Source organism: Adiantum capillus-veneris, chromosome 23, assembly GCF_014529385.1.
Source record: "Adiantum capillus-veneris isolate H3 chromosome 23, ASM1452938v2, whole genome shotgun sequence".
Classification (NCBI taxonomy): Eukaryota; Viridiplantae; Streptophyta; class Polypodiopsida; order Polypodiales; family Pteridaceae; genus Adiantum; species Adiantum capillus-veneris.
The window spans coordinates 77,630,062-77,774,240 of NC_140953.1; the positions used below are offsets into that span (position 1 = coordinate 77,630,062).

Genomic DNA, 144,179 nt, shown 5'->3' on the forward strand with positions numbered 1-144,179 from the left:
CGAAATTCAAAAAGGTGCAAGCAAAAAGTACACTTTTGAGGATTGGGTACAAGCTTTAACATCTTTGGATACGTAAGTATTAGAGGACAATGCAAAGATGCAAGGGGTAGTTTTGACTACAGATGATATAGAAGAACTAAAGCATCGGTTGCAAGATAAACTGGAAGGGTTTTGGGGTGATGTGAAAAAGACGCTTTGTGATTGGATGCAAAAACCAATTTGTATTCAAAATTTGTTTCTCAGGGCACATTACAAGGAGGTTTTGCTAGAGTCAAAACAAAATCTTAAGGGAGTAGGTTGCAAGTATGGAGGCAAAATAAGCAATGCTAGTGGATCAAATAATGGTTTAAACCACTAAGGCTGTACAATAAAGCATGGAACCGGGCAGTACAATGGTATTTGTGGGGAGAAGAAGACTAATTCATTGATGGTAAAGACACAGCAGAGTACTCCAATTATGGGTGGTAGTTCTGTAGTGGCAAATGCTTTGGTCAAACTCAACGTTTATAATCAAAATTTGTAGGGGAGAGGTCCACCCAATACAGTTCTTTGATTTTGTATCAAGGGATTGTGGGAGCCGGGCCAAATTTTTAGAAAATTACATGCCACCGGGCAATGCTTGTGTAAAAGGTATATCCAACCATTACTTATGTTGGCCTTACTTATAAGGTTAAAAGTCAAAGTCTACTTTTGAAGTGAATATCCGTGTGTCTATCTTGGGAGTCTCACGCGATGTCAAAGTTATGATGTTCAATTTTCTAGATAAACCCATTGTAATCTTGTTCCGCACATTAGGGAAAATTTTGACTCTCAAAGGGGCCCTATAAGGAGGTTTGACTTGCCTCTCTTGTCCAAAGTGGGCAACCCGGTGAAGCACATAAACGCTTTGTCAAAACCTTATCAACCAACATATCATTGGAAAGATCTTAGAAAGTAGGTTATAAATCCCCAAACTGCGACAAATTTTGAGTTGATTTCTAGAAGTTATGGTCTCCCCACTAAAACTGAAATGTGGGGAGAGATTCCATTTATAAGACGGAGTTGTCACATCAAAAAAAGGAATCTTCTAGAATATAAAGAATCTGATGGCATGCTATATATCAATGGATTGATCTTGATGAGTACATTATAAATCCACAAGGTCTTACAAGTTTTGATTTCATTTGTAAAAGAATTTACCATGCGCCCATTTTGGACAAGAGCGAGAAAGTCAAAGTCCTTATAGGGCCCATTTGAGAGTCCAGAATTTCCCTAATGTCAGTCAATGAAGGATAAGGAGTTCTTGTCTTGAATTTGTCTATGTGGATGTGCCGTTGTCTGTGATTCTCTACTTATGTTTCACCATGGTTAACACTTAGTCTATTTTGCCTAGTCCAAGCCCCACACCTTGTAACTTAGAGTTGTGATGCTCATGTACTCTAATGCATACTAAGTTCACTCATTGTACTTGTTCATTGTTCTAAATACATAATGCCAGTTCCAGTATTTACTTCCAGTTGCACTATCTTTTCCTATTCCAATATTCAATATCATTTCTAGTTCCAATCTTGTTTTCAAGTACGCTTGGTCTGATTTGAAGGCTTTTAGCTGGTCTGAACTAGCTCTTGCAACTACCAACCTAGAATAGATTTATGAAAGTGTCCAAATCATTCCGCTGGTGCAACCAAAGTGTGTTGACCCTAGCAAAGGGCACAAACAGTGATGTGTATACATACAGATGCATGGCAGAGGTCTAGAGCAGACGGGAAGATCTTGTGCAGGCAAGTGGCAACAGAGATGTATGCTTTATGTGGTTTTTAAGGCCAAAAAGACTCTAGATAGGGCGTGATAGGGTAGCACATGAAGGTTTATCTAAATGCAGTACTAGATGAAGGTTGATCTAAATGAAGTTTTTTGGCCCAGATACATAGAGCTTGAAGTGCTAAAGGAGGAAGTCTAGACGGTTCATCAAACCGAGCTATGGAGCCCAAGATATTGGAGTTTGAAGGTACTGTGTGTTGCAGATTCTTGTCGGATAGGGCAGTTGGGGACAGGTGGCCCAAGAGGATATCAGCATATGGACGTGTAGTGCTTGATCTATGGAGCATACATGTCCTTTCAGAATGCAGATCGGAGCTATGGATTGCAGTCTATGGTCAATTGAAGTTTTATGGAGGGCTAGGTTGGTGCCCGCTTGACCGCATGGGGAGCCATGCCATGTGGTGTTTTTGGGGCCTTGAGAGGATTTGAGAAGATGCTACACAATGTATGAAGCTTGTAGGAGTTGACTGCTCATGAAACCGAGCCTGGAGAGGGAAGTTATGGAAGCCAGAAAGTTAGGTGCAGTGGCTCGAAGTGGGTTGCAGGTGAAGATTCTCACTTTTTGCGACCTCGGTTTGAGGGCTTCCCAGATTTTTCATGAGGTGGGAGTTATGCAATTAGGAGTCAAAGACACGAGGTCTCAGTTGGCCTTGACGGTTTGGCAATCAGAACCTTGTGTATCAGATGGCCACAACAGAAAGATGAGCAGAAAAGGTTAGGTTGTATGGGAGTTTTGATCAAAATACTTTTGAGCTTTTTGGGAGTTTGGAGGCCATGCTCACCACAAGTCGCCATGTGGCAGGGTGAATAGGCCCATATGTGTCATTTGAGAGTAGGTTGGTGGGGTATAAATCCTAAGGTATGAGCCTCCTTGTGCATGTAAAGACAGGAAGGGGGAGATCTCTCCTCTAAGCGATAGCGATCGCCCAACGCCTTTGCGCATTCGCGCGGGCGGGTTGGCAAGGTGGTGGTGGTTCTTCTAGGCATCCATAGGTGGAATGAGCGTGAAGTAGTTGATGACGTGTCGGTTTCAACTGTAGGGTGCTTGCACACGCCCGTAGGGGCCGCAAATCTTTTAAGGGCTAACATGGGAGCACCGACGACACCACTTGCTTGGAGAGTTGTTCATGTGGCTGGTGGCTTCGGTCTCAAGAAATCCGGCCCAAAATAGGAAAAAAAGGAGTGGTTACATACAATGGAAAAAAAAAGAAGGGCGAGTTGCTAAATTAGGGAGCAACTCTCATACCCAGGGCCCCTCGTTTTTGCAGGTTTGGGGAGCGAGCTCTTGGAGAGTGGTAGACAAGAACGAAGGCGGTTTTTGGCCACGTGGAGGGGCTGTCTTTGGGAGACAAGCTTCGGAGCAATCGAGGAGGAGAAGAGAATGGTGAGAACTGCGAGAAGTTTTGTTGATTCAAGGGAACCCTTGGCCTAGAGGAAGTCGGCTCAGAGGTGTGTTCCCGAGCCCTCGAGGCAGGACAAAGGCAGGTTTCCTTTTGGAGCAAAGATTCCATCATAGTTGGGTTTTGGTTGTCGTGCTTTCAGCAAGGAGAAGTGCATGAGTGGTGAAGCCATGATTGCAAGTTTTTATTTGTTGCTCGAGGTCTCCATGCCGAGCAGGTGGTAGAATTTTTCATGGTTGTATATACAAAGTTTTTTTGTCATAATCAAAGCATACCATATAAATTTTAGGTGTTATTTATTCCCTTTTCCCCCTTCTTCTCTTTGCTCTATTCCGATCATCTGGTGTTGGTGTTGGAGATGTGTGTGCCTCCTGAGTCATGTGTGAGTGTGAGAGAGAAAGAGAGAGTGTTGTGTGCTGCGGCACGGTCGTAAATGGGCAGGATCTGTGTGGATTGCTATCGATTGTGCGAGTTTTGAAGGTGAACTCTAGTGGATCGAGGTGCAATGATTATCGTGGGCTATAGAGAGGCAAACTGTTTGGGTTTCGGGTGCGGTCCCCTTTCCCCCCATCCACCGCATCCCACGATATGACATCTATGTATGTGGCTCTCATTATCTCTACAATAAGATATCAAGGCTTGGAAACTAGTGAGTCCACATTTTGGCGTTGTTGCTAGGAGGAGGTGACCTGGACTAGGAAAAACGTCAGTGCACATGTATTATTCTCCAAAAGCTTTCCCTATAGTATAAAAACCACTAGTTAGGTGTCTACTCCAACTATGTAGAGGTGTCTTGGGAGTAGTTTTACTCATCGAGGAACTTTAGTCTTACATTAGGTTGTTGGACTGGTTGATATCCTAGACTATGTAAGAATCTTAGGATTGACACTCATTTCAAAAGAAAAACAAGAAAAAATAGTGTTGGTGGACACTTCACACTACCATTTACTGAGTTAACTAGCACTAGGGTAAGTAGACATGGAGGAGGACTTTTGACCTATTCCACTCTCTAAATTGTCACCAATGAAGTGCTTGACAAAGTTTAGATTCTAGGTACAAAACTCGTCAGATGAGTTCAAGCGACCAAGAAATGGCATCTCTGATTGACATTGATTATGGAAAAGCTATTGGTGAGTCAAAAATCAACTTTAAATAAAATTTTAAGGTTAAGCTAAAAATGGGATTATTATCTCCTCTGTGTTAAATCATGTATATGGTCAATTCTAACTTCAAACTTCACACTCCTAGAATCCACTTGTAGTGATGCTAATAAGAAAAACTTGGGGCACCACCTAGTTTTGGATGCGAACTAGGACGCGTAGAGAGAGAGAGAGAGAGAGAGAGAGAGAGAGAGAGAGAGAGAGAGAGAGAGAGAGAGAGAGAGAGAGAGAGAGAGATAGTGCTCCGGCTGCTTTGAAATGTTCAACAGTGATCAAGCAAACACAATTGTATATGTAAGGAAAAGAGGGAAGGGGGAGGGGGTGATTGTTGCACTAATACCTTCTTACAAATCTGTCATGACCAATGAAAGTGAGATTAGTATTTGTTCAACATAGCTTGAGTAAATTACACCACAACACATCACAAGAAAAGCCACCCCAATCAATGTCTTAAAGCCAGGGCAGTCCTCTCCACCCTGTCGCCCTTTTACAATATGTGGGATTTATGGCTAAATTGATGACAACACCCAGAGACAAGCTATCAAGAACTTAAAAAAAAACACCAAGAAACTTACACATCATTGTTGTCCATTACTTCACATTGGAAGAGAGACAAAGTATCCAAGCTTACTCCAAATCCACCCTCCTTCATTCAGCAAATGTTGGGCTTACACTAGTAGGAGAAATGATAGATTTCCTACTCTCAATTGAATGATCACTCTCTCTTACAATGGCATAGAGTTCCCTTGCTAATCACCCCTAATACAACACATGAATATGCATAAGACAATGAGCTTCCACTCAAGAGCTCCTTCTAGAGAGGTTGAGCTTGGCTTTGCAAGCTATAGCATAGTGCTCTTTCTTATGGCTCCCCCTTTTTGTGCTAGCTACACCCTCCTTTTATAGCAATTTTGAGGGCTAGGGTTACTCCTCTAACCATGGTTGGGTTAGATTTTCAGCACTTATCTATTTTCTTTTTCTTGGAATTATCAAGAAGTTGGTGGGGATAGATGAAGAAGAGAGAGAGGAGAGAAGTCGAGGTGATAGGATTTTTCATAGTAGGTTAGTGTTAGTAAATTAGTAGAGTTAGTATTTTTATTAATTTACAAATGGAATTGGATATTTACAATGGAAGTATCCATATAGGATACAAATAAGGAAGAGAAAACTCTTAATAGGTAAGAAAATATGGATTTCTTACAATGTTGATGCTCCAAGTGTCTTGAGTAGGGTCAATTTTGACGCTTGGTTACGGTCCACTAGCTTTGAAGGTACGTTTTTTATCCACTCTTGACATTCCTTGGAAGCCAAGGTAAGTGAACATGAGTAATCAATCACCATGATGCTGTCTTTCAAGAGAAGAGGCTGAATTTTGTGGTTTTTTTAATAGATATGGGTAATATGAAGGAGGAAAAATGAGACTAGGTGGTCAATTTTGGAATGGAAGTGTGTGTAGCAGATATGAGTTCACCATGGTTTCTCTTATTCATCAAGGTTGAGAAGAAGGTGAGTAGGGTGCAGAGAGGAGTAGTGACAGGGGTGGGGATGATGAGTGGAGAAGAGTGTGTGAAAGAGGAAAATGATAAAGTGGAAGAAGGAGTGTGGCTGCATAGCATGTGCAAACTGGGGTCCACCAATAAAATCATATCTCACAGCTCATAGCTCAAAAAAATATAAAAAAATTTGAGTGAAATTTCAGCTCACGAGCTACAACTTTTGTTTGTATCACCTTCTCAAATTCGGGGAGCATGTGATCTTTTAAAATTCAGCAAAATCGACTGTTGTTTTCCACTACACAAAATCCTTGTGAGGTCCTTCTTTGGATAATTCTTTTGAATACCTCCAAGAGAAAGCCCCCCATGGTGCATGCATGCATTCCACATACACTTGACCTTATTTGGTAGGTCTATAATTGAAGATATTGTTGAGATCATGATATAAGTGAATAGTACAACTAAGAAAATCAAATATTGAGGGGTCTAAAAAAATATGTATATGTCAAATATAAATAATATAGGTGGAAAAAATATAAAGGGGTCAAAATAAGTCTCTCTCATTATAAGTCTACCATAAAAAGATGAATATTTTTGGTTGTCTAATTTATGAGAGTAATAGAGAATAGATGTAGGAAGGAAAAAATCACAATAGTGAAAAAATATACACATAAATAAAACTAGTTTTTTTGGATTTTTATTGGGATGGAGTTACACCAAAAATAAGAGAAGCTTGCATGAAATTATTTTTATATGGAATAAAGAGTATGCAAAATGGTAAGAAAAAATTAGTGTACATAGCATAAATAACCCACCATAGATAGAAATATTTAAATAAATACCAAAATAATAATGAAAAATCCTTTTATTTAGGCTCTATATACAATGAAATATTTACACACAAATGAGTCATAATATACTTATAATTTTTTTAAATTTTTTTTTCTGGCTCAACTAGCCCAGTGACTAGCTAATTGAGGGGTTTTAAGAAGATATGGGAAAAGTCCCCTAACTCACACACACCTATATACATTGAAAGGGTGAGGGTAACCACAGTGTTTGAGTGATTTGATAGGGTGAGGTAGCTTACTATGTCAATTATGGAAAGATGAAAAACGGCTATCATTAGCCCCCCCCTTAGATAATGGTACATTAATGTACCATTTATCCGATCATACAATATGTAGATTGTGTAACGTCTGTCTTTGTCTGCTCTCATCTTTGAAGAACCTTTGTTGTATGATTAAAAAAACCTTGTGTGATATGACAGGTTCTCAGAGCCAATAGCAGGATGTAATGAAGTGACGGAGTAAACCTCCTCCATTGAGAAAGTTTCCATAAGCACCCCCCAGGATCAAAGATCTTGAAATATCTTTCCCAAAGAGAGAGGTATGGTATGGAATCATTTACTGCTTTTGGTTGAATAAACTTGTAGATTTTATTGTTGTCCATCATTGCATCTATCACTATGAACGTGATATAAAAGATTGGTTGCTCTTCCTCCTGTGTAAAGTTGATGTATCTGCTACGATCTTCAAGAGCTTGTATGAGAAAATTCCTGAACTGTAGCTCATAAAATTCATTCAGCCCGGGTAGGCTCATCAAGTCAAAAATTATATGACCTTCATGATTTAGGAAAGATTGATCCATGCTTCCAGCTGCTATTGGAAGGTATTGCAAATAGTTTACCACATAAGTAGATAATAGACGAAGGTTTCTATTTCTTCCAACACATTGGAAGAGAATAGATTTTGGTACTGATTGATGAAATATCCACATGTAGCAATCAACAAGTTTTTCATCTATGGTGAAGACCAAAAGCATCACAACGTGTGACCTCCATACACCAAAGAACCAAATGTAGAAGGTTTGGAAACATCTGTTCATCACCAAGTATTAATGTCCTCTTCCACTTAAGAAGGTATGGTGCCCCGGATGAAAGGTATATGTGAAGAGGGGAGAAGTTGACTTTGAAGAGGTGAAACCCAATGTGAAGATGATTGGGGATTCAAAAGCTTGGATTTTCTTGCTAAGAGATTGTCCCATTAATGAAGAGCCACCGACTAAAACACCATTGGAGAGAATGATACCCTTCTAACAGTTTCCTTTTATGATTTTATTTTTTACTACTCTCCCATGTTCTTCATCCCCTTCTAAGCCCCTCCTTTGGCAAGGTTGTAACTCCTCACATTGTACCACCTCAAAGATTGATGGATTACTGTTTGATTTTGTGAAAACTTTGGCTTCTTGCATGATAGGTTCCTCCATGATTAATATAAATGGGTCATGCCAATGCTTTTCAACATCCTCAAACACTTCTTGAAGATTATCCTCACATGGATTCAACTCACACTCTTCTACTTTGTTTTGGAGTTGGCATTCCATGTACACAATCGTCTCTTTATGATCAATGTGGTCTATGATCTCCCCACCTATGATTTCATCTTCTTCTTCACTCTCTTCTTTTAGACAAGATACACTCTCAGAACATTCCGTAAGATCAAGGTTACCTTCAAGGTCTTCATTCTCCATAGAGTCATGTTGCACAAATGATTCGTCTGCTCGGACTAGAAATTGATCCTCCGCCAAAAGGTTGGATGTATCCATTATTGAATCATCAATGTCATTTGAGATATCTTGTGTCTATTTTTGCATGCTTGTGATAAAGGTAGAAGAAAGAGATTCCACATTTGAATCTTGGCCACACACTTTAGCACTTGAATAATCAGTTGGCATGTAAGTAACTTCTTCAACATTTGTCGGAGTATAAGGAGACAAGTATGGCAAAGGAGATGACTCCTTGATAGAAACACTTTCATGCTGGTTGGTTCTTCGAGCATGATGGAAACCATTTTTGATGTAGAAGTACTCGTGAAACTTCCTTCGGGCAATAATGACCGCTTCTTCAAAGGTAGAGGGTCCACTACAAGTAACCTTAGTCTTTAGGAAAGGAGACAAACCCAAAATAAATTGCTCCATTTTTACATAATCTCGAAATGTAGAACTAAACCAAGATCCTCCCCATTGACGAGAAAAAATATCCTCATAAGCATAGTAGTATTCACCATGTTGTTGAAGTCTCCCTAATGAAGCCCATGCTTTCTCTGTTGTTGGAAATTTAGAGAATCTGGTCTTCAAAGCTTTGGAAATTTGGGTATATCCATCTTCAATCTGAGAAGACATACTCCAAAACCATTGCTCAGCGTTGCCTCTAAGGCATAGAAATAGAAAATCCCATTTTTCAATGTCATCCCTTTCACCAACGATATGACAAACCATTCTAAAATCAGTAAGAAAATCATCAACATCTTCTTCTAGATTTCCAAAGAAGATTGGGATATCATCAAAGGTATACCGTGTCATAGTCTCTCAATGCTAGAACCACACAAAGATTAGTTCCAAACAATCATTTTCCCTCATGACATCAACTAACTACACAAAGTTTTGAAAGGTCTTTCAACATGAATTCTAGATTCTTATGTGAAAATGTTTTTTCCTTTCTTATGTTATGCTAATCCAAACCATATTCTAGATCAATTTTTGTTGCCTTGAAATTCAACTCGGTCATACAAGTTTTCATGATTCATATAATCTACTTGATTATGCTAAAATTCAAGCATGTATGCAATACAACAACAATAAGAACAAAGTCATTCCTCCGTGGGGCCACCAATTTGAGGCGGTCCGGGGCCGGCAACAAGAAGAGTGGCCTCTAAGCACCCTTCTAGGCTTCCGTGCTGCTCAATTGGGTTGGGGTTGAAAAAAAACAACAACACACACACAAACCCGCAACCTAACCCTACACAAATTTGGGGCACCACCTAGTTTTGGATGCGAACTAGGACGCATAGAGGGGGAGAGAGAGAGAGAGAGAGAGAGAGAGAGAGAGAGAGAGAGAGAGAGAGAGAGAGAGTGCTCGGGCTGCTTTGAAATGTTCAACAGTGATCAAGCAAACACAATTATATATGTAAGGAAAAGAGGGAAGGGGGAGGAGGTGATTGTTGCACTAATACCTTCTTACAAATCTGTCATGACCAATGAAAGTGAGATTAGTATTTGTTCAACATAGCTTGAGTAAATTACACCACAACACAGCACAAGAAAATCCACCCCAATAAATGTCTTAAAGCCAGGGGAGTCCTCTCCACCCTGTCGCCCTTTTACAATATGTGGGATTTATGGCTAAATTGATGACAACACCCAGAGACAAGCTATCAAGAACTTTAAAAAAAACACCAAAACACTAACACATCATTGTTGTCCATTACTTCACGTTGGAAGAGAGACAAAGTATCCAAGCTTACTCCAAATCCACCCTCCTTCATTTAGCAAATGTTGGTCTTACACTAGTAGGAGAAATGATAGATTTCCTACTCTCTCTTACAATGGCATAGAGTTCCCTTGCTAATCACCCCTAATACAACACATACATATGCATAAGACAATGAGCTTCCACTCAAGAGCTCCTTCTAGAGAGGTTGAGATTGGCTTTGCAAGCTATAGCATAGTGCTCTTGCTTATGGCTCCCCCTTTTTGTGCTAGCTACACCCTCCTTTTATAGCAATTTTGAGGGCTAGGGTTACTCCTCTAACCATGGTTGGGTTAGATTTTCAGCACTTATCTATTCTCTTTTGCTTGGAATTATCAAGAAGTTGGTGGGGATAGATGAAGAAGAGAGAGAGGAGAGAAGTGGAGGTGATAGGATTTTTTATAGTAGGTTAGTGGTAGTAAATTAGTAGAGTTAGTATTTTTATTAATTTACAAATGGAATTGGATATTTACAATGCAAGTATCCATATAGGATACAAATAAGAAATAAAAAACTCTTAATAGGTAAGAAAATATGGATTTCTTACAATGTTGATGCTCCAAGTGTCTTCAGTAGGGTCAGTTTTGACACTTGTTGATGGTCCACTAGCTTTGAAGGTACGTTTTTTCTCCACTCTTGACCTTCCTTGGAAGCCAAGGTAAGTGAACATGAGTAATCAATCACCATGATGCTGTCTTTCAAGAGAAGAGGCTGAATTTTGTGGTTTTTTTTATAGATATGGGTAATATGGAAGAGGAAAAATGAGATTAGGTGGTCAATTTTGGAATGGAAGTGTGTGTAGGAGATATGAGTTCACCATGGTTTTTATTAATCTTCAAGGTTGAGAAAAAGGTGAGTAGGGTGCAGAGAGGAGTGGTGAGAGGGTGGGGATGATGAGTGGAGAAGTGTGTGTGAAAGAGGAAAATGATAAAGTGGAAGAAGGAGTGTGGCTGCATAGCATGGGTAAAACTGGGGTCCATCAATAAAATCATAGCTGACAGCTCGTAGCTCAAAAAAATATGAAAAAAGTTGAAGTGAATTTTCAACTTACTAGCTACAACTTTTGTTTGTATCACCTTCTCAAATTCGGGGAGCGTGTGATCTTTAAAAATTTAGCAAAACCGACTGTTTTTTTCCACTGCACAAAATCCTTGTGAGGTCCTTCTTTGGATGATTCTTTTGAATACCTCCAAGAGTGAGCCCCCCATGGTGCATGCATGCATTCCACATACCCTTGACCTTATTTGGTAGGTCTATAATTGAAGATATTGTTGAGATCATGATATAAGTGAATAGTACAACTAAGAAAATCAAATATTGAGGGGTCTAAAAAAATATGTATATGTCAAATATAAATAATATAGGTGGAAAAAATATAAAGGGGTCAAAATAAATCTCTCATTATAAGTCTACCATAAAAAGATGAATATTTTTGGTTGTCTAATTTATGAGAGTAATAGAGAATAGATGTAGGAAGGAAAAAATCACAATAGCGAAAAAATATACACATAAATAAAACTAGTTTTTTTGGATTTTTATTGGGATGGAGTTACACCAAAAATAAGAGAATCTTGCATGAAATTATTTTTATATGGAATAAAGAGTATGCAAAATGGTAAGAAAAAATATGGTAATGGTGAGTCAATGTACATACTATAAATAACCCACTATAGGTAGAAATATTTAAATAAATACCAAAATAATTATGAAAATTCCTTTTATTTAGGCCCTATACAAAATGAAATATTTACACACAAATGGGTCATATTATACTTATAATTTTTTATTCTTTTTATTTTTCTGGCTCAACTAGCCCACTGACTAGCTAATTGAGGGTTTTTAAGAAGATATGGGAAAAGTCCCCTAACTCACACACACCTATATATAGTGAAAGAGTGAGGGTAACCACAGTGTTTGAGTGATTTGATAGGGTGAGGTAGCTTACTACGGCAATTATGGAAAGCTGAAAAACGGCTATCACTATATAAGCCAAAGGTTGTAGTTATTAAGGAGATCTGTTATTACTTTGGAGCTGCCATATTCAAGAGTACACCAACGCTTGCATGCTCCCTACTCGTGTTGCTTCCTCATGCTCTTAGCATCATGTACATGTTCAATGTGCTATGTTTGAGTGTGTGTACGTGACGCAATGAGCAATTTTAGCTCTAGTATATAGGTTTGGGTTTAAGTGATTGTTTTGATTTTTTTATGGTGTTTTAAGTGAAACTAAGCATGGACAATGATAAGTAGCCATGAGGAGGATCCAAACAACCCCTCATTTGAAATTTTTGGTGAAGTTGAGAGGTGACAAAAATTGTGGTTTCTCAGGTCCTATCCGACTGTGACTTTTGCAGGTATTGGTGTTGGGAACCTATTGTCTATAGCCTAGAGACCCCCAATCTCAAGTTTCATATTATTTGGATATCAATTGACCCATCTACGACCATTTGAGTGTTAGCTAGATTGCACAAGAGACTTCGTCATTTTCTACTTAGTTGCTTCCTTGCTTAAGAGTGACAACTCTCTCCTCAATGCTTTGCTATTTGGCCATTGCATTCGGTGTTTCCATGCACTAGTTGGGTCAGCTACATCCTCATATGGATATATTTAAGTTTTTTAAAGTTTTTGCTAGGTTGTATCATCCAATCATAAGGGTCCACCAACATTGGCGACGTTTCCAAAAACATAATACTTACACTAGTAGAGGAGGTTTCCGTGAGGTTCTTCTTTACTCATGCCCAAGTGTTATAGTTCATTACATTTAGCTTTAGGTAGGAGAGTCTGTATGGCATGTTGATTTCTTAGGTAGACTGAAGCATTGTGCATTCTCTATTGGTCACCTTGTAGGTTACGATGACCTTAGTTGTTGGTTTTAGTGCATTGTTCATTGAGTCTGCGCTTTGAGTCTTGTTGTAATTAAATTATGTTTGGTAGGAGATTGTGGTTAGCACGGATTAGATTCAAAAAATATGTTATCATCTACTCTGCTACCACTTCTTTTTACTTTGTTTTGTTTTATATTTGTGTTGTTTAGATTAAGTGTAGGAGTAGTAGTTAGGTTAACATTACATTTTGGTGTTGCCTGGCCGAGCCAAAGCTGCTTTTGAATGCCATATGATGACTATTGTCGATAAAAGTTACTAGATAGGCAAGAAATGTGCATAATTATAAAATGGAGTGTATGATTTGAGAAATTCTTGCTTGTACACTTGCATACACTCTAGTAGAGGATATTTGGAAATTTTGGTTAATGTTTGAGTCATCATTTGAGCTAAATAAGATTTTGCAGTAAGTGTCTAAGTCGGACTTGAAACTTTGGACAAAGGCCAAAAAGTGATCAAAACACTTCATATAGGGTGTCATTGGGAAGCCCTAGAGGTAAGGAAACCTCAAAAAGTGACCAGGCTAAAATCAGACTTCAGTGTAAACTACCATGGTTTCTACCACCTATCGCTTTTTCACAGCCAATGAATACCCTCCCAGCAAGATCCTTAGACTCCATACTTTCCAAGTCCACTTTATACAAGTCAAAAATTTTAAAAATTTGGTGAAACCAGCCCAATTGCTTACGTGAATAGGCCCAAGGAGATAACTTGACTTTTGACAGGTCGAAACCTAAAAGTGAAAGTGACACATAGGTGCAAAAGACCATACAAGTGATTCACAAGCCATTGGAAGTGCAAGACGTCAACAATCTCACAAAATCCAGCTATCGTAGTAATTTCCATATATGCCAGTCTTGGACTCAGTTGGTATCATTTGATTCCTAGCAATGCAAGATCCCAAATATACCTTCCTTGACTCATCTGGATAAGTAAAATCCCCTCTAATCACTTAAAGTTTGAATGTCAAAGGACAACGTTTGATAATTTACCCAACAAGCATCAAAAATTATCAAAACACTTCATACAGGGTGTCAAAAGCTTCACCAAGTAGAGACAAACTTGTAGGAATTGACTAGCCTCAAAAAGCTTACCAGTGTCAGCTATTGTGGTAGTTGTCATTCTGGTCAACCTGGAAAATTTGACCCTATCAACCTATAAGCCATGGACTTGCCAAGATTCCAAAAATACCCATAATTATTTGCAAAGGTCATGAAAAGATTAAGCTTTGATTTGTCAAATTCTTGACCTTTTGAAATTTGGACTAATTACTTAGAAGGCCAAGAATAAAACTACTTGATCTTGTGTATACAGGTATCAAGGTTACTTAGAGAAAAATCCACACAAAGAGCTAGCTGACCTCACAAGTAAGAGGTTGGGATTTTGCAAAAGTGTATCAATCTTTTTTTCACGTATTTGAGATGCGGGTTGTATCTTTTGAGAGAAGGTAGAGTAACAACGGACCAAGGGAGTCTAGTATCAAGAGATGAAGTGTAAACCAAGCCAATATATTTCCCTTAACTCCAATCATAGAAGAGGACAGTGATATTGACACCTCTTTTGATAAATCATGTCATTGGTGGATGGCTAACAACTAGGAGGTTTCCAACTAGAAGGAACTATGGGGGGTAGCACCTCCCAAACCCTTTTGATCACATTGAAATACATGAAAATCTTCCTAAAGGGAAAATATGCCCATGTAGCCCTAGTGTATGTAGATGCTAGAGGACAAAAATGCATCTTTATAGAGGAACGACCTGCTAAAGGATTAGAAATAATCCTAGTAAACAACAATGTTGATAGGTTTCGCGAAGTAGAGGGAAACCACTACCTCATTGTTAGAGACCCAAAAAATTACAACCGGTATGGAGATAACATGGCAAAAGGGAAGACCGTTATGGAGACCCAAGAACTACCTCCTAGGTTTAACCTTCCTAGAGCCTTTTACATTCATGGTAAGAGAGTGATAAGAGTGGCTACAATTCATAAAAATATTGGGATTTACAAGCATGGGAATGGGAGAGTCATCTCTTGCTACGTTTCATGGAACCCCATGTGAATGAATTAAGCAAAGACAAAGTCCTGTACTTGTTTCCATATGGTTGTGCAACTAGAATCCATATCATTTTTTATCAATAAGTACGGACATGAATATGAGAAATTTCACCCAGAGGATAGAGGGAGAGTGATTGTGCCAGAATTGATAGCCGAGTTTTTTGAATAGAAGAAAAATCCAATACAAACCCCTAGCCAATCACTAATCCCTTCTCAAATGATTACAACACCATGTCGCATACAAATAGACATCCGTTGCCCAATTCTCAGGACCAACAAGCCGCACCAATATCATTTCAAGCATGGCTCAAACAATATGCAGCACCATAACAAAACACTAACAAAGGTGGATATCAAGCCATGTCAGGGCTAGGAGCACCACCAATCCATCAAAAGTACCAAGATGAGAGTAGAACAAGAATGTCAAATCCGACCAGGATAAAAGCACCACATCAAGAACAAGCATGAAAACAAAAGGTCCGAGAAGAGGAACAACCACTTGCTAGACCAACCACAAGTTATGGACTAGGAGCACCCCTAAGGGAGGAGCACATATCATATCCTAGGCTGGTAAGAGCTCATAAAGGAGGATTTGGAGACCCTATGCTTAGATTGATGGATCATCATAGAATCAAGCCATATCAAGTCCAAAAATGGGTTAACAAGAAATGTCCTAGAAGCATAGATCCAAGGATCACATGGCAACATTTGTGCACATCATTAGAGTTGAGTAAGTCCTAGACTTTCCAGCACACTTTGTAGGATGTGGACTAACCTTAGAGAGGATGCCACCACCTGGTTGGATTTTGCAGAACGTAGGGATTTCAAGTCAATGGAGGAGGTGTTTAATGAATTTATCAAGGAATTCTCTCAAAGAGGAATAGATTTCAACACCGTCTTGCAAATCCACAAATTCAAGCAGAAAGAAGGAAAATCTTTACAAAAAGAAACCGTACGGCTGAAGAGATATGTGAATTTTCTTCTCGTAGAAGAAACACAATCCCAGTCAAGGTTACTACTTATCTTTAGCCAAGGACTAAGGAACACAGATCTCCAAAAAGACCTTCACATCAAAAAAGAGCCCTACACTACATGAGTTGTTGAAAGAGGCACTTTACTTGGTAGATAATTTTCATGTCAACAAAGAACGAGAATACAAGGATTTAAATGATGATTCCTCATCGTAGCATAGAGGATCCAAATCCACTAAGTCAGTGCAAAAATCCAAATCCCCAATAAATCAAGAGCAACTCATTAAACAAGTGCTCAAGAGGAGAAATCTATTTGCTAAGCCACAGGTTAAGAAACCTAAGCGGTGTGCAATAGAGAAAAAATGGACAAATCACATGAATGAGGAGTGCTATTACAACAAGGGATATGTAAAGGTATGCCAGTATGCCCCACAAGCCAAAGTAGCACCAGCACAAGCCCACCAGTGCCTAGATACACAACAAGAATTCTTCCAGGGCTAGTAGGAGGTGAAATACCACAACCAATCTTAGGAAAACAACCCCCACTGCCAAGAATGAGACTTGCAGGTGTCACATATGCACCAACAATAGAAGAGTCTGAGGAACAAGCCTTAGTGCCAATCCCAACATATTATAAGAGCCTAGTGGATATATGACCAAAATAGCATAATATCCACATGAAGAACCAAAAGCCCTTGAACCTTGGAGCATGATTGGATCGGTTGGACCACCAACTAATGTTCATTCTATAGGAGAAGGAAGATACAGCTTAGATAAATGCACATTGCTACTCATACCAAATGGGGGGCTAGGAGGGTCAAGACCTGCTTATCAGTAGAGGGCTCCTCAAGGAGCACCTCAACAACCCAAGGGATCCTTCTATTAGTGCGTTGGCCTTTGATGAGATATTGTCTTCACAATGAAATCATTAGGGTGAATTCATATTGCCCAGAGTGTCGAATCACTATTTTAATCCCTAACTGCCCAAAGAAACCAAACAAAGGCAAGAAAATAACATTGAATATACTAGAGGCAATAACATCTAGTAGTGTGTCAGAAAACAAAACTCTGATACCAATCCAGGTGATCACAAGAGCCCAAGCCCAAAATGTGGTAGACAAACCCATCATTAAAGAACCAAAAACTAATGCACCTAGCATTGAACAAAAAAGTCAATGAAACTTGTGGAAAGCTAGGATAAGAGCTAGGAAGTAACGTGAACAGACTTCCTTAGTTGACGAGCTAAAACCAACAAAGGAAAAATTGAGAAAACTAAAAGGAGAAACAATTGAGGAAAAGGGGGCCCTTGAGGAAGTACCAGTTCCATGCAAAGTTGAGAAGCCCAAGAGTGCTAGGTTAGGAAGATCCATATTGATAGAAAAGGTCAACAAACCATTAGGCACCCTCCTTAAAGCCTATGATGCACGGCTCAAAAATAATCAAACCCAGGAACAAAGGTGGATAACATATCCATATGCAAAACTACAAAAGAAAAGGCTTGAAATGCGCCAAAAAATGATTCTAACTGCCCAAGCTTTACTAGAACCATCGGTTGTAAAACCTGACGAGGTGATCCTTGTCCCACCAACACCAATGATCCCACCAAACTAGGAATGAATAGAACCATATTCTAGTCACGAGCATGAACCTCTACTCAAGACCCAGCAAAAGAACCAAGGATCATGATGAATATCATGAATAACTCTTCCAAGGGAATTCGCCTAGCTATATTAGAAGAGTGCAAAGAAATAAATGGTCTTGACAAACTATGGAAACAAATCAAAGTGGACAACAAAGCTAGTAAAATAAGCAAATTCACAAACCAGACCAATCATGGAAGAGGAGTGTTTATTTCATTCATAGAGGAATTTGAGACTAGATCTCAAATGAATCTAGAAGTGCAATCATATTGGGGGAACCAAGAATGTGTTCAATCCCTGGGTAGGTCACCTAATGAAAATGTAACCTATCACCTGAGTTCAACAGAAGGGTATTTAAAGTTCTTGAAACTTACAGAAATATATATACAAAAGGGCATTTTTTTTTTCAAATTTGCTAAAAACTTACAGGTTTTAAAAGAAAAGGGTACATTATATTCTTCTCAAAATTCACAGATAAGGGGTTTTACAAACATGTCTTGAATGCACGTGATATGGTAGTTTTACACATAGTGAGCCCCCCGCGGTTCAATCTATAGACATACAACCCCATTTGCTAAAAACACTACCGTCCTATATGGGAGACCATGAGCCCAAATTAGATGTTGTTTCAGTCCCTACCTAGAGACTCTCTTCCAAGACATTCATTGACTCTAAGGGACTAATAGACATTCTTTCAACGACTGTGACATGCACCATAACCTTAGTTGAGTTGTTAGCTGTTACAAATACGACAAAATATGTTGATGAAGGTAGAAATCTATCTAGAAAGTTTGATGTAAAGGATTCTTCATCACAAATCCAAGAGGGAATCCAAAAAGTTGGAAAATGTCATGTTTCTACCAGGCGAGTACCATTGAACAAAGTTGGAGAATATTGTGAAGGAGAAGATGGAACAACGACCCTTCTTAGGGAATAACAATGTGTCACCACCATGGAAACTCTTGATAGTGGAGATGAAATAGTCATTGCTACAAAAGAAACCTAGAAAAAATGGGGAAAACTAGCTTTGAGTACAACAATAATGAAATTGCATTTTGCAGATGGGTATATTGAGAAAACCCTAGGGCTTCTAGAGAAGGTAATTTTCACGTCTTGCAGAATTGAATATGAGCATACATTTGCTATTGTCAATTTTGGAAGAAGAAAGACTACGGCATCATACTTGGAAGGCCATTCATGAGACAATTAAAAAGTTGTCCAGCTAGGGATATGACCAATATATACCTAACAAACATAGAAACAATAATCGGGATAAACCTAAAAGACCATAGTTACAAGGATGTAACAAGAGCACCTTTTGAGGAGCTTGATTGAGCTACATTAGTAGGATCTAAACTCTAACATGGTTAGGTACTTCCAAACAACAGTGAATGTGCAGAAGTTTAGATTGTGGAATCTTAAAGCACAAGGAGTATATCATAGAAAGGGTTTTAGAAGAAAAAGACTACATCCTAGAGCCCTTTCCAGAAGAAGAACTAGAGCCTTTAGGATGGGAACACATTTTGGAAACTTTGGATGTGTGCGATGTGGCTGACAATCCCACAACCAAGTTCTGTGACAAGAATGGTTATGATGTGATCCCATATTACATGGTCAATGCATTTGAGAAAGAGGCTGAGGATCGAGCCTCAAAAGAACCCAAAATAGAAAAATAGGATGAGGATGGAGAGGAATAATTGTTTCACGACTCTCTAAAGCATTTCAAGTATGATAACAAGGTTGATGACAAATGCTCTGACAACTCAAGTAACCAAGAAGAAACCATAATGGATGCTAGGTTTTATGAATTTCCAAATCAAAAGCCTAGGCAGCAACGATGCTATACAAAGAAGAGAGTCTTAGACATGACCAAAAAAATTACAACACCAAGAGTAAAAGGTAAATCAAGATTCTTGATGCTTGTAAAGGCAAAAGATTGCGTAAAAGATAAAATCTCGGGTCAAATTTTACAAAATCTCAGGACACTAAAACAAAAGAGGGTATTAAGATCTTGAGGAAGCAAGCTCAAGGTGTTGAAAAGGAAACAAAACAAAAGAGCTCAAAAGAACCTTGAAGGAAGTATGGACAATGTAAATAGAAAATGAGGAAGGAGAGAGAACTGACATAGAAAATATACATGTCCCTTTCCACTATAAAAGATTCACTACCCAAGACATAAAAATAGTGATGACTTAACCAGTCAGGGATAAAAAAGGAAATGAATCCTATGATGGCCAAAAAAGGAAAAACAAATAGCCCTAGTAGAACTTGAAGAGGATGTGAGATCGATCTACATAGCAATGGATTTGAGCACACAAGAAGAGGAGTTGCTCATCCAATTTCTCAAGGAGTATAGATATGTTTTTGCATGGTCATACAAAGAACTTAAGGGTGTGGACTCATCGATATGTAAGCACACAATTCCCTTGAAGCCTGATGTTAAACCCTGTAGGCAGACAACGTCCCTATACTTATAATGACACATTTGCCAAATAATTAAAGAAGATATTGATAAGATTAAGGAAGCGAAATTTATTTAAGCAATTGAATACACTCATTAGGTGTCACCCGTTGTGGTTGTCCCCAAGAAAAATGGGAAATTACATGTTTGTGTGAATCTCAAAAAAGTGAATGATAAAATTATAAGGGATAACTGTCCTTTACCAATCATGAAACATGTGCTTAAATGAGTGGCTAGCAAGCAAGCCTACTCATTTTTAGATGGGTTCTCGAGATACAACCAACTGACTATTGTGGTAGAAGACCAATACAAAACGGCATTCGCTACATAAGGGGGAATCTATGCATATAGGGTAATGGATTTTGGCTTGACCAATGCAGCAGCCACATTTCAAAGTCTAGTGATGCATGATTTCAAAGAATAATTGTAGATATTCTTATAAATATTCATGGATGAACTTTGTGTTCAGTCTATCCTTAGGGTAGAGCACATTGAGCATTTCATAAAATTATTCAAAAAGTGAAAAACCTATAAAATCTTCCTAAACCCTGAAAAATGTGTCTTCATGGTGGTGAGACAAGGCAAAATCTTGGGACACATTTGTCTTTAAGAATGGTATCTATACGGATCTTGATAAGATCAAGGTGATTGTGAAAATGCCAAGGACAACTATTTCCAAACAGGTACAATCTTTCATGGGACACTGCGAATACTACCTATGGTTCATACACATGTACGCAGCCATTGCACATCCCTTGTATAGGTTGATAGTTGTCTTTGGCTGGACAAAAGAGTGTGAGGAGTCATTCACAAAACTTAAGGATGCGCTTATATCAGCACCAGTACTTAAAGCACAAAATTGGGATAAAATATTCCATGGTCACATAGATGCCTCGGCATTTTTTATAGCCTCTAGATATCTTGGCTCAACCAGGAGAAGGAACAATGTATTTCCTGATCTTCTATGCTAGTCAACAGCTATACAGTGCGAAAACAATTACACAACCACAAAACAAGAAGGGTTAGGAATAATATATGCCGTAACAAAATTTATGCATTATTATTTTGCCAGCAAATTTTTCTTCTTCACATATCACCAAGCCCATTTATCTAGTAAACAAACCTTGCAATACAAGAAGAGTTGTTTGTTGGTTCATCATACTACTTGAGTTTGATTTTACGATTGAAGTAAAATAGGGAAAAACACATCTTAGAGTAGATCATCTCTCTAGGTTACCCAATGGCAAAGCACCCAAAGGAGTGGACGATGATATACATGATGCTTACCTCTTTAATATCAAGATGGTTCCGAAGTGTTCTCAAGAGAATCAATCTTTTGACTTACAGTGGCGAGTTTGATAAGGCTCAACAAACCCATAAGCGACAAACAATCATGCAAACAAAAAAAATTCAACTTTGTAGGTGGATGCTTGTACCATCTCGGCTTTGCATTGAAGGAATATACAACTATGCATTAGTCCAAAAGATATAAGTGACATCTCATAAAATCCCATATACAAGATATAGCCTTCCATTTCTCTCAAAGGAAAACACACCAAAGCTTAAAGAAACTGGGAGTGTATTGGCCAAAGATGCATGCGGATGTACATATTTATGTTCTCACTTGTGCCACATTGTTTCGAATTGTAGTTTCCCCTCAATGGAGTCAATATATGGTTGGTTACCTGACAACAAAAGCATTCCCTAATAAAATATCACAAGAGCAAGACAAAGAGCCATTGAATTGGAAGCTCAAGACTTCACATTGGTTGAAAATCAAATCTACAAGAATGGGAAAGATAACCAACTCAAAATATAGTCTATGAATATGAATATTTGTCTATCTTAGAGAAAGCACACAGAGGAATTAGTGGAGGCCATTTCTTAGGAGATAAGACAACTATAATTGTCTTAATTGCAAGAATATGGTGGCCTACATTGCACATGGATGCAATGTAGGCCTACATTGCAAGAATATGGTGGCCTACATTGCACATGGATGCGAATGAGTATGTTAAACGATGCCATAATTTCCAACATACCAAAGTACCAATAAACACAGATGATATTCCATTACGGTCAATGATGGGAGAAAATGGGGTCTAGGATTTTGGGACCAATCCCACCACCCGCTTACAAATCCCATGCCCAATATATCATTGTCCCCACGGTCTATCTCATGAAATGGGTTGGAGCAAAAGCCACATAGAAGGTGTATGCCAAACCACTGTACAATTTCTATAAGGAGTTCTTTGGCAAGCATGTGCGGTCAAAAGAATTTATAGCAGGGGATTACGTCTTAGTGTATATCCTAAAACAACATGTTAAGAAACTCAAAAGGCAAGGAATGGGACTCTTTGTGATCAAATGTTTTTCACCAAGTGGTGCCATCAAGCTTACGGCATTAGACGGAGAAGAAATGCCTAACTAGATTAGTGGATGCAATATCTACCACTAACCCAGGAAATTCTACAACCAATCCATAACAAGAAACAACAAGGAAAAGAAAAGCAACAGATCGTGGAAGAAGCATAGAAAAAAGCTCAAGAACAAATGGCTAAACAAAGTCTTCTATGACAACAACAACAACATGGGAGACCGTTGAGGATCAGCGCCATTTCCATACACGAATTCAAAGAAGATAGACTAGATCCACTGGATCAAACTCAAAGACTGGTAACAACCAAGCTGAAACTACCACTCTACTTGGACACAAGTGTGATTGCGTGTGTATGCGGATGCGTGCAGTGCGTGTGGAGAAGAGGAGAAGCACGAGATGGAGTGGGTGGAGCAACCTCAAGAAGTGTGAGTGAGGAGCTCCTTATTCTTCATATACAAAGAATAAGGTTATGTACAGGCAACTGGATACCAGACGTTCGGCCGCAGACAAAGGTGCAGTGTCTTTACCCCAACAAACTCCCACTTACAGGTGATGCGCTGATAAGTGAGACCTACTAACTAAACTACTATTATGTACAACAAACTAGGTGAGAGACTCTCTCAACCTATGTCCACTAGCTCACTCTATTGATCTACACGCAGTTGTATTGGCCCTAGTAGTAGAGGAGCATGCGTAACCAAGCTAGAGCTTGTATGTAAATCCCATAAAAGCCTCTGTATGGTCTAAAAAACTCCACTACGCATCATGCTAGTGTCAGTCATCACACGACTGACAGTCCTTGCTGCAAATGCTCCCATTGCAGCTGCTAGATCGGACCTCGACACTAACAAGTCAAATAAGAGATTCTTGAACGCTGACAAAATCTGTGCAAACCTAGTTGTACACGCCTCCTCTGTGCTATCTGCAATCACTGTATCATCAGGACTACCCATCACATATGGATGTGTTAGCTACATCCCTCTCGCCCATAGGCAAAAATGTGTGTCCTAGTACCAACTCATCAGCCTCTAACATGAGCATATCAAAGAACTCCATGTCTCTCATCTTTGTCTGTGTCTCTAGGGCACTACCCCTCTCCCTTTGTGTGCACAAACTCTGACAATACCCACTGTGTCTCACTAGAGCACTGTACTTCAAAGACTGTGCAACTTGTGAGAAAAACCATTGGAAACCTAGCACACACTACCTCATCAATTGGTAAACTTGTTGCCCGGAAACACTGTCCAAGAGCTGAGCGTGCTTGCGGGAAAAACTGCTCCAAACAACTAGGCCATCGGAGTCATATGTGGCAATGTGTGTGGCCGTCATAGCCAAAACGTTGGGAAAACCGTCGAAGCTGAAATGCCATGTAAATGGGCTTCTCTGGATGGGGGCTAGAGGAGAGCCAATACCGCTCTCGCTCTATTGTCTCCTGCTGTGTGAAGATCAAGAAGCCAAGGAAAGTGATGTCAATGACGTCTTTGGCCGCCCGACCGGAGCACGCCAGCCAAATAGCTGCTTGATCGGTGTCAAAATTGCTAATCGCTAATGTCGTCCAAGTCGGTGTCAAAACGGATGCCAATGGTGACTAGAAGCCAAGGCCAAGCGGATGCAAAACACGGAGAAGAACGCTAAAGCCGAAGTCGCCAAATCAGTGCCAAAAATTGATACACCGATGTGAAAGTCAAAGAATCACTGAGTGTCGAGGTGCAAATATGGCGGTGTTGTAACGCCAAAACACCGATGCCAAAGTGTCCAGGTCAAAGCGTAAATTCTTGCTCTCTCTCTCTCACACACACGCTCACACTCTCTCTCACAACTCTCTCTCTCTCACACACTTGCTCAATATATTGATGGCTTTGCGCTCTCTCTCTCTCTCTCTCTCTCTCTCTCTCTCACAGCTCTCTCACTCCTCTTGCCGGGGTGTGTATGAGAGCAGGGTCAAGGATTCAGGGGGTGCGGTGGTCAAGGGCTTGGCGGGATTGGACTCTTGCACACACTACAGTGTGTAATGTCAATTTTTTAAAAAAATAATTCTCTGTCAAAAAACTGACGAGCTGCAGAGCATTGCTCTGCTCGGGTGTGTGTGTGTGTCACTCAAACAAGCGTTGCACTGACAATCGCCAAATGTTGTAACACAAGCTGCAGAGCAAACAAGCGTTGCACTGACAATTTCCAAACTGACGAGCTGCAGAGCATTGCTCTGCTCGTGTGTGTCACTCAAACAAGCGTTGCACTGACAATTGCCAAATGTTGTAACACAAGCCTTAGGGTTGCCGTGCTGATTGTATAGGGAGAGTGTGTGCCCCAATCTATGCTTGCTAATGCCTGTGCTGCTTGATTTGCTTCTTGAGCCCACCCTGCTTGCTTGCACTTGAGGCATTCAAGTGCTGAGTGTGTATACACAACCACCACACACCCAAATTATTTGTCATTCAAGAGCTTGCAGAGATCTCAACTGCTTGATTCCTGTAGAGCTGTGGCTTCCACTTGCAAGGTCCCAATCTACTTGCAAGTTCTCCACAAGCTTTCCAAGGCTCTGTGAACTGCTTGTTTTGGTCCTACTCAACCTGTACTTCTCCCAATCTTGTCCACAATTTGCCTTGATTTCCTTGCTTCCAATTTTGCAAAGCTTTCTTCCCCTTTCTTGCTAAGATTCTCTAAGAATCCTTGAGAGGGGCTGCGCACGCAGGAGAAGCCCGGATCTGTGATCTCGCTCCATCCATGCCGGAACCACACCCAACCACTCTGATCCGGTACCATGAAGCGTCAATCTCCATCCAAGCTCCATTGTCACCGAGAGACTGCCATCGCTGCAAAGTCGTAGCTCTGATACCACTTATGAGTTCACGTGTGCACAAATGTGTGCGTGCGTGGTGTGGTGTTGTGCATACGAGGAAGGGGAGAAGCACGAGATGGTGTGGGTGGAGTAACCTCAGGAAGTGTGAGTTAGGAGCTCCTTATTCTTCATATACAGAGAATAAGGATATGTACAAACGGTGGGTGGGTGGTTGGATAACGCACGTCCGACCCCGAGAAAAGGCGCAACGCCTTTACCCCAACATCAGGAGCCCCAGGAAATATTATTTCCCTCAGCTTATATAAAGAGATTGGTCAAGAAGAATAACTTCAAACAATATCAAAGGAAATGAGAAGCTATACTAACCATAAGATAAAAGCATGCTTAGGGTAGAAGATAAAATCAATATGTCTACCCACGCAGATTCTATGTGGTAGAAGGCCATCAAAATCAATACAAACTATTGCTAGGACAGCCATGGAAAAGGATGTACCATGTTCAAATAGATTGGAAGTCCGATCTGGTACAAATTTAGAATGAAACAAAGAAGCAAACGGTTTCATTGAGCAAAGCAACAGAACCAAAGCCAGCAATGGAAAAGACTACTGACAAGGGTAAAGAACCCTTGCCTACAAAAACCATGCAATGGATTTTCATCCACACCATCACTAACAAAAAATCGGACAAAACAAAAGAGAGAGACGACTACCAAAGCAATAGCTCAAAACAAAGCAATTTTGGGTTAGGAAAGATGAAATGCATGCAAAAGAATCACTCAATAACCAAAAAGACTTAGGTATCATTTCACATACCCGTACGGAATACCCCTGCATCTATCACACAAATATGGTTACCAAAGAAGTTGGTTCAAGCTCAGAAAACACGAGAGTTTATTTGGATTCCGAAGCGCAGGAAGGTAAATTTCTCTACAAGACCAAATAAACCAACCAAGCAACACTCAAAAATCAACTGCCTACCAAGTCAGCAAAGCAAGTCTGGATAGCCAAAGAGTTATGCCAAGCACAAAAAAAGCAGCTTTGGATCTGGATTCCAATGGTAAAAACACAAGGCAACCATCTAATCCATAGGCACGAAAATCCACTGCAAAAACACCAAGTATGGTAGTCAAAATAGCATAAGCAAGTCGACAACACAATCAACCTTGTCGATTTTTTCCAAATGCCTATGAAAGCGTATGTTGCAATACTCCAACAGAGCTATATGGACCCAAAAATATGGCTCCACCCACCTTGAGCCCATAATTTCCAATTTGTCAAGGAGGACTCAGGGGGGAGACATGACAAAAGACATGGCAAAACTCAATCAAAAGGTTTTATATATATTACCAGGCACTATTTTACAATGGTTTAAACCTTGTTGCACTTTATTGCGATTTGATCTTTCTAAAAAATGCTAAGTAATGCCTGCAAAGTAAGTAAAGGGGGATCAGTTCATGTTAGGGCCAAAGTAATCCCATACTCTTGTATATACTTCATACATAAAAGCTTTTCCTATTTTGTTTCTAATAATATGATAAACCTTGGTGGAAATTTAAGAAAAAGCACAAAAATAGACCAATGATGGATTAAAACATTTTGTACCTAGCAGAAAGCTTATTTTTCTAAGTCGAGAATAATTTACCTAATTCTAGATAATTTTGGCTTGATTTTGCTCAATTTGGAATTATCGTAGTTTTTCAAGTATCTTTTTAGGATTTTCTTTCAAAAAATATAGCAGAAAATCCAAAAAAGAAATGGAGAATCTAAAGCCAAACAATAGAATTCCATAATAGAAGGAACTCATAAAAAAATACTGGAAGCAAATAGAAGATGTCAAATTTCGACCTAAATACGGCTGTGGCCTAAAAGGTAAACTTGTTGTACCTAGGACATACAAGGTCCAAACACAAAAGTGGAAGATCCGTCAAAAATCTATGGTATGCATAGGGAATGATGAATCAAAAAAGAACCCAGGATTTTGGAAGCACTAGGAACATATACTAACTTAGGGGGATTTTCTAGTCATTTCCACGTAGCGCTTGCGGGAGACAGCAAGCAAGCAAGCATGTGCATCTTTTGGAGAGCCCATACACACAAATCACGCATTTCCATGGGGAGTGGAACTAGCAATGAGTTCTATACTGCTTGTAGAACATGTGCTTTTATTGTGAAAAATGGCCCGAGTTGAGAGCAACCGTAGTAGCTGCCACATGGCTCATACCAAGTAAATTTTGGCATCACCAGGTTTGTTAGCGGGCTATCGCAACACATGTATATAGCATAGCTTTCTCGTACGGAGACTCTATGAGGTTGTCAACATCAAGAAGTGAACCTAGCAAGCTAAGACAAAAACTCAACAAGCAAATCAATCACTCAATTATCACAAAAATCTGCTTATTTCTTTTCTCACCTCTCTAGGTCATCACGCCATTTTGACACTCAAATGGATTTGAAATGCAACGAAACTCCAGGAGGAGTTCTAGGACACCTAGGGACACTAGCCTACCAAGTGTGGTCCCAATCCGACAAGGTATCAAAATCACAATCCATCATGAAAAAGGCCTTACAACAAAACATACCAAAAATGTTGGCCTATGGTCTATGAACACTCTCCTATGGTCAAAACGTCAAAAAATAGTGATTTATGTACTAAGATTTGCAATTAAAGCTCACTAAAGCATTATCCCGAGCCACAACAAAATTGACAATGCTTATACTTGAATGAAAAAGTAAGGAAAGAGAAACACAATGCAAGTTTTAAAATTGAAAACAAATTACTGAATCATTAAAAAAGTTGATTACAAGTCGGACGTTCGTAGTCGCTTGAGCATACATACAACAAATCTCTTCTTCTTTCCAAGATAAGCCTCCTTTCACAAAGCTCTTTCTTCTTCCCAAGATAAGACTCCTTTCTTCTTCCCAAGATAAGTCTCCTTCGTAAGAGCCTTGTCATTGATGACGCTCCGAACTTCCTTGAGTGATTCATATCTACCATGTTGTTGACACGTGATTGGAGCTTTGATTATCAAGGCAACTCTTCTTCTTGTTGCACATTTGCCTCTTTGTTGCCAGTCTTGGCCACTGTGAAGATGGATTTTGATGTGTTTGAGTTTGTAGAATTGATCTTCTTTGTGGCGTGGTCTTTATAGTAGGTTTGCTTTCAAGCTCCACTACAATTTGAGTTTTTTGCAATACGTAGCCAATGTTGAAGCATGCGACACAACGTAATTATGATTAACTCTTCCTGCTTGAGCAGTACCTAGAATAGCTAATACGCTTAAACCACAGAGATATTTACTTGAAGCTTTGGGACTAATGCTTTGCTCATTTAGTGGCTTAGCTACCCGACTCCGACTTTTATGCTATTTATTTTAATGGCAACTTGGAACTACCTATTCAAGGCCAGTAACCCAATTCTTTTAGTTTTGGAGATTTAGGCCTCTTTCATTGTGTTGGTCTATGGATTCCACCATTTTGTCTATTAAGTTGGCATACTTCAGCTCCTCTTGACATGCTTGTTGTTTGTTGTCACTACTTTCTAAAACAAGTTCTTTAGGTACTATAGAGACTCACATTAGGGAAAATTTGGACTCACAAAGGGGCCTTATAAGGAGTTTGACTTCCTCTCCCAAGTCCAAAACGGACGTGCGGTAAATGTTTTGCAAATCAATTTTAAACTTGGCGAAAATTTGGCAATTAGAATCTACTCTTTAAGCTCTTTCTATTGATATCTAGCACGCCACGAGATTCCTCATATTTTGAAAGATTTTATTTTTTATTCTCTAGATTCTAGACGGAATTGTCACATCACTAGAGAATCAAAAATAAAATCTTTCAAAATATGAGGAATATCATGGCGTGCTATATATCAATAGAAAGAGCTTGAAGAGTAGATTCTAATTGTCCAATCTTCGCCAAGTTTAGAGTTGATTTGCAAAAATTTAACCGCACGCCCGTTTTGGACATGAGAGAGGAAGTCAAACTCCTTATAAGGCTCCTTTGTGAGTCCTGATTTTCCCAAATGTGGAGCCTTTGGTTTATCTCCCATGAGAAGTGGTTGAAACTATGTGTGGGTTCTTTGTGTTTGAGTTTTCACAAATGTTTTTGGAACCCACCTTGTCTTTGGTCCGTTTGTGATCGTCTTTTGCATTTGCTCCTTTTGATGTTTTAACACTAGCTTGGTACCAAAATAGGACACTTAAGTGTCCTTTTTTTACAAATTTAAATTAAATGCTACTTGCATTAGAAGTTTTATTTAAGAAAACCTTCTTAATATGCTTAAATATGTTAGCTAGAGGGTCTTTTAAAAATATAAGCTTGCATTTTAGAATCTACCATGATCAAGAACTATACTCACCAGTTGACCCTCGTAAGAGTGCGATTGATGGTTTGAAGAAATTGATTTTATAAGCTCGAGAAAAAATGAAGCGACCTTGTAGAAAAGTTTAGGTGTCTTTTTCACAATTTTCTTTCGATAATTGAAAGTTTCATGTGCAAATAATGGAAATTTCTATGTGTTTGATATAGCCATTCAAGCATATTATTGCATACAAAGAATAATATGTTTTTAATGTATTTGTGAGGTTTATAAAGTGATACATTGCTTACCCTTTCCATTGAGGACTCAAGGTGGCAAGTAGAAGCGCTTTCGTATGCAACAATTACTGGATTATTCAAATCTTCATAATAGAGAACTTTGATATTTTCATTCTTGACACATAAGCATTCAAAACCTCAAATAATATTAAACTTTCTATGTAGATTAACTAAATGTATTAAAGTACGTGGTACATACGCAATTGGGGTGCCCAAAACCTTGGTTTTAATGTTATTATGGAGAACTAAAGATTTTCAAGATTTTTCCCACCATACAAAATTCAAGATAGAGTTCAAGCAACGAGATTTATTTGAGTTAGGGAGCCAAAAAAATACGTAGTGTCTTGGTTTTAACATATAAAGTCATTTGTAGTTGTCAAATTGCACTAGAATAGCCCAATTCCATGACGGGACATTGGAAGACCAAAATTATGCTCTTATTGAGCACATGCTCAAGTATGAAATTATGTCTATAACTTGTGTGTGACTTGGAAACTTGTCTTTAAAGTGCATTCCATTGTTTTGTAACACTAAGTGCTAGCAAACATAAAGATATATGAATTTTATGATTTTTTCGGCAAAACAGCTTGAAATTTTACTAAAATCTATGACTTAGAACTTACCAAAATTCTATCCATACAGATTGTATTTTGACATGGAGAAAAATCCTGTGTCTTTCCCTCATAGCCAACCCATGGTAGAAGCAAGGTATAAAAAACTTCTTTCTAGCTTGACAAATAAATTGCCAAAACTTGGAAGGAACTAGTGTCCAATTACAAAACTAGTGTTAATGGACGCTATGCTTTGGTATCCATATCTGATTATTTCCATTGTAGAAACCTTTCTTTTGTAGTTGGAAATGAGGTATCTATCTTGAGGCTGGATGACTCTCATTTGTAATTATCTTCTGTTGGCTTTTGCTTGTAACTTTATGCCTTTGGATCGAGCCCTCTATTCTCTGATTGATCTTTGTTGTTTTAGGTTGAGCTACGTTTTTTGGTAGCTATATTTGAGTGTTACCTTCATAAAATCCTTGTGTTTCAAGTAGCTTGAATGGAATCATCCGCTCTTTCACCTCTGTCTTTCTTTGTTAGTTTGACTCATTGCTGCTGCTTTGATTTTTTCTTTTGCCTCTTCTGGTTGTTCTTTAATCCCTTGGTTGAGTTGTTTGTCTTGCGTTTATAACACGTCTTGTTCTTTGTAGAACTCTTTGGTTGAGGTGAGTGGGGCCAGGCTATTACTTTAGGATTTTGGCCCAAACATTAGTGTTTCCTTTGAAGTATCCCTGAGCAGTGATTGAATCATTTGATGCTACCCACCCGGTCACTTTTTGTTGTTGAGGTTGAACTTGTGTTTCATGTATCCAAACTGGGTCATTGATTTTGATTATTCTCTTTGGAAAAACGAGCACTTGATTGATTCTCTTTGACTTCTTTTGGATGATTTTTTGTGGACATTGCATTGTTGATATTGTGGCTCTTAATGTTGAGGCTACTATGGAAGTTGGATGGAGGCTCGTCAAAGGTAAATTTGTCTTGTGAGGTTGATATACGCCAAAGTTTTCCTTAGCTTTAACTTTTTTTGCTATGCTTGGTTGCTCCTTTTTTGCATTGACTTGAGGTGCTTTTGGGGATTTTGATAGTGTTGTTGTCGAAAATTTTCCTTGTTGTTGAAAGAAGATGTTCTTTGAGCTTTTTGTCAAGATCAGACTCTCTTTGATATGATGGGAGTCGATTATGTGGGAAATATCCTTATAATCCATGGTACTCAACTTGAGTAAAGTTTCTATCACTTCAAAGCTAGGAATCAGCATTTTGGGTTCAAACAACTCCTCTCAAAATGGTTCCTTAATGTAAGTTTCATCTTCTATTGAATGCTCTATGATGCAATCATCCTTTCTAAGACTTCCACAATCCACATCGCTGGACATCCAAATATGCCCTTTGCTCTGCAACCAAGCAGGTACCTCCTTTTCCTATTCAGTTGTGGAGTTCAATTCTTTCCTCAGGGTTTTCTCTACATCTTTATAACTATAATCTTTGACATTGAATTTCATAGTGGCCTCTTTGTCTCAAGTAGATATAGTTATAACCCCAGTCTTGTACCATTTTGAGTCGACACATGAATGTTCTGCCCAATATGATACATAAGAAATACTCTCTAATATGTGTTGTGGCATTATATTTGATTGGAAGTAGGTAGTGATCGGAGTATCCTTATATATGTATCATTCTAGGTTAATTTTTTTGACAAGTTTGTACTCTCTTCCATACTTATCTACCATCAAAACTTGCACTCTATGGGCATCTATATACGTGAGTGCATAATGTTCTTATGGGTATTCAACTCTCTAGCATTGGGTTCTACACACTTGTAGAAGATACATGGATCTCCATCGGTGAACCTATTGATAGTTGGTTTTCAAAGTTTTTTTTTTTTTAAAAAAAAACTTGTTTCTTTGTACCCTCTGTTCGAAGCACATGCAACATGGCCGATAGCCCCTGCAATGCTTTGGTTGATCTAAGTGCCACGAATGGCACAAGTCTAAGCTAAGGCCACAACATAAAGCGTAGGCCACTCTCATGGCCTCCAACACCTATCTTGTGAGTCTCAGCTATATCCATCAGCAAACGAAGATCTTCCCATGTACTTTAAGTAGTAAGGGACTTTTGGATCTTCCCTCTTGAACCCTGAAAGGTGCTTTCCCCATAGAAGTATGTACAATGTCATTGTACGCATACTCTATAAGAGGTAGATACTTCTCTCATTGAGAAAATTGATCTACTTCCATGACATAGGCTTTTAGTAGATTCAAGGATTGTTAGATTAGCTATTTCAATTTGGTCATCCGTTTGTGGATGATAGGCTGAAAGAGAAATTTAATGTACTTTCTAGATTCTCAAAGAGACCCTTTTAGAGATTATAGGTCATTTTAGGATCTTTGTCCGACACTATGGATGTTGGAAAGCCCTGATACTTGAAAATTTGAGATCTAAAGAGGGTTGAATTCAAGTCAAGTGGAAAAATGGATAACAAATCAATCCGTCAATAAGTAGTCTATCTAGGGCTTAACAAGTCTATATGAACCTTAGATTTGGTCGTATACTAGCAAAATCAAGACATATTTGGAGAGACCTCTAGTAGGGTATCCGCCAAAGTGAGTGTGAATCAAGGTGATCACTTGAGAACTAGCTTTGAAGAAGTCCCAGACACTTATTCCGACTCATCTAAAATGTCTTCCTATTCAACTCAGTTAAGAACCGGAACAACAGTACGATATAAGCACATACTCACCTTTTATAAGACTAATGTCCATAAAGCTCAAGTTTAACTAGATCTTACTGAACAGTATGCCATTCGCATTGATGACCATGACATAGAGTTTGAGGAGGAAATTTGGGAAAACAAACAAGTAAAAATGTATATGGTGGATAAAAACGGGACCTAGTATGTAAAAGTGGAAAGTCCTGATGTGATAGACAAATGGGGGTTAGAAGTGAGCACAATAATTTCGGATATAGCAGCAAAAGAAGGTCCACCGACTTTAGAACTTGAGCGATACAACCAAGTTGACCTGAAACCTTTGAAACGGCTTAGCACTGATAATCCTAGGATTGGAGTCTATTGTAGGGAGGATACAAATGTCAATGATATACCTCTCATGCCAAGCCATGGCAGTTAACACCTATGAAGATCATCTATATCTTCAAGATCAAGGACAAGGGTTCCGTAGATCTACCATCTTATCTAATTATTAAGGATTGTTATAACAATAACTTTGTTATGATGAGTCCTGAGGAGGTAGAACAAACCACATACCAAGGATACTCTATAAGAGATTGGATATTGAGGCAAGGATCTGATCATATTCCAAGAGAGGAACTTCACGAGAGATCTTTTGGGAGCAATGTTAAAAAATCCAAACCTACCTCATCACAAAGAAACCGAGTGACATTAGAGCCAATGCAGGGCTACATGAGTCACTATTTCCAACAGATTGGTTTGAAGGACTCAAGACAAGACCGACTGTCAGAAGACTTGAAGCTGAGTCAAATAGACGTGTCATACCAGCGAATTTTCAAAAATAGATCGAAAAATACAATGGATCTGGGGATCCATAAGACCACTTAGCTAGCTTCAAGCAAGTGCTAAGAGAAAAATGCATATTTGATTTCCACACTCAATCTAAGGGATTTGGAATGACATTAGAAGGAAAAGATTTGACATGGTTCCAAAACATTCCACCAAGGTCAATCGTGGATTTAAATACATTAGCTTAGGGATTTGTAGATGCATGTTCCAAAATTGGGATCAAACATAATACAGTAGCTCAAATCTATAGCTTCAAACAGAAACAAGGTGAGTCTGTTAGGGATTGTGCAACTAGGATGAAGCAATACATTGCAAGATACCCAGAATTAGAAATACAACAAAAGAAAGATTAGTGTCATTGTTTCTGGAAGGATTGCTAAACAAATAACTTCATGCTATACTATATAGCAAGAAGCATCTAACCCTAGGAGAGTGTGTATCAGATGCTATTAACTTGGGAGAGAATTGTGATATTTTCATGAAGAAGATGTCCCTAACGATACTCAGAGTGAGAAAGGAGCATTCACAAAACCAACACAAGTGGGAAAGGCTGCTACTACAACACCACTTACAACCATAGAATCCATGATCAAAAGGATGAACAAAAAGATGAATAATATACAGAAAGAACCTATGAGAGGACCAAGGAAAGGGATATCTCAACATGGAAAACTGATTTAGGCCGCAAAAATGGTTCTCTATTGAGGGTAAATGGACCAACCATGAGACTAATGAGTGCTATTACCAACCAAACATGATGGAAATATTCAATATGTTCGTATGAGACCACAAGGACAACCCATGTACATAAATCATCCTAATATGGCACCAGCACAAAGGCCACCAATGGGTATGGAGAGACCACAAACAATGTTGGGTCAACAACCTCCATTCCCTAGACATAATGTAGTGCTGTAAAGTACATGCATTCAAAAGGATTCATGGATGAACAAACACTAGTGTCTGTTACACCTTATGTTGAGCCTATTCCATCTACAGTAATGGTAGAAGGAGAGTGGTATAATTCACATCCACTTTCAATGGAAGAACATGTGACTTATGCTAGATCAGAGCTTACACCAATGTACTTTGTAGCTAATCAAGGTGCTATACCTCCATTGGTAAGACCCATGATTAAGCCAAGGACTAGAAACTACCATATTTGTGATGTAGATGATCATTGGAAAAATGAATGCCCAGAACTTGACAAGAACATTAAGCTAGCTGAAGTTTTTTGTACACAATGTTGCAAAAAAGGTGGACACTTCCCTAAAGACTGTCCAAAAAAATCCGTTAAACAAAGGAAAAATAGTGGTGAATGTAGTTCAAATGATACCGAGTAGCTCTTTGGAAAGTGAACCTATTGTTCCAATCAAGGTGATCACTAGAGCCCAAGCTAAGAAAAAGAAACATAACTCCTATGATGAATTAGATAATACTAAAGATTCCTCTCAATAGACCAAGAAAAGGAGAAGTCACATATGAGATGAGAAAACAAAAACAAAAGGATGAAATTGAGAGAAAAGCTAAGAAACTCTTCCAGGAGAAAGTGAAAGAAATTGGGAGTGTAAAATCAAGGAAACCACAATAGAATCTGGAGGATCAATTTCGGTTGACAAAATTTTTGAGCCAATCAATGCGGCCTTGGAAGCCTTCCAAGCGGGATTGAAAGCATGTCAAAACATGGAAAACAAATGGAAAAACTATCCTTCTCTAGATATGGAAGCAGCTAATCTTGAAGCTTATCAAAATTTTGGTAAGGACTACTCAAGAAATATTGGAGAAACAAAAACCAAAGCTTGAGAGGATAGAAAAACTTGAGGAGCTTGTGGTAGAGACCAACAAAGTGAAATCCAGAGTGGTGGTAGAACCCCACCTTGAAACTAAAGAGCCAGAACTCATAGTGCTTGATAGTGAAGATTCTTAGATGGAATTCTGTTGGTGGAGGAAGACTCGCCAGGACATTTATGGGAAAAATTAAGAGAGATTAATGACGGGAGCATAACTTCGAAGTCAACTCCTATAGGGGAAGTTTGGTTAGAAAACCTAGCTCCTAATATGACCCCATACAAGAATATATAATCCTTGTAGGGGATTGTAGTTCTGAAGCATCAGGAATGTCTAAACCATTGACTCTAAAAACACTACCCTCTTACTTAGGAGACAACGAAGATGAGCCCATAGTGTGTAGAACCACTCAGGTAAAAAGAGCGGAATAGGCCCTAGAGGTAGCCATTCAATCATGTCAACACCCATTCAATGTACTCTTACCTTGGGAGAACTATTAAAATCAGACCATATCTATGGAATGATTTACAAAAAACTCTAGAGAAGGTGGGGATAATATGGCTAATAACAAAAAATTTGGGTAAATTGAAACATGAATTGAATAACAAGGAGATTAGATCCGTCACTATGAACAAAGTTGGAGAATACTACAAGGGGGAAGAAGGAGACACAAATCTTTTGGTGACATTCCTTTTGTATCTCATTTTCGAACCTTTGGATGTATTGCTTATATTCATGTTCCCAAAGAAACACGAACAAAGCTTGATGCTCCTGGTCTTAAAGTTATTTTTATTGGATATTCTGACACTTCCAAAGGCTACAAATTCTATGACCCTTCCTCCAAGAAAGTAATTGTGAATCGTGATGCTACTTTTAACGAACAGCTTATGGGAGGCTCATGGTCCATGGATGATTCTGATGATACTAAATCATTGCTTCAAGCTTTTCCATTTCTTTCAGAAGATGAAACTCTTCCTCTAGAGCAAATTTCCTCTTCACAACCATCCATTCCGAATGTCGCCAATGATGATATTGATATTTTTGTTGATCTGCCTATTGATTTTGAACATGGCTCATGTCATGTTTATGATGACGATATTGCTGATAATGCTTTTTCTACTTCCGAAGATCCAGTTACTTATGATGAAGCTATCTCTTCACCACAAAAGGATCAATGGCAAGAGGCTATGGAAGCAGAGTACGATTCTCTTATCTCTAAAGGTACATGGATACTAACTGAATTACCTCCTGGTCGTACAGCTATTAAATGTAAGTGGGTGTATAAGACAAAAGTAAAAGCAGATGGATCTTTTGACAAGTTTAAGGCGCGTTTATTTGCAAAAGGTTATTCCCAAGTAGCTGGTGTTGATTATCAAGAGACTTTTTCACCAGTTGTTCGCATTACAAGTGTTCGAGTTTTATTGGCATTTGCTGTTCAATTTGATTTAGAAGCTCATCAAATGGATGTGCGAACTGCTTTTCTTAATGGTGACTTGGAAGAGGAAATTTATATGGAACAACCAGAAGGGTTCGTTATTCCAGGTAAAGAAGACCTTGTTGCTCAACTCCATAAGGCACTATATGGTCTCAAACAAGCTTCGCGAGCCTGGTATACAAAATTTGATCTTTTTCTCACCTCTAAAGGATTCATCTCTTGCTCGTCAGACCCCAACTTATACATAAATCGCCAAGGTAGCAGTTTTGTGATTCTTGCTCTTTATGTGGATGATACCATCCTTGTTTCCAATGATTTGGGATTTCTTCAGCAAGTGAAAAAGTTATTGTCTTCTGCATTTGATATGGTGGATCTTGGAGAGATTCGCTCGTGTCTTGGCATTCAAATCCAACGGAACCGTACAAAAGGTATTTTATTCCTTCGACAGTCAAAGTTTATTGAAGATACTATTCAAAAATTTGGTATGGAATCTGCACATTCAGCCAACACACCTTGTCTTGCAAGCTCTACGAAGAACACTTCTGACAATGGCGGTCAACTTGTCACAAATCAACCTTATGCTAACTTGATTGGATGTCTTCAGTTTGTTGGCATGAACACTCGTCCTGATATTTTGTTTGCTGCTAATTATCTTGGACAACATCTTGCATGTCCTTCTCTTAAGCATTGGTCTGCTGCAAAGCGTGTGTTGAAATACTTGAAAGGAACTACAGATTTTGGTTTAGTCTATCGATGACAACTCACATCGGATTCTATGCAATCTCTTTCTCTTTTGGGTTACACAGATGCAGACTGGGCAAGCTCACATTTATCTATGCGATCTACTAGTGGAAATTGCTTCTTTATAAATGGTTGTCTTGTTTCTTGGACTAGCAAGAAACAACATTGTGTTGCAGTTTCTACGACTGAGTCAGAATATGTTGCGTCATCACTTGCAGCTCGTGAGTTGATTTGGCTTCGACAAATGTTGGTTGATATTGGTCACTCTCCTCTTTCTAGCACACCCTTGCGGTGTGACAACCAAAGTGCTATTAGTCTTGCAAAAGACTATGTTCAACATAATAAGTCAAAGCACATTGCTGTCCATTATCATTATGTCAGGTATGAAGTACGCAAAGGAACCATTATGGTTGAACACTGTCCAAGTGACCAGATGATTGCATACATTTTGACCAAAGGCCTCAACGAGTCACGTTTCATCCTCTTGCGCTCGGAGCTTGGAGTTTCTTCGACCTCACTCTTTCTAGATTAGCTTGTTTGCTATTGTAATAGCTTTGTACATATGACATTGTAATCTTTTAGGTACCATACACTATGCACACTCCACATTTGCACATTGTGATCTCTAAGTCACTTGAATATTTGTACATAGATGCACAATTCACTTTCACATCATCATCGCTGGTTCATATTTTCACATTGTATAGGGGCTTGGGTTTTTCCCTTGAACTCCCCAAGGGTTTTTTCATCCAAAGCTAGAGACCTTTGTTTGAGTGGGGGTGCTGGAGCTATATATGGCTCACTCTACTCAACTTGGTCTCACCTATATATTTGTATCTTGTCCTCAATATGAATCAGTCTTTGGGAGCGTATATGGTGTGTCTCTTGTCTCGTCTCTCTCTCTTTCTCTCTACATCTCAACAATTAGATCCGTCACTATGAACAAAGTTGGAGAATACTACAAGGGGGAAGAAGGAGACACAAATCTTTTGGTGAGATATAATGATGTAGAAACCATGGTAATACTGGACAGTGGAGCTGGCATAGCCATAGCCACAAAAGTAGTATGGGAATCATGGAGAAAACTGGCCATTAGAAAAACTCAAATAAAATTACGATTGGTGGATGGACACATAGAAAAAACCCTAGGACTGCTTAAAAAGTGATAAAAAGTGATTGTTAGTTCATGTGGAATTGATTATCGACATACTTTTGCAATAGAAACTTAACTCTGAAATCATCTTTGGAAGACCATTCATGTGGCAAGTACAGCTCATTGAAGATTCAGGAAACAATTACTTGTACTTGAAGCAAGTGGGATCAATCACAAGGGTTAATTTGAATTATTACACTTATAGAGATGTAATGAAAACACTCATTCAAGAATTTGTCTCAGTCTCTTCAGCTGAATAAAAGCTTCCATCTTGGTTAAACAAAGACACACCTATTTGGATGTGTGGGGCCTCAAAAAATGGGAGTTTAAAACGAGAAGAATGTATCTTAGAAAGGGAGTGCATAGATGAACCATATGTACCTGGACCCTTTTTGTATCATTTGTTTGAATCATTTGAATGGACTCAAATTTTGGCAACAATGGATGTGTGTGTGAAACGTCTCTACCTACTCAATTTTGCAATGAGTATGGTTATGACATAATTCCCATATAAATGATCTCAACCCTTCACATAGAAGATGAAGTTCATGAACCCAAGGACTTTGTGAGAGCTCAGCAAGTCTTTTCAAACATCTATTATGATGCTATTGACGAGTGTGAAGAACATTCACCCACTTCGAATGATTTTGGGTCAGAAAAAGAACATGTGAGAGCGCAACTACTCATAAAAGGAGGAGAGGAAAAGTTTTTTGACTTTCCAAACCAAAAAACAAGAAGACAGAAATGGTATAGAAGAAAAAGACACACAAAAAACTTGAAATCTAGACCTATGTCATCAGTTTCTAGAAGAACACAGTTTTTGATGCAGAAAGATTCACATGATTGTGTCAAAGACAAAATCACGGGTAGATATAAGCAAGGAACATCAAAAACATCAAGGAAAATGAGAAAGGAAACTAAATCAAAACCTAAACACCACGATGATAAATCATCTATGACACGAGTTGAACAAAGGAAAAAATACCAAGAGTTGAAGAAAACTCTAAAGGAGGTGTATACCATTGAAATGAAACAACCAAGGAAGAGGGTAAATATGTAATGAGTATTCATCCCTTTAGTGGGAGAGTGAAGCAAGTGCATTTCTCAAATGATGATGAAGAAGTTGAAGCTATTCCTAAGAGCTACTATTCACGAAGTCACTGGGCAAGGGCTACTACAAAAACTTTGGTCAAGGTAGGTGATCTTGAAGATCCATTTTTTGCCTTGATTGACCATGGTTCAATAATAAACATAATGTCAAAGAGTCTCTACAACAAGTGCAAATGTCCGATGGACATAGATCATGGCTGGATGGTAAACGTGACAAACAATTCATCCGGTGAATGGTATGCAGCATGTCCAGGTGTGAAGGTGACAATAGGTGATGTAAGGATTGACCAAAACTTCTTTGTATAGGATACATCTTCATATCATCTCATCCTTGGACAACCCTACATTATGGGAGTTCGAATGGAAACAAAGGTAATGGATGATGGTTCAGCATATGCTAGGATACGTAGCAAAGATGGTAAACGAGTGGTCCAATTTCTCACAGTTTGTGTAAACCATGAAAGAAATTGTGACAACCTCAGAGAACATTCTCTACCAAAGGTGAGCAAAGAGTTTCATGATCATAGAGAAATGATGGGTTTTGGCCAAGTACCATTGTAAAGCGGGATTACAGTGGTACAGAAAGAAAAAGGGTCTCGCCTGATCCAACAATAGGTGAAACTTTCTCAACGAGCTCCTTGGTAACAAGGAATGGATCAGTATGTTTTACAAAACTTGAAGGTTTGAAGAGATGTGAGAGGCAGTATGTGCATAATATACAAATAGGCATGAAAAAGAGTGGGTTGCTAGAGCCTACTGAAAATGTTTTGGGTTTGTGTGAACAAGTTTCTTTTGTAGATACTATGGGTGAGCTTGATGCTATAATGGGGTATAGTTTGCATCTTGAAAATGAAGTTGTGGAAGTTTGCTCTATGGAAATGTATCAAGTAATAGAAGCCTTTAAAGAAAGCCAAACAGTTGGCCCAGAAGTCCATGTTGAAACTAAATACAAGAGTGTAGCAAAGAAGGTGAAACCAGTAGCTTCACCCTTACCACCCAGCAATAGGGAAAAGATTGAGCAGGCTTCTCTACAACCAAGTTTGAGGAATCCTAAAAAGATTGGGCATACCTTCACAAAGGAGTCTTTTCAAGAGTTGCAAATTGGTTGCGAGGAGTTTGTAACACAGGAGGAGACAAAGTGCTTCAAAGAAATGCTTTCAAAGCATGGTAAGGCTTTTGCATTTGAGCCACATGAGATAGGATGTGTTGATCCTTCTATTGTAGCTCCTATGGTAATTTTCACAATACCTCATGTGCCTTGGAATTTGCGACCTTTTTCGGTTTAAAAGGCTCATTTGCCAAAGTTAGTAGAGCTACTGAATGAGAAAATCAAAATGGGAATCTTGGACTTTTCTTGTGCTCCATACTCAAACAGGTGGTTCACAGTTCCAAAGAAGAATGGTTCTCTACGCTTCATCCAACATATACAACGAGTAAACAAGGTGATAATTAGAAATGTAGGTACAGGTCCAATTGTGGATGAGTTTACAGAGGCGTTTGCAGGGAGGTCAATCTACTCAATTGGGGATCTCTAGTCAGGGTATAATCAATTTCAGGTTGCAATCAAAAGCAGAGACTTGACAACCATGAGGACACCTTTGGGTTTGGTAAGGATGTGTACCTTGCCACAGCGAGCAACCAACTCGGTTGCACATATGATGAATGGGATGAATAAGGTCTTACGTGACTTTATTTCTCAAATCACAATGCCTTTCATTGATGATTTACCTATCAAAGGATGTGAACAAAGTGACAAAGATGAAGCTATGGATCTCAAGGGATGTCGCAGGTTTGTGGTAAATCACATGAATGATTGTGATAAAATTTTGTCTAGGTTCGAAGAAGTGAATCTTCTATTGTCAGGGAAAAATTCTATGTTTGGTGTCAATGAAGTGCTCATTGTGGGGCACATGTGGGGCCATATGGTAGGAAACCTTGTCCAGCAAAGGTAGATACCATCCAAATAATGAAAGAAACATGCACTAGCATCACTGAGGTTAGAAGGTTTCTCGAAGCATGTAGCTGATCCTCTTCATCAGCTGCTTAGAAAGAATCAAAAGTTTAAATGGACAGAAGCACATGTAAAATCCATTGAAAAGATAAAGGAGTTGCTTCAGTCAGCAACAACTTTGAGAATGGTAGACTATGAGTGTCAAAGGCCAGTAATTGTGACAGTAGACACCAGTCCTACAGGGATTGGATGGGCAATAGGGCAAGATGACAAAGAAGGACACATGTATGTGGTAAGATTTGGAGCAAAGGTACTAAGTGCTCGCCGAAGAAACTATACACAGATAAAGAGAGAGTTATGGGGTATGGTTACAGCCCTGAAAAGTTGGAAAGAGTACCTAATTGGTGCATGTGTGGTTGTAGAAATAGATTGTCTACCACTTCTTCGGATGATTACAAGCTGCTCAACGCCAGACATTGCTATGTTGCGGTGGATTGCCTACATTAAGTCCTTAAATCCTAAGTTTAAGCACATTGCAGGTAAAGACAATACAGTGACAGATATTCTATAAAGGGCAAGGTATGAAGATGAGTCACAAATGATTGACGAGGGAGATGATGTAGGCACAAAGTTCTATTCTATCTCTCATGTCAAAGGTAACAATGTCTTCATGACTAATCTACTTGAATCATTCTTGAAAGATATTTATGAAGGTGATTGGCTTTCTATTGGAAGCTACTTGAGTACTCTAACAAAACAGGATGATTCGTCTGAACAAGAATTCAAGAGGATACGCAGGAAAGCATATGGGTACTTTTTAAGGGATGGTTACTTGTAGAAGCATCCTAAACAAAAGGGTGCTACACCACAACGGGTTATATGTAAAAAAGAGACTCAAGTAAAGCTCATGCAAGAGTTTCATGAGAGTCTATGGGTTGGACATAGGGGTGTATGGGCAACCTTCTCCAAGTTGAAAGAAAAATACTGGTGGAAGGGTATGTATAAAGATGTATCTCAGTTTGTAGAGTCATGTGTAACTTGTCAAATGTATTCAAATGTTCGACATCCTGATGGATTGCACCGTACATATCCACTAGCCATGCACTATAAATGGGTTGTGGATCTAGTCACAATGCCTTTAGGACTCTGGAAGATGAGATACTTGGTTCTTGCACGTGAGGACCTAACTAATCAGGTTGAAGGAAGAGAATTAAGAGCTAAAACCACAGAAGCTGTGTGCAAATTCCTTCTTGATGAGGTGATTTGCCGTTACGGTTGTGTGGGAAAGATCACTGCAGATAGAGGTGAGCTGGATGCCAAAGAAGCAAGGGAGTTCTTTTCTAGATTAGGAATCAAGCTTTCTCTTACTACAACTTACAACCCTGAAGGCAATGGAAAGAGTGAAAGAGGGCATCCTCCTATCATCAAAGCTTTGGCCAAGGCTTGCAAAGGAAGAGTTGGTGAGTGGCCAAAACTGTTACCATATGCTTTATGGGCTGATCGTACAACACATAGCTCAGTAACTGGCTACATGCCTGCGGAGCTAATGTATGGTCAAAAGCCTGTGATGCCGATTGAAGATACAATTCCCACATGGAATATACTACCATGGCAAGAGGGCTTAGCAGGGAAGATCTCCTTGCATTGCACATAAGGCAACTAGAGAGAAGACCTGGAGACATTGAGGCTGCAAAAGAACGACTCAAAAATGCAAGGCTGAAAAACAAGGACTACTTTGATAAGAGACATCGGCTCAGGAGCAAAGCAATTGACAAAGCTGACTGGGTTTTAGTATATGATAGTAGCCTTGATAACCAGCACACAGTCATGCGTAAGTTTTCAAAAAGATGGTTTGGACCGTATGTTGTAAAGCATGTGCATGAAAATGCTACTTATAGCTTGTCTGAACTAGATGGTACAGAAGTAAAGATTACCATTGCAGGAAAAAGGATCAAAATGTTTAAGATAAAAAGAGACAATGATCCAGAAGATGTTGATGAGGAAGAAGAGCAAAACACAGGTGAAGATCAAAGTGAAGACGAAGCTTTGGAATTACCCAGTGAAGAAGAAATCAAGGAAGATGTACAAGAGGGCTAATCTTACAAAGAGACAATGTGGCACATACCGGAGGATGTGCAGGCTTAGAGGGGGTGGATGTCGTGCTGTGACACGTACATAGTGGGAACGCATGCTACAAGAGTTATCTTGTAACTTTTTAGATACATAGTTATATTTTCTATAGTGTACATATGCATATTTAAGTATAATAATATGATTTCTATCTCATCCTATTATTTATCTCAAGGGTAACCTATTCTTACTTTACTATCAAAAAATACTATGGAAAAAGCGTCAATAGCTCCACCTCTTTAACTTGGAGCACAAAGCATTGATCCTTTCTTGGAAAATGCATATAAAAAGGAAGTTGTATGTAATGAGCTGAAGTTTCTGCCCATATTTTTACAGTTTTATTTGGAGCCACGGTTGAGGAGATATGATCAAAATACTAAATCCCAGTCTACCCACATCATGCAGGGACAGCTCATTTCCAACCTTTCCAGTTTTTGTTCACACTGGCTCTTCTCTTCTTGTGTAAACCCTTGTGGGTTCCCTTCACCTATAAAAGGGGACCTCTTCTTCCTTGAAAACCACTCAAGCATTCAAGTCATTGATGAGATGAATTCATGAGGGAGTGAGTAGTAATGCCAAATTGTACTTAGCCATTAACATAAGCCTAAGCCTACACTTTCTCATAGAGGAATACAGCCATTCTTGCATTCTATCCTTGGAAGATCAACTCTAATCAAAGAAGATCATGGACTTGGCATATAAATCAAAGTTGAATTCTCCGCTCTTCTTCTCTCTCCATCTATAATGGTGCCAAAGGGTTTGTCAAGTAATATGTGTTCTACATTGATGTTTTCTTTATTTCTTGTTGTTTTTTTTTTCATCTATAATCCAACATATATATATCTAATCACGTCTCCTGAACCAAACCTATCTCTCTCACTCTTAGTAATTCATCCTCTCTACAAATTTTAGGTTCTCCTTGCTACAGGTACATCTCTCACCGTAGTATCCTTATTGCCTACGGGCAAGAATAGAGCTTGGGAGGGAAACTCTCTTCTCTTCTCTTCCCTTCTCTTCTCTCATATCAACATTTTTCACATACTAGAGTTATCCTAGATGAATAATCCACATGATCATAATTTCTATCGCTTTCACTGTGTATGATCTATTAGAATTAACGTATGGATTAGCCGTAAAATACACTTTTAACAACGTATAGTGTTTCTCTTTGGCCCAGAAAGGCTCAATGAAATACTTATATCACCGGATCCCATCATACTACCTCTCATAGAGTATAACTTTTCTTTTGATGTAAGCGTAGTTATCTTGCTATGAACCAAGAGGATTTGTACACACAATTAATCGCAAGCACTAGACAAAATATATATATTATGGTAAGCACAAAACTACAATTCCAAAGAACAATTCGTAGCCTATTCGGTCAGCCAAGATTGAATGCCATTAACTCATCTACTAACCCTTTCATATTACCCATGATACGAATGACCATAGCCTTGATGTTTTCTTCTTTGTGTTGTTTTGATATTCTCTTTTGTGTTCTTTCTTTGTGTGTGTGAGTGCAAGAGAGAAAAAGTGGGACTTCTTTGATTGCACTTCCTTCCAAACCCTAGTTTTCATGGCATCTATGGTTTAACTCCTTCATATAGTTTTTTGGATTTCTCTCCCAAACTCTCACAGCCATAAGCCCGTTGCTTTCCTGGCAAGACCATTAATTTCTCGACATATTTTTGGTGAACCCGATGCGAATGTGCCAGGGTGAGAGTTAATGGGTAACCATGGGTGATCATGTTGAGCAACAAGGTATGCACTTTGACCTAGCAACAATGAAAATGTTTCAAGCATTTGCAATGTTCATGCAACAACAACATGCCACCGAAAGAAGAGAGATTTCAGCAAAACGAAGGCCATACAAGCAGTCGTCAATAGAATGGATCAATTCAATGGCAAAGATGTAACCAAGTACTTACGCGAGTATGTGAAGGAGATGGAGCTGCATCGCATGTCAGAAGGTGAGATGATTCAAAGCTTTGAGCTAGTTGTTGCTCCAGAAATTAGAGAACATGTTTTGGGAATTAAAGATGGACATGGGAGAAATTGGGAAGAACTCAAAGTAGCTTTCAACGAGGAATATTTCATGGAGGACTCCGAGAGAGTGACCAAAAGGACATTTTTAGAATGGGTAGTCAAGCCAAAGAAAGGACTATCAATAACAGAGCTACTTAGGGAATTTGAGCGACGCTATGCACAACTCACCACGACAGAAAAGGCCACACTAGATTCAAAGAAGACAGATCTTTTCTTACAAGCTGCAGGTAAAGAGTTTCAAGAAAATTTGAAGCTTCTTCTTGAAGATAAAGATGCTGAGCAAGGACTAAAGACTGACTGGAATGAGGTTGAAGGTGTTGTCTCACTTCTTGCCAAATGACAAAGAAGAAGGGACAAGATGGTAGTAAACACTACAAGTCCTTCCACCTCAACTCCTGACAAAATGGTAAAGCCTACTTTTATCACTCCGAAGTTTGATGAGTCCATGCGAGATGAGCTTGTGAACTTGAAGGTGAAGCTTGCAAAGCTTGAAGAAAAAGACCAATTGTCAGGGCCACTTTCTAGGCAAAGACAGCAGCCCAAAGAAGGGTTTGTTAATAGATGTATTTGGTGTGATAGTACAGACTATGTAAGAAGGGATTGTGATTATTTTAGTGATGCTTTGTCAAAAGATGTTTATTTTTTTAAGGATGGTAAAATCCACTTAAGAGAGACAGGTTTACCCTTGAGAACTAACTTTGGGAAGGGGGGAATGCAAACCTTAGTTGAAGATATGGAAACTAAGCATGCCACCTCTTCAGTTGAGGCAGCTTCTTATGGAGTAAAAATTGAGCATCTTAGTGATGAACAGGTGAGTGACCATCATGGTCAAATTTGGCCAAATGTCATGCAATTAGTCAAAAAGGGAAAGCTTATAAAAGAGATTCTACATGAAGCAGGTGATTGCATACGTCTAGAAACAGGATGGAATGATCCAGTGGACTCATTGTCAGTGCATGCCTACATTACAAAATGCCAACAAAATGAGGCAATTGTAGAAGAGAAGCGCAGACGTGAGAATGCTTATGAAGGACCATCAAAAAGAGCTTCTAAAAGTGGGGGAAGAAGCGACTCAATGCCTTCTCAAACACCCTCAGCACAAGGAGCGTCTCCACCTGAAGTACTCATGGAGGACTCTACAACAGGAAAGAAGAAAGAGCCAAAAAAAAGACAAAAGGCCCAACTTATAAACTACAATCTGATATTGAGGCTGCTACAGATTTAAAGAAAGTCTTGGAGGAAAGAATCTTGAATAGCAAGATTGAGTTTACTTTGGGAGAAGTTCTTGGCATCGCAAAGCATGAATTCCACGACAAGATCATTGACATCATCAAGAGAAAGAGGCAAACTCTTGCTGAGGTTGCTCGTCCACCACAGGTTGACGGAGAAACCTTGAAGACACAAGGGATGCAGTTGCAAAATAAGGAGGATGATGGAGCTATTATAGGATGCTACCAATCTAGTGGGAGAGTGAAGCAACTGCATTTCTCAAATGATGATGAAGAAGTTGAAGCTATTCCTAGGAGCTACTATACACGAAGTCACTGGGCAAGGGCTACTACAGAAACTTTGGTCAAGGTAGGTGATCTTGAAGAGCCATTTGTTGCCTTGATTCACCACGGTTCAAAAATAAACATAATGTCAAAGAGTCTCTACAACAAGTGCAAATGGCCGATGGACATAGATCATGGCTAGATGGTAAAACTGGCAAACAATTCATCCGGTGAATCGTATGCAGCATGTACAGGTGTGAAGGTGACAATAGGGGATGTAAAGATTGACCAAAACTTTTTTGTACAGGATACATCTTCATATCATCTCATCCTTGGACAGCCCTACATCGTGGGAGTTCGAATGGAAACAAAGGTAATGGATGATGGTTTAGCATATGCTAGGATACGTAGCAAAGATGGTAAAGGAGCGGTCCAATATCTCACATTTTGTGTAAACCATGAAAGAAATCGTGACAACCTCAGAGAACATTCTCTACCAAAGGTGAGCAAAGAGTTTCATGATCATAGAGAAATGAGGGGTTTTGTCCAAGTACCATTGTAAAGCGGGATTACAGTGGTACAGAAAGAAAAAGGGTCTCCCCTGGTCCAAAAATAGGTGAAACTTTCTCAACGAGATCCTTGGTAACAAGGAATGGATCAGTATGTTTTACAAAACTTGAAGATTTGAAGAGATGTGAGAGGCAATATGTGCATAATATACAAATAGGCATGAAAAAGAGTGGGTTGCTAGAGACTATTGAAAATGTTTTGGGTTTGTGTGAACAAGTTTCTTTTGTAGATACTATGGGTGAGCTTGATGCTATAATGGGGTATAGTTTGCATCTTGAAAATGAAGTTGTGAAAATTTGCTCTATGAAAATGTATCAAGTAAATAGAAGCCTTTAAAGAAAGCCAAAGAGTTGGCCCAGAAGTCCATGTTGAAACTAAATACAAGAGTGTAGCAAAGAAGGTGAAACCAGTAGCTTCACCCTTACCACCCAACAATAGGGAAAAGATTGACCAGGCTTCTGTACAACCAGGTTTGAGGAATCCTAAAAATATTGGGCATACCTTCACAAAGGAGTCTTTTCAAGAATTGCAAATTGGTTGCGAGGAGTTTCTAACACAGGAGGAGACAAAGTGCTTCAAAGAAATGATTTCCAAGCATGGTAAGACTTTTTCATTTGAGCCACATGAGATAGGATGTGTTGATCCTTCTATTGTAGCTCCTATGGAAATTTTCACAATACCTCATGTGCCTTGGAATTTGCGACCTATTCCGGTTTCAAAGGCAGCAAAGCATATGGGTACTTTTTAAGGGATGGTTACTTGTGGAAGAATCCTAAACAAAAGGGTGCTACATCACAATGGGTTATATGTAAAAAAGAGACTCAAGTAAAGCTCATGCAAGAGTTTCATGAGAGTCTATGGGTTGGACATAGGGGTGTATGGGAAACCTTCTCCAAGTTGAAAGAAAAATACTGGTGGAAGGGTATGTATAAAGATGTATCTCAGTTTGTAGAGTCATGTGTAACTTGTCAAATGTATTCAAATGTTCCACATTGTGATGGATTGCACCGTACATATCCACTAGCCATGCACTATAAATGGGTTGTGAATCTAGTCACAATGCCTTTAGGACTCTGGCAGATGAGATACTTGGTTCTTTCACGTGAGGACCTAACTAATCAGGTTGAAGGAAGAGAATTAAGAGCTAAAACCACAGAAGCTGTGTGCAAATTCCTTCTTGATGAGGTGATTTGCCGTTACGGTTGTGTGGGAAAGATCACTGCAGATAGAGGTGAGCTGGATGCCAAAGAAGCAAGGGAGTTTTTTTCTAGATTAGGAATCAAGCTTTCTCTTACTACAACTTACAACCCTGAAGGCAATGGAAAGAGTGAAAGAGGGCATCCTCCTATCATCAAAGCTTTGGCCAAGGCTTGCAAAGGAAGAGTTGGTGAGTGGCCAAAACTGTTACCATATGCTTTATGGGCTGATCGTACAACACATAGCTCAGTAACTGGCTACATGCCTGCGGAGCGAATGTATGGTCAAAAGCCTGTGATGCTGATTGAAGATACAATTCCCACATGGAATATACTACCATGGCAAGAGGGCTTAGCAGGGAAGATCTCCTTGCATTGCACATAAGGCAACTAGAGAGAAGACCTGGAGACATTGAGGCTGCAAAAGAACGACTCAAAAATGCAAGGCTGAAAAACAAGGACTACTTTGATAAGAGACATCGGCTCAGGAGAAAAGCAATTGACAAAGGTGACTGGGTTTTAGTATATGATAGTAGCCTTGATAACCAGCACACAGTCATGCGTAAGTTTTCAAAAAGATGGTTTGGACCGTATGTTGTAAAGCATGTGCATGAAAATGCTACTTATAGCTTGTCTGAACTAGATGGTACAGAAGTAAAGATTCCCATTGCAGGGAAAAGGATCAAAATGTTTAAGATAAGAAGAGACAATGATCCAGAAGATGTTGATGAGGAAGAAGAGCAAAACACAGGTGAAGATCAAAGTGAAGACGAAGCTTTGGAATTACCCAGTGAAGAAGAAATCAAGGAAGATGTACAAGAGGGCTAATCTTACAAAGAGACAATGTGGCGTCAATAGCTCCGCCTCTTTAACTTGGGGCCAAAAATACATCAGAAAATACTATGGAAAAAGTGTGAATAGCTCCGACTCTTTAACTTGGGGCCAAAAGCATTGATTCTTTCTTTCTACGATCTCATTATTATCTCACACCCTATCTAGATCCTATATCTAGGGTAATTTTGAATCTATATATATTCTATGCATTTTTTATATTTTTCTTATATTTCTTTTTAAATAGCTACCAGGAGGGAATCAAATCCTAGTGGGACACTAGGTGGCATGATTTCAAAGATACACTTATTTTAATGCATTATTGCAAGCATGATTACAAAAGTTGTCAAGGAGCAATGTCATGCTTTCATATGGCATGAGGTGTCCATTGGAATCAAAGCTAAGGGGACCAACAGAAGACTTTTTCTGCCAAAATTGTACCCTATTTTGATGAGTTTTTTACACAAGGTTCCAATCTGAATTGGAAAATGCATATAAAATGAAAGTCGTAGGTAATGAGCTGAGGTTTCTGCCCATATTTTTACTTTTTTATTTGGAGCCACGGTTGAGGAGATATGATCAAAATACTAAACCTCAGTTTGCCCACATCATGCAGGGACAGCTCATTTCCAACTTTTCCAGTTTCTGTTCACACTGGCTCTTCTCTTCTTGTGTAAACCCTTGTGGGTTCCCTTCAACTATAAAAGGGGACCTCTTCTTGCTTGAAAACCACTCAAGCATTCAAGCCATTGATGAGATGAATTCATGAGGGAGTGAGTAGTAATGTCAAATTGTACTTAGCCATTAACATAAGCCTAAGCCTACACTTTCTCATAGAGGAAGACAGCCATTCTTGCATGCTATCCTTGGAAGATCAACTCTAATCAAAGAAGGTCGTGGACTTGGCGTATCAATCAAAGTTGAATTCTCCCCTCCTCTTCTCTCTCCGTCTATAATGGTACCGAAGGGTTTGTTAAGTAAGATGTGTTCTACATTGATGTTTTCTTGATTTCTTGTTGTTTTCTTTTTCATCTATAATCTAACATATATATATATCTAATATCATCTCCTTAACCAAACCTATCTCTCTCACTCTTAGTAATTCATCCTCTCTACAAATTTTAGGTTCTCCTTGCTGCCTACGGGCAAGAATAGAGCTTGGGAGGGAAACTCTCTTCTCTTCTCTTTCCTTCTCTTCTCTTATATTAACATTTTTCACATACTAGAGTTATCCTAGATGAATAATCCACATGATGATAATTTCTATCGCTTTCACTCTGTACGATCTATTAGAATTAACGTATGGATTAGCCGTAAAATACACTTTCAAAAACGTATAGTGTTTCTCTTTGGCCCAGAAAGGCTCAATGAAATACTTCTATAAATGGATCCCATCATACTTCCTCTCATAGACTTTAACTTTTCTTTTGATGTAAGCCTAGTTATCTTGCTATGAACCAAGAGGATTTGTACACAGAATTAATCTCAATCACTAGACAAAACATATATATTATGGTAAGCACAAAACTACAATTCCAAAGAACAATTCGTAGCCTATTCGGTCAGCCAAGATTGAATGCCATTAACTCATCTATTAACCCTTTCATATTACCCATGATACGATATGACCATAGCCTTGATGTTTTCATCTTTGTGTTGTTTTGATGTTCTCTTTCGTGTTCTTTCTTTGTGTGTATGAATGCAAGAGAGAAAAAGTGGGACTTCTTTGATTGCACTTCCTTCCAAACCCTAGTCTTCATGGCATCTATGGTTTAACTCCTTCACATAGTTTTTTGGAGTTCTCTCACAAACTCTCACAGCCATAGGCCTGGTGCTTTCCTAGCAAGACCGCAAATTTCTCGACAACGGTTTGGCGGAGACTAGCACACGCATTACCACCGCCCTTTCAGTATCTAGTTTAAACATGTTTATACCCTATGGAGTTGTTTAATGCCCTTGAAGAAGGTCAAGACCGGACATCGATTTCAAATGTATACTCCGGAATGTTTTATAGACATTCTCGACCTCTTTTACAATTGATGACCAAGAGACCTTGATTTGCAACCAACAAAGGAGCAAACGGTTCCATTGGCCAATGTAGCAGAACCAAAGCCAGCAATGGAACAGACTACTGACAAGGGTAAAAAACCCTTGCCTACAAAAACCACGCAATGGATTCCCAAAGAATCTATACAAAAGCCAACACATCAAGTCACGATGGCATCAGTCCCATCCACACCGACACCAACAAAAAATCCAACAAAAAAAAAGACAAACAAAAGAGAGTGATGGTTACCAAAGCAACAACTCAAAACAAATCACGTTTGGGCTAGGAAAGGTGAAATACATGTAAAAGAATCACTCAATAACCAAAAGCCAACAAGATTTTGGTATCATTTTACAGTATCCTACCAAGTCTTGTCGCAATCCGACAAGGTGCCAAAATCACAATCCATCATGAAAAAGGTCCTATAAATTGCAACAAAACATAGCAAAAATGTCATTCTATGGTCTATGAACACTCTCCTATGGTCAAAACATCAAAAAATAGTGATTTAAGTACTAAAATTTTCCAATTAAGGCTCACTAAAGCGTAGTTGCAAACCAAAACAAAACTGGCAATACTTACACTTCAATGAAAGGGCAAGGAAAGAGAAACACAATGCAAGTTTCAAAATTAAAAAAAGATTACCCTATCATTACGAAAGTGGATTACAAGTCGCAGCTTCGTAGTCGCTTGAGTGTACGTACAACATAGTTCTTTCTTCTTCCCAAGATAAGCCTCCTTTCACATTAAAGTTATTGAACTTTATACCTAGGTCTTTCCAAATGGCCAGTGGCAAACTCACATGGACTTTTACAGATCTCATGAAAGAATTACATCTCAGGGAATTGACCTGCTACTTTAGAATTAAGATTTTGACAGATTATCATTATACTAGCTAGGAAAAACAATAGACTACAAATGTGGTGTCCGGCTACGTGTCCAACCAAGTGGATGCCTGTTTGGTCAATCCACTAACATTTACTCCTTCCTAGCTCATGTTGTCCCTTGAAACAACCATGTGTAACCTTGTTGTTAGATTTGTCTACAGCTTTGTCTTCAAGGTTGGTCTTTAGCTTCGTAAGAGCTTTGTCATTGATGACGCTCCCACCTTCCTTGAGTGATTCATATCACCATGTTGTTGATATGTGATTTGAGCTTTGATTATCAAGGCAAATTTTCTTCTTGTTTCATATTTGCCTCGTTGTTGTTGCTGATCTTGGCCGCCGTGAAGATGGATATTGATGTGTCTGAGTTTGTAGAATTGATCCTCTTTGTGGCATGGTCTTTATAGTGGGTTTGCTTTTAAGCTCCACTGTAATTTGAGTTTTTTGTAATAGGTAGCCAATGTTGAAGCACTGTGTGAGCTACATATGGTTGTTGTGGATAGCTCACTTGTTGAAGTTGTCATTGCTTGTCGTTTGGCTTTGCATGCCATTCTTCATATTTCCCTTATTTGATGAAGCTTTGATGTTGTCCCATTTTTTGATTGAGCCTTTGATATATGATCCTATTTGAATTGAGAATCAAACTTGAAGTACTTGCCATGCAATGTGAGTTCTTGTGAGTAACAAAGGAAGAGTGCCTAATGCATGTGCCAATTATGGGACACTATATATGCATGCAAAAAATTTGTCAAAACAAAATCATGTAGTGTAAGAGATGGTGTTGATGGGTGCTTCAAGGCTCCTCTTTACTTGCTTGTTATTTGTTGTCACTACTTTGTGAAACAAGTTCTTCAGATATTATACAGACTTATGGAGCCTTTGATTTATCTCCCATGAGATGTGGTTGAATCTGTGTGTGGGTTCTTTGTGAGTTTTCACAAACATTTTTGGAACCCACCTTGTCTTTAGTCCATGTGTGACCATATTTTGCATTTTCTCATTTTGCTTGATGTCTTAATGGACAATTGCCATGCTTTGGTATTCATACCTAATTATTTGCATTGTAGAAGACTTTCTTTTGTAGTTGGAAATGAGGTATCTATCTAGAGGTTGCATGACTCTCATTTGTGATTGTCTTCTATTGGCTTTTGTTTGTGACTTTGTGCCTTTGGATTGAGCCCTCTGTTCTCTAACTGATCTTTGTTGTTTCTGGTTGAAATACAACTTTTGAAAACCATATTTGAGTGTTACCTTGTGTTTCAAGTAGCTTGACTGGAATCATCCGTTGCTTCACCTGTTTTTCTTGGGTAGCCTGACTAGTGTTTGACTCCTCGCTTGCTTCTTTTATCTTTGCTTTTGCCTCTTGTGGTTGTTCTTTCTCCTGGTTGAGTTGTTTGTCTTGCATTTATAGCACGTCTTGTTCTTTGTAGAACTCTTTGGTTGAGATGAGTAGGTCCAGGCTGTTACTTTAGGCTTTTTGGCCCAAACATAAGTATTTTCTTGGAAGTATCCTTGAGTAGGATTGACTCATTTGATGCTAGCTACCCGATCACTTTTTGTTGTTGAGGTTGAACTCGTTCTTCATGTATCCAAATTGGGTCGTTGACTTTGATATGATCTTTGGATACCAACACTTGATTGATTCTCGTTGGCTTCTTTTGCATGCTGTTTTGTGATAGAAACTTTGGTTGATAAACTTTTTACTTTGGTCTCCATTTCATTGTCGTTAATTGTGGATCTTGATCTAGATGCTATGATGGAAGTTGTATAGAGTCTCATCAAACTTTGTTACCAACACTTGATTGATTCTCTTTGTCTTCTTTTGCATGCTATTTTGTGATAGAAACTTTGGTTGATAAACTTTTTACTTTGGTCTCCATTTCATTGTCGATAATTGTGGATCTTGATCTAGAGGCTATGATGGAATTTGTATAGAGTCTCATCAAAGGTAAAGTTGTCTTGCAAGGTTGATATACTTCAGCGTTCACCTTATCTTTAACTTTGTTTTCTATGCTTGGTTGCTCCTTTTCTTCATTGACTTGATGTGATTTTGGGTCTTTTGATGGTGTTGTTATTGAAGATTTTTCTTGTGGTTGAAAGAAGATGTTTCTCCAACTTTTTGTCAAGATCAGACTCTCTATGATATGATGGGAGTCGATTATGTGGAAAGTATCCTTATAATCCTCGGTACTCAACTTCAGTAAAGCTTCTGTCACTCCAAAGATAGGAATTAACATTTTGGAGCTTGTGTACACTATGTATTCTAGCTCATTGATTGGTGGTTTTCCCATCATTATCCACATGTCATAAGATATTAGATTATTTGTTTCTTCTGGATCTATCACTGCTGAGCATGTGATCTTGAGTCATGTTTCTTATCATATGCTGAATTTGATTGTTGTAGGAGACAGTCAATCTTCTTCCTAAACCCTACTCTTGTCTTTGATCTTGCGTTTGTTGAACATTTGAAATTGAACCTGGAAACTTTGCTCCTTCATCTGCTTTCAATTGCGCTCTTCCTGGAGGCGGCTTCTTTGAAACAACTTTTGTTGATTCTTCAGATATATCAATGATGATATATTCTTGTGGTTTCTCTGCTTCATTTGTTTATACTTTGGCGTCATGCTGAATTGTTAGCAGCAAGCTGACACGGACATCATTTTTCGGAGTTTTCTTTGTAAAACATTTATTTTTTTGATAAATCGAGAATATTGTTGTTCCTATTTTCTCGGATAAACTTTGTAATTAATGAGCTGGGGCTACAAGCTTCTAGTTTGTGTCAGTCAATCATTTCCTAGCTTTGGTAGAACTCCAGATTATTAGTTTTGACCACCCAAAAACCTTGGCTAAGGTATAAAATCCAATTTTTGTATGTTTTTAATAAGTTTTTGGATAAGAAATACACAGCGTGAGCTAACGGCGCTCACTTCTCTCCTTCTCGCGCTTCCTACTGCCTCTCCGGTTGTCACATTGCGGTTGCCACATTGCGAATGCGTTGCTGCATTGCAATCGCAGGTAAGAGCTCTACGCATTGACGTAAGCTATTCACAGTATTTCGTAGCTTTTGGCGTCGCCGACCTAACTTCATCATAACTAGGAATTTACACTTTTAAATAAAAAACTAAGCATATGCAGAGTATCGGGGCATCATTGTTAAGCATTTAGATGCATTCTGGGTCAAAAACTACTAGGTCAAAAATCCACTACTGTTAATACTCGCGATTTTGAAACTTGACCTAAAGTGGGGTTTGAGACCATAAGCATGTGTGCTTAGGTCTTATAAACTTGTCATAAAAGTTTTGTTACGTTTGGATGTCATTTGATGCCGTAACGGATATGATTTGTTTGCCGATGAGCGATTGGCTTTTGGTGATTTCAGTCACTTGAGTGTATCTTGAGTTAGATGCGAGTTGTTAGTTGTTTTCCAAGAGATTGACAACTTCTTGTATCCTCTATGCACTAGAAGAGTCAGCTGCGTCCCATGGTTTGACAAATTAATCATGATTCTCGCTAATACTGCAATAAGATAGGATGGTGAAGTTAGACATGCGTCCCACATTTGGCATCGTTAGTGCAACAAAGTTATGTCGGTCTAGTAGAATGGTTCTTGCATTCGTATGGAGTCATGCAGATACAGGTCGAGGCTGTGAAGTCAATACTAGATGCCGGTAGCGGCAAGCTTGATCATGATGTGTATGCCAAACGTGGTAATTAGGAGGTCAAAGATTGGTTTTTAATCTCTAATGATTGGTATGCTCCCAGATGCATAAAACATGCTATCCAATTGCTCTATGATTCAATCATTTGGTTACGCAGTTTTTTTGGGATCCAGTTCACGTTGAAGCTAGAACGAGGCCATCTATCGTGGTTACATTGAGGGTTGAAGCATCCAATGCTTGTAGCGGCAATATCTCCGAGTATCAAAGAGATGGTTTGGTTCTCGAAGGTCAATTGTTATCTTCTAGCAACCGTAAAAGTCGGGTCGTCTTCAAACAAAGATAATCTTTTCAAAGCTTTTGGAGGTGATCGGCGTCGGGTGCGAGTGACCACTAAGTCGCAAGGGTGGCGCCACCAGATGGCGGGCTAGAGCAGGGAAAGTTGATGAAGGGACAGCCATGCACTTTGAGGCTACCCAATGGCGCATGGTTTGAAGCAACCAACGAGTTGAAGTCCGTTCTCTGTACAGGTGGAAGTCATGCAGTGGAGAAGTCGTCCACATCACGTGAGAAGAGAAGGAAAGTTGCGCCACATGGGGGGGTTGCCAAGTGCGTCCGCAGACGCGGAAGAATCCGCCATGCAAGGGAGTGAGAAATGAGGACATGGGAAGATTGAGTCGATCCGCAAGAGAGGCCAGAAGCCATCAACAAGGGGGTGAGAGGAGGCGTGAGTGGAGCCATCCCCTTTGCAGCTAGTAAGTAGCGCTACAGTAAAGGTGTCAATCAGGGGGCTGAAGAGCCGCTAGAAGCCATGAAAGAGAGAGGAGGAAGGGGCTGTAGCAAGGGCTGCCCGTGAGGCTGCTGAAAGGCAAGCAGCTTTGGAGCAGAGAAGGCAACATAAGGCCTTGGCTTTGGGGTCTGAACCAAAAAGGGGTCTCCTTGTCGATCTTCCCTACAGGCTGATCAAGAAATAGAACGCCAAGGGCAAGAGGAGGCAGGAAGATTGGCACTTGAGATAGCAGAGGGAGAGCCATCAATTGCAAGGGAGATTGCTGGAGGATAGAAAACTGACTGCAAGGAAATCACAGGCTGAGGGCGGCAAATTTTTTTGAAAGAAGGAGGGACCAGGTGTGTTGAAGGAAGGCCATACGTGTAGGGGCTGACCTTAATCGTATCTATATATGTCGCATTAAAGACTATCCTAACACTAATCAAAATCTCAGTATTCTACCCACTCCATCTATTCTGTCTTGGCGTCTTCCTTTGTGCTGAAAGCTCGGGGCTTGTGTGTGGACCCTTGGAGTTTGTGTATAGCAAGAGAGAGAGAGAGAGAGAGAGGGAGGGAGAGAGAGAGAGAGAGAGAGAGAGAGAGAGAGAGAGAGAGAGAGAGAGAGAGAGAGAGAGAGATAGAGAGAGAGAGAGAGAGACAGATAGCATGCGTGAGTGCAAGAGAGAGCAAGAGATGGGAGGGAATGATTGCCGTTATGTTATATTGCTCCAGGTGTGTGCTATGTGTTAAGCTATTGACGAGTTTGTGTTATTAAGGTGCATATAGCTAGGCGGGTGTAGTCATGAATTGTGCAAATTACGAGCTTACTAGTAAAGCCCCCGGGGAGGTCACCTAATAAAAATGTAACCTATCACGTGAATTCAACAAAAGGGTATTTAAGGTTCTCGAAACTTACAGAAATATATATACAAAAGGGCATTATTTTTTCAAGTTTGAAAAAAAACTTACAGATTTTAAAAGAAAAGTGTACATTATATTCTTAACAAAATTCACAGATAAGGGGTTTTACAAACATGTCTTGAACGCACGTGATATGGTAGTTTTACACATAGTGAACCCCCCGAGGTAGAGCCATACAGAAAATACAGTCTGTGTGAGTCTATATGAGTGGCTTGGGGTGCAGGACATATGCTGGGCTATAGAGAGGCATCTAGTTTGTGTACTATGTGTGTTTCCATTTCCCCCATCCCGTTAGTGGTGCCCCCACTGAGGACTCCCTGATTGCTTTGAAGAAGAGAGTGCAAAGATCAACAGAAGGATACCATGGCAGCTCGAAGCTATGGCCCTATTTTCATAGGTGAGGAGGATCCAGTCGAATGGATTGCAGACTTTTAATTATACATGCTATCATTGCAGATGCCTAATGAAGACAGCAAGATGGACACTATTCCATTTGTGCTACGTGGCAAGGCGAAAGCATGATTCAATACACTGCAGGGCGAGCCGCGACAGGCCTGGCCGGCTCTACAGGCCAGTTGCCTACAACATTTTTGAAAGGAAGTATCACCTATGGATATGGATGTGAAGCTAAAAGCTCTCAGGCAAGATGTAAGTGAAGAATTTAATGTTGGGCAGAATTAGCCACATCAATGCAATTGGCCAGCGACGACTATTTCAAGATGGAAAAATTTATGGCATGCCTACATCCTAAGGTAGGAGAAAAGTTGGATTTTGAAAGCCTCGAGAGCTACAACGGTGATGTAGAAATTGCGCTAGCAAAGAGCAGGAAGATCAAGTAGAATATCAAACAAGGTATGATGGGATACAAGCAACCACCGAGTTCTCAAGCCGAGGTTCGTGCAGAGGATCAAGCAAATCGTGGAGTGGCAACTATTCCTCAACACTGGGTACGTACTGTTCAAGATTTATCGGAACAAATGCAAGAGCTTCGTTTGAGTGTGATGGACAGAGGGCAGCAAAGAGCGGGCAAAGGAAGAGCTAGGCAGCTGCCTGGCCATTGTTATAATTGCGGCAAAGAAGGTCACTACGCACGGGATTACCGACATCCACCAAGGGAAAGAGGAGGTATGTATCCACTGTTCGGAAGAGAAAGAGGACAAGGGCAACTCAACGGGCAAAGAGAGAAGCAGTCTGACAATCGTATACCTCCTGCTGCTCAAGGTAGTAATGAAGAAGCTCATCGTTTTAATATGATTGGAGTATATGAACAGGTAGTAGATGTTTTGGCCAACAAAAGATCACGTGAAGGAAGAGAGACGGAGACAGAGTGGGAGACTAGAGCTCACAAAGGCAAAGGGAAAATCAGCGAAGGTAGAGAGAAGGCAGAGACGAGCAAAAGAAGAAGGAGGCGTAAAATCAAGAAATCCCACTACCAACTTGGAAGGGATCATCCCGAATATGACTTGGTGAGTGATGTCAAGAACCAAAAGGCTAATATTACTTTTGGTCAGCTGCTTGCCTTAAATCCTAAATTGGGATGTTAGTGGTCTACTAGTGCTAGCACCGGGCTTCCACGTGACAAAACAAGAGTGCATACTATGGGGAATCTAGCATTGAGGGTTGGGAGTCCAGTAGATGTGCTTCCACTTGCTGATGCTCTTATCGAAAAGAAGATGCAGGTACATGCATACATCGATGGAGGGGCCCAAGTGTGTGTCATGACCGAATCCGCCATGAAGGATGCAGGAGTTAAAACAGTGGTAAGATCTAATATGCAAATGAGGATGGCCAACCATACCAAGGCTAGGTGTCTGGGCATAGCACTGGATGTGAAGGTAAAGGTTATGGGTGTTGAATGCCTTATTGATTTTTTTTTGTTATGAAAGCTGGTGACAATGCTTACCCTATCATATTGGGTAGACCATGGCTTCTTGCAATGGGGGCCAAGAAGGATTGGGGAAAAGGGGTACTTAATTTATTTGATTAAGTGAATGATAGACAGGTGATGCTTGATCTACGGATGAGGGAGAGTTGCTTGCATCCCATGGTGAAGGATGAGGGAGATGATTCTACAACAAGCTACGAATACAAAACGGAGTCAACCTATGACGAAGGCTACATAGATACAGAAGAGGGAAAGAGTGATGACGATCTCCTCCATGTTGATGCTGATCTCTTTGGGGTTACTATCGATAACTCTATTCCAAAAGAAGGTATGCAAGCTCAAGTTTCCCCTATTGATGCCCAAGAGGTAAGAGGTATGCTAGGAGACAACGAAGATGAGCCCATAGTGTGTAGAACCACTCAGGTAAAAAGAGCGGAATAGGCCCTAGAGGTAGCCATTCAATCATGTCAATACCCATTCAATGTACTCTTACCTTGGGAGAACTATTAAAATCAGACCATATCTATGGAATGATTTACAAAAAACTCTAGAGAAGGTGGGGATAATATGGCTAATAACAAAAAATTTGGGTAAATTGAAACATGAATTGAATAACAAGGAGATTAGTGTTGGAGCTATATATGGCTCACTCTACTCAACTTGGTCTCACCTATATATTTGTATCTTGTCCTCAATATGAATCAGTCTTTGGGAGTGTATATGGTGTGTCTCTTGTCTCGTCTCTCTCTCTTTCTCTCTACATCTCAACATGGTATCAGAGCAGTAACGATCATGCGCCGATTCAATTCATGGTGACAAAACAATATGTGTATGCGATTTGCATGTAAGATTCAAAAATTGCTACAAATTTTATTTTTGAGCATTGATTCTTGTTAATTGTGGTTATTTTGTGTTAAGAAGAATATGATTAGTGTTTTGTGTGACGTTTATTGCTAATCAATCTAATCGTTGATTACGTTTTCTTGTTTATGACACCCTGAACTTCATCTCAATTTTTCTTGCTGTTCTGCTCAAAATTTGGAGAAACTTTTTCGTCTCCTCGAGCTCTTCGATTTGAGTTCTAGGTTTGCGTCAATCGGAGTTCGCAGCAGAAAGTTATGCTGTTTTTACTGCAATTGAGCTTGACGCAGCTTTCTTCGTCCTAGTTCTTCGTGAAGCGTCCGCGATCGTTTTTTTTATTTTGGCGTTAACTTTTTCAAGAAAATTTAGCTTTTTGCTATTCATATTGTGGCCGTCAATCTTGCGTCTCACACCACTCTATTTTGAGGACTCTTTTATTATTAACGTCTCCTTTATCCTACCGTTTTTGGGTGACATCTCTCACATTTTTGAAAGTTCCTTGAGCATCCTTCTTACGTTTATCGTTGACAGAACGCAGTCCTCATATCTCTCTTATTCTCAATTGCGGCCTTCACCATATATGGTGTGCAAATTCTGCGATCTTATCTTATACGTCTTCTCGCAACAAGATATGGCTATGAATATTCTCGTCAACGGCTTTCCTTCTGGCCAACGTTCTGTTCCTCCTTTCCAAGGTCAAGGTTTTCCAGGCTGGAAAGCAAAGATGCTGTTAATTCTTGAAGGCGATGAACTCTGCAATGTTGTTCTTGGAAATCGTGTTTGTCCGCCTCAGCCTGTTGATACGGATAATAATAACGTGCTTATCACTGAAGGACCTATATTTGAAGATTAGAATGTTGCCTATACGGATTGGCAACGATGTGATAAAGCAGCTCATCGATATATTCTTTCTTCTCTTACTGATTCCCTTTTGCTTGATATGTACGAACTGCCTACTTCCCACGACGTATGGAAGTACCTTATTGCAAACTTTCAGAAGAAATCTGTCACAGAAATACTTTATTTGAGAGGGTTGCTTAACAAGTTACAATATGAAGTTGGTACTGCCATGACGGGACATATTGAATCTTTCAAATCTATTATTAATCAACTTGCTGCTGCCGGTGATCCTGTTCCACAAAAGCAACTGATTACACTTCTCCTTGATACGGTGAAGGACTCTTCTTATGATAACATTGTTCCTATTCTCTCTAATAAAGATGGTCTTGATTTCGACCAAGCCTGCATGTCTTTAATTAAATACTCTCAACGTCAAGAACGTCGTAATGCTAGTCATGAAACAGCTATGATTTCACACGAGGAGACTGAGTCACAATAGATGGAACGGGCTTTTTATGCTCGAAGGCGTCCATTTCAACGAGGAAACCGCAGAGGTGGCCGTCGCGGTAATATTTTCTCTCGTCTCAAATTTCCTAATAAGCAATGTTCTTACTGCAACAGAAATGGCCATACTGAAGATGATTGTTGGGCACGTCAATATGATGAAGAACACAATATTACCACAAAACAACCACGTTTATCTAGAGACTCTTCTTCTTCTTCTGCTTGTGAATATTGTGGATGATCTGATCATCCCACTCATATGTGCTATAAGCGTCGATTTGACACAGATCGGAATAGAGCATATGCTACTGAACATCGAAACAACATTGTACCAGAAACAAGCTGTGTCCTATGTTCAGTTTCTCCAGACAGAATACTTCATGTACGCGATGGATCACTTTTTATTGGCGATTCTGGTGCTACAAGAAATATGACATATCAGTCTAAGTGGCTCCATAACTATCATCCACTGCCAGTTCAACGTGTTGTTTATCTTGCCGATGATACTACTTGTCAAGTAAAGGGTATTGGAGACTTATATCTTGGTACCTTCTCTTTTTCCACTCGAATTTTGCGAGGAGTATTACATGTACCAGATCTTCAATGTAATCTTCTTTCAGTTGCTAGACTTGTTGATCTTGGTCTGTTTGCTGGATTTGATCATACCAAATGCCGAATTGAGAAAGATGGACAGACTATAGCCACTGCTACTCGAAATGGTAATTTGTTTGAACTCTCTCTCAACGATGTTGTAGCAAATGTTGTCACTACTCCAGGTGATCATGATTGCAAAGTATGGCATCACCGTTTTGTTCATGCTGATTTCTCAAAACTCCTTGATCTTCAACGTCGTGATCTTGTTCATGGCATGGATCTTAAAGCCCATCCTCATATGGGAATTTGTGAATTTTGTGCTCTTGGGAAACACAATCGCAAACCCTTTCCTCTTTCAAATACAACTCATTCTCATGACATATTGGATCTTGTTCATACTGATATATGTGGACCTCTACCTTCTTCGAGATCACAATATCGCTACTTCATTACTTTCATTGATGATTTCTCAAGGTATACGACTGTATTTCTACTTAGACAAAAATCTGAAGCCTTATCTATTTTCAAACAATTCCACAAGGCTGCGGAACTTCAAACTGGTCGTCGCCTTAAGAAGCTTCGTAGTGACAATGGAGGCGAATATGTTTCTCGAGAGTTTGTGAGTTACAGTGCTGACAGTGGAATTCATCATGAACACACTATTCCATATTCGCCTCAACAGAACGGTGTTGCTGAACGAAAGAATCGCACTATTCTCAATTCTATAAGATGTATGCTGATTCATTCTGGCTTATCTCGTGTTTTTTGGGCTGAAGCTACTTTGACAGCAGTATTTATTCAGAATCATCTTCCTACTACTGCACCCTCTGGTAAGATACCCATCACAGCATGGACAGGTGACATTCCTTCTGTATCTCATTTTCGAACCTTTGGATGTATTGCTTATATTCATGTTCCCAAAGAAACACGAACAAAGCTTGATGCTCCTGGTCTTAAAGTTATTTTTATTGGATATTCTGACACTTCCAAAGGCTACAAATTCTATGACCCTTCCTCCAAGAAAGTAATTGTGAATCGTGATGCTACTTTTAACGAACAGCTTATGGGAGGCTCCTGGTCCATGGATGATTCTGATGATACTAAATCATTGCTTCAAGCTTTTCCATTTCTTTCAGAAGATGAAACTCTTCCTATAGAGCAACTTTCCTCTTCACAACCATCCATTCCGAATGTCGCCAATGATGATATTGATATTTTTGTTGATCTGCCTATTGATTTTGAACATGGCTCATGTCATGTTTATGATGACGATATTGCTGATAATGCTTTTTCTACTTCCGAAGATCAAGTTACTTATGATGAATCTATCTCTTCACCACAAAAGGATCAATGGCAAGAGGCTATGGAAGCAGAGTACGATTCTCTTATCTCTAAAGGTACATGGATACTAACTGAATTACCTCCTGGTCGTACAGCTATTAAATGTAAGTGGGTGTATAAGACAAAAGTAAAAGCAGATGGATCTTTTGACAAGTTTAAGGCGGGTTTAGTTGCAAAAGGTTATTCCCAAGTAGCTGGTGTTGATTATCAAGAGACTTTTTCACCAGTTGTTCGCATTACAAGTGTTCGAGTTTTATTGGCATTTGCTGTTCAATTTGATTTAGAAGCTCATCAAATGGATGTGCGAACTGCTTTTCTTAATGGTGACTTGGAAGAGGAAATTTATATGGAACAACCAGAAGGGTTTGTTATTCCAGGTAAAGAAGACCTTGTTGCTCAACTCCATAACGCACTATATGGTCTCAAACAAGCTTCGCAAGCCTGGTATACAAAATTTGATCTTTTTCTCACCTCTAAAGGATTCATCTCTTGCTCGTCAGACCCCAACTTATACATAAAACGCCAAGGTAGCAGTTTTGTGATTCTTGCTCTTTATGTGGATGATACCATCCTTGTTTCCAATGATTTGGGATTTCTTCAGCAAGTGAAAAAGTTATTGTCTTCTGCATTTGATATGGTGGATCTTGGAGAGATTCACTCGTGTCTTGGCATTCAAATCCAACGGAACCGTACAAAAGGTATTTTATTCCTTCGACAGTCAAAGTTTATTGAAGATACTATTCAAAAATTTGGTATGGAATCTGCACATTCAGCCAACACACCTTGTCTTGCAAGCTCTACGAAGAACACTTCTGACAATGGCGGTCAACTTGTCACAAATCAACCTTATGCTAACTTGATTGGATGTCTTCAGTTTGTTGGCATGAACACTCGTCGTGATATTTTGTTTGCTGCTAATTATCTTGGACAACATCTTGCATGTCCTTCTCTTAAGCATTGGTCTGGTGCAAAGCGTGTGTTGAAATACTTGAAAGGCACTACAGATTTTGGTTTAGTCTATCGACGACAACTCACATCGGATTCTATGCAATCTCTTTCTCTTTTGGGTTACACAGATGCAGACTGGGCAAGATCACATTTATCTATGCCATCTACTAGTGGAAATTGCTTCTTTATAAATGGGTGTCTTGTTTCTTGGACTACCAAGAAACAACGTTGTGTTGCAGTTTCTACGACTGAGTCAGAATATGTTGTGGCATCACTTGCAGCTCGTGAGTTGATTTGGCTTCGACAAATGCTGGTTGATATTGGTCACTCTCCTCTTTCTAGCACACCCTTGCGGTGTGACAACCAAAGTGCTATTAGTCTTGCAAAAGACTATGTTCAACATAATAAGTCAAAGCACATTGCTGTCCATTATCATTATCTCAGGTATGAAGTACGCAAAGGAACCATTATGGTTGAACACTGTCCAAGTGACCAGATGATTGCAGACATTTTGACCAAAGGCCTCAACGAGTCACGTTTCATCATCTTGCGCTCGGAGCTTGGAGTTGCTTCGACCTCACTCTTTCTAGATTAGCTTCTTTGCTATTGTAATAGCTTTGTACATATGACATTGTAATCTTTTAGGTACCATGCACTATGCACACTCCACATTTGCACATTTTGATCTCTAAGTCACTTGAATATTTGTACATAGATGCACAATTCACTTTCACATCATCATCGCTAGTTCATATTTTCACATTGTATAGGGGCTTGGGTTTTTCCCTTGAACTCCCCAAGGGTTTTTTTATCCAAAGCTAGAGACCTTTGTTTGAGTGGGGGTGTTGGAGTTATATATGGCTCACTCTACTCAACTTGGTCTCACCTATATATTTGTATCTTGTCCTCAATATGAATCAGTCTTTGGGAGCGTATATGGTGTGTCTCTTGTCTCGTCTCTCTCTCTTTCTCTCTACATCTCAACAATTAGATCCGTCACTATGAACAAAGTTGGAGAATACTACAAGGGGGAAGAAGGAGACACAAATCTTTTGGTGAGATATAATGATGTAGAAACCATGGTAATACTGGACAGTGGAGCTGGCATAGCCATAGCCACAAAAGTAGTATGGGAATCATGGAGAAAACCGGCCATTAGAAAAACTCAAATGAAATTACGATTGGTGGATGGACACATAGAAAAAACCCTAGGACTGCTTAAAAAGTGATTGTAAGTTCCTGTGGAATTGATTATTGACATACTTTTGCAATAGAAACTTAACTCTGAAATCATCTTTGGAAGGCCATTCATGTGGCAAGTACAGCTCATTGAAGATTCAGGAAACAATTACTTGTACTTGAAGCAAGTGGGATCAATCACAAGGGTTAATTTGAATTATTACACTTATAGAGATGTAATGAAAACACTCATTCAAGAATTTGTCTCAGTCTCTTCAGCTGAATAAAAGCTTCCATCTTGGTTAAACAAAGACACACCTATTTGGATGTGTGGGGCCTCAAAAAATGGGAGTTTAAAACGAGAAGAATGTATCTTAGAAAGGGAGTGCATAGATGAACCATATGTACCTGGACCCTTTTTGTATCATTTGTTTGAATCATTTGAATGGACTCAAATTTTGGCAACAATGGATGTGTGTGTGAAACGTCTCTACCTACTCAATTTTGCAATGAGTATGGTTATGACATAATTCCCATATAAATGATCTCAACCCTTCACATAGAAGATGAAGTTCATGAACCCAAGGACTTTGTGAGAGCTCAGCAAGTCTTTTCAAACATCTATTATGATGCTATTGACGAGTGTGAAGAACATTCACCCACTTCGAATGATTTTGGGTCAGAAAAAGAACATGTGAGAGCGCAACTACTCATAAAAGGAGGAGAGGAAAAGTTTTTTGACTTTCCAAACCAAAAAACAAGAAGACAAAAATGGTATAGAAGAAAAAGACACACAAAAAACTTGAAATCTAGACCTATGTCATCAGTTTCTAGAAGAACACAGTTTTTGATGCAGAAAGATTCACATGATTGTGTCAAAGACAAAATCACGGGTAGATATAAGCAAGGAACATAAAAAACATCAAGGAAAATGAGAAAGGAAACTAAATCAAAACCTAAACACCACGATGATAAATCATCTATGACACGAGTTGAACAAAGGAAAAAATACCAAGAGTTGAAGAAAACTCTAAAGGATGTGTATACCATTGAAATGAAACAACCAAGGAAGAGGGTAAATATGTAATGAGTATTCATCCCTTTAGTGGGAGAGTGAAGCAAGTGCATTTCTCAAATGATGATGAAGAAGTTGAAGCTATTCCTAAGATACTATGGGTGAGCTCGATGCTATAATGGGGTATAGTTTGCATCTTGAAAATGAAGTTGTGGAAGTTTGCTCTATGGAAATGTATCAAGTAATAGAAGCCTTTAAAGAAAGCCAAACAGTTGGCCCAGAAGTCCATGTTGAAACTAAATACAAGAGTGTAGCAAAGAAGGTGAAACAAGTAGCTTCACCCTTACCACCCAGCAATAGGGAAAAGATTGAGCAGGCTTCTCTACAACCAAGTTTGAGGAATCCTAAAAAGATTGGGCATACCTTCACAAAGGAGTCTTTTCAAGAGTTGCAAATTGGTTGCGAGGAGTTTGTAACACAGGAGGAGACAAAGTGCTTCAAAGAAATGCTTTCAAAGCATGGTAAGGCTTTTGCATTTGAGCCACATGAGATAGGATGTGTTGATCCTTCTATTGTAGCTCCTATGGTAATTTTCACAATACCTCATGTGCCTTGGAATTTGCGACCTTTTTCGGTTTAAAAGGCTCATTTGCCAAAGTTAGTAGAGCTACTGAATGAGAAAATCAAAATGGGAATCTTGGACTTTTCTTGTGCTCCATACTCAAACAGGTGGTTCACAGTTCCAAAGAAGAATGGTTCTCTACGCTTCATCCAAGATATACAACGAGTAAACAAGGTGATAATTATAAATGTAGGTACAGGTCCAATTGTGGATGAGTTTACAGAGGCGTTTGCAGGGAGGTCAATCTACTCAATTGGGGATCTCTACTCAGGGTATGATCAATTTCAGCTTGCAATCAAAAGCAGAGACTTGACAACCATGCGGACACCTTTGGGTTTGGTAAGGATGTGTACCTTGCCACAGCGAGCAACCAACTCGGTTGCACATATGATGAATGGGATGAATAAGGTCTTACGTGACTTTATTTCTCAAATCACAATGCCTTTCATTGATGATTTACCTATCAAAGGATGTGAACAAAGTGACAAAGATGAAGCTATGGATCTCAAGGGATGTCGCAGGTTTGTGGTAAATCACATGAATGATTGTGATAAAATTTTGTCTAGGTTCGAAGAAGTGAATCTTCTATTGTCAGGGAAAAAGTCTATGTTTGGTGTCAATGAAGTGCTCATTGTGGGGCACATGTGCGGGCCATATGGTAGGAAACCTTGTCCAGCAAAGGTAGATACCATCCAAATAATGAAAGAAACATGCACTAGCATCACTGAGGTTAGAAGGTTTCTCGGAGCATGTAGCTGATCCTCTTTATCAGCTGCTTAGAAAGAATCAATAGTTTAAATGGACAGAAGCACATGTAAAATCCATTGAAAAGATAAAGGAGTTGCTCCAGTCAGCAACAACTTTGAGAATGGTAGACTATGAGTGTCAAAGGCCAGTAATTGTGACAGTAGACACCAGTCCTACAGGGATTGGATGGGCAATAGGGCAAGATGACAAAGAAGGACACATGTATGTGGTAAGATTTGGAGCAAAGGTATTAAGTGCTCGCCGAAGAAACTATCCATAGATAAAGAGAGAGTTATGGGGTATGGTTACTGCCTTGAAAAGTTGGAAAGAGTACCTAATTGGTGCATGTGTGGTTGTAGAAATAGATTGTCTACCACTTCTTCGGATGATTACAAGCTGCTCAACGCCAGACATTGCTATGTTGCGGTGGATTGCCTACATTAAGTCCTTAAATCCTAAGTTTAAGCACATTGCAGGTAAAGACAATACAGTGGCAGATATTCTATAAAGGGCAAGGTATGAAGATGAGTCACAAATGATTGACGAGGGAGATGATGTAGGCACAAAGTTCTATTCTATCTCTCATGTCAAAGGTAACAATGTCTTCATGACTAATCTACTTGAATCATTCTTGAAAGATATTTATGAAGGTGATTGGCTTTCTATTGGAAGCTACTTGAGTACTCTAACAAAACAGGATGATTCGTCTGAACAAGAATTCAAGAGGATACGTAGGAAAGCATATGGGTACTTTTTAAGGGATGGTTACTTGTGGAAGCATCCTAAACAAAAGGGTGCTACACCAAAACGGGTTATATGTAAAAAAGAGACTCAAGTAAAGCTCATGCAAGAGTTTCATGAGAGTCTATGGGTTGGACATAGGGGTGTATGGGCAACCTTCTCCAAGTTGAAAGAAAATACTGGTGGAAGGGTATGTATAAAGATGTATCTCAGTTTGTAGAGTCATGTGTAACTTGTCAAATGTATTCAAATGTTCGACATCGTGATGGATTGCACCGTACATATCCACTAGCCATGCACTATAAATGGGTTGTGGATCTAGTCACAATGCCTTTAGGACTCTGGCAGATGAGATACTTGGTTCTTGCACGAGAGGACCTAACTAATCATGTTGAAGGAAGAGAATTAAGAGCTAAAACCACAGAAGCTATGTGCAAATTCCTTCTTGATGAGGTGATTTTCCGTTACGGTTGTTTGGGAAAGATCACTGCAGATAGAGGTGAGCTGGATGCCAAAGAAGCAAGGGAGTTCTTTTCTAGATTAGGAATTAAGCTTTCTCTTACTAAAACTTACAACCCTGAAGGCAATGGAAAGAGTGAAAGAGGGAATCCTCCTATCATCAAAGCTTTGGCCAAGGCTTGCAAAGGAAGAGTTGGTGAGTGGCCAAAACTGTTAACATATGCTTTATGGGCTGATCGTACAACACATAGCTCAGTAACTGGCTACATGCCTGCGGAGCTAATGTAAGGTCAAAAGCCTGTGATGCCGATTGAAGATACAATTCCCACATGGAATATACTACCATGGCAAGAGGAGCTTAGCAGGGAAGATCTCCTTGCATTGCACATAAGGCAACTAGAGAGAAGACCTGGAGACATTGAGGCTGCAAAAGAACGACTCAAAAATGCAAGGCTGAAAAAAAAGGACTACTTTGATAAGCGACATCGTCTCAGGAGCAAAGAAATTGACAAAGGTGACTGGGTTTTAGTATATGATAGTAGCCTTGATAACCAGCGCACAGTACTGCGTAAGTTTTCAAAAGGATGGTTTGGACCGTATGTTGTAAAGCATGTGCATGAAAATGCTACTTATAGCTTGTCTGAACTAGATGGTACAGAAGTAAAGATTCCCATTGCAGGAAAAAGGATCAAAATGTTTAAGATAAGAAGAGACAATGATCCTGAAGATGTTGATGAGGAAGAAGAGCAAAACACAAGTGAAGATCCAAGTGAAGACAAAGCTTTGGAATTATCCAGTGAAGAAGAAAGCAAGGAAGATGTGGAAGAGGGCTAATCTTAGAAAGAGACAATGTGGCACATGCCGGAGGATGTGCAGGCTTAGAGGGGGTGGATGTCGTGCTGTGACACGTACATAGTGGGAACGAATGCTACAAGAGTTATCTTGTAACTTTTTAAATACATAGTTATATTTTCTATAGTGTACATATGCATATTTAAGTATAATAATATGATTTCTATCTCATCCTATTATTTATCTCAAGGGTAACCTATTCTTACTTTACTATCAAAAAATACTATGGAAAAAGCGTCAATAGCTCCACCTCTTTAACTTGGAGCACAAAGCATTGATCCTTTCTTGGAAAATGCATATAAAAAGGAAGTTGTATGTAATGAGCTGAAGTTTCTGCCCATATTTTTACTTTTTTATTTGGAGCCACGGTTGAGGAGATATGATCAAAATACTAAACCCCAGTCTGCCCACATCATGCAGGGACATCTCATTTCCAACCTTTCCAGTTTTTGTTCACACTGGCTCTTCTCTTCTTGTGTAAACCCTTGTGGGTTCCCTTCACCTATAAAAGGGGACCTCTTCTTCCTCGAAAACCACTCAAGCATTCAAGTCATTAATGAGATGAATTCATGAGGGAGTGAGTAGTAATGCCAAATTGTACTTAGCCATTAACATAAGCCTAAGCCTACACTTTCTCATAGAGGAATACAGCCATTCTTGCATTCTATCCTTGGAAGATCAACTCTAATCAAAGAAGATCATGGACTTGGCATATAAATCAAAGTTGAATTCTCCGCTCTTCTTCTCTCTCCATCTATAATGGTGCCAAAGGGTTTGTCAAGTAATATGTGTTCTACATTGATGTTTTCTTTATTTCTTGTTGTTTTTTTTTTCATCTATAATCCAACATATATATATCTAATCTCGTCTCCTGAACCAAACCTATCTCTCTCACTCTTAGTAATTCATCCTCTCTACAAATTTTAGGTTCTCCTTGCTACAGGTACATCTCTCACCGCAGTATCCTTATTGCCTACAGGCAAGAATAGAGCTTGGGAGGGAAACTCTCTTCTCTTCTCTTCCCTTCTCTTCTCTCATATCAACATTTTTCACATACTAGAGTTATCCTAGATGAATAATCCACATGATCATAATGTCTATCGCTTTCACTCTGTACGATCTATTAGAATTAACGTATGGATTAGCCGTAAAATACACTTTTAACAACGTATAGTGTTTCTCTTTGGCCCAGAAAGGCTCAATGAAATACTTATATCACCGGATCCCATCATACTACCTCTCATAGAGTATAACTTTTCTTTTGATGTAAGAGTAGTTATCTTGCTATGAACCAAGAGGATTTGTACACACAATTAATCCCAATCACTAGACAAAATATATATATTATGGTAAGCACAAAACTACAATTCCAAAGAACAATTCGTAGCCTATTCGGTCAGCCAAGATTGAATGCCATTAACTCATCTACTAACCCTTTCATATTACCCATGATACGATATGACCATAGCCTTGATGTTTTCATCTTTGTGTTGTTTTGATATTCTCTTTTGTGTTCTTTCTTTGTGTGTGTGAGTGCAAGAGAGAAAAAGTGGGACTTCTTTGATTGCACTTCCTTCCAAACCCTAGTTTTCATGGCATCTATGGTTTAACTCCTTCATATAGTTTTTTGGATTTCTCTCCCAAACTCTCACAGCCATAAGCCCGTTGCTTTCCTGGCAAGACCATTAATTTCTCGACATATTTTTGGTGAACCCGATGCGAATGTGCCAGGGTGAGAGTTAATGGGTAACCATGGGTGATCATGTTGAGCAACAAGGTATGCATTTTGACCTAGCAACAATGAAAATGTTTCAAGCATTTGCAATGTTCATGCAACAACAACATGCCACCGAAAGAAGAGAGATTTCAGCAAAACGAAGGCCATACAAGCAGTCGTCAATAGAATGGATCAATTCAATGGCAAAGATGTAACCAAGTACTTATGCGAGTATGTGAAGGAGATGGACCTGCATCGCGTGTCAGAAGGTGAGATGATTCAAAGTTTTGAGCTAGTTAATGCTCCAAAAATTAGAGAACATGTTTTGGGAATTAAAGATGGACATGGGAGAAATTGGGAAGAACTCAAAGTAGCTTTAAACGAGGAATATTTCATGGAGGACTCCGAGAGAGTGACCAAAAGGACATTTTTAGAATGGGTAGTCAAGCCAAAGCAAGGACTGTCAATAACAGAGCTACTTAGGGAATTTGAGCGACGCTATGCACAACTCACCACGACAGAAAAGGCCACACTAGATGCAAAGAAGACAGATCTTTTCTTACAAGCTGCACGTAAAGAGTTTCAAGAAAATTTGAAGCTTCTTCTTGAAGATAAAGATGCTGAGCAAGAACTAAAGACTGACTGGAATGAGGTTGAAGGTGCTGTCTCACTTCTTGCCAAATGACAAAGAAGAAGGGACAAGATGGTAGTAAACACTACAAGTCCTTCCACCTCAACTCCTGACAAAATGGTAAAGCCTACTTTTATCACTCCGAAGTTTGATGAGTCCATGCGAGATGAGCTTGTGAACTTGAAGGTGAAGCTTGCAAAGCTTGAAGAAAAAGGCCAATTGTCAGGGCCACTTTCTAGGCAAAGACAACAGCCCAAAGAAGGGTTTGTTAATAGATGTATTTGGTGTGATAGTACAGACTATGTAAGAAGGGATTGTGATTATTTTAGTGATGCTTTGTCAAAAGATGTTTATTTTTTTAAGGATGGTAAAATCCACTTAAGAGAGACAGGTCTACCCTTGAGAACTAACTTTGGGAAGGGGGGAATGCAAACCTTAGTTGAAGATATGGAAACTAAGCATGCCACCTCTTCAGTTGAGGCAGCTTCTTATGGAGTAAAAATTGAGCATCTTAGTGATGAACAGGTGAGTGACCATCATGGTCAAATTTGGCCAAATGTCATGCAATTAGTCAAAAAGGGAAAGCTTATAAAAGAGATTCTACATGAAGCAGGTGATTGCATACGTCTAGAAACAGGATGGAATGATCCAGTGGACTCATTGTCAGTGCATGCCTACATTACAAAATGCCAACAAAATGAGGCAATTGTAGAAGAGAAGCGTAGACGTGAGAATGCTGATGAAGGACCATCAAAAAGAGCTTCTAAAAGTGGGGGAAGAAGCGACTCAATGCCTTCTCAAACAACCTCAGCACAAGGAGCGTCTCCACCTGAAGTACTCATGGAGGAGTCTACAACAGGAAAGAAGAAAGAGCCAAAAAAAGGTAAGACAAAAGGCCCAACTTATAAACTACAATCTGATATTGAGGCTGCTACAGATTTAAAGAAAGTCTTGGAGGAAAGAATCTTGAATAGCAAGATTGAGTTTACTTTGGGAGAAGTTCTTGGCATCGCAAAGCATGAATTCCACGACAAGATCATTGACATCATCAAGAGAAAGACGCAAACTCTTGCTGAGGTTGCTCGTCCACCACAGGTTGACGGAGAAACCTTGAAGACACAAGGGATCCAGTTGCAAAATAAGGAGGATGATGGAGCTATTATAGGATGCTACCAATCTAGTGGGAGAGTGAAGCAAGTACATTTCTCAAATGATGATGAATAAGTTGAAGCTATTCCTAGGAGCTACTATACACGAAGTCACTGGGCAAGGGCTACTACAGAAAATTTGGTCAAGGTAGGTGATCTTGAAGAGCCATTTGTTGCCTTGATTCACCACGGTTCAGAAATAAACATAATGTCAAAGAGTCTCTACAACAAGTGCAAATGGCCGATGGACATAGATCATGGATGGATGGTAAAACTGGCAAACAATTCATCCGGTGAATCGTATGCAGCATGTACAGGTGTGAAGGTGACAATAGGGGATGTAAAGATTGACCAAAACTTCTTTGTTCAGGATACATCTTGCCTTGTGCTACGTGGCAAGGTAAAGGAATGTTTCAATACATTGCAGGGCGAGCTGCGACAGGCCTGGCCGGCTCTACAAGCCAGTTGCCTACAACATTTTTGAAAGGAAGTATCACCTATGGATATGGATGTGAAGCTAAAAGCTCTCAGGCAAGATGTAAGTGAAGAATTTAATGTTGGGCAGAATTAGCCACATCAATGCAATTGGCCAACGACGACTATTTCAAGATGGAAAAATTTATGGCATGCCTACATCCTAAGGTAGGAGAAAAGGTGGATTTTGAAAGCCTCGAGAGCTACAACGGTGATGTAGAAATTGCGCTAGCAAAGAGCAGGAAGATCAAGTAGAATATCAAACAAGGTATGATGGGATACAAGCAACCACCGAGTTCTCAAGCCGAGGTTCGTGCAGAGGATCAAGCAAATCGTGGAGTGGCAACTATTCCTCAACACTGGGTACGTACTGTTCAAGATTTATCGGAACAAATGCAAGAGCTTCGTTTGAGTGTGATGGACAGAGGGCAGCAAAGAGCGGGCAAAGGAAGAGCTAGGCAGCTGCCTGGCCATTGTTATAATTGCAGCAAAGAAGGTCACTACGCACGGGATTACCGACATCCACCAAGGGAAAGAGGAGGTATGTATCCACTGTTCGGAAGAGAAAGAGGACAAGGGCAACTCAACGGGCAAAGAGAGAAGCAGTCTGACAATCGTATACCTCCTGATGCTCAAGGTAGTAATGAAGAAGCTCATCGTTTTAATATGATTGGAGTAGATGAACAGGTAGTAGTTGTTTTGGCCAACAAAAGATCACGTGAAGGAAGAGAGACGGAGACAGAGTGGGAGACTAGAGCTCACAAAGGCAAAGGGAAAATCGGCGAAGGTAGAGAGAAGGCAGAGACGAGCAAAAGAAGAAGGAGGCGTAAAATCAAGAAATCCCACTACCAACTTGGAAGGGATCATCCCGAATATGACTTGGTGAGTGATGTCAAGAACCAAAAGGCTAATATTACTTTTGGTCAGCTTCTTGCCTTAAATCCTAAATTGGGATGTTAGTGGTCTACTAGTGCTAGCACCGGGCTTCCACATGACAAAACAAGAGTGCATACTATGGGGAATCTAGTATTGAGGGTTGGGAGTCCAGTAGATGTGCTTCCACTTGTTGATGCTCTTATCGAAAAGAAGATGCAGGTACATGCATACATCGATGGAGGGGCCCAAGTGTGTGTCATGACCGAATCCGCCATGAAGGATGCAGGAGTTAAAACAGTGGTAAGATCTAATATGCAAATGAGGATGGCCAACCATACCAAGGCTAGGTGTCTGGGCATAGCACTGGATGTGAAGGTAAAGGTTATGGGTGTTGAATGCCTTATTGATTTTTTTGTTATAAAAGCTGGTGACAATGCTTACCCTATCATATTGGGTAGACCATGGCTTCTTGCAATGGGGGCCAGAGAAGGATTGGGGAAAAGGGGTACTTAATTTATTTGATTAAGTGAATGATAGACAGGTGATGCTTGATCTACGGATGAGGGAGAGTTTCTCGCATCCCATGGTGAAGGATGAGGGAGATGATTCTACAACAAGCTACGAATACAAAACGGAGTCAACCTATGACGAAGGCTACATAGATACAGAAGAGGGAAAGAGTGATGACGATCTCCTCCATGTTGATGCTGATCTCTTTGGGGTTACTATCGATAACTCTATTCCAAAAGAAGGTATGCAAGCTCAAGTTTCCCCTATTGATGCCCAAGAGGTAAGAGGTATGCTAGGAGAAGACTTAACAAAGTCATGAAAGGTACTCTATCATGGATGGCTTATCTGGGTACTTCCAGATAGGCATTGCACTTGAAGACCAGTTGAAAACCACTTTCATTTCTCCATGGGGCTGTTTTGCCTACCACAGAATGCCCTTCGGCTTGGTGAATGCTTATGCAACTTTTCAAGATTGTATGAATAAAGTGTTTGGTCCCTACCTTGGTAAGTTTATCAGAGTTTTCATGGATGACATAGGGTGTTACAGTTCCAGGTCTGATCATTTGTCCAAGTTAAAGCTATGCTTTCAGCGATTGGATGAAGCAGGTGGTTAATTGAATCCTAAAAAGTGTAAGTTAGCTCAACCTCGAGCTCACTTGCTAGGGAATGTGGTCTCACAGAATGGTATCAAAGCAGATCCCGACAAGGTAAAGGCTCTTGTGTTGATGGAGCCTCCCAAAAGTGCTACAGGTTTGGCATCATTTGTGCATTAATTGAAGTACCTCTCTTAATTCTTTTGGATGCTTTCACAGTATGTATACCCTCTTCAAAAAATGAGTCAACAGGTTCATGGCTTTCAATGGAATGAGGACACATAGGTAGCTTTTGACAGGGTTAAAGAAATCTTATGTCAATTGCCTATTGTTTGTCCTCCCAACCATGAGGACGATTTTTATGTTGCTATGACAGTGGGTACAATTGCAATTGGTGCAGTCCTACTACAAAATGTAGGGTGGTGTTACAAACCCGTCTACTTTGAGAGTCGGGTCATCAGTTCAGGAGAGATGTCTCACATAGAGGCTGAGCAATGGGTGATGAAACTATTGTTTGCTTGCAAGTTTTATGTGCTTACTTCTAACAATTTATTACCTGAAGTGGTGCTTCACCTACGACCAAGGAGGTGCATTATGAAGTGGGTGCTAGAGTTACAAGAGTTCGATTTTGAGTTTAAAATTGATCACACTTGCAAGTCACATCTCGCAGACATGCTTACTTCTAACAATTTATTACCTGAAGTGGTGCTTCACCTACGACCAAGGAGGCGCATTATGAAGTGAGTGTTAGAATTACAAGAGTTCGATTTTGAGTTTAAAACTGATCACACTTGAAGGTCAAATCTCGCAGACGCACTGGTAAATAAGGGTGTGGATTGTCTCATGTATCCTAGGGTGGTTTGAGAAGAGGCAAATGATGAACCGGATCCACAAGAAGCTTTTGTCATGTGGTTTGATGGTGCTTACGGGAGGGTTGTCCAAAAGGCCAGAGGCGGAGTCATTATACAGGATCCACAAGGTAACACTATTTTTGCAAAAGCTTATGATTTGGAGGATGTGCATACAAACAACGAGGCAGAGTACTTGGCTCTCCACTTGGGCCTTAAGCAGTGTATCGAGTTTGGGATATCCAGGCTCATAGTGAAGGGAGATGCTCTTTTGGTTATCAAACAACTCTTAGGGCAATTGCAGGTGAAGAGGGATTCTCTCAAGAATTGGTTTTTTTCTATTAAAAAGTTGTTGAAGTTTTTTGAAGTGGTGCAATTCAAGCATGTTAGGAGGGAGAAAAATCAAGAAGCTGACCAATTAGCCAATAGTGGCCGAGTACAGATACATGTAGCAGGTTTATATGTGATGCCGGCCAGCTATGCAGGTAGGGAAACGCTGAAAGATGATGATTTCTTGAGCATAGGTCAAGGTCCCGCAGGCATGTCCAAGCTACAAAGAAAAAGGATTACCCAAAAGGCTAGCAGGTTCACTTTGATAGGTGAAGACCTTATGGTATACGGCCATGATGGTGTAGTGAGGAGAATTCTCTACAAGGAGGAGATCTCATGGTTTTGACACAATGCCATGAAGAAAGCTGGCATCAAGGTAAGGATCATGTACTCCTTCACATTCTAAGAGCGCATTTTCGGTGGCCATCTCATGTACGGTGGATAGGGAGAATGGGGAGCACGCCCAAAGTGCCAACACGGAATGCCTCCTATAGCCCAGGGCACACACTGCACCCCAACCCACTTTGCGAGCACCTTCGACTCGCTCTTTTCACCAAACCACGCACGCACACGCACTCACATAGACACACACTAACTCACACAACCCGTGCACCTCAATGCAGTAGCTTTTACGCTCTCCCACACGCTCAAAATGCCACACGCACTCTCTCTCTCTATCTCTCTGCAACACTACGTCAAGGCGACACACACTTGTCGACACGTCCGCACGCACACACACGAGAGCAGAAGAGAAGGGGGAAAAGGGGGGACCAGATTGCGCAAGAGACTCAATGCAATGGGGTAAACTCTGCTTTACTAGCATCAATCACAAGTGCAGGATCAACGCTGCAACCAGCACGCATCAAAAAAGTACACTAGGGCGAGGCCCACTCCAGCCCGGCTTCAAGGACTCCATGGCTTGTACTCCTCGTGAGCTCCCTGTGGTTCCAAACGAGCGAACAACCCCAGACCAAAAAGACACGTCGAAGAAGTTCTCTCCCCTTCTTTTTCTTTCTCTCTTTTAAGCCTAAAGGGAAAACCCTCTTACCTGCCCTTCTTTCTTTCTCTCAGCTCCAAAGCCAAGGCCCACAAAAACTCGAACCCGCTGCCCTGTTTCCTCTCCCTCTTTTCCAAGGCAAAAGAAAAAGTTAAAACATGCTTTTTTGGGCAATGAAGCCCGGCGCTACTGCTCCTTGGGCTTTCCCTCTACCTTTCCTCTTTTTTTTAGCCTTTGAGTTTCCTTCCCTTTCTTTTTTTCCAACTCCAGCCAAACTTTGCTACTTTTATTTATTACAACAAAGGAGGCTCATGTGTTTGTTTTCCACTTGGTCGGTGCTTCGGTGTGCACAGATTCTCCAAATAAGATTTTTCGAGCATGCCGCATGGGAACTCCATCTTATTGATTCCGAATCCCATCTCTCCTCCATAGCTTGATGTCACCCTGGCCTCAGGTATCACATCCCAAAATGGGGAAAACCATCTGACCCCTTTCCGGCATCCGCTTGCCAACTTAGATTCGGCCCATCTCGATGCACACGAATTGGATCAGCAAGCCACAAGTCTTGACTAGCCCCCCACGTTACATGCAATTTTCCAAAATCTTGGTGAGCCCTAAAAACATGCCTGTCGATGCGCTTACCAACATGGCCTGGTGAGCACGTACCTGATCCCCGGCAAATATTCCTCAGGCCATAACTTGCCCGTTTGAGCTCCGAATGGCGAACCGAAAAGACCGGCATGCTCCACATCTTGAGCTTTACGCGCGTATTCGATGATACCAGTTTTTGCCACCTGTCTGTACCTGCCCTGCCCGTCGGAGATCTGCAAAGCCTTCTAACTACGGACTTGCATATCTTTCACACTGAAGCCCCGTTTCACGAGCCGTCTGGACGAGCTTCTAAAGCATCTTGAAACCCACATTTCGGGGCACATTCCACGCATCTCGAACACTTCGACGTGCCGTCCCAATTAGCCCACTTCGGAGACCCCATGGCCTAGAAAAACACTTTAAGCATGCATTTTCGCTGCCACTGTCCTGCCAAGGTCTCCCACACTGGCTTTAGCCCTCTACCATGCACTGCATAACACACTTTATAGCGCGGACCAACTTTGGTTGCACCATCATTGCTCACCCCCCTGTTGAACATTCATGTTCAACCAAAAGTAGCTTTATTGAACTTGAAACTTGCAACACTCTGCAAACACTCAAGCATGCTAGAAAACACACCATATGTACAAAAGTGTATGTCTGCTACTCTTGAATCCCTTCAAGTGGGTTGCCCAACCCCCCTGGTCACCAGTTGATGCACATCGGGCACCACTCCCCTATCAAAGTACAGCTTGAGCCGTACACCATTTACCCTGTGCCTGAGAAGCATACCATTGGCTCTCACCAGCTGATAGGTCCCATTCGGAAAGGCCTTTTGCACTTTGTACGGACGCGTCCACTTCTTTTTGAACTTCTTCTGGAAGGTGAAGTCCAAGTAGCTCTCATACTTCATTACTAGGTCCCCTTCTTCTATCTTTTTCTCTGGCAGACCCTCATTGACTTTGTCCATTCTCCTTTCCCGCTGCTTTACGTAGTAGTCTGCTACTGCCTCTCTATCCATGTGTAATGCCTCAAGGCCGACAATCCTATCTTGTAAGATATCTTGTGGAGTGGCATTGATGCGCCACATACCTTTTAAAGCACCTAACTGTGCATGCACTGGCAGCACTGCCTCCTTACCATAAACCAACTCAAATGGAGTAAAGTTGGTCGCCACTTTGTAGGACGTCCTATAGGCCCATAAACACTTTTCTAGATTGATCTCCCATTCTGTCTCATGGTTATATACATACTTCGTGAGCATTTTGATGATTTGTCCATTGGCACTCTCCACCAAACCATTGCATTGGGGATGATAAGGCGAGGAAAACCAATGCTGAATCTTCAGTTTTTCCACCAATGCCTGCATAAGCTTGCTTCTGAACCCTTGCCCTCTATCCGAAATGAGTACCCACGGCACTCCGAAACGGCAACAAATGTTATCAAAAACAAAGTGGGACACAACCTGTGCATTTACTTCCTTCACAGCTTTGGCCTCGACCCACCTGGTGAGGTAGTCGATGGCTACCACAACATATTTCTTACCACTTGTAGACTTAGGGAGTGGACCGATCGTATCCAAACCCCATTTTTCGAAAGCATTATGAGCAATGATTTCTCCCTGTGACTCCGCTGTCAAACGCCTCTCTCCTATAGTCTGAAATTCATGGCAGGTCTTGCACCAATAGTGCACATCCTTCACTATTGAAGGCCACCAAAACCCCGCTCTCAACACTCGAAACAGCACTTGACTTTTCCCCTGGTGCCCGCTCTCCTCATGACATTGCTCCAACACCAAGTTAATCTCTTCTTTATAGAGCACTCTTCTTAGCAGTCCATCTCTGTCGTAAGTCATTAGGTCTTCACCTATTAGTGTAAATTTGCGTGCTTTCTGAACTATCCTCCTCCTTTGCAATTTAGACAAACCTTGGGGACACTCCCCTGTATCCAAGAAATCTTCCACCTACTTCAATGAATCCCTACCTGTGTATGTGGCCGGGGCCACATACATACCTTCAACATGTACCTGCACCTTACTGCTTGCTAGCTGGTCTGCCTCTTGGTTGTGCTCTCTCTTCACATGCTTGAACTGAATTTCTCTAAATAACTTCAACAACTTCTTGATGGCAAAGAACCAATGTTTTAAGGAATCGCGTTTTACTTGACATTGGCCCAACAGTTGCTTGATGACCAATAATGCATCACCTTTGACCACCAACCTAGAAATGCCAAACTCGACGCATTGTTTCAAACCTAGATGGAGGGCGAGATATTCTGCTTCATTGTTGGTATGAACATCCTCCAAATCGTATGCTTTTGAGAGGATTACCTTGCCATGTGGATCATGTATCACCACACCTCCACCAGCTTTTTTTATCACCCTCCTATATGCACCATCAAACCACATGGTAAAGGCTCCAATCAGGTCGGGCTCCTCTTTGACTTCATCTCGTACTACTCTTGGATAAATTGGCAAATCCACTGCTTTGCTGATCAGAATGAGTGCCAAATGGGACCGACTTGTGTGGTCAATTTTGAACTCAAACTCGAATTCCTGCAACTCTATCACCCACTTCATGATCCGCTTTCCTGGCTTTAAGTGTAACACCACTTCAGGCAACAGATTGTTAACACTAGAATGGTAACCTAATAGGACATAAAAGTGTCCTTTCAGGGTTTTGGGAAAAAATTCCAAAACCATAGTAGATCCACTCATTTTGAAAAATCCTTTCATGAGCTTATAGTTCAATAACTACTACATATAGAAAAAATGAGAAACTTATAATTTTTCTCATTCCTTGGTCACTACAAGCCTCCAAAGTTGATGGACCAGTGCATTTTGCCCAAAACAGCAATTTCTTACGGTTGATTGCATATAAATAAGAGTGGAGATTTTTGTAGGACATGAGATAAAATGCTCGTTAACTTCAATGGGTTGGTGACCAAAACATATGGTTGCTTTTACCTCACAATTTTTTTTTTTGGGCAAAAAAATAGGTACAAAAAAGTTGCATTTTTGCCATTTTGCCGACCTATCATCAAAGTTTCTATAGTCATGCTCAATACAGATACTATATACATGTTTTCTTAGTTCCCTTTGGGCCTTTGGATTCAAAAGGAGCCATGGAGCATTTCAAAAGGATAATGGATCTCTTAAAATTGGAAACTTGGGGGCAATTATAAAGTGCTAAATACAGCAAACATGAAAAAACTGGGTTTAGCATTATGACCTCTAGAAACCCATAGAAACTACTCAATATCTAGCCAAGTTTGTAGTCTATGATTAGATATGGTTACTACCTACAAAATACACACAATTGGCCTAAGAAACTAGCAATATTGAGAAAGATATACTTGCTACTCTAAAATGTATCATATTCTTCAGCAATAAAAAAACTCAACCATCATCATATACTATGCTATATAGCATATTAGGTCCCCCATAACTCAAGGAAGATTAGTTTTATGTTATAGATTACACTTACACAATCAAAATTGAATTTGAATATCAAGAAAGCCACCAAAAAAATCATAAAAGTGCTAATTTTGGCCAAAAGACAGGATTATGCAATTCTTGTAAATTGGTCATAATTTTCAATTTTAACATTTATCTCTCCCTACAAGCATCAAAACATGTTGATAACTATGAAGGCCTAACCGCTAGCCATCTAAACCTCACAAACATGAAGTTTAGAGTGGTATAGTTGCCAAAATTTGAAAAAAGGCCAAAAATAGGACCCATTTTTCACACAATTTAGTTTCAAAAATGTTGTGCAAGAGTAAGGTTAATGGTGAGATCGATACTCCCAAAAAAATGCTAAGTTTTTTTCAGCTCATAAGGCAACTTTGTGGATATATAGCACCTAGAGATTAATTTTTATACTCTTCAAATAATTCAAGCAAAATGGTCACTTAACAGGACACAAAAGTGTCCAAGGACATAAAAGTGTCCTGTTACCATTCTAGTGTTAACCGTCAACACATAAAACTTATGCACAATGAGGTGCACTTTGAACTTTCTACAAGCAAAAACCAAAGCCATGATCCACTGCTCCTCTTCAGTGTAATTCAGCTCTCCAGGACTTATCACCGTGCTCTCGAAGTAGATAGGCTTATAGCTCCTTCCTACCTTCTGCAGTAATACCACCCCAATAGCCACGGTACCTACCATCATTGACACATAGAAATCATCCTCTTGGCTTGGAGGGCACACAGCTGGCAGCTGACACAAAATTTCTTTCACTCTCTCAAAATTTTCTTGAGAATCTTCATCCCATTCAAAACCATGCACCTATTGGGCCCTCTTTTGGAGAGGATACACATACTGTGACAACATCCAGAAAAAACGCGACAAGTACTTTAGTTTATGTACAAAGGATGCCAAGCCTTGCGCACTAGAGGGAGGCTCCATCAAGACTAGTTTCTTGACCTTCTCCGGATCTGCTTCAATTCCATTTTGTGACACTACATGACCTAGCAACTGTGCTCGAGGTTGTGCTAGCTTGCACTTCTTAGGGTTTAATTGACCTCCTTCTTCGTCAAGCCTTTGAAAACATAGCCGGAGATTCGAGAAATGATCCGCCCTTGAGCTATAGCACCCAATGTCATCCATGAAAACTCTAACGAACCTTCCCAAGTAGGGACCAAACACCCTATTCATCCAGTCTTGGAAGGTGGCGTAGGCATTCACTAAACCAAACTGTATCCTGCGATAGGCAAAGCATCCCCATGGAGAGATAAATGTCGTCTTCAGCTGGTCTTCAAGTGCAATCCCTATCTGAAAGTACCCTGAAAATCCATCCATAATTGAGTACCTCTCATGACCTGCCACCTGATTTAAGATTTCATCTTGGAACGGCAGCGGGTAGTGGTTTCTCTTGGTCGCCGCATTCAATGGCTTGTAATCGACACACACCCGCCATTTTCCATTCTTCTTGGGGGTGATAACCACTGGAGAAACCCACTCCGACTCCTTCACGGGGTATATGATACCTGCATCTAACAACTGGTTAATCTCCTGCCAAAGAGCCTCCTTCTGAATCTCCCCTAACCTCCTTAGCTTATGTGCCTTTGCTTTGCACCCTTCTTTAAGAATTATCTTGTGCTCTGCCCCCTTTGCTCCTCGTAAATCCTCGTACTTCATCGCAAATAAATTTGGAAAAGAGGCACACAACTCAACATATCCTTCTCTCTTTCTTGGTCAAATCTTCACTTAGCATAGGAGTTACCTCCTCCACACCTATGCCACCAACCTGTGGTTTCACCTCTCCTTTTACATGGGAGCCTTCAATAGTGACCCCAAACAAGTCCGCATCTATCTTTAGCATATCATCCTCACTTTCCTCTTCCTCAGTATCGGTGTAGCCCTCATCATAGCCTGACTCGGTCTCATACTCATAGCTTGTCGTATCACCTTCATCTTTCTCCACCCGAGGGTGAAAACGGCTCTCTTTGGTCTTCAAATCAAGAACCACCTGTCTCCCTCTTTCCTTGTCAGGCAAGGTGAACACCCTACTCCCCCAATCCTGCTTAGCCCCTATTGCAAGTAGCCATGGCCTACCCAAGATGATTGGATAATCATTGTCACCCGCCTTCATCACAAAGAAATCAATTAGGCACTCAATGACCATCACTTTCACTCTTACGTCTTGATCCACGCCCAAACACCCGGCTTTGGTACGGTTAGCCATCCTCATGCATACATTTGATTTAGCTACTGCTTTGACCCCTGTTTCCTTCATAGAAACCTATGTCATGACACAAACCTGTGCTCCACCATCTATATAGGCCTGAACCTGCATCCTCTTTTCAATGACTGCATCCACTAGAGGAAGGACATCCGTCGGGCTACCCACTCTCAATGCCATGTTTTCTATTGCATGCACATTCCCCTTAGCCTTTGGCAGCCTCATGCTGACACTTGTAGACCACTGTCTTCGTAGCTTGGGATTTAAAGCCAACAACTGACCAAAGGTTATGTTAGCCTTCTGATTTTGAACATCGCTTATCAAGTCATATTCCGGGTAGCCGCGCCCTAGCTAAAAGTCTGCTTGCTTGATTTTGCGACGCCTCCTCTTCTTGCTAGTTTTCGGCTGCTCCTTGCATTCATACACTTTTTCCTTACCTTTACGGGCCCTCGTCTCCCGCTCGGTTTCTGTCTCTCTTTCCCTCCTTGCTCTTTTGTTGGCCAAAACTTCAACATCCTGCTTATCCACTCCGATGATATTCACCCTAGGGACTTCACCACCATCCTGAGGAGCTGGCTGCACCTGATTCTCGACTACCTGCTCCCTTGGGCCATTGAGCTGTGCTTGGCCTCTACCTCTGCCAAACAGTGGATAAATACCACCCCTTTCTCTTAGCGGATGAGGGCAATCCAGTGCGTAGTGTCCTTCTTCACCGCAATTGTAACACCGGCTAGGCAGTGGCCTTGCCCTGCCCCTTGCTCCTTTGGGTTGACCTCTATCCATCACGCTTAGCCGCAATTCTTGCATTTGCTCAGAAAAATCATGCACGGTTCGCACCCAATTTTGTGGCATAACGGCTACACCTCGATTTGCCTGGTTTTCATCATGAACAACATCCCTCTTACCACCCTGAGGTTGGACCACCGCTGCATAACCCGACACGCCTTGTTCAATCTTCTTTTTTATTTTCCTGCTTTTTGCCTTTGCGATGGCCACTGCACCATTATAGTTTTCTGGGCTCTCAAAATCCACTTTCTCCCTCACTTTAGGATGCAAGCATGCCATGAATTTATCCAGTTTGAAGTAGTCGCCATTGGTCAATTGCATGGCATCCGCTAACTCTGCCCAGCACACTTCAAAACGATCCAAAAACAAACTGAACTCTTCACTTACATCTTGCTTGAGCGCCTTCAGTTTGGCATCCATCTCCACTGGGGACGCCTCTTTGTGGACATCATGTAGGAAACGCGCTCGCAGAGCCGGCCAAGCATGCCTCGGCTCACCTTCTAAAGCTTCATATCATATCTTTTCCTTCCCGCGCATCACCAAAGGAAATGTTTGCATCTTGCTGTCCTCCTTCAGCATGCGCAACAACATCATATACAACTCAAAGTCTGCAACCTACTCATCAGGATTTTCTTCACCTGTAAAAATTGGCCCATAGCTTCGAGACGCCATGTCGACCAACACCAAAAACTGCTTCTCTTCAATTAAGTGGGAGCAATCAGTGTGCTCCTCCATGGGGGCACCAAAAGATGGAAGTAGGGGGAATGGGGAGCACGCCTAGCGCGCCAACACGGAATGCCTCCTATAGCCTAGGGCACACACTGCACCCCAATCCACTTTGCGAGCACCTTCGACTCGCTCTTTTCACCAAACCACGCACACACACGCGCTCACATAGACACACACTAACTCACACAACCCGTGCACCTCAATGCAGTACCTTTTACGCTCTCCCACACGCTCAAAACGCCACACGCACTCTCTCTCTATCTCTCTGCAACACTGCGTCGAGGCGACACACTTGTCGACACGTCCGCACGCACACACATGAGAGCGGAAGAGAAGGGGGAAAAGGGGGGACGAGATTGCGCAAGAGACTCAATGCAATGGGGTAAACTCTGCTTTACTAGCATCAATCACAAGTGCAAGATCAATGCCGCAACCGGCGCGCATCAAAAAAGTACACTAGGGCAGGACCCACTTGAGCCCGGCTTGAAAGACTCCATGGCTTGTACTCCTTGTGAGCTCCCTGTGGTTCCAAACGAGCGAACAACCCCAAACCAAAAAGACGCGTCGAAGAAGTTCTCTCCCTTTCTTTTTCTTTCTCTCTTTTAAGCCTGAAGGGAAAACCCTCTTCTTCTAAAAAAAAAACCTACCCTTCTCTCAGCTCCAAAGCCAAGGGCCACAAAAACTCGAACCCGCTGCCCTTTTTCCTCTCCCTCTTTTCTAAGGCAAAAGAAAAAGTTAAAACATGCTTTTTTGGGCAATGAAGCCCGGCGCTACTGCTACTTGAGCTTTCCCTCTTACCTTTCCTCTTTTTTTTTTCCTCTTTTTTTTTTTAGCCTTTGAGTTTCCTTCCCTTCCTTTTTTCCCAACTCCAGCCAAACTTTGCTACTTTTATTTATTACAACCAAGGAGGCTCATGTGTTTGTTTTCCACATGGTCGGTGCTTTGGTGTGCACGGATTTTCCAAATAAGATTTTTTGAGCATGCCGCATGGGAACTCCATCTTATTGATTCCGAATCCCATCTCTCCTCCATCGCTTGATGTCATCCTGGTCTCAGGTATCACATCCCAAAACGGGGAAAACCATCTGACCCCTTCCCGCCATTCGCTTGCCAACTTAGATTCGGCCCATCTCGATACACACGAATTCGATCAGCAAGCCGCAAGTCTTGACTGGCCCCCCACGTTACATGCAATTTTCCAAAATCTTGGCGAGCCCTAAAAACATGCCTGTCGACGCGCTTACCAACATGGCCCTGAGCACGTACCTGACCCCCGACAAATATTCCTCAAGCCATAACTTGCCCGTTTAAGCTCCGAATGGCAAACCGAAAAGACCGGCATGCTCCACATCTTGAGCTTTACACGCGTATCCGATGATACCAGTTTTTGCCACCTGTCTGTACCTGCCCTGCCCGTCGAAGATCTGCAAAGCCTTCTAACTACGGACTGGCATATCTTTCACACCAAAGCCCCGTTTGACGAGCCGTCTGGACGAGCTTCTAGAGCATCTTGAACCCCACATTTTGGGGCACATTCCACGCATCTCAAACATTTTGACGTGCCGTCCCAACTAGCCCACTTCGGAGACCCCCTGGCCTGAAAAAACACTTTAACACTAGAATGGTTACAGGACACTTTTATGTCCTTGGACACTTTTGTGTCTTGTTAAGTGACCATTTTGCTTGAATTATTTGAAGAGTATGAAAATGAATTTCTAGGTGCTATATATCCACAAAGTTGCCTTATGAGCTGAAAAAAACTTAGCATTTTTTTTGGAGTATCGATCTCACCATTAACCTTACTCTTGCACAACATTTTTGAACCTAAACTGTGTGAAAAAACGGGTCCTGTTTTTGGCTTTTTTCAATTTTTTGGCAACTATACCACTCTAAACTTCATGTTTGTGAGGTTTAGATGGCTAGAGGTTAGGCCTTCATAGTTCTCAACATGTTTGGATGCTTGTAGGGAGAGCTAAGTGTTAAAATTGAAAGTTATGACCAACTTACAAGAATTGCATAACCCTGATTTTTTGGCCAAAATTAACACTTTTATTATTTTTTTGGTGGCTTTCTCGATATCCAAATTCAATTTTGATTGTGTAAGTGTAATGTATAACATAAAGTTAATCTTCCTTGAGTTTTGGGGGACCTAATATGCTATATAGCATAGTATATGATGATGGTTGAGTTTTCGATTAGTGAAGAATACGATACATTTTAGAGTAGCAAGTATAACTTTCTCAATATTTCTAGTTACTTAGGCCAATTGTGTGTATTTTGTAGGTAGTAACCATATCTAATCATATACTACAAACTTGGCTAGATATTAAGTAGTTTCTATGGGTTTCTAGAGGTCATAATGCTAAACCCAATTTTTTCATGTTTGCTGTATTTAGCACTTTATCATTGCCCCCAAGATTGGAATTCTAAGAGATCCATTATTCTTTTGACATGCTCCATGGCTCCTTTTGAATCCAAAGGCCCAAAGGGAACCAAGAAAACATGTATATAGTATCTGTATTGAGTGTGACTATAGACACTTTGATGATAGGTCCGCAGAATGGGAAAAATGCAACTTTTTTGTATCTACTTTTTTGCCGAAAAAAAAATTAGTGAGGTGAAAGCAACCATATGTTTTGGTCACCAACCCATTGAAGTTAACGGGGCATTTTATCTCATGTCCTACAAAAATCCCCACTCTTATTTAGATGCAATCAACTCTAAGAAATTGTTGTTTTGGGCAAAATGCACTGGTCCATCAACTTTGGAGGCTTGTAGTGACCAAGTGATGAGAAAAATTACAAGTTTCTCATTTTTTCCATATGTAGTAGTTATTGAACTATAAGCTCATGAAAGGATTTTTCAAAATGAGTGGATCTACTATGGTTTTGGAAATTTTTTCCAAAATGCTGAAAGGACACTTTTATGTCCTGTTAGGTTACCATTCTAGTGTTAAGCATGCATTTTCATTGCCATTGTCCTACCAAGGTCTCCCACACTGGCTTTAGCCCTCTACCATGCACCTATTAGCACCCTTTGCACTGCATAACACACTTTATTGCGCGGACCAACTTTGGCTGCACCAACGTGATGTTCATTACTGGTGTAAGACGTGTCATGAATGTCAAGTTATGGGTGAGTGGCGTTTAGTAGCGGAGTCACAAGGGGCTATTTTGGCCCAAAATGCATTCGAAAAGTGGGGATTTGACACTATTGGCCCGCTTCCCAAGTCTACAAGTGGAAAAAAATACATTTTGGTAGCCATCGACTACCTCACTATATGGGTAGAAGCTAAAACGGTGAAGGAGGTAAATGCTCTTTCAGTTGCTTAGTTTGTATTTGATTCTGTCTGTTGTCGGTTTGAAGTGCCATGGGTTTTGATATCAGATAGAGGACAGAAAATCCGCAACAAGCTAGTACGTGCTTTGGTAGAGAAGATGGAAATTCAACACAGATTCTCATCTCCCTATCACCCACAGTGTAACGGTTTGGTTGAAAGTGCAAATGGTCAGATCATTAAAATGCTCACCAAGTATATTTATAAAGAGGTGGAAGATTGGGAGGGGGATCTTGATAAATTCTTATGGGCCTACCGAACTTCTTATAAAGTGGCCACAATTTCACTCCCTTATACGAATTGGTGTTTGGCAAAGAAGCAGTCTTACCTGTACACATCCAACTAGGGGCATTAAAAAGTTTATGGTGAGCTAATGTGAATCAAAGAGATGTTTTGTAGGACAGGATCACACAATTGGAGACTTTGAAGATGGATCGAGAGACTGCAACAGATTTCTATGTGCAACAAAGAGAGAAACGTGTGGCGATGTTCAATCAAAGATTGCCAAAAAAAGAGCTACAAGAAGGGGATTTGGTTATGAAGTACGAGAGCTACCTTGATTCCTTGTAGGGGATTTGGTTATGAAGTTCGAGAGCTACCTTGATTTCACGTTCTAGAAAAAGTTCAAGAAGAAGTGGATTGGGCCCTACAAAATTTCCATAGCTTTCCCTAATGGTACTTATCAGTTAGAGCGGTCCAATGGTAAGCTCCTTCGACATAGGGTAAATGGAGTTCGTTGCAAGCTCTATTTCGACAGAGCTCTCATGCCAGATGTTCATTAGGTTCTTGTTGAAGGGGTCAGGCATCCCAATTAAGGGTGCAATCCAAGATAGCAAAAATACATGACTAAAACTTTGTACATATGACTTTATTTCATCTTTGCATAGTGTTAGTAGGTTTACAGTTTTGAATAATAAGAGCTTTCATTGGTTGAACATAAATCTTCAACCAGTGGGTTGGGAAATGATGTTGCAACAAAGTTATGTCGGTCTAGTAGAATGGTTCTTGCATTGGTATGGAGTCATGTAGATACAGATTGAGGCGGTGAAGTCAATATCAGATGTCGGTAGCGGAAAGCTTGATCATGATGTGTATGCCAAACATGGTAATTAGCGGGTAAAAGATTGGTTTTTAATCTCTAATGATCGGTATGCTCGCAGATGCATAAAACATGCTATCCGGTTGCTCTATGATTCAATCATTTGGTTACGAGGTTTTTTGGAGATCCAGTTCACGTTGAATCTAGGACGAGGCCATCTACCGTGGTTACATTGAGGGTTGAAGCACCCAATGCTTGTAGCGGCAATATCTCAGAGTATCAAAGACATGGTTTGGTTCTCGAAGGCCAATTGTTATCTTCTAGTGGCTGTAAAAGTCGGGTCGTCTTCAAGCAGAGATAATCTCTTCATAGCTTTTGCAGGTGTTCGGCGTCTGGTGGGAGTGACCACTAAGTCACAAGGGTGGCGCCACCAGATGGTGGGCTAGAGCAGGGAAAGTTGATGAAGGGACAACCATGCAATTTGAGGCCACCCAATGGCGCATGGTTTGAAGCAACCAATGAGTTGAAGTCCATCCTGTGTACAGGTGGAAGTCATGCAGGGGAGAAGTCGTCCACAGCACGTGAGAAGAGAAGGAAATTCGCGCCAGATGGGGGGGTTGCCAAGTGCGTGGGCAGAGGCAGAAGAATCTGCCATGCAAGGGAGTGAGAACTGAGGACATGGGAGGATTGAGTCGAGCCGGAAGAGCGGCCAGAAGCCATCAACGAGGGGGGCGAGAGGAGGCCTGAGTGGAGCCATCCCCTTTGCAGCTAGTAAGTAGTGCTACAGTAAAGGTGTTGATCAGGGGGCTGAAGAGCCGCCAGAATCCATCAACAGAAAGCAGAAAGAGAGAGGAGGAAGGAGCTGCAGCAAGGGCTGCCCGTGCGGCTGCTGAAAGGCAAGCAGCTTTGGAGCAGAGAAGGCAGCAGAAGGCCTTGGCTTAGGGGTCTGAACCAGAAAAGGGGTCTCCTTGTCGAGCTGCCCTACAGGCTGATCAAGAAAGAGAACGCCAAGGGCAAGAGGAGGCAGGACGATTGGAACTTGAGATAGCAGAGGGAGGGCCATCAATTGCAAGGGGATTCCTGGAGGATTGAAAACTGACTGCGAGAAATCACGGGCTAAGGTGGCCAATTTTTTTGGAAGAAGGAGCGATCGGGTGTGTTGAAGGAAGGCCATACGTGGAGGGGTCGACCTTAATCGTATCTGTATATGTCGCATTAAAGACTATCCTAACTCTAATCAAAAGCTCATTATTTTGCCCACTCCATCTATTGTGTCTTGGCGTCTTCCTTTGTGCTCAAAGCTCGGGGCTTGTGTGTGGACCCTTGGAGTTTGTGTATAGCAAGAGAGAGAGAGAGAGAGAGAGAGAGAGAGAGAGAGAGAGAGCGACAAATAGCATGTGTGAGTGCAAGAGAGACCAAGAGATGGTAGAAAATGATTGCCGTTATGTTGTATTGCTCAAGGTGTGTGCTATGTGTTCAGCTATTGGCGAGTTTGTGTTGTTAAGGTGCATATAGCTAGGCGGGTGTAGTCGTGAATTGTGCAAATTACGAGCTTACTAGTAAAGCCATACAGAAAATACAGTGTGTGTGAGTCTATCCGAGTGGCTTGGGGTGCTGAATATCTGCTGGACTGTAGAGAGGCATCTAGTTTGTGTACTGTGTGTGTTTCCATTTCCCCCATCCCACCGTTGCCCGGGCTCGAAGAGACCTAAGCTAGGAAAAAAACACGAGCGTTTTGTGTAGTTGTCCTTTAACTTCCTTTAGGTTCACCTAGAGTTCAAAACTCTTTTTTAGAAACCGCATAGCTCAAGATTGTCGTCTTTTGTTGTGTAGAGGTAGAAAAACAAACATCATAAAAAGACTATTTTTGAGAAAATTGCAGAAAAAGTGCTCATTTCAAGCCTAAAGTTAATAATCGCGATTATTAACTTTCTGCTCTAAATTGGTCAAGGTTCATACCATTGACTCATTGCATGTGTACAAACAACTTTTGTAAAGGCTCAAGAGATTTAGATCACTAAACTGGTAAAAAACTAGGTAAAAACTAAAGTTTGTACTGACTTTTTGAATCTTGAGTTTAAATTGGGAGAAAATTTATTCAAACTTGTTGAAATTTGATTCATAGGCTTCTGTTAATGTGATAGACATGTGTACATGCTCAGTTGACCAAAAATTTATAAAAAATTGTCAAATATAAATGATCGCGATTATTTATATATGCCCACGTTTTCAATTTTTTTGACCAAGTCAGTATACCACTAGTCTTACCATGTTGTGATAAGCCCACAAACCAAATTTGGTAAGATTTGGATCACTCGATTGAAATTTGTGACTAAAAGTGTAAAGTTAGTCTAAGACAAATAACTGATGACCATTTGACCAAAAATTGTCCAAACTTGATAAAAATTGGCAAGTGACCTTAACTTAAGGTGCTTAACATATTTGTGTCAAAGTTGGGACAAAAACTTGCAAAAATATAGTTGGAGTAAATAATCACGATTATTTACATCTGCTTTAAAAATTGATGATCTTGCAAAGTTGAGTAGACCACAAGGTCAAGCACATCAAGTAGACCTCACAAATCCATTTTGGTGAAATTTGAATCCCAAAAGTGAGACTTAAGCCAGATTCTCAAAATCAAAGTCTGGGGACACCAAACAGTTGATAAACTTGATCAAATTTTGTCTAAACTTGTTGAAACTTGTCCAGGGACTCTAACAAGTTTTATACTTGCCAAACCAATCAAAAAAGTGTAAAAAACTAACAAAAGTAAATAATCGCAATTATTTACTTCTGCTATCCAGAGACATCAACTTTGACTTTTAAACTTATACAATGATAGACCAACATAATATAAAGCTAGAGGGCAATTTTAGGTTCAATCGGATCAAAATTGATACATGTACACTTAGTTTTTAGGTTGTAGATCAAACCTTTGATTTTTGCTAAAGTCAAATTTTGACTCTGATAGCTTGATTTGAAGTGATACACAGAGACCAATCACGAAAATAACAAAAACTCTATTGTCTTTATAGAAGAATAACTAAGTTCATCAAATTTGTACAGGAATCAGGTTGTAGACAAGGAATCCCTAGCTTGACAGAAAGTTGCAATTGAATCAAGTGGAAATTGACGACAAGTCAATCCAAAGTTGAGTACTCTATCCAGGGCTTCATAAGTCTATATGAACCTTAGATCTGGTCGTGTACTAGGGAATTAGGGCATACTCGGAGAAACCTCTAGTAGAGTATTCACCAAAGAAAGCGTGAATCGACGCAATTTCTTGCACACAATTCTTGAAGAAGTCTCAGACACTTTTTCAGATTCAACATCCGAAATGTCTTCTTACTCGACTCACTCAAAAACCGGAACGAGAGTGCGCTATAAGCATATGCTATCTTTTTACAAGACTAACCGTCATGGAGCCCAGGTTTACTTGGACCCCAACGAGGAGTACGCTATTCGCATTGATGACCATGCTATTAAGTTCGAAGAAGAGGTTAGGGCAAACAAACAAGGAAAAATGTACATGGATCGCAACAGAACTTAGTATTTACAAGTCAAAAACCCTAACGTGATAGACAAATGGGGATGATAAGTAAACACCATAATCTTAGATATGTCAGCAAAAGAAGGACCACCAACTTTAGAATTCGAGAGATAAGATCAAGTAGACTTGAAGCCTTTGAAACGTCTTAGTACATATAATCATAGGATCGGAGTCTATTGTTGGGAAGATAGAAACATAAAAGATCTTTTGTGGACTTCTCATGCCAAACCAAGACAATTATGGTCATGAAGATCATCTATATCTTCAAGATCAAAGATAAGGGATCAGCGGACCTACCAACCTATCGGTTAAGGATTGTTATAACAACAACTTTGTTATGATGACTTCTGAGGAGGTAGAACAAACCAAATGCCAAGGGTATTCCATACGAGATTGGATATTGGGGCAAGGACTAGAAAAAATCCCAAGAGATGAACACCGTGAGAGATCATCTGAGAGTAATGTGAAGAAACCAGAAACCACCTCATCACGTAGAAAACCGGGTGACACTAAGGCCAGTCCAAGGCTACATGAGTCACTATTTCCAACAGACTGGTTTGAAGGACTCGGAACAGGACCAACTCCCAGAAGACCTAGAGTTGAACCAAATAGACGCGTTAGATCAGCTGATTTTCAGAAATGGGTTAGAAAATACAGTGGATCAGGCAATCCATACGACCACTTAGCAAGCTTTAAGCAAGTGCTAAGAGCAGAGCGTATATTCAATTTCATACTCAATTCGACGGGTTTGGAATGACATTAAAAGGAAAAAGCATTGACATGGTTCCAAACCATTCCACCTAGGTCAATCATGGACTTGAACACATTAGCTCAAGGATTTGTAGCTGCTTGTTCCAAAACAAGGATCAAACATAATATGGTAGCTTAAATATATAGCTTTAAGAAGAAACATGGTGAGTTTGTTAGGGATTGTGCAACTCAAATGAAACAATACATTGCCAGATGTCCAAAGATGGAGATACCTGCAGAAGAATGACTTGTATCTTTGTTTCTGGAGGGATTTCTAAACAAATAACTTCATGCTATACTCATAGTAAAAATCATACAACCCTAGAAGTGTGTGTGTCAGATGCTATTGACTTAGGAAACAATTGCGAGATTTTCAATAAAGAAGATGTCCCTAAGAATAACCAAAGCAACAAGACATCATCCACAAAACCAGCACAAGTGGGAACGGCTGCTGCGGCACCACTCTCAGCCATAGAAGATATGCTAAAAAGGATGAACGACATGATGAACAACATGCAAAAAGCACATATGAGGGGACCATGACATGGGATACCTCCACAGGGACAACCAATTAGGCCACAAAAATGGTGTGCAATCGAGGGTAAATAGACCAACCATGAGACCCATCAATTCTACTTCAGACCAAAGTATGATGGGAATGTTCAGTACGTGCCATAGGGACAACCCATGTGCAGACATCAACCTAATATGGCCCAAGATCAAAGACCACCAATGGGTATGGAAAGACCTCAAACTGTGTTGGGACAACAACCTCCGTATCCAGGACATAATGCAGTTTTGGTAGATTACATGCACTCTGAAGGAGTCATATATGAACAAGCATTAGTGCCTGTTACACCCTATGTAGAGCCTAGTCCATCTACAATAATGGTAGAAGGAGATTGGTATAATGCATATCCACCACCAATGGAGGAAACAATGACTTATGCTCAACCAGAGCTAGCACCGATGTATTATGTAGCTAATCAAGGTGTTAGACCTCCCATGGGAAGACCCATGATGAAGCCTAGAACAGGAAACTGTCATAATTGTGGTGCTGATGACCATTGGAAAAATGAATGCCCAAAGCTTGACAAAAACCTCAAACCAATTGAAGCCTATTGCATACAATGTTGCAAAAAGGGAGGACACTTTCTGGAAGATTGTCCTAAAAATCCTTTGAACAAGGGAAAAACCGTAGTAAATGTAGTCCAAGTGATGCCTAGTAGCTCATTAGCAGAGAGTGAACCGATTGTTCCAATCAAGGAAATCACTAGAGCCTAGGCAAAGAAAAAGAAACACAACTCCTCTGATGATTCAAAGAACAAGAGTTTCTTCTCAAAGAATTAAAAGGAGTTTCCATTTCCTTTTTCAAATTTTCCAAATTCTTTGAGATTAACCCTGTTATCCCCACCTTTTCTAGGGTTTTCTGTAAATCATTCCACAAGTATGGTCTGAGTTTTAATAGTTCTCCCAAAGAGATTCGATCAGTTCCTATGAACAAAGTTGGAGAATATTATGAAGGGGAAGAAGGAAACACCACCCTCCCAGTGAAATATAATGACATTGAAACCATGGCAATACTGGATACTGGAGCTGGCATAGCCATAGCCACAAAAGCAGTATGGGAATCCTGGGGACAACCAACCATTAGACAAACTCGAATGAAATTGCAGTTGGCTGACGGACACATTGAGAGACCATTAGGGCTGCTTGAAAAAGTGATAGTCAATTCTGTGGAATTGAATATCAACACACTTTTGCCAAAGTAGATTTTGGGAAAAAACTCAACTATGAAATCATATTGGGAAGACCTTTCATGTGACAGGTACAGCTTATCCAAGATTTGGGAAATAACTATATGTACTTGAAGCAAGTGGGATCTATAACAAGAGTCAATCTAAAAGATCACACTTATAGAGATGTCTTGAAAACACCCATCCAAGAGTTTGATTCGGTCTCTTCGGCTGAAACTAAACTCCCATCCCGGTTAAACAAAGACACTCCTATTTGGATGTGTGGAGCTTCAGAAAACGGAAGCTTAAGAGGAGAAGAATTTATCTTAGAAAGGGACTGCATAGACGAAGCCTACGTACCTGAACCCTTTCCAGGTCATTTGTTTGAGCCATTCAAGTGGACTCAAATTTAGCAACAATGGATGTATGTGTGAATACGTCTATTCCTACTCAATTTTGCAATGAGGATGGCTACAACATAATTTCCATCCAAATGATTTCAATCCTCAACCTTGAAAATGAAGATGAGGAACCCAAGGACTCAATGAAAGCTCAACAAGTCTTTTCAGACCTCTATTACGATGCAACTGATGAGTTAGATGAACACTCAGCTACCTCAAAAGATTCGAGGTCAGAAAAAGAGTATACGAGAGCAAAGTTAATCTTAAAAGGAGGGGAGAATTTTTTTTTGACTTTCCAAACCAGAAATCGAGAAGACAGAAATGGTATAGATGAAAGAGAGACACCGGAATTGTGAAAACACAACCTATGCCATTAGTCCCCAGTAAAACACAATTCCTGGTAGATGCTAATGATTGTGTCAAGGACAAAATAACTGGCATATATCCTTCAAACAAAAACTCAGAAACGTCTCAGACATCGAGAAAAACAAGGAAGGGTACTCAAGAAAAATCACAGGAAAAGATACCACTCATGACCAGAGTCGAGCGACAAAAGAAATATCAAGAGTTGAAAAAAGCTTTAAAGGAGATATACACAACCAAAATGGAAACCATGGAAGAGGATGGTAAGGATGTAATTTATGTTCCATCCCATTACAAAAAATATACTCTCCAAGATCGGAAAATCATAGTTGAGCAACCTGTTAGGGAACTATGAAAACAAGGCGAATCTTACGAAGGGCCTGAAAACGGTAAAAGGATAGACTTGGCTGAGCGAGGAGAAGATCCTAGACTTGCTTACATTGCAAATGACCTAACAGAAGAAGAAAAAAATATTTTACTAAGATTGTTAAAGGAATATCGGGATATCTTCGCTTGGTCTTACAAAGATCTCAAGGGTTTTGATCTAGAAATCTATCAACATACCATACCCACGAGAGATGATGCGAAACCAAGTAGACAGAGACCATACACGTATAACAAAACATTTGCCAGGAAGATAAAAGAAGAGATTGTAAAACTAAAGGAAGCCAAATTCATTTACGAAATTGAACACACCGATTGGGTGTCTCCAATTGTGGTAGTACCCAAAAAGAATGGAAAATTATGAGTGTGTGTTAATCTCAAAAAGGTGAATGCAGCTACCATTAGAGACAACTTTCCTCTTCCAATAATTGAGCATGTTTTAGACTGAGTAGCAGGAAAATAAGCTTACAGCTTCTTAGATGGATTTTCAGGATACAATCAACTTTTGGTTGACCCGAAAGATCAACATAAAACTACTTTTGCAACAGAATGGGGTATATTTGCCTATCGGGGTATGCTGTTTGGATTAACTAATGCTCCAGCCACGTTTCAAAGGTTGATGAGCCATGCTTTCAAAGAATATCTTAGGAAGCTTTTAGAAGTATATATGGATAATCTATGCGTACATTCATCAATCCGGGCTGATCATTTTGAACACCTCAAAAAAGGATTCGAAAAATGTAGACTTTATAGGATTTTCTTAAAAGGCTGAAAAGTGCATATTCATGGGAAGACAAGGAAAATTTCTTGGACATATATAGTGTCTAAAAATGGCATAGCCACTGATATTGAGAAGATTTATGTCATTGCCGATTTGCCTACATCAACAACAGTAAAGGGGGTACAAGCCTTCATGGGGCATTGTGGATATTACCGAAGGTTCATCCACATGTACGCTATAATTACAAAACCCATGTATAGCTTGATTACGCACTTTGAATGGACCGGGGCATGTGAAGAATCCTTCATGAAGCTTAAGAAAGCTCTCACCTTAGCTCCAATATTGAAAGCACCAGATTGGGATAAGGTATTCCACGTACATGTAGATGCTTCAAAATCTGATATCGATTGTATACTAGCTCAACCAAGAGATGGGAAAATTGACTTTCCTTTTTCTTATGCTAGCCGACAATTGAACATGGCAGAAAATAATTACACCACCACCGAAAGAGAAGGACTAGGAATGATCTATGCCGTTAAAAAGTATAGACATTACCTATTAGCCAACAAGTTTGTATTCTTTGTGGACCACCAAGCTTTGTTGTATTTGGTCAAGAAGCCATGCAGCACAGGGAGAATAGTGAGATGGTTCATCATTATTCTCGAATTTTATTTCACTGTGGTTGTAAAAAAAGGCACTACACATCAACGAGCAGATCATTTGTCAAGGATTGTTTCAGGGGAATCACCTAAATGGGTAGACAATGATCTACCAGATGCCTATTTGTTCTCCGTAGAAATGATACCTAGATGGTCGGAAAACATTGTGTCATTAATGATAGTAGCTCAAGTGGATTCACAAATACCACTTCCTATCACAATCGAATTAATCAAGCAATTGTCTATGTATCAATTACTAGCTGGAAGGCTATACAAAAGAAATTGTGATGGAGTATTGGTCTTATGCATTAACCCTGAAGAAAAATAACAGTACCTAAGTCAAGCACATGTTACCATAGTAGGACTTCACTTTGCGGAAGACCAAAGTATGCAACGAATCTTGAGACTTGGAGTATTTTGACCGACTATGAGGAGAGATATTGGATCTTTTGTAAAGGATTGCCCTCAATGTCAAAAAGAAACACCCGTTCCTCATGTAACATTGTTTCAAATGTCACCTGTTCCTAAGTGGAGTAATTATTTGGTTACTTACTTATCAAGCCGAATATTTCCTGAGGATATGAGTAAACGCCGTCAACGAGCAATTGAAACTGAAGCAAGAGACTATGCTCTTATAGCAAACCAATTCTATCAGAGAGGTAAAGATCAACATTTGCGTCTTTGTGCAAACAAAAACGAGTATGTTCCGATTATAGAAAAAGCACATGCTGGATTAGCTGGAGGTCACTTTTCTAGTGAGACCACCGCAATAGCAATCTGATGGTAGGAATACGGTGGCCAACACTTTTTGCAGATGCTAAAGAATATGTTTGAAGGTGTGATGCTTGTCAACCAGCAAAAATGCCAACACAAATAGATAGAATGCTCTTAAGACCAATGATGGGGGCTAAAGATTTCACAAAATGGGGTATAGATTTTGTTGGACCAATACAGCCACCTGCTTATAGAACTCAAGCTCAATATATCATTGTAGCTACAGACTATTTGATCAAGTGGGATGAGGCTAAAGCAACTCAAAAGAATGATTCCAGAACCACTGATGCATTCTTATATGAGTATGTATTCACGCGGTATGGACTGCCAATAGAGATTGTCAGTGATCAGGGACCTCCGATTTTCTCAATGAGGTAATAGAGTATTTGCTTAATGAGTTTATGGTCATCCATAACAAATCAACTCCCTATCACCCACAAGAAAATGGACAAGCTGAGCATACAAATAAAATTCTTAGCTCGGTTCTAACTAAAGTAGTTAGTTCAAGAAGGACAGACTGGGAAATCAATCTCCATGCTGCTCTATGGGCTTATCGAGTTTCATTCAAAATAGCTTTAAATGCTATATCCTTTAACCTTGTTTATGGTCTTGATGCCATACTGTCAACAGAATTTCTATTGCCGACATTAAGGGTAGCACAAAATCTTGAGTGGACAGGACATGAATTGTCAAAAAGACTCGAAGATTTGGAAAAGCTAGACGAGCAAAGGCTAACTGTTGTAGCTTATATCTATGCACAAAAGCAAAAACAGAAATAGTTTTTTGATTTCCACTTAAATCACAAAAATCTTCAAGAAAGGGGACTTAGTTTTAGTCTATTCCCTTAAGCAACATATTCCCAAGTTTAAGAAAAAGGGAAACGTACCGTTTATCATTGAAGATGTATCTCCAAGTGGAGCAGTAAAATTGTCCACCCTAGATGGTGAACGAATGGCTAATTGGATTAGTGGATGTTGTTTAAATAATACAATTTTCCATTGACCAATGAATTACTAGAAAGAATGCATGTAGCCAGACAAAGAAATAAACGACAACAGGTTATTGAGGAAGCCCAAGAGGAAGCTCGGCTTCGGGTACTCAATCGGAAAGCTGCTCTCAAGAATCAAGAGATACCGATTCCCATCAACACTTTGGAAATAGATGATCAACAATGGGAATTACCTAAAGACGCAGTTTCAACAGATGATGACTGGTAATGGATCTGCGCATCAAAGTACAGCTCCACAATCATAGCACCAATGCTTTGGTCAACACAAGAGCTAGAGTAAATGCAGTCAGTTATTCCACATACAAGAAGGCCACAAGTCAAGCATTGACGGCAAGAATAGCAACAATCAAAGGATGTAACAAGAACCCAACTCCAACATTGGGAGTAGTCAACTTGAATGTGATAGTATGGATGTTCATGTCCTCATCAGTTTGTATGCTTGCCGAATGAACACATGAATGAGACGATGATTCTTGGAATTCCCTGGATGCGTACATACAAAGCAGTGCCAGATTGGGATATGAATCAGCTAAAGCTATCACCTAAAGGAGGGCAACTCATTGTTCCAATTGCACCAAGCAAGGAGGAATGGAAAAGAAGCAATCAGCAGACCAAACCACAAAGTAGTCAATCTTCTCCATCCCCTCGACAATCAAATGCTACATGTAGCATGAAAGAGTCAGGAAAATTTGGGTACCAAAAGCACAGCTTAAGGATAAATCGATTCAGATCTGGGTGCCCAAAACTTCACCAAAAAAAAAAAAGAAGGTTCCAAGGGTTAAAACACAAAGACGAGCATCTCCAAGCAAGGTACCTAACATGGAAATGGTTTGGAAGAAAAAGGAGCACTTATATTCTCCACAAACCGCGAAACCAATCAAGAAATGGCGAGTTAAGTCTCAAGAGACTCCAACACACCATGCAACACCAAGCCGACCAAGCTACCAATGGCAAGAAAAAGCTCGACAATAGTCAAAAGTGCTACAAATAGTTCAAGCAATCAGTGTGCTAAAGCATCCTAATAGTACAATCAAACAGAGAGCACACAAGCTACAAGATTTGCTCTTTGGAAGACATCAGCATAGTAAACCTCGATATCGGAAACCCTTGAGTTAATTACTCAAGACCCAGCTCTTGCACGTCATATTGGTTTGAATTGCATTGATCTTCATAGCATGATAGAGCCAAATATAGCTATGCATAGACACAATTGCTCCACCCATGCACACAGTCGTCCCAGAGTACACCATCTAGGAGGGGTGGAAGGGCACTAAGTACTAAACACTAAGTAATTAAGGGCAATGTTTGAAGAGGGAGGAAAAAGTTTGATGTTAACGTGTGATTTTTTGCAAACTTGCCTAATAATACCCTTATAATTCATCATCAAGGGAAAATTCACAGATGTTATCTTTCTTATGAGTGTAAATAGTGTATATACTATCAGAAAATCATTAAAAATGTTCTTTTTTGGGTATTTTTCATCATTTTTATTGATAATGAGACTTAAAATTAGAAAAATCCAACAAAAAAACAATAAAGTTGTGTTTTTCAAGGGATTTTCATAATTATTGGATTTCTACCTTACTTTTTTAGAGCATTTTGCTATTTTCTTTGATTTTTTCAAATAAACAGGTCAAAAATTAATAATAAATAGCAAGGAAGCTCATATGAAAAAATGGAAGACACGATGGTGATCAGAAAGACAAGGCGGACAAACACAAAAATTTTCAATGAAATCAAAAGATGAAAGCGGGAAGCCTAAATTAGGGGGCCAGGCCTACTTTTGCAAAATTCTTGCAGAATGAGCTACAGGAATCCGATCAAGGAAATTTTTGAGTCTAACATAGATTTCAGGGCCTAGTAGACTAACGGGGGAATCTGGGGAAATTTGGTTCGGGAAGTCCGGTTATAGATATCCAAGGTAGGCTAAAACCACCTCATTTCCACTTGGAGCCTTTGCAGAGAGAGATTTCGGCCTCTTTCGCGCGACTTTTCCGGAGCCCACAGTTGACCATTTTTAGCGCCATCTCACATGAGACATGAGGGATAAGTTCTTTACTCGACAATGATCCATTTTGTACGGCCGGTAGCTAGTTTAAAGCCTTGGAAAAAACCCTAGAAATCGAGTAGTGCACGAAGACCTACGACCTAAAACTAACCATAGCGGCCTGCCAGCTTGACCAAATCGGATGGGATTTGAACCATAGCATGCCCTAACATAATAGAACCTTTGGATACCATCAGATGACCATTCGGCTAGGGTTGAGGGGGTCCCCAGTAGAAAAGTTAGGTATTTGGCAAAATGCTAGAATTCCGACCTGACTCCACAGATGGCTTGCTAATGAGGTCCATATACAATGTTTATGATTGCTTTGGTGAAATTCATCAAGCAAAGCCCTTAAAAAGCATAAAACGGCTCGAAGGTTACAAAGCGTCAAATTCGACATACAGGGTCAAACTGACTCCAAATGAGCTGAAATTGGACATGTTGCTTCACGACTATGTTGCGGACAACTCCAAAGCCTCAAAGTTGACAGACCAACCCAACAGGAAGTGTAGTCACAAAAAGAGGTGATTTCAGAGTCGACAAAGCACAAAGTGATGCCAGCATGACCAAACTTGACCAAATTCAATTTAGGACTTGTATTAGGTGTATTGAACATGTCTAGGTCAAAATTTGTAGGTTTTGCAAAGTTTTTGTCGCTGTTGTAAATAATTGCGATTATTTACTTTTTGCATCAGTTTTGCTTGGAAATTGTCAAATCATCTCACCTATCATGTCTACACACCTATTACATGCCAAAAATCAAGTATGAGCCAAAATGGCCACCCATTACTTGTAAAATTGTCAAAAAACTCAAAGAAGTCTTTGCAAGCCACACTTTGGGTTATGGATAACATTTCTTGATTCAAATCACCTCATATCTCATACCCAAGGTCTATACAATGCCTAGAACCAGTTTGTACCAAAAAATGTCAATTTTGGAAGAAAAGTTAATAATCGTGATTATTTACTTTTTGATCAAAATTGGAGAATTTTGATATTTTGCCATCATACATCCAAAGTACTTAAGCCCACTAGCCAATTTTGAATCAATTTGGAGCTCAAAATCTCAAATTTCCTTTATATCTACTATTTCAGAGGCTTAAAGCCAAAATCTGGTACGATTTTCACCTTATGCATCCAAATGCACCCATATTTCACTCAAAGCATGTATTTGGTATATACTTCAAGCCTATAAAGCCAAGTTTGCAAAAAGTTGAAAATTTTTCTCAGCTATAAATAATCGCGATTATTTATTGGTTGCAAATTTTTGTTTTGACCACACAGTTTTGTTCCTTGCATGTTTTTATGCATCTTTGCTTGTTCAAAAATTGATTTGAAGCTAAGTGGACCAAATTGTCAGCATTCCATCCTAAAGGACATTGAGAGAAGATTCTGACAAATCTGCTAACTTTGCACTCTATTCACTGAACAAGAGCCATGCAAGCAGTGGAGAGGGCTAAAAAGAAGCTCAACCAAAAAGAGAAACTACAAGAACTGCCTGCTTATCAACTAGACCCCGAGTCAGAAAAAGCAGCAAAGGCATCCTACCTCTCTAGAGAACAGCAGGAAGAGCACCACACTACAGCTTTCACTGGCAGGTTCAAAAGTGAAGAGGGGCATCAAGTGGAGTTGCAACTCCTGCCCAAAGAATTCTACGATGTAGTTGCCAAACCAAAAACCAAAGAAGCTAACCGCCGCAAGCTAGGGCTGAGGGATTTCTACGGAGAAGAGCCTTGCGGAGTGGATTTTCAGAAGGCTTATGAGCTTATATCCACCATCAAAGAAGATGGAACCGCACAGATATCCGACACCCAAGGGAACAAGATCGAAGTAGTGATCACAAAAGAGAGAGTGGGAGAGGCACTCAGACTGCCCACAGAAGGAATGACCATGCGATCAAGAGATAGGAAAACCGCAGGCACATTTACCAAAGGGATAACCATGGCTACATTTGCAGACCTCATTCACAAACAAGTGGAAGAGCCAGCCCATTTGTACCACCAACACTTTCATTTCTTGCCAAAAAGGCCACCAAGGTACACTACACCAAATCACGCCGTGGCCACCACATTCACTCAGGTTCTCAAGTCGACAACAAGACAACCAGTGGACCACGCATAGTATGTCTTGACAACCTTGAAAGGCACCAAGAAGGAAGGCGAAATCATGTACTTGGGTGCACCAGAGGTCTTGACTAGAATAGCATATCCTTCATCGGCATGCCCGACAACCTACCGCCTTCCCCTGATCAGAACACATGGATATTGGTAGCACGACCCTCTCCAAGAGCTACAAGGTCAGGTAAAAGATCATATAAATATGATGAAGAGTCAGGTGACAGCTCGCTGGAGAGGCACAACCGTGAAAGTTCTGGTAATGAAGAAAAGAGAGCTTGGAGAGAAGAGATGAAAAGAAAAGTTGTGGCGCACACTAAGAAGAGCTAGCTCAAAAACAAGTGCGCTTTGAAAGAGAGTAGCAGGCGTACCAATGCAATAAGCAAGCACAAGGGAAGGACCCAAAAAAAATGGGTACCTCCATGACTTAAAGGCCCTCGAACACAGCATCATACAAGAAAAGAGGCAGATGATCCAACAAAATGCTTAGAAAGAATGTACCAAGAGGCTAAAGCTCTAAAGCTGAAGGAGGCAGAAGAAGCTGCTAAAAAATCCAAGGAGACGGAAGACCAAAGGCAAGCAGAGAAAACGACTAGACAAGAACAAAGTTATGGATCTCCTTGACAAACCTCACCGCATACAGAACAACAAGACCATCCCATGCCTTGCCCACCACCATCACCTGTCGGCAAAGACACCAATGAAGAATCGGAGCCTGAGAAAGAGAAATATTCTGAGTCCACCCAACAAACAAAATTTGCACAAGAGGCTGACCACCCCGACGGACAAAAAAAAAAGGAAGCCGAGCCGGGATAGGAGAAGGCCACAGAAGATACTCAAAAGCCATAAGAGGAAAAGACAAGTGGATCTGAACAAGAGATTAATAAAGAAGCAGATGCAGAAAAAGAGTCTATCACTACATATGAGAAAGAACCCGAGCCAGAGAAGGAAGAAAGGCCGGCACCTGAAGAGACAGCAAGGTCTGATCCAACACCATCTACTTACACTCAACCAAAAAGTGCCGAGGCATCAAAGCCTCAGGATACCCAAGAAGAAGACCGACCATCTACCTCTACACAAGAACCACTAGCAGTTACGACGCAGCAAGAAGCCACATATGAGGCTACATGCACATCTCAATTGGCACAACAAGAGGAGTGGCAATCAAACGACGAGGTAATCATCCAAGTCAATAAATATGCATGGCAGATGCAGGAAATGACGGAGAGACTCCGCTCAGCAGCACTAAACTGCATCACAAAGGCCAAGGAACTTGAAATGGTGATCGACGCTCTCCAAGGAGAGTTGACTGTCATCACTGATCTTCAAAGGCAGGTGCAAGAGCTGAAGGCAGAAGCAGAACAACATCAGTTAGCCAGAGATAGGCAACAAAAAGAAATGGAGGAGTTAGGAGATCTATTAACCAAATTATATGATGCCTGCAAAGCAAAAGACGAGCAGCTGACAGAAGTTACAAATGAACTTCTTACGATATCTCTATCAGCTCAAAAAATTCAAGTGCAATTAGATGTTGCCAATGCTTCTCTGCAGTATTCTGAAAAGAGGATCAATGATCATGCCGTTTTCTTATGGAAAATCAGAGAAAATCCAGCCATGGCCTCGATCAAAGGAACTGATGAAGTGTACAAGGCACTCAAGAAGAAAAATAAAGACCTTGAATTGGAATTAAAGCTAGCACAATCACAGCGCAGGGACCTGGCATTGATGCGGGTTCAAAGAGAGGAGGAGTTTCTGCAGGAGATAGCATAACTAAAGTGAATTAATCAACTCCTCAAAGATGGGAAACCAGACTCGCAGGAAGATGTAGGCACTTCAGAGCCACCAGAGATAGACATATCCTCGGTCTCATTTGTTGAGTTTGAGACACGGTCCACAGCAGAGCCGAGTGGTGATGAAGATTTTCAGATTAATATCACGGACGAAGACACAGTGCCAATGGTCCATCTATCAAAAGCTGAAGAAGACGCACTGAAGGAGAAGATCACCCTAGAGGTGGATGAGCAGTGGAAAGCCTCTATGGATTGGGAGTTGAGAATTTTACACTTTGTCAACGTTACTCAACTCACTCCCAATCAGATCAATGCGCAATGGCATCAACAATCCCTGCCATACCCTCTCATCAAAGTGGAAGTATTACAAGTAAAAGAGAGGTTGTACAAAGATATGCAAGAAGATGGCGCAGATAAAGACCACCCAAAGTGGAGGTGAAGCTGGCTGAACAAGAATCCAAGATACATGATTATGTTCACAAGAGCACCTGCAGCCCTTCAAAGAGATCTAACCTTCTGTCATGTACCCAGAGTAAGGATATGGCAAGCGCATGAATCACTTCAAAATAAGAGGCCAACTTGGCTTAACTTCCCCAGGCTGCCAGCTCCAGAGAGAGGCCAAGCGATAGAGGAATACATGGTAAAAACCCTAACGAGCGCCATGTCTTTCTTCAAGAGTCTACCATATCTCTCCTACTCCATGTTATGTAAGATCTGCAGAATGTTGCTAACATGTAATGAGATTGAGCAAACAGGAGCCCCCTGGCTATCGTTTTTGGAAGGAAACAAAGGCTTATGCTACGGTATTCTGAGTGAGAAACCTTCAGAAGAATTCCTTTATGGATTCCATGTCAGGTGTATGTTCTTTCCATTGAATAATATGTTGGCCTTTGAAGAATCTTTCTACACTGGATTCTTCATCAGGCGAAGGAAGATATTTGCACCGGTGATCAGCAACCTAACATCCAGGTCTGTAGGATACTCAATGGTGGAGCTGAAGAATAAAGTAACAATGCAATTTTTGTAAGTGCCTGACAAGGAAAGAAGAATCAAATACCAGAAGGCACTGGACGCGCTAAAAGATCGCCTCGCCAACCATCAACCCAAAGACTATTTCAGCCCATAAAGCTGTGTCAAGGGACGACACAAGCGAGGAGGGGGGACATGTTAGCAGCAAGCTAACACGGACATCATTTTTCAGATTTCTCTTTGTAAAACATTTATTATTTTGATAAATTGGCAATATTGTAACTCCTATTTTCTCGGATAAACTTTGTAATTAATGAATCGAGGCTACAAGCTTCTAGATTGTATCAGCCAGTCATTTCCCAAAGTTGGTAGAACTCCATATCATTAATTTTGACCACCCAAAAACCTTGGCTAAGGTATAAAAGCCAATTTTTGTAAGTTTTTTATAAGTTTTTGGATAAGAAATACATAGTGTGAGCTAACGGCGCTCACTTCTCTCCTTCTCGTGCTTCCTACTCCCTCTCTAGTCGTCACATTGCGATTGTGTTGTTGCATTGCAACCACAATTAAGAGCTCTACGCATTGACGTAAGCCATTCACAGTATTTAATAGCTTTTCATAACTAGGAGTTTGCACTTTTAAATTGAAAAGTAAGCATAGACGGGGTATTAATTGGGGCATCATTGCTAAGCATTTAGATGCATTCTGGGTCGAAAACGACTAAGTCAAAAATCCACTGCTGTTAATAATTGCAATTTTAGAACTTGACCTAAAGTGGGGTTTGAGACCATAAGCATGTGTGCTTAGGTCTTATAAACTTGTCCTAGAAGTTTCGTTACGTTTGGATGTCATTTGATGCTGTAACAAATGTGATTTGTTTGCAGATGAGCGATTGGCTTTTGGTGATTTTAGTCACTTAAGTGTAGCTTGAGTTAGATGTGAGTTGTTAGTTGTTTTCTAAGAGATTGACAACCTCTTGTTGCCTCTATGCACAAGTCGAGTCATCTTCGTCCCACGGTTTGAAAAATTAATCGTGGTTCTCGCTAATAGTGCAATAAGATAGGATGGTGAGGTTAGACATGCATCCCACATCAATGAAGTAGCGATTTGTCTCATCTTTTCTTCTTTCACACTTAAAAATCTCATTAGATTCCTTCAACACCTTTATCATAAACAAAGGAGTTATGTCATAGCCACTTAAAAGTTGGTCTTTAGCAGCATTCCCTAATTTTTCATTCCTCAAATCATGGTATTCATTAGCTTTAGAGAGGTTTTTAGTTTTTTGGACCGCCAAAACCATTAGAAAGGGTCTTATATCATAGCCATTGTTGTTGCAAAATTTGGTGTTGGTCACCTCATTAACGTCGACATCAAGAGTCGCCAGTATTTGCTCCCATCCAAAGGGTTCAAAGAACTCCTCTGGGAATGGCTCCTTAATGTAAGCTTCATCTTCTATTGAACAATCTAGGATGCAATCTTCCTTTCTAAGACTTCCACAGTCCAAAGCTCCACACATCCAAATATGCCCTATACTTTGCAACCAAGCAGGTACCTCCTTTTCCTCTTGAATTGTGGAGTTAAATTCTTCCCCCGAGGTTCTTTTTACATCTCTATAAGTATGATCTTTGACATTTATTTTCATAGTGACCTCTTTGTGTTTCTAGTAGATATAATCATAGCCCCAGTCTTGTACCATTTTGGGCTGACGCATGAATGGTCTGCCCAATATGATATCAAAGCAATACTCTCTGATATGTGCTCTAGCATTGTTTTTGGTTGAAAGTAGGTAGTGATCGGAGTACCCTTGTATATGTATCATTCTAGGTCAATTGTTTTGACAAGTTTGTACTCTCTTCTATCCTTATCTACCATCAGAACTTGCACTCTGTGGGCATCTATATACGTGAATGCATAGAGATTCTTATGGGTAGTGAATTCTCTAGCATTGGGTTCTACACACTTGTAGAAGATACATGGATCTTCGTTGGTGAACCTATACAAGCCCTCATGATCATACTCTGTTAGAAATCTCATGGCTCTGTTGGTTTTGATGAATCTCACATTTGTTTTGTTGATCAAAGAATGCCTCTCCTCTAGGTATTTGTTGATTCCCACTCTCGAAGGCATTGCAACGTTTCTTGCATTTTTCATGTCTCTCAATGGAGTAGAAAAGCCTAGTGGTGAATGGTCTATCATGGTTAAGGCTTACTCAAAACTCTCAAGATAGTCCTTGACAAACCCAGTTTGGATTAGTGCAACTTATCCCTTTTCTGCCCCTAGTCAGACCTCTCAAAAGTTAGGTCTTTGTGAATCTTTTAGTCTCTAAAAATTAGTCCTGGGTACCCTAAAAAATTAGACTTAGAAAACCTTGAAAAATTAGCTCTTTTTGCCTGTAGGCTTTGTTCCTGGATATACTTGACTCAATTTGGAGTTGTATATCAAAAGTTAGAGCAATTTTAGTGAACTGCACTTGACACATTTTGGCTCTTTTGACCACCTTTTGCAACTTTTCTGCCAATGGCTCTTGTTGGAAATGTGTTTCTCAACTTCTATGAGTTATCCTTGTCAATTTTTAGCCAAAGATCATGATGAGACACATGGATCATGATCCATGTTTGACCTCATTTTGATATGAGACTTTGTCAACTTATAGTCCATGTTATGGTGACGCTCTTTTCTAAATCGTTTTGAATTTGAATCACTTTTGCCCAAACCAAAAGAAAAAAAAATTGTGTCACCTTTATGATTTTTGGCTATACGGTAAAACTTTGATGTTTTGACTAACTTTTGCAATTTTTGGTTATGGTCCCTTTTGGCAAAGTTGTTCCACTAGTTATCAGGGATGTATTGGTCAAATATCAATCCCAGATGTCAAAAAAGTACATTGATCACGATCTATGTTTGGAAGCATTTTGTCACAAGTTTTGTTTTGTTGGTTCTCTATTCCATATAGAAGCCAAATCTCATCCCTTTTTTTTGGATCCTAAAAAGCTGAAAAACCCCAAATTTTGTGTCTACAATGCTTGTTTTGTTCTTTTTGGCCTATCAGCCAATTTTGTAGTGATTTTTAAGTTTATTTTTCAAGCAAACTTAATCAGAGAAATGTCCAATTGATGCACAATGTCACTAGTCACTTTTTTACAAAATTGATCTTTGGGGGTCATGGATCGCGATCCATGGTCCTCCAAAAGATCTGGACAAACTTTCCAGATTGCTTCTAGAGATTATGTTGATGTCCTTGATCCATAACTTTTTGAATCTGGATCACTTTTGAGGTCTTTATCATCAAATTTTCAAAACCTCATAGTTATGGTCATTCCGGCCAAAATATGGTTTTCACCCTTTTTTCACTCGATTTGTTAGCCGAAATTTGATGGTGGTAGTTTCTACTTACCCTACTTCTAAGTACAAAAATGAAACATGAAACAAAAACAAATAGAATGGTGCAAAATAAAGTCAAAATGGAAAAATAAACAACACTATAAAAGCATAGAGAAATGTGAAGAATGAAATGCTTTTGTCTATCTCACTCACAACCCTCTTTACCTCTTTATCTCACTCACAACCCTCTTTACCTCTAGCAAGTCCTTGACTTCTAGAGTCTATCAAGCACTAAAACTTGTGTCTAGCTGCTTCACTTCTAGGGTGTAAATATGCTCTAAATACGCACTAGGTCACTCACTATTTAAGGCTCAGTATCCCTGATAACCGTGCCAATGTTTGCGGTCACCACGATGGACGTCTGACACTAACATAATGTCAATACTCAGGGACGTGACTCGGATGGGATACGGAGACTCTTTGAGATTGTCGATCTCAAGAAGTGAACCTAACAATCTAACAACAACTCAAGAAGAAAATCAATCACTCAATGATTAGGGAAATCTTCTTATGTCCTTTCTCACATCTCTAGGTCATCAGGCCATTTCGGCATCGAATAGACTCAAAATGCAATGAACCTTTAGGAGGAGATGAAAGAAATCTAGGGGCACTATCCTACCAAGTCTGGTTGCAATTCAGCAAGGTACCAAAATCATGATCTGTCATGAAAAAGGTCATAAAAAATGTAACAAAACATGCCAAAAATATTTCCCTATGGTTTAAGAACACTCTCCTATGGTCAAAACGTCAAAAAATAGTTATCTAGGCACTCAAATATGTAATTAAGGCTCACTAAAGCGTAGTCACAAAGCACAACAAAACTGACAATCCTTACACTTGAATGAAAGAGCAATGAAAAAGGAACACAACGCAAGTTTTGGAATTGAAAACAGATTACCCAGTCATTACAAAAGTTGATTACAAGTCAGAGCTTTGTAGTCACTTGAGCGTACATACAACAAAGCTCTTTCTTCTTCCCAAGATAAGTTTCCTCTCACATGAAAGTTATTGACCTTTATACCTAGGGTTTTCTAAATGGCCAGTGGCCGACTCACATAGACTTTTACAACTGTCATGAAAGAATTACATCTCAAGAAATTGACATGCTACTCTAGAATCAAGATTTACACAGAGTATCACTAAAATAGCTCAAAAAAATAATAGACTACAAATGTGGTGTCCAGCTATGTGTTCGGACAAGTGGGTACCCATTCCATCAATCTGGGAACAAGGTTCTGCAGGTGACAAGGAGTCGAATGACACCTTTTTTTCTCAAATTGGACCAACAAGGAATTTCTATTCAAAGATTTATAGATTTCAGAGTCCAACGGTTTTAAAAATTGCAAAACAAGGCAAAACTTGTGGAAAAGCCTCAAATTTTTGGATCATAAGCTTCACCTAACCATAAGGAACCAATTGCCTTAAAAAATAGGACAAAAAGTTGTCCGAGGTTAAAGTTAACATAGAAAGTACGTTTTTAGTGCTTAAAAAAAAAAAACAGGCAAAGTTGTTAGCCCATGGGACAAAGTTCACAATTGAACCCTTCAAAAAGCACATAAATGACCTTAGGAAGCTACAAGGAAGGTTTGTACCCAATTGCAAAAACATAACTAGGGCTTGCTTAACAAACAGGCCTCCAAGCAAGAGCAAAAACTAAGTGGAAACCAAACCACTCATCCAAATTGACCATGTAGAGCGGCAGCAGACTCTACACATAAAGGGGATTTAGAGGGCACCACTCATGCTAAAAATAGGCAAAGTTGATAGGTATCCCAATTGTTACCACATGACTTGAAAAGTGCACTTCAGCCAAGAAAATCGACAAGCTATACCATGTTGCCAGTTTGGAGAACCCATTTGAATAGTAGAATGCAAAAATGAAGTCACAAAGCAAGCCAAACGTCAAAAATTTCAACTTGACTCTGAAAAGACCAATTCTAAAGAGATTTTTGGGTCTAATTTGAATATTGAGGTGTCCAAATTGATCATGCATAGCATGGATGGGATTAGGAGAGGTAAATATACAAAATATGTGAAAAATATCAGATTTGGCATAGATGACACCTACCACAGTTGTTGCCACTTGTCAAATTTTTGAGATTGGAGTAGATCATGATGAAGTACATCTCAAGGGGATCCCAATGACACCTTTTATTCCAAAATTGGACACTCTGAGCTCAAGATAATGACCAAACTAACTTTCAGTATACTAATTACACAAATGACTGACAATTGATGAGTATCTAGCTAAAAATTGGATTTTTGTCATTTGTTTGCCATGGGTTCAGATACTGTGAAGAAAATGTGACATATGAGTATCTACAAGGTTGAAGAAAATGAAAGCTATCAGGTCGACATGGACCACATCACAGGGTCCAAAAATTGTTATATTGATGAGGCCATCCAAGCACTGTTTGGCCTCAAAGTCTTTAATTGTGTATGGAAGGACGAGCAAGGAAAGAGATGGGAGGCACCACAAATGCCCAAAGATTTCAACACAATTGCATACACAGGACAAAATTCTGACAGATCCATCTCAAGGCTAGGAGTTGAGTATTTTCTATCTAAGCTGAAAGTATGAGCGGATTATAGACAAGCTCATGAGCTAATCACCACTCTACACAAGGTGGATGAAGAAAGTATGACGGCAACTCTTACAAAGGTAGACGAGAGAAGGTTACAGTAGAGATCACCCCAAATTCCATAACAAAAATCATGAAGTTGCCAAGGGGAGAATCGATAAAGCCACAGGGCTATGCGAATGAGGAGTTCCATACTATGAATTTGTCGACTTTTAGTAGCAGCAATGAAAGGAGGATAGAACATTTGATGAGGGTTTTGCACCAGCACCTTCATTTTGACAGGCAAATGAGATACACAAGGCCCAATAGAAATTTAGCGTCAACCTTACATAAGTTAGTATTGCAACACATGCATGTCCCTATTGATCTAGCCAAATGGGACTTGGATCAGCTTGTAATGGCAGTCAAGCAAAAGCAATGGGACAAACTGTCCGACATCCCATACGTAGGGGGAGCCAGATTCTTGACAAAGACTACGGCATGTTTATTTGGAGAACTAAACTCACTAGAGGATGCCCCAAACTCAAATAAATGGGAAAAAGGGTGCAACAACCCAAAGCAAAGAAGGTAGCAGCACCATTTGCATCTGCACGGACCACGCGAGCCAAGAAAGTGGTAGCACAACTACATCTACAAGGACCATGAGTGTAAGGACATGGGTCTTATGGGCAAGTCCACCGGCACTGTCGGATAGCGGCGTACGTTAGGGAGAGGCTATAAGATAGCACAATTGGGTGGAGACTAGCACACACATTACCACCACCCTTTCACTGGTGTCCGAGCTATTTTTTGGGAGGAGACGAAAAGCGTCTTGCATGTGCGTGCGATGCGCTGCTTCTCTCCTGAAGTCACGGAGCGGAGCTTAGATCGACTCTCTCTCACACACACACACACAGATACACAGACAAAGAGCTTACACAATACGCAGAGAATTCGTTGAAGGGTTATCTCCCAAATCTTATTATTCACAAAAGTATATGTGAGTATATACAAAGAGTTAGTGATAAGCGAGCTAGGCGGGCGGGCGGCCATATCCGTATAAGAGGCCACTTGGGCTTTAATCCCAACAACCTCCCACTTAAAGTCCAATGTGGCACTTTAAGTAATTGTAAATCTATGAACATAAATGTAAAAATATTTACATGGCTGCCATCTATCCAATGCCCAATAACTCATGACAATGCACAAAGCCCTCTCCTGGAAGTCCCTTTGTGAGTAGATCAGCAGGATTGTCCTTGGTGTGGATCTTCATCAGTTGTATCTGCTTGTCTTCAAGTACTTCCCTAATGAAGTGATATTTCACATCAATATGCTTAGTATTCGAATGGAACACTGGATTCTTTGCCAATTGTATAGCACTTTGACTATCACAATATAACTTTGGCATATCTAATTTGATTCCCAAGTCAGCTACCAATCTACCAAGCCAAATAGTTTCTTTGCATGCCTCATTTGCTGCAACATACTCAGCTTCTATAGTAGACTGCATAATACAATCTTGTAATTGAGATCCCCATGATATGGCACCTTCAGCCAATGTAAAGACATAGCATGATGTAGATCTCCTCTTATCCAAGTCTCCTACATAATCTGAGTCAGTGTATCCTCTGACACTCAAATCCTGACTACCATATCATATGCGCATACTCTTTGTATGTTTTAAGTATCTCATGATACCTTTCACTGCCTCCCAATGTTTCTTGCCGGGATTTGACATATATCTACTAACCACTCCCACTGCAAATGAAATATCCGGACGTGTAGCAATCATTGCATACATCAAACTCCCACGTGAAAACGCATACGGCACCAAATTGATTTCAACCTTTTCCACCTCAGACTGTGGGCAATCTTGGTTGCTTAGTTTCACTATGACGGCAATGGTGTCATCCATGCCTTTCCCCTGTCCATATGGAACCGTTGCAACACCTTGTCAATATACTCATCTTGAGATAAGTAAAGCATCTTCTTTGACCTATCTCGCTGGATACGCATACCCAGTATATGACTTTCCTCACCCATGTCTTTCATGTCAAAAACCTTTGTCATTTTTTACTTAAGAGCTGAATTTCTGCCATTTTTCTACCAGCAAATAACATGTCATCCACATACAAGATGAGGATTATCAAGCTATCATCCTTAGCTTGTCGAGTATACAGGCAATGATCGGTCTCACTTCTCTTGTATCCTTGGGAAAGCATAAATTGGTGAAACTTCTCTTTGTCATAGAGACTCTTTTTCAAAGGACATACCAATTTCTGTTTGCCTTTCTCAACATACCCTTCTGGCTGCTGCATATAAACCTCCTCATGAAAATCTCTATGAAGAAATGACATTTTCACATCCGTCTGATGTAAATGGAGATCATGTTTGACAACCAAAGCAAGTACACTTCTCAATGTTGTCATCTTGACAACTGGTGAAAAGACTTCATCAAAATCTATTCCATGTTATTGCTTAAAACCCTTAGCAACCAATCGTGCTTTGTATTTTGGTTGTCCATCATGAGGAGTAAGCTAATACCTGTAAACCCACTTACAAGGTAGAGATTTCTTGCCCTCTGGCAATTGAACCAAATCCCAAGTTTGATTCTTATACAGCGTCGTCACCTTTGATTGCATGGCCAACTGCCATTTTTTCGAGTCAACCACTTGTAATGCCTCCTTGTAACAAGATGTTCTCCGCAATCCGTGAGCATGACATAATTTAGAGGTGGCACATAACGATTAGGTGTTTTGGAGACATGCTCAGAACGTCTCACCACAATTGATTCTGCCTCTCTAGCCACTATAGGCTATTCCTGAGCCTGACCATGCTATCTTGATGTGCTAGCACTAGGTCCATCTTCCTTGAAGACAACTCTTCTGATCTCCTCCGTCTTCTCTGGCTTAGCATGAAACTTGGATTCATTGAAATGCACATCATTGCTACAAATAACTTTTCTGGACTCAGGATGCCAAAGCTGGTAACCCATCTCGCCCGATTCTCTGTAGCCAAGAAATATACACTTCTTGCTCTTTGGTTCTAACTTATTCCTGAAATCCTTAGGAATATGGCTATAAGCTTCACAACCAAAGACTCTGAGATGCTTATACGAAGGTGCCTTGCTTGTCCATAGCATCTCGGCCACTTCACTCTTATCGAGAACCCTACTAGGAGACCTGTTGATCAAATGGAATGTTGTAGCCACTGCTTCCGCCCAAAATCCATCAGGAAACTGAGCATTTGACAACATGCTTCTGACCTTCTCTTGTATGGTCCTATTCATATGTTCTTTAATTCTATTCTGTGAAGGATTGTATGGTGCAGTAAGTTCCTGCTTTATCCCTTTTGCTTCACAAAAGTCTTGAAAAGATTTGGAAACGTACTCTCCACCATTGTCAGTTCTCAAGCACTTCAGCTTCTGACCACTCTGATTCTCCACAAGCTGCAAGAATGTCTGAAAGACCTTGAGCACCTCATCCTTGTGCTTCAAGAAGTAAACCCATACTTTGCAAGAATAGTCATCTATGAATGTACAAAAGTACGCTACTCCCCCTAGTGACAAACTAGGCATTGGTTCGCATAGATCACTGTGTACAAGAGCTAACCGTTCGTCCCTACAATTCCTCTTTGATCTGTGTGGTTCCTGTGTTTGCTTACCATAAACACAATGCTCACAAAACTTGAAATCTTGAAATGAAAATCCAGGCAAATAACCATAACGAGAAAGTATTTCCATTCCTCTTTTTGACATATGTCCCAGCCTACGACGCCACAGTGACACACTTGGCTGCTCAATCACATTAATTACATGGTTTTTAACCTTTGAAATATGTAAAGTGTACAGAGCTCCTGACCTTTCTGCCATGTGCTACAGTCATCGAACCTTTGGAGATCTTCCAAGTGCTGTTCCCAAAAACTGTCACATAACCCGTATCATCCAACTTCCCTCTACTAATCAAGATCATTCGGATTGCTGGAACATGTCTGACATTCTTGAGCCATAAAGAAGAGCCATTCTAAAACTTCAATTGCACATCTCCCACTCCAAGTATGTCACAAACCTGCTCATTGCCAAGTCTGACATAATCTTTAGTAGTCACATATGATGTAAACCACTCTTTGTGCGGAGAACATGTAAAGATGCCCCTGAGTCGATAATCCCATCACTCATAGCATGTCCATCCTCTGCAATCAAGAAAATAGAATCAAAATTTCTTATGGGGAAGATGTCACCAGCTGCTATACCAAAATCACTGTCTGAACCTGATCATGTGACATTCACCTCTTCAATCTTCAGTGAACACTTCTTTTCATCTTGCTCAGAACTCTTTGTTTTTCCTTTTCCTTGTTTCCACTTCGTATAGTCTCTCTTCATGTGACTCTTCTTGCCACAATGGTAGCATTTTATGCCATCCTCTGACTTCGAGTCACGAGACTTGCTTTGGTTTTGTGCTTTCTTACCCTTCTTCTCTTTAGAGTGTTGTCTCCCTCGAACGATCAAAGCACTACTGCTTTTGCCTTTGTCAATGTTCTTCCTGTTCACTTCCTCTATGAGCAAGCTGCCTTTTACATTGGCACTTGTAAGACCTTCTGGCACCACAAAATTACTTAACGCTGTGCGAAAGCATCCCAACTGTCTGGCAAAGTGATTAAGAGAAACATCGCCTTCATTGAATCTGGAAAGACTATCTCCTGTGTTGTTAACTGGCTGAAAATTGTGTGAAATTCATTGTTGAGATGATTTGACATGGCGGTCCCTTCCTTCATCTTCAAATCCACCAATTTCTTGAGCCAGTAAATCTGAGAAGCAACACTTTGTTTCTCGTACATACCACATAGCTTTTGCCATACGCCATACGCTATAGTCTCTTCTGCTATGTTGAAGTAAAATTTTCTGTCAGTGTCAACATGATTGTGGAACAAGCTAACTTGTCAAGATCTTCCCACTCATCTTCACTCATACCTTCTGGTCTCTCCCCTTTGAGCTTCAGTGGCTTCACTTGTTTTTTCTGCACCAAAACCTACAAAATCTGCTTCTTCCAGAGTGGAAAGTTTCTGTCATCCAACTTCTTTATGTTGTAAAGAGTCTCACTTTGAGAAGATGCCATGTCTGCCAAACTGTTTACTCCTCGGAAAAATCCGTCAGAGTATCCCCTATAAACTGGCCTCTGTACACAATAAACAAGCTGTAAACAACAAGTTGAACACCTCTCCTCAAGAACTATCAGTATTTTGAAAACTTTTGACAGAGTCTCCCCTGTAAATTGAGCTCTGAAAACCAAAAGATAGCTCAAAAACAACCATAAATAGTTGACCAGTGACAAATCTAAAAATCTATGTAATATGCTATCCTATAAGCATGTGACAAATCTAAAAATCTCTGTAATATGCTATCCTATAAGCATACACTGTCTCTTGTCTGGACGATCACAGAACCTGTATCTGTCTCAAGACTGAACCCTAAACAATGCCTCAACGGCCTGACGCATAAGATGCAATCCAGTGTCTACACAAAGTCATACATCCTATGGGATAAAAATCACAGAAGAGGATGCGTGTAGAGGGGAACTCCACTGGATAACCCAGCCCCGAGTGCTTGGCTTCAAAAAACCTCACACACGACCCTCTTAGATGGCTCAGCAAACTGCCCAAAACTAGCATACATCCTACAATAGACCAATCACTATCCTATGACCACCGCGACGTTATATCTACTAGCGTGACTCACAACTAGGAGACCCACAATCACAGTACATCAATCTGCAATACATACCAGTGGTGTCAAGCCGTCGTATGGCCACACCTCCCCTGGAACCTGGCAAGCACAAGAAGTAGCAATGCAGACTGCAATGTATATATCTGATGATATATGTGTGTACTTGGTCTATGGATGATGCTTTGAAGACTAATGAGTGATGTATGTCGATTTCGATATCGATGCTGACCACCTCCTGCTGACCAATCTACACAAGACGGGTTTCTTTGCGGTTGAAACCTATCTTCTGATGTAGTGCTCAGAACGAAATTCTGAGGGCATAAAAAGCTTCGAAAGGGGGATAAAACAACAGGTCACCTACTGGAAGTACTCCTGGAATGCTGAGTGTGAATTTCCAAGCTCCAGATCCAGAATCTGCCTGAAAAGTGCGCGTGCGCAAGATTACGCAAAAACTGTGATACCAATTGAAGTCGCGGAGCGGAGCTTAGATCGACTCACACACACACACACACACACACAGATACACAGACATAGAGCTTACACAATACGCAGAGAATTTGTTGAAGGGTTATCTCCCAAATCTTATTATTCACAAAAGTATATGTGAGTATTTACAAAGAGTTAGTGATAAGCGAGCTAGGTGGGCAGCTGGCCATATCTGTATAAGAGATTACTTGGGCTTTAAACCCAACATCTCCCACGTTCCACAGAAAGCGATGTCTCTGTTGTGCAGAAAAAAGAAGACACGCATAGTCTCCTGTACAAAGAGCGGAGACAGACAGCAACAGCCGATCGCAGATGCCCCACCTATGCCCTCCACGACGGGTGATTAAGGTGGGCGACCAAGGCAAACTCGACGGCACCGAGACTCCGAAGACTTTTGTTGGCGCCATTGGTTGCGCGTGCAAAAGGCCCGCTTAACCCTTGCATGAAGGAGGGTTGAACGCACCCCATGAGGGTAAGAGGCCAACACTTTACCATCAAGCTATTGACCCTTGTTATATAGGAAAGATAGCATACTTGTATTGAAAGGAAAACTAGAAGCTTCAAACTTTAAGGAAGTAGCTTCACCCTTCCTTTTCACTTCTTGGAGGAAGGCAAGTTTTCCTCCAAAATTCTTTTTTCCTTAGGGAGCTAGCTTCAAAGTGAGCAAAAGCCTTCACAAAAACGCCGAGTTTTTGTGAAGAGGTAACAAAGGTGTTCTTATGACGAACGACACGTGAAGCGCAACAATTTCCGCAAGGCGACGTTCCCATGCAACGCAAATCGTATAGCATACAAAACACAAAGACTTCAATTTCACAAGGTACAAGTTGATGTTTTTTCTCTCTTTACATTAATGTGTGTTTACCATGGCCAGTGAGGATATCCCACCTATACACACTTTTGATTTTGAGCACATAGATCAAAATCGGGGCACCATGGGTGTTGCTGACACTAATATGCATGATGATGATGATCTAGGAGATCATGGGCTCGTAGATATGGCTTCTTTCAAGACTTTGGAACATCGCCAAAGCGTACATGAAAGCAACCTCACTGCACTCAATGCAAATGTTACCAATATTACGGAGTTACTTGTGAAATTTATGAATTCACAGATGACTCAAGGAGCCACAAGTGGCACGGTTCAAGGGAACCAAGCTCGCACGACTCAAGGAGTCCAAGAGAAAAGTGCTGCAAAAGATGCATAAGGTAGCAATGCATTACTTAACAATATCACCATTCTTGAGTTTCACAAGGAAGACCGTGATCGCAACAAGGATCCGGTCAATACGTTCTTACACAAATGGAGTGATATTCATAGATTGAGACACACCCTAGATATAAAGAAGACTATGGAAACAAGTCTATCTCTTAAAGGCAAGGCCTATAAGTGGTAGATGACATTTCCAATAGATGCTTGTCCTCCGTCTTGAGCTGCGTTTCAAGCTTCTTTTTCGAAAGAGTTTTTGGACTCCAATGAAGAAGATAAGAATTGGTTAGCATGGGATGCATGCCGCATGTTTGGCCTCTCTCTAACACAGTACCTTTCGAAGTATTGAAAAATCATATTAAAACTAGAAGGTCTAGATGAATCCAAAAGATACGGGGTTTTAATAGGGGTCTTGACAAAGACTATCATCTTCATGTCAAGACCCAACATCCAAAAACTTTGGAAGAAGCCATCAGTCATGCCCACAGATATGATGATAACCAAGAGAGGAAAGGAAATGTTCCCTACTCTAAGAATACTTTTGCTAAGAGCAATGTGGCTAAGATTCAATGGCGAGGTAGATCTCCGACACGTTCCAAGAGGAATAAGAGACAATGTACCTCTCCTTGCTCACAAGAGGCTAAGAAGCCTAAGCAATCATGAGATACTCCATGGGTCTCTTAGCCTTGCTGATTTTGAGCGTGCAAAGAAACACAAATTGTGTTTTAGATGTCTTTCGAACCAACATAACAAGAAAGATTATCCTCTTTTGCAAGGCAAAGAAAAGGCCATGCACACGGTGCAACACCTCACATTAGATTCATCTCCTAAATATTGTGCTGTCGAGTTTCTTCATATAGAAGAAAAGCACAAGTGTTGTGTGTCTGCTTCAATGTGGCAGCCCACCTTGGCCCCCATGATTTGATTCGCATGCATGGCACTATTAACATTTGTATTTTAGTGGATAATGGTGCAACTCATAACTTCTATAAGATATTCAAGAAATTGAAGCGTACACAGACTCCCTGCTCTCACAAGTATGTGGTGGAGAAGATGTCTGGGAATGATAGACACGATAGTTCAAGGGGTTGAGCTTATTGTTCAAGATCATACGATGACCCTTGACTTCCAAGTTATGAACATGGACCATGATGATGTAGTTTTAGGACGAGAGTGGTTGCATGGTTTAGGAAACACATTGCACACTGTTTATGAACACAACTCCTTACCCTTTATGGCCAATGGTAAACATGTGCTTTTGCTTGGTGAGAAAAGAATACCATCTGCACCTCTTATATGTACAACCAAGCTTTCTATTTTGCAAAAAGAAGGTTTAATAGATGAAGCCTTTTTTTGTTACTGCTCCTCTTCAAGTCTTGTGAGTTCTCGAGAGCAAAGTGTGATGAATTCTAGTAATGGTATGCAAAGTGCAATGAATTCTAATGGTATACAAAGTGCAACGAACTATAATGATAAACAAAGTGTTAACAAATCTAACGAGCAAAGTGCTCTCAATTGTTATTCTGTAGAGCAATGTGCAGCTGTTGTAAAAAAAACATTATAGGAATCCCAGCATAACTCTAGTTTACTTTCTACTTTTGCACGGCAAAAGCTAACTCACTTACTCATGGAGTATAGTGATGTGTTCCAAGTGATTTACCATCAGGTTTACCCCCTACACGTGAGGTGTGCAGCATGGCATATATGTCTTTCCAGGCACTAGACTGGTGAGTAAACCACCTTATCGTATGACTGCTAAAGAAGCCAAGGAGGTTGAGAGTCAATTGGATGACTACCTTGCTCGTGGTTTCATTAGACCTAGCACTTTGCCTTGGGCATCACCAATTCTATTAGTAAAAAAGAAAGATGGTACTATGCGCATGTGTGTAGATTATCAGGGATTAAATGCAATAACCATCAAGAACAAGTATCCTTAGCCTCAAGTCGATGAGTTGTTTGATCAACTCCACGGGGCAAGATACTATACAAAGGTAGATCTTCATTCCGGATACCACCAGGTGCGTATCCTGCTACAAGATATCTCCAAATTTTCCTTTAGGACATGGTTTGGGCATTTTGAATTTTTGGTTATGCCTTCTGGTCTAACCAATGCTCCAGCTACATTTATGAAACTCATGGATAGTGTCTTACATCCCTATCTTGGAAAATTTGTTGTGGTTTTCCTTGATGACATTCTGATTTACAGTAAGACTGAAGATGAAAACAGAGAACACTTACAATTAGTGTTCGAATAGCTACGAGCTCACGCACTATATGCTAAGCAAAGCAAGTGCGATTTCTTTAAAAGATACATTACCTTAGTCATGTGATCTCTTATTTTAGCATCAAAATGGACACTGACAAGGTCACTACCATTCTTCGATGGCCACATCCCAACACGGTTGAGGAGCTTCAAATATTCATAGGCATGGCTGCATTTTATCAACAGTATATCCGTGATTATGCCAAAATTGATGTTCCTATGACGGATCTATTTAAAGCAAAAGGTAAGACCTTTTCTTGGGAATAAGACCAAAAATGCGATTATGAACAGCTCAAGGTAGCTGCTCCCATCCTAGCAATCGTCAACCCACTTAAGTCGTTTATGGTAGAGAGTGATCCTAGTGATAAAGCAATTGGTGCAGTACTTCTCTAGGAGGAAAGACCTATAGCCTTTGAAAGTAAAAAGTTAGATAGAGCTCAACAAAATTATTTTGTCTATGAGAGAGAGTTCTATGCCATAATTCACGCTTTACGAAAGTGGAAACACTATTTATATGGTACCGAGTTTGAAGTAGTTTTTGACCATGAGAGTATCGAATGGTTTACTACTCAAAAACACTTGAAGGGCCATAAAGCTAGATGGACCAAAATCCTTCAAGATTATGATTGTAAGCTACGATATTGCAAGGGGTGATATAATGTAGTAGAGGATGCACTAAGTCGGATGCCTCAAATTAATTTACTTGCTTTGATGGAAATATTTAGAGTCATTACGTGGCAAGTGTGCAAAAGATCAATCATATGCTAAAGTGTGGAGTGCAGTTTTAAAAAGGGATCCCTGACACTCACATGTCTCTGCACAGCCAGATCAACATGTATTTGCACGTGCAGATACAAACCCCAACACACAGAGCTCCACCCCTACTCAGGAAGAGATTAAGAGATGGAATAATTTTTCCATTGATGATGGCTACTTACTCCACAAGGGTAGAGTATGTGTTCCAAGGGACTTAGACACTAGGCGCCAAATCTTATTTGAGTGTCATGATAGACCAAGTGCTGGTCATCCAGGTATTCGTAAGACGTATTCGTTAGTTCGATGGCAATTTTATTGGCCGGGCTTACATCATGATGTTCAAGAGTACGTACTAAATTGCCAATAGTGCCAAGTTAATAAGGCAGAGCGCCTCAAGGTAGGTGGCCTTGTACATCCTTTAGAGATTCCACAAGGTAAGTGGGAGAGTATCTCTATGGATTTTGTAGTAGGACTACCTACTACAAATCGTGGCCATGATGCCATTTGGGTAATTGTAGACCGTCTCACAAAGATGGGTCGATTCATTCCCACTAAGACTACGGTTAAGACACTAGAATTATCACGGTTATTTGTAGAGCATATATATAAACTCTATGGTCTTCCAGCTAGTATCATTAGTGATAGAGATCGAAAGTTTGATAATCACTTCTGGAGAGGTGTGTTCCAAAAGTTGGAAACTAAACTTAATCTAAGTACGGTTGATCATCGGATGTTTAAACAAAAAAAGTTAATCAAGTGCTAGGGGATATGCTACGAGCGTACGTTAGCAAGAAGAAAACCGATTGGCAAGACTACTTACCTATATTGGAGTTTGCTTATAATAGTTCAAAGCATGTGACTACAGGGTTTAGTCCATTATGCTTTTGTATGGATTTCAACCTAGATCACCCGTTACGGTGGGGTTGGCTAAGGAGAAGATACAGCAAGCAAAGGATTTTCTCCAAGACCATTTTGACATGCTTCGAGTTGCTTGACAAAATGTTAAGCAAAATAGGAAGTACGTAGATGAGCATCGTCGTCTTGCTACTTTCAAAGAAGGAGACAAGGTTTTCCTCAAAGTTTCGGAGCATTTAGAAAGTCTAAAGACGGGAAAAGCTGCTAAACTTTCACCACGCTAGTGTGGATCGTTTACCATTCTCAAACGCATAGGTCAAGTGGCCTATAAGTTAGCTCTCCAAGAGCACTCACGAGTTCATCCTGTTTTTCATGTTAGCCGTTTATAAAAACATCTAGGACAAAATGATAATTTCATTGACACAGGTGTGTTAGTTGACCTTATCGAACTGCCAAGCATTCCTCATGAGCCCAAAAAGATTTTGGATTCTCATGAGCTTGGCACCAGCATCATGTCAGACGACAGGTGTTGGTAAAATGGCTAGATAGACTTGAAGAAGGTTCTACATGGGAGAATGTCTCTGCACTTAAGCAATGTTTTCCTCCGTTCATTTTTGAGGACGAAAACGATTCTCCAAGGGGGGAGGGGGGTAATGTAAGGACATGGGTCCTATGGGCAAGGCCACCGGCATGGCCGACGGATAGTGTGTACGCTAGGGGGAGGCTATAAGATAGCACAATTGGGTGGAGACTAGCACGCACATTACAACCACCCTTTCAATGAGAGCCAAGAAAATGACACAATGAGAATATGTAGGAGATGAAGGGGCCATAGCTCCGAGTCAGTTGGATCAGAGACTGACAAGGAAAAGATAGAGCTCCAACAATTAGACCCCACCACTCAATAAAGGAAGCAAGTATTGGCATACACTAGGAGAGTGGAGCAAGAGAGAAAAAAGTTAAGGATGAACATGAGAGAAAGTAGAAAGGTGAGTAGAAAGTAGACAGCAAAAGCAAAGAGAGGCTCCTGAAAGAAGAGGAGATACAGAAAAGATCAAAATGAAAGAGCACGCCAAAAAGAATGAAGACAGGATCAACTAAAGAAAGTTCCTCTGCCAGAGAATCAACAACAAGAGACAATTAGACCACCAACAAGCTGCTGAGACCACTACAAAAGAGGAAACTTTTGATCAAGACAATGTCATAGATATGATGGACCATATCTACCAGCAGGAGGAGCAAGAAAGGCAAGGGTAAGAAAAGGAAAATCAACAACAAGAAGAACCAAAATAGCAAGCCATGTGCCTACAAATCTAATCGCATGAAGTCCCCACCAACAAATGAAGGCTTTCAATCAGAGCATGCAATTCAAACCCCCCTCGAAAGTACAAAGGTAGAGGACCCATACAAACCACTTATGGAAGAAGAGCACGCCAAAAAGACAGTCCAAGGCCTGTTAGCTAGTAGCTACAGCTTAGAAGAGGCCCAAGGTGTGGTGGACCTACAAAAATCCTTCTTAAAGGAACCCATCCCAGAGCCAAAAATGCCAAAGCATGCTACAAGTGAATATGATCAATCAAAGGGCTTGGAAAAAATGCAAGATAACCCCAAGATGACTGATCAAGAATATCAAAAAGAAATTGAATAGATACAAGACGTAGTAAATCAGCCTGAAGGCTTGTTAAAAGTACAAGAAAACCTCAAGATGGTTACTTTATCGGAAGTTCAACAACAATAGGTAATCCATGCAATCAAGAAGATCCAAGAAATGTGGAGAAATCACTAGAGGGAAGGATTGAAGTCTTTGCCCATACATTCTCTTAAGGAGACTCCACATGCGGATAGACTAGAGCAAAGGCTCAAGAAAACCGCTCCATCAAAAATCACTCTTATCAAGAAAGATAAAAGCAAGGAGTCTGTACCAAAAACCACCACTAAAACAACAAAATTTTTTGTTCAAGAGACAATCATCCAAGAATCAATGTCTAGTATGGCCAAGGAAACATTGAAATCCAAGCTAGGTGAGGATCTGAACAAGGAGATAATCTATCATCCCACCTTCTTCTATTGATGATTGGTTATCGAATGCAGTGGCAATGATGAAGTGATGTGCCCAATGCATGATGAGCTCAAGCAACCCAACTGCCTCATGACCATCTCGATCGGAGTATTGAGGTATGAGTTTTCTACTACTTTTTACCAGACTTGACTAATAGTTAATCAATGTAATTAATTATCACTAGTATTGTAATGGGCCACAAAAGTGGTTGGTGCCCTGAAAGTGGCTCATGCTTAGATTCTAGTATTTTAAGCATAACTTTGACATATGACGTATAAACTTCATGAAACTCTTTGAGCATCTTGTTAGGATCTGTCGAAGACATGAGAGTTTTTATGTAAGCAACATTGAAGTGTGATAGGCTCATTACATACGTATTGAGAGAATTTTGAAAGAAGCGCGAGTCTATAATTCAAAACGAATAGGTCTACCATTGAATTAATTCAGTAAAATTATACGCATTTTATTAAATTAGTCTTTAGAGATGGCCATGCAGGAAATACAACTTCAACCCTTGATTTATGTACTCTTGACATTTTTTTATCAACTCATACTATGTGTTGTGCGGATTCCCTAAGAGGATTTTTTGTTTAGACATCTAAATAGCTATTGAATTAATTTTTTATAGAAAACTTCTTAAAGCCACATAAGTGAAAAATCTAACTAAAATGGATTTCATTTCCAAGAATTTAGCAGGTGCTTATACAAGCCACTTAAATTGATTGAGAGGCTATTAACATATCTATCTATCATAGATCTGCCTGCGTCACTTTATCTCCACATGATACTGTTTGCTACAGCAGCTCCCTGGTGTACTTGTCCTTTTTTAAAACGAAACAACCGTATCCACATGACCCTACCCCTTCTTGCAATGTTCGAGAAAAATGTGTCTCAGCTTAATATCGTGCCGTTTTCAATTTCAAAAATGCTGGTTGTGGGCAAGGGGAAAAGGAGAAATTTTGCCCCAAAAGAAAGAAAACTAGTGTAAAACCCTAAAAAAATAACCTAATTTTCTACAATTTCCTTTTGGCAGATTCAAGGAAAGGAATTTTGTATGTTTAGAAAAATGATTTTTCCCGAACAGTGCCTCCTTGGTTTGTTGTTGCAACCATTCCGCGCCTGCGGGGACTGGTTACAACAGCAATCCAGGTAGAGATAGATCATTTTATAAAAAAAACGGCTTTGTCGTCATCTTCCCTGCCTGCAGCACGCCTTCACTGGCATCTCCGCTGCGTATTAGCCCAACGCGCACACACACACACACACACACACAGAGAGAGAGAGAGAGAGAGAGAGAGAGAGAGAGAGAGAATTGGCGAGCTCACCACCATGGAAGCGTTACACACATTGCCCTTCATTTTTCATTAGAGAGAGCTTCGTGTCCGTGCAGCTTCCCCAAGCCTATGCTCCTCCTCGCACTTGTGTGGTGAGCTTTGCCTGCCGCCCTCTCGCGTAGGCTTGCTTGCAGGTGGAAGATGCTGGTGCTCGACCCCTTTCTTCTATTTGCAAAAGCAGCTTTGCAACAAGTCTTCCTGATTTCTTTCCCTCGTCTGGGCGTCTCATTCTTCTTGGATCCAGTCTGCTAAAAAGACATACTCCAGTTTTGATGATTTGCTACTGGTGTGGACCTTGCCAATTTGTGGTTCCTATTTTAGATGACGTTGGCCGTGCTTTGGAAGACAAGCTTCGTATTGTGAAGTTCGATTCAGAGAAATATCCGACTATTGCCAGCAGATATGGTGTACAAGCTCTTCCAACAATCATTCTTTTGCAGAATGGCCAGCCAATTGACAGATTGGAGGGGGCTCTATCAGCACCAGATTTGATCAAGCGCATTGAGGGAGTTTTGTCAGCCGCATCGAGTGCGAAATAATGAGAGGCTTGTTATGGAGGGGTTATTCCCTTCAAATTTCTTTCAGAAGAGCTTAGCTTCTGGCGTCTTTGTATGCTGTTGTACAATTAGTATTCCATGCAAAGGTCTTCGAAGGTCGAATTTTCAAACCAAAACGAGAGAGAGAGAGAGAGAGGGGGAGGGAGAAGCTAAGAGAGACTTATCGGCCCCTATGTATCTGCCAGAGCTGTGTGAGAGAGTACGCTTCCCGCTTCGAGGAGAGAGAGAGAGAGAGAGAGAGAGAGAGAGGGTTCACGCCTCCAATCTCCAGTTACCAAAATGCCCCTCTAATTTGTGGTTATTCCCAAAATACCCCTCTAATTTCCAAACTTCCCAATATACACCACCAAAAATTCCCAAAATACCCTGCAATTTCTCCAAATTTCCCAATGTACACCTTGCTTGGAAATTTATATGGGCTGGAAACAACATTTTTGTCCAACAATGTTTTCTTGTCATGACCGCCCATGACATTTTTAAACCTAGTAAACATCTCAAAAAACAAAATTTTGAAGTTTTTTTGCAACTTTTCATAGGAAAATTGGTTCTTTCTCAAAAGAAGACGATTTAACTAGGATTTGATAAGGTATTGTGGTCTCTTCAGATGAAATATATTGCTCATCTTTTTTAGACATGGATGTCTCTACTTGTGACCGCATTAATAAATAGTTTCCTTTAGAAAACTTAAAAATAACTCTTCATTGTCATAAATATAAGTATATGCAAAAATCAAGGCTAACCCATCTCAAATGATACAAGGGTATATTAGGAATTTTTGAAATTTGAGGGGTACTTTGGGAATTTTCAATAAATTAGACACATATTTTGGTATTTTCCCAAAAAAATGTCATCATCCTCATTAGATTCTATGTCTTGAAGTTTATGTAAAATCATGCATGCATATCTCCTATTTTGCCCTACTAAAAAATTCTGTTAATGATGAGTCCTTTCTAAGGAAATCACTAGGATACTAGCATCCAACTATGCCTCAGCTTCACATACTTGTTCGCAAAGAGAAGGGTACTAGCCAGAGTTGTACTTTGCCACCATAGTAGTACACACCCTTGTCAACACATTCCCCTTTCTAGGAGGCACATGAGAGAGAGAGAGAGAGAGAGAGAGAGAGAGAGAGAGAGAGAGAGAGAGAGAGAGTCAATAAGGCCACAAAAATAATAGATAGGCTCCACATGCTTGGAGAGGCACATCATATTATAATTGTGGATCAACTTCAACATCTTGATGTATCGTTCCGAAATTTGAATTGTTTTTGGAAGAAAAATGAATGAACAATTTCTACTAGGGCAACTGGTGCCCACAAAAAAAGGTACAAATTTGGACAATGGCTATTATTTTGGTGGAATATGCTCGGTTTATTGTTTGCTCAAAAAAACTTGCTCGGTGTTTGGTAAAACTCAAAGTGAATATGTGTGTGTTTGTAATATGCTCGAGAGATATAGCAATGGTGCATCGACCAAGTATAGAAAAACAAATTATATACGATTACATACCTACATATATGGTGGGTGAAAACCACAAGGGGAGAAGATCTCATACACCAAGTGCATCGCCAAGCTAGACATCAATGTCTTTGATAGGGTAGTTGACCTCGGGTTCTCAGTACGTATGCACCATGCAGCAAATCTACAATCCGAGAGGGGCCTCCCTTGCAATCGTGTGTGTGCGTGTGTGTTGAGTGGATCTGCCTACGCAAGCTCATAGTGAGGCCTAGCAAGTTTAAATAGAAAACTCCATGCACACTTGAGAGTCAGATCAAATCAAATATATCATGCGCTGTTTTGAGGCCAACAGAGGAAATACGAGAACGAGTTATGAGGGTTCATGTGAAGATATTTGTGTGGTTGGTACAATGTAATATGCAAAACCACATAAATCCTTCCCAAGGATATAGACCCTTATGTAAGCCAGCTAGCTGCCAGTAATGTATCCATATGTGTATGAGCGCTAAGGTAATTCAAGGTCAACAAGTGGGGACTCGGCTATTAGTAAAGAGAAATCATAACCTTCTGAGTAAATATGAGTGCTACAACCAAGATAATGCTGGATGAGATAATGACCCTGAAGGTGTGTAACAACCACCTTACGGATAGTACTAAGCATGTGAGCATCCATGCATACCTTGGACCAATAGGATGTAGACGTGTGTTGTGTTTTCAAGTTAGGATGTGCGTGTCTATTATCAGACTTGAGAGGGAGTCTAAGGCATCCTATATTTAGAGTGCCACTAATTTATATGATAATGCGGCCACTGCCTGTTAACCCAATAATGTGTGTGTGTGTGTGTGTGGCCCTCCCCCATCCCAGAGGAAAGATCCACACGGTTGAGGATAGTCCACCGAGTGGATCTATCCCCCACCAATTGTAGTAATTGGATTCAGTGTTTATATATCAGTCATTTGTGATGTGTTGAAAGGTGTTTGATACAAGGATATCAAATTGTTTTCTAGTCAAAGGGTCCTCCAAGGAGGAGAATATGCGAAATATGAAATATAAGTACCTGGAATCTCATGTTTTTGGTCAATATGTCAACCGGATTTGTGAACCAACTGTCGTTATGTTGGTTACTGTAATATATTCCAATCTTGCAAGACAAAGATCAAGTGAAGTTCGACCATTGTCTGTAGGGTTGGTCCAGGGATAGGTACCCCTAATTATACTCCCATTCTCAGGGTTCTAATACCCATATGCTGATGGAAATTTTCTGATTAAAGTCAAGATAAATTGGAGTATCAAATTAGAAATAATTATTAAAAAAACACTCCAATTTTTAGGGTGAATACCTATATCCTGACAACAACCATTTGATTAAGTTCAAGATAAATTAGAGTAGGTATATTATTATTTAATATATTAGTTAATTACATTTGCTAAGTATGGGACTAGTCCAGCCAAAGACTAGTAGGGAGAGAGAGTGTGTGTATTTATGTATGGAAATCCCCTCATTACTAAACCATACTTAGAAAATTGCATTAAGTAATATATTAAATAATCATACCATAAAGAAAAAAGTAAAAATGAATAAACATTTCATGTATGTGACCAACAGTCTGCATTTGATAAACAATATAGTCATTTAAATTAAACCTTTGATCTTCGAACATTACAAAATGACATCTTGTAGATGTAACTATTTGTGTCTATCCCTTGGTATTAGCCTCCACTACATCTACAAGGAGAAGGATCTAGCTGTTACCTGCATCCATACAAAAACATTCAGCTAGAACTGGCTATGTTTGTGTGTGTTGCAAGTGTCAACACTTGACCTAGTTGCTATCCATGTCACACTTGTAGACCTAGTCTACATCTTACCCTAAGGATTGACCATTTAGTTGAACTTTCAAATAAGCTAAACTCTGATTATAAGGTCACAAGTATCCAATATTCACCAAGTTTTTCCAATGAAAAAATGATAGTATCTACAACCAAACCTGATACACACATCTATATATTTTTGGATTAAAGATAAATATAGACAACCTAACCAAACTCGTCCATCATCTTGCTTATGATTTGATTAAATTTTCAAAACCCCAGTTAATGCCATCTCTCAGCGAGACCCTCCAAAAGAGGTTTACGGCTTCATTAATAGAAAAAAACGATATTCCATGTATAAAAACTAGTAACACATCGCATTTCTACTCGCTCATAGACCCATCCTACAAAATCTCTAGTGTTATCGTGTTTGACATTCAAAAAGTTTTCCAGAGGTTAGTATGCATATCCCAGTTTCCTATATGTCTACTGTAATGTATGGACCACCAATCTAAGGATTTGATTATTAACACAAAAACCTAGTTTTTTCAAGGACCCAAGTAGTATCCTACAAAAGAGTCAACCTTGATCTGTGATTCAAATAGAAAACAAATACGTGCATTATTTTATTTGTACTAGGAGCAACCCTTATCAAGTTCCCATAAACAATTGTACCATGTTTTGAGATGTCTACTAAATCAAATAAAAAAATCTCACATATTCTACTTACTCCTACTAAGTCCACAGTCTATAAAGTATGCTGACCGTAATTGGAAAAAATCGGGCATAGTCTTGTTTGTATTCTAGGAAATTTTTCAAAAAAAACCCGTATATTCCATCTCAAATTGAGACCCTCCATGGGAGATTTGAGGCTTCCATAGCACAGAGAATACCTACATTGAGACCCTCCATGGGAGGTCTGAGGCTTCCTTAATAGAGAAAACCGATATTTCATGTATCAAAATCATCATGACATCGCATTCTACTAGCATGTATAGCCATCCTAATAAAATTATGGTATTAGCGTGTTAGTACTTTGAACAAGATTCTAAAGATCCAATAAGAATATCCCAATTCACTACATGACTACTCATTATGTATGGACCACTGATCCAAGGATATGAAACAACCTGATTTTATCAGAGACCAAAGTATTATCATACAAAAGAGTCTATCTTGATTTTTGAATATATCAAAGCTAATAACCATCTCTATTTGGAGACCGTCACATGAGGATATTCATTCATGCTTCCCATATTATAATTTTTTTATAACATTTTCAAACTAGATGAAAATGAACAAGGAATCCTATTATGTTATATCCTCTTCTCTCTTTATTTAGCTTTTAGTATGTATTAGTAAATGCATAAAAGGTTCTAAGTAGGTGAAAATGCACCTACCTGACAAGTGCTCCATCCAGCTTTTCATAACGAAAAGCATGGTCTTTTTCTGTACTATCTTTTTGTCCGAAATTGTCCTTGAAGGTGTGTAACGACCCCGGGGAGGTCACGTAATAAAAATGTAACATATCACATGAGTTCATTAGAAGGGTATTTAAAGTTCTTGAAACTTACAGTAATTTATATACAAAAGGGTATTATTTTTTCAAATTTGAAAAAAACTTACAGATTTTAAAAGAAAAGGGTACATTATATTCTTAGCAAAATTCACAGATAAGGGGTTTTACAAACATGTCTTGAACGCACGTGATATGGTAGTTTTACACATAGTGAACCCCTTGAGGTAACGACGTCTTACTGATAGTACTAAGGATGTGAGTATCCATGCATACCTTGAACCAATAGGATGTAGACGTGTGTTATGTTGTTAAGCTAGGAATGTGTGTGTCTATTATCAGACTTGAGAGGGAATTTATGGCATCCTATATTTAGAGGGCTACTAAATTATATGATAATCTGACCACTGTTTGCTAACTCGATAATGTGTGTGAGTGTGTGTGTGTGTGCACGCACGCGCGACCCAATGAGCGATTTTAGCTCTAGGTTGCCTAGTGTGTTTAAGTGCTTGTGTTGAGTTTTTGCTAGTGATTTAACTGAGACTAAGCATGTAAAGTGGTAAATAGGACTTAGGAGGATCAAAATGGCTCCTCATTTGTCACTTTTGGTGAAGTTGAGAGGTGGCTTCTATTGCGGTTACTCACCTACGCGACTATGACTTTTGTAGGTTTTGGTGTTGGTAATGTTGGCCCATGAGTCAACAATATGACATAACTCACTTTTTGTACCAAAGTCTTTTGAGAATTAGGAAATGATGCAGATTATGGTATAAATCATTTGCAATCAATAGCTCTTCTAGTTGTAGAAGCTGTGGTGCGGTGGCACTTTTAGATTGAAAATACAAAGCCATTTGACCCATTGAACTCTATTTTTGGTTTAACCTATGGTAGCCTAAATATATAAGGTACCTAGGTCATTTTGTAAAGAGGAATTTATCTTAATCAAAGTTTTGAGCTGTCATCGACTGTGTGTAAGAGAGAAATAGAAAGGATGTGAGATTCATCATGAAGCTACTTCTTCTTTTTCATCGCATTAGAGATCCGACTGCACCATTGTCATAGACTTAGAGAGAACTACGCAACAACGCCAAGCATTCCATGTGAAACAAAGCACATGTACTAAGGCATCTACAAGCTTTTTGTGGTTGTAAGTGTATCAGACAATGTCTACTTTTTGCGTGCAAGTAGTCATTAGAATCGTGGAAACATAAGCTACACATAGGTACTCATAAATTTTAGTTAGAGCACTTTTGAAATTCTCCTCTGTCTTCATGTGCGTTTTACACATATGGCTTTGGAGTGAGGATATTTAGTGTAGAGGCTTTGGGACAAGTGTATCCTAGTGAGGGCATGTTGTTCCTTAATTATAGTACAATTCTTGTATGGTTTGGTGAGTTTCCTTCAGTTTGTGTGTATGTGGGTCTGGTGTTGTAGTTAATAGCAGTGAGATTCTTGATTGTGGCTTAGTTGGCCTTCTAGAGTGTTGTATATGTGAAACGGTCTCAGCCTGACAAGCAATAGAGATTGCTTCCGGGAACCTATCATGTCATATGTATCCTTGATTGACATTATGTTGATCTAGGTAGTGCTACATGCAGTTTAAAGGTGGTGTGATTTGCTCTCGCAACATTGGCGGTGCTATCAGAGACACAAGGACTTGAGTAGGTAACCCTACTAACACTCGTATGATATTGGTTTCTTGCTTTAGTTTTGACTAAAGAGAGAATTTTTTTGAAGTGGATCTAAAAGAGTATATTACAAGATCAAGTGGACAGCCAGGAAGCGTGTGTCTTGCTAAGGGACTGCGGCTAGATAGATTTAGTTAGGATTTATAGTGTTAGTTGTAGATTGGAGTATTTGTTGGTGATCAAGTGATTTGTGAAGTGATGAAAGCATTTTCTAGTCCGTGTGTGGCAGTGAAGATTTTTTTAACGCATAAATGCAAAACCCCATAAGATGTGTGGGAGTAGTTTTAGGTAGGACATGCTGATTCTGATCTAGATCTATTCATCACTCATTTATCTATTGAAGTTCTTGTTTGCATTCACGATCTTTGAAAAGTTGATTTTCAGGATAAAAATGCAATAAACAAGTTTTGGTCGACATTGTTTCATGGCTGATTGTTGATGTGCATATAAGAGAGCATTTGCAAGAGTTCTATGTAGAATAAGTGAAATTCTGCAAACTTGGACATCATACACGTATGATGTCTCAAGAGGCACTTGAAAACCAAATTTAACAAATTTGAATGCACCAAAGTGTTCAAAAGGGGTGTTTTATCCTAAGTACACCTTGAGACTAAGATTTTGACCAAACCTTGGTACCCAAAAGACAAAAGACGAAGTGTTAAAAACGGAAAAAAGAGAAACTTGTGTTTCTAAGAATATTTTTGCATGAAAATTAGTTGAAGTGCTAAAAAGCTAATGCTAGAGACTTGGGGAAGCTTGCGGTTAAATTTTGGCCAAAAATCCATTAGAAGACATGATGTCTGAAAGGTAATTCTAGCAACAAAATTGACTTTTTGACTTGAAATCCCTATTTTGCATGTTGTGTAGAATGCATACACCAAATTTCATTTCATTTGGGCATATAGATTGAGTACTTAGGGGATTTCACTCTTTTTGAAAACTTCCTTGTCAAAAAGTGGTGATTTGGTGCAATTTTGATTTCCAAAATTTGTTGTGAGCACATGTGCATGTTGTACACATCCGGGGCACATAGGGTAGAAATAGAAGTCCATTCTGACCACAAATAGACGTCATATGCATATGATGTCCTAGGAACCATATTTGAGGTCAGATGATATACCTAAGTGCACCCTTGTGATCTAGAGTATTTAGGAAGCAAATAGGCAAAATTCCATTGAATTGAAGCATTCTGACCACAAATAGACATCATACACGTATGATGTCCTAGAGCCCAGATTTGAGGTCAAAAGGTACATCTAAGTGCATCCTTGTGATCTAGAGAATTTAGGAAGAAAATAGGCAAAATTTCATTGAATTTGAAGCATTTTTGGGCTTGTAAAGGTCACATAGATCTTGGCAAAGTGATCGCTTGAATTGATCATATCTAGCACAAAAAGTGTTGGAATTAAATTCTGAACGTTTTTGTGAGTTGCTTGTGAGGTGGAGACCTCTGAAGGAGTTTCACTTCAAATTGGATGAGTTAGAAATCATACATATATGATGTCTAAAGGGAAATCTTAGGGACCAAATTTGATATCAGAGCATACCACGATGTTTAGTACCACAAAACACGCTTAGAGACCAAGTTTCATCTAGTTTGGAGCACATAGACATCATGCGCATATGGTGTCTCAGGTCAAGGTCTGAAGTTCCAATTGCACTTTTGACCACATAGGAGGTTTGGAAAGGATGAGTTAAGCTTGTTTGCAAAATTTCATCTCATTTGGACAATATCTTTGAATTTAAGAAGATTTTTGTAAATCCAAGAAGGTAAAAGTTAAAAAGTAGTAAGTTTGAGCAGTTTTGACATCCATTTTTTTTTGTAAGCACATATTCTTGTTGTATGCATCAAGGGCCACGTTCGGTAGAAGTAGAAAAGAAATCTGGGCCAAAAGGCATCATATGCGTATGAAGACTTTTAGGCCGATCTGGGTCAAATCAAACATGTAAGTGTACTCTAGTATCCTAGAGCATAAAAGAAGTCCTTAGGCAAAATTTTATTGCCTTTGGAGCACATTTGGACTAAGATTTTCCAAAAGATGGAACTTGGGAAAGGTTCATGCTTGTATTGACTACAACTTGCACAAAAAGTGTTGAAATTGAATGTTGGAAGTTGTTGAGAGTTACTTGAGTGATAATATTCTTTCGGATAAAGTCACTTCATTTTTCCACAAAAGACATCATACACGTATGATGCCTCAAGTGCCAAACTAGAGGTCAAAGCTTACATAAGTGTTTCCCATCACAAAATAGGCGTAGAGACCAAGTTTCATTCAATTTGGATCACTTTTGACTTAGTTAACCTCCCAGGAAAGTTGTAAGCAACCAAACAGAAAAAGGAGTGATAGATCTGACTAACAGTGTCAAAATCACAAACTAAGACTTGGGGTGGTTAGATTACATCAAGGAGAATCTACAGTTAAAGTTTGGAGCAACTCTAAGTTAGGAGACATTAGACGTGTATGAAGACCCCATGCACAGGTTGTGGCAAGACAAGAACTTTGACTAGTCAAAGGACTTTCCTTTGACCTTTGAATCCCAAATATCATTTTAGACACCTATAAGTGGACCAAAGCATGTATCCAATGTTGACACTCTGAAATCACCAGAATTGACCTACAGGAAGATTGAAGGCAATTGAAGACTGTTTTGGCCATAACTCAAGATTTTAGTATTGGTTTGAGAATTTTTTTTTAATCAAAACGAAGCTGAAGACTCTACAAAATTTAGTGTCATTCATTGTTGTTCAATGTTCAAAAAAATTTGTTTAATGCCTCAAAATGCATTCAGAAGTTATGGGTGTCTAAAAGTGACAATTTGAGAGAATTGCAAGGAAATGATCGTGGTTTTGGACATAATTTTGAATTTCTCCCAACCAAAGCACTTGAACACATTGGAACAAGACTGCTTACATCAAGGTAGATCTATTAAGACCACAAACCATGTCTACTTTAGATTCAAACTCAACTTATAAGCTACGAGATCCTAGTGATTAAGAAGCATCCGCCCATAAAGGATCTTCCAAACATGCAGTTGATAAAGACTAATTTTGTTGAGAGGGTTTTGATGACAGTTTATGAGAATGAAGGGATACATAGATACAGTGATGTAGTTAGGTCAATCTTTATAGGTGCTCAGAGCCATACCTAGAAGAGCTAACAAATTACAAGCTCTTATATGTCTATACATACGGAGTCGACTGTCAATGGAAATCTATAGTTGTTGACAAGTATGGACAAGAATATAGAGCTGTAGAATGCACAAATCTAGGAACTTCATTAGAGATAGGTGGATATTTGTTCAATGAAGGACCACAGATACCTCCACCAAACATGAGAATTCATACGATAATTCCAAAAAGGGAGCCACTTAGATTCCCTCATAGAGCGATAATGAAAGAAGGATTGGGAGAGTCTAAGGTTAGACTTATAGACAACCAGCGAGTTAGACTAGCCCAAGTCCAAAAATGGATAAACAAGAAATACCTCAAAGATAAAGATCCAAGAGATCACGCAGCAGCTTTCAAAAGAGTAATCAAAGTAGAGGAAGTTTTGGATTTTACGACATAGTTTGCGGGATTCGAATTGAATCTAGAAGTCGATGCTGCTACATGGTTTGACTCAATGAGAAGATGAGATTTTGAGACTCTAGACGAGCTGTTTGAAGAATTGAAGAATTCTCAAAGAAAGGAATATCTCACAATACGGTCTTGCAACTTTATAGATTCAACCAGAAAGAGGGTGAATAAGTGAGAGCAAGACGGCATTACGGCTCAAGAGATATGTCAAGTTCTATTCAAGAACAGAAGTACCTACGCAATCATTGATGCTCATATTTATCCAAGGAATGAGACATGCGGATCTTTAGAAGGATTCGCATATGATAAGGAACCTTGCACTAAATAAATTGATCAAAGAAGCTCTTTATCTGGTGGATAACTGTGAGGAATATAAGGAAAAGGATTGTAAGACTCAAGATAATGATACATCCTCTCAGTAGAGTGATTCAAGGATGATTGAGTCCATTACAAAACCAATGGCACCTCTATCAATCAAGAAAAGTTATTGATGACATAGTCAAGACGTTAATTCCTCTTGTAAAGTCTGATCCGAGGGAACCTTAGTGGTGAAAAATTGTGAGAAAATGGACAAACCATACGAGGGAAGAGTGCTATTATAGCATGGAATATGCGAGGGAGAGGTATATACAACCTATTCTAGTAGAACCTACTCAACCTAGATATGTTATAGAGAATGTGTCAGGTCCAATAGGAGTTTCAAGGACACAACCTATCTTAGGACAACAACCTCCACTGTCAGGTGCTAGAATGCCTATATACATGAGATACACACCGACAATTAAAGCGTCTAATAAACAAGTGCTAGCTCCAAATACAAATTCTTATAACCACTAAAGTATGTATTGTCCTTCGAAGCGTCAAAAGATGAGAGAGACACATGGAGTGGTGAGGTCAGTACAACCTCCACCTCCTATGTTTTGACATGAAGAAAGAAGATATGAGATTGATGAAAGGACATTGCGGTTCATTATGAATAGAGGCTTAGCTAATTCAGATCCTATTTACAGCCAAGAGGAAATGCAAGAAGAAGATCATCAATCAAAGGCAGATTGTCACAAAAGTTGCAACAACCGCTTGATCAAATAATGTCCTTAGACAGAGATCACTCAAGTAAATGCATGTTGTCTTGATTGTGGCATCATTCACTTGATCCTGGACTATCCAAAAAACCCAAACCGAGTCATAAAGATTCAAATACAAATTCTTATAACCACCAAAGTATGTATTGTCCTTCGAAGCGTCAAAAGATGAGAGAGACACATGGAGTGGTGAGGTCAGTACAACCTCCACCTCCTATGTTTTGACATGAAGAAAGAAGATATGAGATTGATGAAAGGACATTGAGGTTCATTATGAATAGAGGCTTAGCTAATTCAGATCCTATTTACAGCCAAGAGGAAATGCAAGAAGAAGATCATCAATCAAAGGCAGATTGTCACAAAAGTTGCAACAACCGCTCGATCAAATAATGTCCTTAGACAGAGATCACTCAAGTAAATGCATGTTGTCTTGATTGTGGCATCATTCACTTGATCCTGGACTATCCAAAAAACCCAAACCGAGTCATAAAGATCACAACCAATTTCTAAGGAATCGTTCAACTATCTAGTAGTTTGGAAAACAAAAAAGGTGTGCCAGTTCAAGTAGTTATGAGAGCGCAAGCTCAAAAGGAAGTTGTTGAGAATCCAAAGATAGAGAAAACAAAAATTGACACAAGTCAAGAGACAGGTGAACCAAAGACCGATACACCTACTCAAAAAACCAAGAGCAAATGGAATAGTTGGGAAGCTAAAAAGGCTAGGATGAAGGCACGTAGGAAATGAGAGTAGAAATCTCTAGCTGAGAAGCTTACCCAAGCTAAAGAGAAGATAAGACAACATGAGGAAAGGGTTTCCCCTTCTCTTACACAGATGTCTCAACCTTCAAAAGAACCATCCATGGAAGAAAAACCAAGAAGTCCTTGTTCGAGAGGATCAATGTTGGTCAAGAAGGTTAATAAGCCATTATATGCCCTCTTAAAAGCCTATGATACACGACTCATAAACAACCAAACCCAAGTATAGAGGTGGATGACATATCCATATGAGAAACTAGAAAAGCAAAGTCTTGAACCCTACTTGCAAATGATTCAAACATCCCAAGCTTTACTAGAACCACCAGTTGAAAAACCTGAGGATGTGATCCTTGTCCTACCTACACCAGTAATCCCACCAAATCAGGAGTGAAAAGAGCTCGATTCTAGTCACGATCACAGATCAAAGCTCAAGGACCCAACATTAGAACCAAGGATAGTGTTGAATATCATGGGTAACTCTTTTGAGGGATTTAAAAGCCCATGAATCTATCCACCAAGTTTCAAGCAATTTGAACCTCATATAACCCAAATGCACCCAATTTACCGTTTCAAAGTTCAGAAAGAGCTTATGAGACAAATTCTTGCTCATTCTTGGTTAAAATCCCATTCCAGGCATATATGTGTGGAGTACAAGCTATGAGCTATACATATGTCAAGTTTCACCTTAGTCAGAGCACATAGACATCATACACTTATGATGTCTCACTGTATTAAATGAGCATACAAATGCATTGTTTTCCATTCAAATGGCAACTTTAGGCCCTAATTAGCTTGACATGGTTCAACTTTGAAATCATTTGGATAGCTAAAAGCTGATAAATTGCCAGATTTTATAAAAAAGCTCAAACTTTGGAACTTGGAGTGCACGTAGGATCAATGGAAGCAGGCAAGTCGCTTGTAAAGAGGAAAAGGCCTACCCTAAAAGAAATAATGGCAGTATCAGAGCTTTGTACCACCCGAAATGAGACATTGAAGCCGACTAAAGCGTGGATGGATAAATCCACACTAGAAGCAGAAGGCATAATGCTATATCAAGGGACATTCAGAGTTCCATATATAGGGCAATATGATGGACGTGCCAATGATTCCAAGAGAGCTCAATGAGTATTCCAACAAAGAGGGCATCGTCAACCACCTAGAAAGAGTGGACCTACACAAATTTTTCACATCAGTGCCAACTGGTATTGACTTCCAAAGAATTTATGAGTTGACAACCACAATAAAGAAAGAAGACACAACAATCCTCACCACACTTGAAGGGAAAAGAAAATAAGTTGCCATTACACCACAGATCATTGTCGATGCTTTGGGACTGCACAACGACGGTAGCTCTGTCTGCTACAGCAACATAGTACCTAACCAACAAAAATTTATATCGTCACTCCATATATCGACCCATATGTTGTGAGCATAATCCCACTCTTTGAGAGGGGCTTTTTATTCTTTGTCTTCTTTGTACCACTTGTAACGACATTTTGCTCCATTTCTTTCAATTTAATACTGAAGGCATAAGAACTAGATGTTCACTTTTAAAAATATTTTTTTTCTTTTTGATATATATTAGAAAAAATAATCAGTAAGATTACAATCAAATGTTCACAGAATAATATTTGCAATGCACTCTATTCAATCCACATATCGACCACATATAGATTGCAATGCACTCTCTACACGACATTATGCATACAACAATGCTATGAAATTGTCAATGCAATTATAAATATAATGATTAGTTATACATCCTCTACGATTTGAAAAACTTAAGACACATCTATTTTTACATGCTACAAAGGATAATTAACTTCTACATTGAAAAGATGATAATTATTTGTAAAACACGTATGAAAGCACTCCCTATATGTACCAATGCATAAACCAAGGTAATGAAATCTTCAATACTATTACACAATTGAGGACTACTTGTACCCAATCAAGGATTGTAGCCACCTTGTGCATCCAATTCAATGTATAAAAGCTAATTTCACCCAATTAAGGATTACATCTCTCATATTGTGTAGTGAAAATGTATATCAATTCAAATCCATGATGGTGAAAAATGCAAGACCGCAAGGATCTTTATATAGCCAGTACACTAGTACAAGGCATCCATCGATCTTTGACTATCAACTCGTGATTTAAATATGCTTATCTTCTAAAACCAACTTCGGTCCTTTTATGG

At 39.9% G+C, this 144,179-nt stretch overlaps 1 protein-coding gene and 3 pseudogenes across 1 annotated transcript; 3 read left to right on the forward strand and 1 right to left on the reverse strand.

Moving 5' to 3' along the window:
* Window positions 1-57,514: 57,514 nt before the first annotated feature.
* On the forward strand, window positions 57,515-58,232 carry LOC147428027 (uncharacterized; annotated as a pseudogene).
* An 18,947-nt stretch (window positions 58,233-77,179) lies between these two features.
* Window positions 77,180-92,001, forward strand: LOC147428028 (uncharacterized; annotated as a pseudogene).
* Window positions 92,002-92,218: 217 nt separating this feature from the next.
* LOC147428029 (uncharacterized) lies at window positions 92,219-92,889 on the reverse strand. Its single transcript, XM_086497536.1, has one exon. It carries the CDS (start codon window positions 92,854-92,856, stop codon window positions 92,440-92,442), a length of 417 nt encoding a protein of 138 aa, XP_086353662.1. The 5' UTR covers window positions 92,857-92,889; the 3' UTR covers window positions 92,219-92,439.
* Window positions 92,890-129,529: 36,640 nt separating this feature from the next.
* LOC147428030 (thioredoxin Y, chloroplastic pseudogene) lies at window positions 129,530-130,073 on the forward strand (annotated as a pseudogene).
* The last annotated feature ends 14,106 nt before the right edge of the window (window positions 130,074-144,179 follow it).

What these genes read in the sequence shown, in the direction of transcription:
- LOC147428029 (XM_086497536.1), bottom strand. Translation starts at nt 92,856, where the DNA reads ATGCGACATATACAGATACGATTAAGGTCGACCCCTCCACGTATGGCC.